General features: G+C 35.9%; 1 protein-coding gene and 1 pseudogene across 2 annotated transcripts; one reads left to right on the top strand and one right to left on the bottom strand.

Annotated features, from left to right (window-relative positions):
* Nucleotides 1-18,359: 18,359 nt before the first annotated feature.
* On the bottom strand, nucleotides 18,360-87,907 carry MANEA (mannosidase endo-alpha). Of its 2 annotated transcripts, none has more exons than XM_002929380.4 (5): nucleotides 87,779-87,907; nucleotides 73,595-74,173; nucleotides 47,556-47,665; nucleotides 23,908-23,984; nucleotides 18,360-23,184 (listed from the first exon to the last, which is right to left on the bottom strand). In XM_002929380.4, the coding sequence occupies exons 2-5, from the start codon at nucleotides 74,133-74,135 to the stop codon at nucleotides 22,527-22,529; spliced, it is 1,386 nt and encodes a 461-aa protein (XP_002929426.1). In that variant the 5' UTR covers nucleotides 74,136-74,173; nucleotides 87,779-87,907; the 3' UTR covers nucleotides 18,360-22,526. The 2 variants fall into 2 exon arrangements, with proteins under 2 accessions (XP_002929426.1, XP_011235708.1); XM_011237406.3 differs by lacking the exon at nucleotides 87,779-87,907 and adding an exon at nucleotides 87,564-87,714.
* A 24,777-nt stretch (nucleotides 87,908-112,684) lies between these two features.
* Nucleotides 112,685-136,537, top strand: part of LOC109491269 — a 77,630-nt pseudogene continuing 53,777 nt past the window's right edge.

The raw sequence follows: 136,537 nt of genomic DNA, 5'->3' as shown, positions 1-136,537 counted from the left end.
CTTGGCTGTGCAGAAGCTCTTTATCCTGATAAAGTCCCATAAGTTCATTTTATCTTTTATTTCTCTTGCCAATGGCTCAGTCTTTAAGCGTCTGCCTTTGGCTCAGGCTGTGATCTTGGAGTCCTGGGATGGAACCGCGCGTCGGGCTCCTTCACTGGGAGCCTGCTTCTTCCTCTCCCACTCCCCCTGCTTGTGTTCCCTCTCTCACTAGCCGTCTCTCTCTGTGTCAAATAAAAAAATAAAATCTTAAAAAAAAAATATGGCCTTAGGAACATGGAAAGTTTATACATTGTAACAGGAAAGACAGTTGAATAATCAAGGGAAAAAAAATTTAGGTAGATTGGAATACTTGCTGATGGATGTAGAAATTCTCTTCAGATAGCTTCTGTTTCCTCAATGAATTCCAGCGATCATAGACAAAGTGTTTTGGGAATTCAGGGATGTATTAGTTGCATATTGCCGTGTAAAAATATCACAAACTTAGCAGCTGAAAACAAGGCAGATTTATCATCTTCCAATTTCTGTGGGTCAGGAGTCTAAGCATGATTTATCTGGTCCTCTAAAAGACTGCAATCAAAGTGTTAGCCAAAGCATGTTCTCAAAACTTGACTAGGGAGGATTCACTTTTATACTCATGTAGTCGTTGGCAGGATTCAGTACTTGCAGACTGATGGGTTAAGGGCCTTAGTTTCTTGTTTAGTTTCTTGTTTCTGTCAGCTGATTTCCTTCAGCTCTTTGTAATGTAGACTTTCCAAGTAAAGCTACTTGCTTCATCAAAACCAGTGAGGGAGAGAGTCTTCTAGCAAAGCAGAAATCATAATCTCATATCATAACCACAGATGTGAACATCTAGTCACTTTTGTAGTATTCTGTTGGTTAGAAGCAAGCCCCAGCCCCCCACACACATTCAAGAGGAAGGGATTACACAAAAACTCGAGTACCAAGAAGTTGGGATAGCTGAGGTTGTCTTAGAGTCTGTGGACCACAGGAAAGAATGGGAGCTTGAATCAGATTTAAAAATGTTTAGTCTCATGTGCAGGTAAATTGAGAAGGGATATGGGGTATGGACTTTTTGTCAGGGGGACTAAGATTACAGGAATATAGGACACAATGTTATTTGTATTGATGGTATCTTATGGAGAGATGGATGATTAAGTCTAATTATAGACCCATCTTGGAACTGGTTCAAGGTAAAATTTGGATGATTGGAGGATGGGAAGTCATGGTCATAGTGAAAGTAAGCCAAACTCTGTCATCTCCCTCCTACCCCCTGCAATTCCTGATCCAATGGAGAGCAGTGCAAGAGCTAGGGGCCAGAAGCAGTTAGCTTTCAGTATGTCATTATAGCACAATTAAGCACACAAGCTCTAGAATTGAACATGTCTAGGTTTAAATCCTGGTCCTATACTTGTTAGCTCTAGAACCCTGCATAGGTTACTCTGAATCATTTTCCTCAACTAATATCACATAACTCCAGGAGGTAAGTGCTACTATTATTTGCATTTTACAGATAGGAAACTAATACTGGAGCTAAATTTAGCTCCTTTACCCTACAAGGATGTTTTGAAGGTTAATGGGACAACAAACTTAAAACATAGTAGATATTCAAAAACAATTAGTCATAAATACCATCCTCATCTAAGATGAACCAACATGCTCTAATCAAAATATATGTAGGGAGCGTAATGCAAGTTCAACTATTACCTAATTTAGAGTTTGTAATTTATGAAAAACATGATAGACCATTACCACTAAAACTTATTTTCAAAGTCCACAAAGTTCAAGGCAGATGATAACATGTAAAAATTACTTTGGTATTTAGATTTAAAAATTGAAAAGAGAATTTAAAAATGTATGGCATCATACTTTGTATCCCAATAGTTCTACCTATAAAAAAAAAAATCTGGTTTGGAGGAATGTTATTTGTAGCACTTAGATTTTTTTTTTCAAAGAAGGAAAAAAAGTAATGGAGAGGGAAGGAAGGAAGAAAGAAGGGTGAAAGACAGAAAGCAAGAAAGAAGTAAAGAGAAAAAAGAAAAAGAGAAAAGAAGGTCCTAGAGAAATTTTTAAAACTTTGAAAATGAACTACATTTAAACTTATTTCCAAGTTGATTATCAAGCTTTTAGTGTCACTATAAACTGTTAGCTCACTTGAAGCTAGTTAGGTAAAATAGGTTTCTCAAATTCATAGTTGAAAATATTTTATTTCTTAGAGCATAGTCATTTCCATTAAGAAAGCATGATGCTTATAGATGGTGAACAAAAACACATTTCTCTGGAGTTCTTGGAAATCAGTACACTATAAAGACAAAATATTTCAGCTTATGAACTCTTGGATTAATGTCTACAAAAGGTAAAAAGTCAAAAAGACTGAAATGTTCAGGGCATCATTAAAGAAAATCAATAGCTTCTCAGCTATCTTAATAATATATAAAGCCATAATGCTGAGCAACAAAAGAACAGTTGTCAATTAGTGAAAGATACCTTAATTAAAGAAAAGTTTTGGGTGTTTGACTAATGATAAAGAGATTACTGAGATCAATCTGCATGGCATTGTAATCACATCTACAGAATATCAGATATTATTTGAATAAAGTGAATGTTTGAAAATGTGGAGAAAAGGGAACCCTTGTGAATTGTTGATGAGAATGTAAATTGGTGCAGCCACTATGGAAAACAGTATGGAGGTTCCTCAAAAAATTGAAAATAGAACTANAACAGTATGGAGGTTCCTCAAAAAATTGAAAATAGAACTATTGGATCCAGTAATTCCACTTCTGGGTATTGGTTTGAAGAAAACAGAAACACTAATTCAGAAAGATATATGCACCTCTATGTTCACTGCAGCATTATTTACAATAGACAAGATGGATATATCCATAGCCCATATATAGATGAATATAGAAAGAAGATGTGATACACACACACACACACACACACACACACACACACACACACACACACTGGAATATCACTCAGCCATAAAAAACAATGAAATCTTAGGATTTGCTATGACATGAATCTAGGGGTATTATTTTAAGTGAAATAAGTCAGAGAAAGACAAATACTATATGATTTCACTTTTATGTAAAATCTAAGAAAATAAAAGAAACAAATGAAATAAAACAGAAACAGGACTCACAGATACAGGAAACTGATGTTTGGGGAGGGATGGAGAATGAGTGAAATAGGTGAAGGAGATTAAAATGTACAAACTTCCCATTATAAAATAAATAAGTCATTTAAAGTACAGCATAGAGAATATAGTCAATAATATTATAATAACTATATGGTAACAGATGGTAACTAGACTTAACCTCCATCATTTTCTAAAGTATTTAAATTATCTTAGTTAAACCAAAGTTAGAACACTTGAAACTAATATTTTATTGTATATCTTCTATATGTAAATAAAAAATTGAAATAAAATAGAATAAAATAAAGCAATGTTTAAGTGAATCCAGGTCTCACTTGACCATAATAGTATGGAATTTTTTGTTCATACTTACATAATATAAGAAATCTAAGAATAAATAAATTTAAATATATCTGAAAATATGTTATTAAATGTTATTTCATATAATTACCAAATACTGTAATAACCACAGGTAGTAGACAACTGGTCAATAAACTTATTCTTCCTATGCCCCATTTCTGTTTCACCCACTGGTCCTTAGTATATTGTTCACCTTAAGTAAACAAAAATTAGACGTTTTAGGACTCAAATCATTCCCTTTATGGGAAATCCAATCCGCAACAAATAAAGTTTCTGTGTATTAGTTTAATGAGTTCTTAGAACATGGCAAACATTTCAAAAATTACATATCATAAAACCTGTTTTCCTAAAAAGTGCGGACAATGGAATTTGGCTGATGATTCAGTTATCAGATGTAAACTTGAGCAATTGACTAATTGCTTTCTCCCTCCATTAAGAAATTGATGACTCCCTCTTCCTGATGTCAAATTGATTGACTCCTCTTCCTGATGTCTTTTCCTTATCTACCTCTGTGTTGAGCCTTACAACAGTATACGCAATTGTATTAATCAGAACTCGTTCAGTTCCATGAATGAAATCTAACCAAAATTAGCTTAACCAAAAAGAAAGGTTTACTGGCTAATGGAATGGAGCTGAAAGGTAGACATAGTTAAGGGTAGGATTTGAGGGTTCCAAATATGTTATCAAGACTCTTTTTCTCTACCTCTCGCTTCCCTCTGCATATTTTTTTCTCAGACTGAAGATTTCCATGTGGGACAAAATATATCTATGGAGTGCTCCAAGTCTATATTATATTAGAGCACACCTGAGCTTGGTTCACATGCCTGGCCCTGGAGCAACCACTGTAGCAAAGGGAGTAGATTCATTTGCTAGTTTATATCATATATCCAACCCAAAGATACAGGGATTAATAATCCCACCAGGACCACATAGAAGCAGAAATGATTATCTTGGTAAGAAATTATTCTTTTGCTTTTAACCTGTGAGCTCCTTGGATGTGTAGATATTACCTTCATTTTATTTCCTCATTATCTAAAAGTGAGTACGCTATACATGTGTGCTCAATTAAAATCTTGGGTATAATCGAAACTAAAATAGACTAGTCAAAGAAGGCCTCACTGGAAAGTCCTCACTGATATTTCAGCAAAACCTGAAGAAGGTAAGGGACCACCATGGTGTATTTGTCTAAACTAAGAAACTAACACCAATTACTTCAGACTTTATTCAGAGTTCAGCAGTTGTTCCCTTGATGTCCTTTTCCTGTTTCAGGGTCCAGTCCCAGAAACCATTTGCATTTAGTTGCCATGTTGCCTTAGTCCCTGCTGGCCTATGACAGCCAACCTTTCCTTGTTTCATGACCTTGACAGTTTTGTGGAGTCCTGGTTAGGTACTTTGCAGAAGGTCCCTCAATTTGAGTGTGTCTGATGTTTTGTTTTGTTTTTTTTTTTTTTTTTCTCATGACTAGACTGGGGTTATTGTTTCTTGGAGGGCATACCACAGAGGCAGCATGTTTTTTGAAGTTAGAAGAAAACAGATCCTGTTTGCTGATGAAATGAGTCAGTAAAGAAGGGGAGATTTAATGATGTGCGAGTAAGAGAATACTACTAGTGTCAGAGTCACACCTTTGAGCACACAAGAAGGAATAGGATTTAGAACCCAGAGGGAGAAATTGGCCTTAGATGAAACAGGATGGTTTATTCATAATTAAAGAAAAGGCTGACAGAGTTTATGAGCACAGAGGCATGCAGGAGAGTGCATGTGGTGGTAGCAGCTTAAGCACATTTTTTTTTTTTTTGGTTATATATTAGTTTGCCATTGCTATGTAACAAATTATCACAACTTTAGCAGCTTAAAACAACAAATATTTTATTATCTCACAGTTTCTGTGAGTCAGGATACATGGCATGGCCTACCTGGCTTCCTGGCTCCAGGGTTTCACAGGGCTATACTTAAGGTGTTAGCTGGTGTTGAGGAAAATGTAAGGCTGAGTTCTCTTCCCAGCTCAAGCGGTGCTGGGGGAATTCATTTCCTTGAAGATGTAGACTTATGGTGGTTTGCTTCTTGTCAGCAAGAGAGTATCTCTAACATCTTGTCTCTAACCTCTGGACTTTTTTTTTTTTTTTTACAAAGTACTCACTTGATTAGATCAGCCCACCAAGGATTAATTACCTTTTGATTAACTTGAAATCAACTGAATAGGTATTTCAATTATATCCTCAAAATCCCTTCACCTTTGCCATATAATAATTGCAGGAATGATAACCCATTAACTGTGCTGAATTCTGTTAGAAATAAATTATAGAGCCTGCTCACACATATGGGAAGGGGATTATATTAAGGGCATGGCTCATTGGGTATCATCTTCAACTGCTTCTACTTTCTTAGTTAATGGACAGAGAAGGTGGCGGAGGTTTCAGGAAATGGGAAAAAGAATGACCTATATCTAAGAATGTGTGCCTTTTGACTAATCTTCTCAAGATTTTTCCAGCATGTGGTTTCCTTGGATAATGGCTTATTCAACCCAATCATCATACTTTCATCAAGTACTTAATGCTCTGAATGGTATTTATGGGACTATATCACAAACAGCAAGAAAATAATTGATTCTACTGTCTTTTTTTTTAATTCTACTGTCTTTCTTAAGATTGAATGATCTATAAGGAATTACGATTAATGGAGAAATGAGGTTAATATTCAACACATGGTTTTCTAAATCTTAATATTGATTGAAAAGCATGTCAATATTTACTTTTTAAAAAATTTCTGGTGCATGTTCTCTTTTAATAGCTGTGTTAAATTTAGCAAAACATTTAGTAGAAAGAGCACAGGGATTATGCAAATAGCTCAGAAGCTATGACTATCTCAAACATTATACTGTTAGAGTAAATGACTGATTATGAGTCTGTTTAATTGGGACACTTCTAGAATTTCTACCACTAATATGTTTAATCAACAAAATAGCTTTACTTTTATGTAAGCAATGGAGTTTTTTTGTTTCTTTGTTTTTGTTTGCATTATAGAACTTTCCTGAAATTTACTTTGTATAAAAGGGTCAGAAAAACAACAACAAAAACCCTTATGAGATACAACTAAAATTTTATTTTTAATGTTTTAATGAAGATTAAAAAGAAATTATATATGCCAATATTTGATTATAACCATCAAATCATGGAACACATCTACAATTTTCTTGCCAGTAGCTCAAGAGGAATAGGATAACAATAAATGTTCATGAACAGAAACCTTCGTGTAACACGTTGTTTTGTACATGCAAAGCTTCATATAAATCTGTCTTCAATTCAACAAGTATTTAATTTGCATCTACTCTGTGTCAGACCCTGAGAGGGTAAGGTGGAAAAGACATACTCCCTGAGGTTTCAAAGTTATGAGGAATGCTACATTTCATTAATTTTAGTGTTGGGTCATGACTGCCTTTAAAGAAAAACTTAAATATCTACTATGATCTCTTTCCCATGTGTGATATATTTATATTCTTAAAAAAGTGAAACCAAAGATATTTCCCACCCCCAGAAAGATACTCACTGATGAAGCTTATCTCAATATAAAGTAGTTAGTGCTAGGATAGAGTATACTCAGAGTACCTAACCTGTGTGAGAGCAGGGGAAGCGTTGGGCATAGGGAAATACTTCTAGATAAGTTGGCTCCGTAGTAGAATAACATAGTTTGTTCAGACCCATCTCTACTCAGTTGTGGGACATTGGCAACTTCTGTAATATAGTTTAACTATAAAATAAATAAAAACTACCTCAATGTTGGATGAATATTACATGAAATAACACGTATAACACTTTAACAAAGCATTTGATATACATTAAATATTAGTTAGAAATATTTATTTCCTTTCTTCCTTTGCTTTTCTGTTCCATTCTCATCCTTTTTCAAATAGAAGTAAATAAGTGAAGGGGGCGCCTGGGTGGCTCAGTCATTAAGCGTTTGCCTTCAGCTCAGGGCGTGATCCTGGCGTTCTGGGATCGAACTCCATATCGGGTTCCTCTTCTGGGAGCATGTTTCTCCCTCTCCCACTCCCCCTGCTTGTGTTCCCTCTCTCACTGGCTGTCTCTCTCTCTGTCAAATAAATAAATAAAATCTTTTTTAAAAAGTAGTAAATAAGTGAGGAACAACAAAAAAGACATCACACACACATATATACATATATGTGTGTATATGTGTATATATAGAGAGATATCTATATGTCTATAGTTATATAGAAATCTTCATGGGGTTATGGAATAACAAGTTGTGTTTGATAATCCTTTTGAAGTAAAATATTGCAAAAATTTTGAGGGAAAAAATGAACCAGGGGATGAGACTTTTGCTATAGGCATAGAATGGTAATGGGCATCTTACATACTTTGTGAAGTTTGTGGTTTATCCTACAGGAAATTGGCAGTCACTTAAAGGATTCGAAGCAAGAGAATGACCTAGACTCTGGGTCTAGAGATTTATTTGAATTAAGTAAATCTATAGGTATGTAAACTAGGTGAGAAGATCTACCAGCCCAAATGAAAAATGATGATGTCCTGGGTATGGTCAGAGGTTAGACCAATGGAGAATAGCACAAATATTTAGAGACTATCTAGGGGAAAAAGGTAGCAGTACTTACTGGCTTATGTGGTTTAGGGCACTGAGAGAGTGTGTTAAGGCAAAGAATGACTTCATGTTTTTGGGTGTATGGTATGAATGACAATGTTATGAATTGAGATAGGGAAGAGAAAATGAGGAAAGATGATGAGAAATTCTACTAGTGAAAGTGACATAGTTGGCCATAGTGTAAAGATTTTTGAAAATCGGGGAAATATTGTATATTAGCACCAGAAAAGTAGGAGTGCTCTAGCATTGTCAGTCTTTTTAATATTAGTCATTTGTATGAGTGTGTAGTAGTACCATATTGTAGGCTTAAAAAATAATAATACAATTCATCTGGGGTTTTTTTTTCTTGCATATGTTGAGTGGAGAAGAGTTATATAGCTTTATGAATTTTGGCAAATGTATGGTGCTGTTGAGTAATCAAAAATCTTGTGCTGCTCCGTTTTAATCAAGCCCCTGTCCCCAACTCCTAGACATGGGGACCACCAATCTATTTTGCTTTTTCCAGAATATCATAGAAGTAGAATCATAAAGGACATACTTTATGTATGTAGCAGGCTTCCCCTGCTACCCAGAAGTTTGCTTTATGCCATTTTTCTTTCAGGAAAGACCTACATTAGTATCTATTTGCTAACCAAAGAAATTTGAAGAGGATTTTCACTTTTGTGAAATGGTAATTGCTTCTTTGCTTTACATGATTTTAGCTCACAGAGATTTCATAGGAACATTCTGCTTTCAGATAAGTGGGGGAAAACCTGTAATCCCTGGCAGCAGCTGACTTCTTTCACTTGGCACAATGCATCTGAGATTTATCCATGTGGTTGCATGTATCAGTGTTTTGTTATTTTTTAATGCCGTGCAATATTCTATTATATGAATGTACCAGAGTTCATTTGTCCTTTCACTCATGGATGGACATTTTGGTTGTCCTTATTTTGAGTATAAAAATGACAGGAATGCCCAAAATTTATTGAACATTAGCATATTTGGGGATGATTTTAGACGCTTTATTTGTATTAACAAATTTAACATCCACAATGATGTTATTTGAAAGGCAAACATTAGAGTAATAAAATCCAGAGTGGATGACAGATGTTAATTTTTTTATTTTAATGTACTTTTTATTGTATTATGTTAGTCACCATACAGTACATCCCTGGTTTTTGATGTAAAGTTCGATGATTCATTAGTTGCGTATAACACCCAGTGCACCATGCAATACGTGCTCTCCTTACTACCAGTCTATCCCATTCCCCTACCCCCTCCCCTCTGAAGCCCCCAGTTTGTTTCTCAGAGTCCATAGTCTCTCATGTTTCATTCCCCCTTCTGATTACCCCCCCTTTCTTTATCCCTTTTCTTCCCCTACCGATCTTCCTAGTTCTTATGTTCCATAGATGAGAGAAACCATATGATAATTGTCTTTTTCTGCTTGACTTATTTCACTTAGCATTATCTCCCACAGTGCTGTCCATGTTGCAGCAAATGTTGAGAACTCGTTCTTTCTGATAGCTGAGTAATATTCCATTGTATATATGGACCACAACTTCGTAATCCAGTCATCTGTTGAAGGGCATCTCGGTTCCTTCCACGATTTACCTATTGTGCAAAATGCTGCTGTGAACATTGGGTGCATATGGCCCTTCTCTTCACTACGTCTGTATCTTTGGGGTAAATGCCTAGTAGTGCAATGGCTGGGTCATAGGGTAGCTCAGTTTTTAACTTTTTAAGGGACCTCCAGACTGTTTTCCAGAGTGGCTGTACCAACTTGCATTCCCACCAACAATGTAGGAGGGATCCCCTTTCTCCACATCCTCTCCAACAATTGTTGTTTCTTGCCTTGTCTATTTTTGCCATTCTAACTGGCATAAGGTGGTATCTCAGTGTGGTTTTGATTTGAATTTCCCTGATGGCTAATGATTTTGAACATTTTTTCATGTGTCTGTTAGCCATTTGTATGTCATCATTGGAAAAGTGTCTGTTCATAGCCATTTGTATGTCATCATTGGAAAAGTGTCTGTTCATCATTTTATGATTTGTTTATTTGTTTCTCACATATTGAGTTTGAGAAGTTCTCTGTAGATCTTGGATACCAGTCTTTTATCTGTAGTATCATTTGAAAATATCTTCTCCCATTCCGTGAGCTGCCTCTTAGTTTTTTTGACTGTTTCCTTGGCTGTGCAGAAGCTCTTTATCCTGATAAAGTCCCATAAGTTCATTTTATCTTTTATTTCTCTTGCCTTTGGCGATGTGTCGTGAAAAAGGTTGCTCTGGCCGATGTCATAGAAGTTGTTGCCTATGTTCTCCTCTAGAATTTTGATGGATTCCTGNTTTCTCTTGCCTTTGGAGATGTGTCATGAAAAAGGTTGCTTTGGCCGATGTCGTAGAGGTTGCTGCCTATGTTCTACTCCAGGATTTTGATGGNAGAAGTTGTTGCCTATGTTCTCCTCTAGAATTTTGATGGATTCCTGTCTCACATTGAGGTCTTTCATCCATTTGGAGTTTATTTTTGTGTATGGTGTGAGAGAGTGGTCAAGTTTCATTCTTTTGCATGTAGCTGTCCAATTTTCCCAGCACCATTTATTGAAGAGACTGTCTTTTTTCCACCGGATGTTTTTTCCTGCTTTATCAAAGATTAGTTGCCCAAAGAGCCGAGGGTCCATTTCTGGGTTCTCTATTCTGTCCATTGGTCTATGTGTCTGTTTTTTGTGCCAGTACCATGCTGTCTTTGTGATCACAGCTTTGTAGTATGGCTCGAAATCTGGCATTGTGATATCCCCAGCTTTGTTTTTCCTTTTCAACAGTTCCTTTGCAATTCGGGGCCTTTTCTGGTTCCATACAAATTTAAGGACTATTTGTTCCAGTTCTTTGAAAAATGTCCTCGGTATTTTGATCGGGATAGCATTGAAAGTGTAGATTGCTCTGGGTAGTATGGACATTTTAACTATGTTAATTCTTCCAATCCATGAGCATGGAATATTTTTCCATCTTTTTATGTCTTCCTCAATGTCTTTCAAGAGTGATTTATAGTTTCTAGAATATAGATCCTTTACGTCTCTGGTTAAGTTAATTCCAAAGAAACGTATGGTTTTTGGTGCTAATGTAAATGGGATGGATTCCCTAATTNGGGCCTTTTCTGGTTCCATACAAATTTAAGGACTATTTGTTCCAGTTCTTTGAAAAATGTCCTCGGTATTTTGATCGGGATAGCATTGAAAGTGTAGATTGCTCTGGGTAGTATGGACATTTTAACTATGTTAATTCTTCCAATCCATGAGCATGGAATATTTTTCCATCTTTTTATGTCTTCCTCAATATCTTTCAAAAGTGATCTATAGTTTCTAGCATATAGGTCCTTTACGTCTCTGGTTAAGTTAATTCCAAGGTAACGTATGGTTTTTGGTGTTATTGTAAATGGGATGGATTCCCTAATTTCTCTTTCTTCAGTCTCGTTATTCGTGTATAGAAATGCAACTGATTTCTGAGCATTGATTTTGTATCCCGCCACATTACTGAATTTCTCTATAACTTCTAATAATTTGGGCGTGGATTCTTTTGGGTTTTCCATATAGAGTATCATGTCATCTGCAAAGAGAGACAGTTTGACTTCTTCTTTGCCGATTTGGATACCTTTGATCCCTTTTTGTCTTCTGATTGCTGTTGCAAGGACTTCTAGTACTATGTTGAATAATAGTGGCGAGAGTGGGCATCCTTGTCGTGTTCCTGATCTTAAGGGAAAGGCTTCCAGCTTTTCCCCATTGAGAATAATGCTTGCAGTAGGCTTTTCATAGATGGCTTTTATGAGATTGAGAAATGTACCCTCTATTCCTACACTCTGAAGGGTTTTAATCAGGAAAGGATGCTGTATTTTGTCAAATGCTTTTTCTGCATCAATTGAGAGGATCATATAGTTCCTGAGTCTTTTCTTGTTGATATGATGTATCATGTTGATCGATTTGAGAATGTTGAACCACACTTGCATCCCTGGTATGAATCCCACTTGGTCATGATGGATAATCCTTTTAATATACTGTTGGATTCTATTAGCCAGGATTTGTTGAAGATTTTGGCATCCATATTCATTAGGGAAATCGGTCTATAATTCTCCTTTTTGTAGGGGGTCTTTGCCTGGTTTGGGGATCAAGGTAATATTAGCCTCATAGAATGAGTTTGGTAGCTTTCCTTCTGTTTCTATTTTTTGAAATAGCTTTAGGAGAATAGGTATTATTTCTTCTTTGAATGTTTGGTAGAATTCCCCAGGAAAACCGTCTGGGCCTGGAGTTTTATTATTTGGAAGGTTGTTTATCACTGACTCAATTTCTTCATAGTTAATTGGCCTATTTAAGAAATCTATTTCTTCCTGTTTCAGTCTTGGTAGTTTATAGGTTTCCAGGAAGGCCTCCATCTCTTCCAGATTGTTTAGTTTTTTGGCATATAGCTGTTGATAAAAGTTTCTAATAATCCTTCCAATTTCATTGGTGTTGGTTGTGACCTCTCCTTTTTCATTCATAATTTTATTAATTTGGGTCCTTTCTCTTTTCTTTTGGATACGTCTTGCCAGTGTTCTGCCCATTTTATTGATTCTCTCAAAGAACCAGCTTCTACTTCTGTTGATCTGCTTTACTGTACTCNGAACCAGCTTCTAGTCCTGTTGATCTGCTCTACTGTGGTTCTGGTCTCTAATTCATTGATTTCTGCTCTAATCTTGGTCAACTCCTTCCTTGTCAGTGGGTTAGGCCTGTCCCTCTGTTGCTGTTCCAGCTTCTTGAGGTGAGAATATAAAAACTGCATTTTAGATTTTTCTTTTCTTTTGAGTGAGGCTTGGATGGCTACGTATTTCCCTCTCAGGACTGCCTTTGTAGTATCCCATAGGTTTTGGACCGTTGTGCTTTCATTCTCGTTGGTCTTCATAAATTGTTTAAATTGATTTTTGATTTCCTGGTTTATCGAGTTATTCCTGAGCAAGATGGTTCTTAGCCTCCAAGTGTTTGAGTTTCTTCCAGGTTTTTCCTTGTGGTTGAGTTCCAATTTCAGAGCGTTGTGGTCTGAGAATATGCAGGGAATAATTTCAGTCTTTTGGTATCGGTTGAGACCTGTTTTGTGACCCAGAACATGGTCTATTCTTGGGAATGTTCCATGGGCATTAGAATAGAATGAGTATTCTTTGATTCTGGGGTGTAGTGTTCTATATATATCTATGAGGTCCAACTCGTCGATTATGGCATCAAATCTCTTGTTTCTTTGCTGATTTCTTGCTTAGGTGATCTATTGCTGATAGTCGAGTGTTGAGGTCTCCTACTATTAGCGTATTTTTATCTCTATGTGTCTTTATTGTGGTTAAGAGTTGGCTAGTGTATCTTACTGCTCCCCTGGTGGAGGCATATATATTTATAATTGTCATATCCACTTGTTGGATACATCCTTTAAGAATAATATAGTACCCTTCAGTGTCTCTCACTATAGTCTTTAGTTTAAAATTCAATCTGATATAAGAATTGCTAACCCAGATTCTTTTGAGGTCCATTGGCATGAAAGATGGTATTCCATCCCTTTACTTTCAGTCTGAATGTATCTTTAGGTTCAAAATGAGTCTCTTGTAGACAGCAAATGGATGGGTCATGTCTTTTTATCCAATCTGCAACCCTGTGGCGTTTTATGGGAGAGTTTAAGCCATTTAGATTGATAGAGATTATTGACAGATATGATTTTAATGATGCCATTTCTCTTTAAAGTCTTTGTATCGGTTGTGACTTGCTGCTCTGTATCACTCTTGGGGCCTTTTTACCTTTATAGAGCCCCCCTTAATATCTCCTGTAGGGCTGGTTTCGTNCCCCCCCCCCTTAATATCTCCGGTAGGGCTGGTTTCGTGGTTACGAAATTGGTCAAAGAATGGCGATTCTGGAAGTNCTCTTCAACAGATGTTAATTTTAAAGTTTGTATGATTTTATCAAATCCTCTTTTTCAGATAGTTTTTATGTTTGTAGAAATGCAGCCCTTTTTCATTTTTTTGTTTTGATTTTGATGCTATTGATAACATAAAAATAGTAATAGTTCTAAATTACAATCTTAGCTATTTCCAACCCAGTGCCTGCATTTTAAAGATAGGGAAACCAGGTAGATGAGTTATCAGTAAACATTTTGGTCTCCTTCTTTGTAAATGAATGGTGATCTACGGCTAATGTACTACCAATTCAGCAAATGTAAATCTTTTTCTGTATAAAATTGTGAGCTACATAATTTCATTTTCCCTTCTGAAACTAATGTATGTTTGACTCAGGCTTTCTTTAGGTTATTCATAAGAATTCTGTTATGTATGTAGCTGACTGGTTATGAGGGATCAAAAAATGTAAACTGCATCACCTAAAACATAATGCTTTGTTAAAAACTTTTAAGTATTTTGAAAGCAGGAAGCTAGTGTCTTCTTCATGCATAATCTCCTTCACCATTACACACTCTGGCAAAAATTCAAGAAATATTAGTGAATATTCAAAAAACTGTGGGAAGAATTGCTTGAAAGATACATCGACTACTCACTTTTTGAGATAAATGGATGGATGGGTGAGTGGGTGGGTGGATGGATAAATAAATGCTTTTAGTGATTGTGCTTTAGTATGATACTGCAATCACATATTGTAAAGATATTTACAAGAAAAAGCCTTATGAAATAAGGGTGTTGATAAAGACATTGTTCATTACAGTATCCTCTGTGAACCCTCAAAAAGAAATTCCTCTCTTAAATAGTTGACACACGCTACATTAGTTTCAGGTGTACAACATAGTGATTTGACATCATGCTAGTTTCACCACAAGTACAGCTACCATCTTCCACCATACAACACTATTATAATACCACTGACTATATTCCCTGTGCTGTACCTTTCATCCCTGTGATTTCTTTTCCATAACTGGAAATGTCTCTCCAACCCACTCCCCTTTACCCATTTTGCTCATTCCCCCACTCCTCTCCCTTCTGGCAACCACCAGTTTTATTTATGTGTCTGTTTCTGCTTTACTTGTTCATTTTTGTTTTTTAAATTCCACATATAAGTGAAACCATATGGTATTTGTCTTTCTCTGTCTGACTTACTTCACTTAGCATAATACCCTGCATGTCCATCCATGTTGTTGCAAATGGCAAGATCTCATTCTTTCTATGGCTGAGTAATACTACTTTGTATATATTTACCACATCTTCTTTATTCATTCATCTATAGAGGGACACTTTGGTTGCTTCCTTATCTTGGGTACTGTAAATGATGCCAAATAAACAGGGATGCAAATATCTTTTCAAATTAGTGTTTTCATTCCTGTGGGTAAATATCTAGTAGTGGAATTACTGGATCATACGATGTTTCAATTTTTAATTTTTTACAAAACTCCCACAATGGCTGTACCAATTTACATTCCCACCAAGTGCATCAGGGTTCCCTTTTTCTTTGCATCCTTGCCAACACTTTTTTTTTTTTTTTTATTCTAGCCATTCTGATACGTAGAGGGTGATGATATCTCATTGTGGTTTCGGTTAGCATTTCCTAACCATTAGTGATGTTGAGCATCTTTGCATGTGCTGGTCATCTGTATATCTTCTTTGGGAAAATGTCTATTCATGTCCTCAGCCCGTTTTTTAATCAGATTTGTTTTACTGATGTTGAGTTGTAAAAGTTCATTATATATTTTGGATATTAACCCCTTATTGGATATATTGTTTGCAAATACCTTCTCCCATTCAGTAGGCTGCCACTTCATTTTGCTGGTTTCCTCTGCTGTACAAAAGCTTTTTATTTTGGTATAGTCCAATAGATCAATTTTGTCATTTCCCTTGCTTGAGGAGACATATCCACAAATATTTTGCTAGAGTTGAGCTCAAAGAGATTACTGTCTATTTTCTTCTAGGAGTTTAACGGTTTTAGGTCTCACAATTAGGTCTTTAATCCATTTTACTTTTGTGTATTGTGTAAGTGGTCCAGTTTCTCAGCACCATTTATTGAAGAGACTTTTTTCCATTGTATTCTTGCCTTTGTCATAATTAGTTGGCCATATAAGTGTGGGTTTATAGTGAGCTCTCTATTCTGTTCCATTGATCTATGTGTCTGTTTTTGTGCCAGTGCTGTACTGTCTTGATTACTACAGCTTGGTAATATATTTTAAAATCTGGGAAAGTTTGTTCTTCTTTCAAGATTGATTTTGCTATTTGGAGTCTTTTGTGGTCCCATATATTTCTTAGTATTACTCTAGTTCTGTGAAAAATGCTGTTGGCATTTTGATAGAAATTGCATTGAATCTGTAGATTGCTTTGGGTAGTATGGACGCATTAGCAATATTATTCCAATCCATGAGTATGGCATATCTTTCCATTTGTGTTATCTTCAATTTCTTTCATCAATGTTTTTCAAGTTTTCAGAATACAGATCTTTCACCTCTTTGGTTAAGTTTATTCTGAGGTATTTTTTTAATACAGTTTAAATGGGATTGTTTTAATTTCTTTATCATTAGCAGATAGAAAGACAACAGATTTCTATATATTAAGTTTGTATCCTGCACCTTTACTGAATTCACTTATTTCTAATAGTTTTTTTTAGGAGAGCCTATATAGGTTTTCCGTGTTTTGTATCATGTCATCTGTAAATAGTTTTTCTTTTTTACAAATTTAGATGCCTTTTATTTCTTGTCTGATGTGGCTAGGACTTTCAGTACTAATTTGAATAAATGTAGGAGTGGACATCCTTAAGACAGCTATATTTTTGAGAAATTTGTATCTTACTCTATGGACATTGTATAATAAGTAGATAATTAGATGTTTTTTCATATTGGCTACTCAAAGCTTAAATTTGTGATCACCAGTATAGCAGTGTATTTACCATAATACTGTTTTCCTTTTAAAGCTGGGTTCAATGTGCATTCCTATTCTTGTTCCACTTCAACTGAGACACTTTGTCACATGTTATATATTCTAACAGATCACTAATATCCTCTTTGAAACAAAGCAGATTAGAAAGGCAGGTAAGTTGAGAGTAAGAAAAAAAGGGAATAGCAGGCATCAAAAAGGCAGAGGTTACAGAAGTGTGAGGCTATAATGAAAGGCAGTGTTTTCTACTTACTTTCCAGGCTCCAAACATGGATCCATATCTAATAAGCAAAAGAATAAAAGCATTCCAGGTCCCTCTCAGTAAACAAAATTAATTCAAATCAGCTATTCAAATGCCAAATTAGGATAAATAGTAAATGAAATTTGGTCTTGGCATATTGGTCCTGGCTGAGTTATGTACCTCATTGTTGGGGTGCTTTATTTCTGATCTTCCATAAGATCTGGGAAAAGTTATATAATTAGAACCTTCATGGATTCACTTTCGTTGAGTTTTGTTATATACTTAGAATTTATCCAATAATCATCAGAATAACTACTCATATGAAATCCCCTTGAGTGTAATATTATGAAAAATGTTCTCAATAATTTCATATTCTATCAGAGGTCACAAATTAGTGACCCCAACCAGCAAATATTTTAAAAATCTTTTCTGGTAATTGCCAGCATGTTGTAATTCAAAAAATTTATACACACATGGGCATACGTACTTCCTCGTTTTAGTGACCCATAACTACAAAATGAATTGACAGAGCTGATTAGCAATTACTCCTTTTAAGTGAAAGTGGTCCACAGTTCCTAGGACTCTCTCGGGTCTTAAACCTGTTGCATTTATTTACAGTACATTACCGGACAGGTTCTTGTAGGTTTTTACATTTTTTACCATAGGTATAATGCCAATTTGAGAAATTTACTTTTTTTAAGTGTGTGTATGTGTGTGTGTTTGTATAGTTGATACGCGTTACATTAGTTTTAGGTGTCCAACATAGTGACTCAACAACTCTATATGTTATACTGTGCTCACCATTAAGTGTAGTTACCATCTGTCAGCATACAACACTATTACACAGTACCATTGAGTATATTCCCTATGCTTTACCTTTTATTTTAAATTGTGATGACAAGGTAAAATTTACCTTGTAGGGGAAAGGAGGTACTTCTTTCCTGGCAAAAAAAAAAAAAAACCAAAAAACAAAAAACGCCACATCTTATATTAACTACTCAGAAGCTCAATACCAAATATGTAGCCAACCACACATGCTAGCATTATATATGTATATTCTTTTTAAAATCCCATCTTTCAAAGACAGTACACATTTTAAATAAAGGAAACATTACCTACACTCTATATAAAGAATGACTCTATTAAAAAGAAAACAATGAAATAAAATATTATACATTAAAAGAGTATTTTATTTGAGGATTATATGAAGTCTTTAGCTAAGAATACATAATACTAATGAGGAAAAATAAAATAGAATTTGAGCTCAGCTACTATTCATAAAATGATTGTCAACATTTTTTTTACAAGACAGCTAAAAAGTCAAGAGCACAACTTTCAAGAATGTAATTTAATTAAATACAACACCAAATTTTCAAGTAAGAATTTAGCAGCCGTGCAGTTAACTTTTTACATAAAGCCAGAGATTAGACTGCTCTATTTTTATATTAATGGCTTAATACACTGCCACATGGCTAAGGAATCTAAGTAATTAAAAAATACATAGAATGGCAGCATTCAATAAAGACAAACTTGCTACATCCAAAAAACATTCTGACATACTACCCTTAGGTGACTGTGTTTAAATATATAAATTTCTAAGCCTTATTAAGCATTTATTATAAATTAATTTCTTCTAAATATTTTTCTTTCTTTTACTTGATAGTTTCAAAATCAGGATAAAGATCACATTGCATTAGACATTATCAAATTAATAGTGTTTTCATAACGGCTTTTGTAAAACTCACTTTTATGCATGAACATAATCTATTTTAAATGTAATTGAATAGCTAAAGAGGGTCACTTTATTTCATGTTGTTTACCACAATCTTTGCTCAGATTAACCAATTCTTTCAAAAAGTCAAAAACAAAGCATGATGATACAATCATATACCATAGGTTAAATTATATATAGAATTATCTAACCATAGTACACTATTGCCTTATGTCATGAAATATTTATTTCATGGGGTATTTTCTGAAAGCCTCTTTAAGTTTATGATTAAATTCATGGTTAATTTTTTAATATAAGTTGAGAAAGTTAAAATGTATAAGATGCTTTTAAATGAAGTCCAGAACATACAAAATAGTTCTATGTTTTAACCTCACTAAATTTTAGACCTGTGACCACTTACTAGTTGTTTTTTCTTTTGAGATCATAAATTATGTAACAAAAACTAATCACATTGAAAAATGTTCTTCATTGACGAAATATAATAGCAATACTACTAAGTTCTTTGATTGGACTACAATGAGTCTCTGTAATTAAGCCAATGTAGCACTTGAATTCTCAAGAATGATAATCTTATAGGAAGCATACAATAACATTTAGACTTTATGTGGATATATAACAAAGTCAGTATAACATTTTATCTGAGCCAAAAACCTTTTTTGCTTGTGGCTAGGTCCATTTATCATTTTAAAATTATAGATAATTATAAAAATAACTGGAATTTTGCTGGTCATAAATTATTGCTTCTATACTATGGGACACGAGGGTGTTCAAAATTAATTCAAAATTTAGATACAGACTTTTAAGAATGGTTTCTGTAGGCACTATAGAGTTCAGGAACAGTCATCATGTTTAAACTAACTGATCAGGTTGAAAAAGTGCACGGTTATAAAATTGTTAGGGCAAGATTTCCCAAAAGAGTTAGAGCTAACATACGATTATGCCCAAAGAATAAAAAAATAAGAGAACATCTCTGCCCCCATGCCCCCCGAAAACCTTAACAAATTCACAGACTTAAAAATGTATATACAGTTAAAGATACAGACTTTGTAAGTGCTGCATATCCGAAATAGAGAAAATAGAGCGCTGAATGAATACTACTTTTCATCTGTTAATCAGAAATTAAATATCTCATAAATAGAAAGGGACACATTTTTATACCTAAGATACACTATTTCACATATGCTTTTATTAAATGAAAGTTAATTACTCCATATAACAAAATAGTCTTTTACTTTTGAAACAGAAAAGTTAACATACAACTTAAATATTAATAACAGCAGTTTTTGACAATATTAGTCCTTAAGGGGAATAGTAAAACAAAGGTTGTTTTCTATACAGTCAAAACAGACTGATTAAACCATAAGAGTTGTGATTCATGCACTGCATACATTACACTGTCTAACAGTTATTTTAGGTTATTGAATTCACACCTAGATAGTTTAAATTAGGCAATCAGTTCTTTGCTTTTACTTGTGATCATAATGATATAAACTGTGTTATAAGTCAAATGATAAAGGCAGCTGTAATGAGTACCTGAGAAAGATTTTAAGAGCATTCCTAAGAATAATGAAATGAGAGAGAATTCCTAATTGTTTTTTTAAAACAGGCAAAAAGACACAGGATTTTCATATAAATTCTTAAACAATTATGAGACCAGATTCCAAACATTCTTCCCTTAAGAACCAATCTGTTTTATCTTACTTTGAAATCTGACCTTTACTGGCTGGTTGGAGTAATGTGTTGGGAACCACAGCAAAGTTCAGAGGTAAAGAGTGCTGTGGGAGATTATCTAGGTCTGCAGGGGGAGCAACACAGAAAGTGGCAGTATTCGCATTCAGGAATTGTTGACCTCGTTTTTATACACTTTCTCTTAATTTCAGAACTATTTCATAAAATTTTCTGTCATGGTAGGTTCAAATATACAGTACAAGCAATGACAAAAATTCCTCTGTAGTAGTAATTTCTCTAAATTTAATAAAATATGGTATAAGTGATTATTAGGCATGACACATTGAGAGTTTATCCCTATGATAACATATAGTGGCTAACTGGATATAAGAAAAAAAAAATCCACAGGTTATATCTGTATGAACATTCCTATGAAGAGGCTTGGTTATACCATTATAGTGATTTATTCTCGTAATTGCCTCCAGAAAGTAGATTACTACTATTGTTCTAATTTCTCATGGCCTGATCATTCTCTGAGAAATGGTAAATTCTTAAGTTATAAATAAGTTTAACATTAATCATGCCTCTTTTCAAAGAAAAGGTATTTTACTTCGAAATCACTGGCCAAAATAAATTTCATCACCTGATGGGCTATTTTATGACAAATTCTACTATTTATTTCTGAATGAATATCTCTAAAACCTGAAAATTTATATGTATTGTTTAGTATTGCTTCTCTTTAGTAAATTAGATATCTAAGAAATAATCTTATAATAGCATATATATTTTTTATAGTTCTAGTTAACTATAAAAACTGAAGGATAACATATACTCTATTAAAGAGATTCATTTCTAGCACACAGGTGGATTAATTTGTCACATATGACAAACAAGTGATCACAAGTATTGAATTTGATATATCCCCATGTAAAAATGCTATCTATTGTCTTTTAAACAAGATTATTGCCATCATTAAATGTTCAATTTACAAGTTAAACTTCAGGAATGGATTTAAGATATAAAAGAATTTTCATCTCCATGTTCCTAAAATGCTAGGTAAATTTTCTCTATTTTGGTAAAAATAGCTAAAAAATATTAAGAAGGAAATCCAATGATAGGTAAGAAAGCAAAAAGTTGATACTAACAGTTGGTCTCTGATTAACATTAAATTTTAAAAACATGAATAGAATAACAAGTTAAAGATTGACAGGTTATCCAAAAACTGATATTTTGGGCATTCTATCTTCATAATAATTGTGAGCCAACTATGTTTTCTTTATACAGAAGCATGAAAGAACTTTCCATAGCTTCTAAAATCTGGAATTCACCATTGTAAAACAGACACCTTAGACGTGCAAATACCCAGCATGCTGTTAAGTAACCAAAAAATCCTCAAAAGATGATGCATATTGTGCTGTAGAAAGCAGGCCTTCCTAACACAATGTGATTCACAGTAAGGCTTAAGTTAGGATTTTATTTTCCTTAAGAATTTTTATCGGAGGCTTCATTGTATTAGTGAAGGGACTCTGGATGACTGAATCATCAGAAAAAAATCTAAATGAAACATATACACTATCTTTTAGATCTTATTTTCTTCACTAGACACACCAAATACACACAATCTATTTCTTTAGGCCCAGAATACAAGAAGTTTTTAACTGTGCACTAATTCTCTATGTAACATAAACATTTTTGTGTGCAATAAAAATTAGTAGCAAAGTAGAATTTCAGTCAGAAATTCAGCAACTTATGCCACAAGGAATGTTATTTGCACAATTTTTCTCTCAGGTATTTTGTCAGTGCAGCATTGTGAAGGGTGGCAATGATATTACCATTTTTTAAAAAGTACAAATTCTTTTTATTATGGGGATAACTGCCCATCAGTATACACTTAAAAGGTACGTATTGAAATGAGGTGATTTCTATAGTTGTTAATGCATTAAGAAAGGGGCAACTTCTGATCTAATGCGTAAGTTGCTCTTTCCTTACTGTATTTTTCAGACCACTTGCGAGTTAGTTCTAGATAAAGACTTGGTTTATGAGGCCGGTAATCCAGATACACTGTATTACTGGTTCTTTTGGGAATAGCTTTCTCTATCTGAGTTCCTTCATGCCACTCATTGAAAGAGGTGATAGAAATCACACTGGGGTGGGCATGGAGTGCAGCACCCAGGGCAGTTTCATAGTACTTCCCGCTGATCCGGTTCCGAGTGTTCTGAGCGTTCCATGGGCGGATGCTGGTATCTATATATCCTGGGCCCACGCTTGGGATAAACAGTAGGTTGAACTGGTCACAAAAAAATTTTAGCCTTGCCCAATTCTCATATGATGAGCCATAAGTAAAGCCATTTGTGGCGAAATATGTGTAAATTCCATCAAAACCACCTTGAAGAATATCATATCTATGTTTGCTTTCTACTAGAAGTGCAATAAACAGTCCATCATAAGGAGAATTGCGGATGCTCTGAGACCCTGTGGTGGTTAACAAATTGGCCCATTTTTCAGGCTTTGTGATATAGGAATCATAAATATAAAACATAGGAAGAGCATTGCCGGTCTTAGTCTTGTACCTATAAAAGGCCGGATGATTTCCATATCTAGAATACAAAAATATGTAAAAGTGAAGTGAGTATCTGCATTTTGCACAGACAATAACTGTTTCTATATTGAAAATGAAGGTAATCAGTGCAATTTAATCACATCGTTCACTTTCTTTGGGAAATCAGTTATATTAAAGGTAATAGTTACAAATGCATCTTCAATTTTGCAGACTGGAAAAATGAGATATTGGATACATCACTAACAAGAAATTACCTTATATTGAGGTTTACAAATGACCAACACCATAAAAAGCCCATTTTCCATATGAATATGTCAAATGCTATCAGTGATAAATGTCTCACTGTTGCTGACAAGAGTACAGTATCTGTCACGGGTTCTTACCGGTAAAATTCTTGAACATAATGAAGCTGTATTTTTTCTTTGTAATCAGACTAAATATAAATGAAAACACTGGATGTGGGTCCACAGATATAAAAGCAGTTCACATTTCGTAATTTGAGCCTTCTTTTTAAAAGACAAAACTCTGTATTCGTGATTTATAGAATACCAATTTAAAATGTCAGCCGAAAAATCATAAATAACTTAATACATACAGTAAATAATCTATACAGAAAGTGAATCATAAGGAATTTTAGAAATGTTCCTTAAAATGATTCATTACAAAATTTAAAGTCATTAAAATCACAAATATAATTTAAATGTACTCTTATAACAGTTATTATCATTGGATCGTAAAGCAATAATTAGAAGAAACTCACTTGTCTATAATATACTTGACATTTTTGTACATGTTTTGATCATCTCGATTGCTATATGGTTCGATGTGAAAAGTGACCTAAAACAAATGATTAGAGAAAAAAATTATGATGTAAAAATAAGGTATATTTCATAACAAATTTAATAACCTTAAGATGAAAACTTATTGAACATTATTAACAGATTTCTAGCAGAGAAAGCTTAGTCAACGTTGTTACTGTGAAATCAACACGCTCAACAGTTCATACTTTTTACCTGTTCTTACAACTCCCTAAGGTAGTTACCAAGTGAGGCAGACTGCTGGAGGCAAAATAGGCAATCTGAATTCAGAACTCAAATGTTCGACCACTATGCAATACTTCTTCCTACATGTTTATTTCTTATAAAGAATAAATAGGGATATATTCTACATCCAGACATATTTCTTTAAAAAGAACATGGTCCAGAAAAATCTGGATTCTTTTCCCAGGTGTGACAAGTTTACATTTAAATAGAATCAATTTTTTTTTTTTTTTTTAAGATTTGAGAGTGAGCACGTGCCAGTGGGGGGAGCGGCAGAGGGAGAGAATCTCAAGCAGACTCCTCGCTGAGCATGGAGCCTGCCTAGGGGCTGGATCTCACTGCCCTGAGATCATGACCTGAGCAGAAATCAAGAGTCGGAAGCTTAACTGAGTTAAACCAAGCACCCCAAGAGCAAGTAACTTTAAATGACAAAGTCCTCTATCAATCATTAAAACACCATTTCACAAACTAACCTACATTTAATGTGTACTATTACTCAAAGAATTTATCACAAAATTACTGGAAAAGCAATACCACTAGTACTACGAATGCTTGTTATTGATATGGTTTATGGATCTCTACCATAACTGTAGAAAGCATTAACCAAAAGTATTTTTTAAATACTGTGCTTAGAAGATTCATTTTTAGTTTAAAAAATGTTATATATAAATCAAGAAAAACTGATTAGGGCTAGTAAAACCATTTTGTATGATACTTCTGGCTAGTAGTGTAGATTGTCACTTAGATCTGTAAATCAAATAGGAGAATTTTCACTTTTATTACTAAATTTAACTGACTTACCAGTAACCATTAAACATCTTTATGACAATCTACTAAACATCTTAATATTATTCTAATTTAAGGGTTTAGTCTCTATGAAGCATGTATGGAATTAGAAACTTCTATGCTACTGCAATATAAAATGCCTTTGTTTTGGGGGCACCTGGGTGGCACAGTTGACTGAGCATCCCACTCTTGTTTTCAGCTCAGGTCATGATCTCACGGTGTTGGCATCAGGCCTGCCTGGGCTGCTGCTCAGTGTGGAGTGAGTCGGCTTGGGAATCTCTCTCTTCCTATGCCCCTCCCTCCCATGTTCTTTCTAAAATAAATAAATCTTTAAAATGCTTTTGTTTTCAATTAACCAATTAAAGTAAATGAATAAATAATATGAGTACTATGAATAATAAAATGGATTTTACTACTTGTCATAGAATTTCAAAGTCAGACAGCATTTAGTGAAAATATTCCCCACTTCGTATATTAATGAAATCTCATTTTATTAAAGGGAAGTTTTATCAATAACAAAGTAAAGTAAAATTCAATTCGTATATTGTAAGTATTGCTAGGACAGTCACAGTTTTCAGTAGCTCTGGTATTTGCTTTTTAACTTCAAGTGAAAGCAGGATGGCAAGGGTATAGGTATTTTCATGTTCTTATATAATGTTACCTTGGGTAATTCTCCCTTTAAATGGAATGTTGAATTTTCTAAGCTTCCATTTTATATATAAAGGGTACCCTATTTAAGCAAATAGCCTATGTCAAAATATAAATGGCATCCTTTCCTTCTTTTGTAAAGTACAGATCAAAAAAAGCCATTATTGATAAATATACAATATTTTCATTTTCCCTCATATATTTCAAACTTAATTAAAATCACTTTGTAAAGGTTTAATGATGTAATATAGTTAATATTTCTCTTTTATTGGGAAATCCTATGAGACCAATATTAAAGTAACTTTACAAATGATAGAATACTATATATAAAATGTTTGTGTTAGCTTCAGATTAGGAAAAGTCATAAATGTTCCCTCATTTCATAGTTCTACACTTTTGACTTTTCCAGCTCTTCTCCAACCTGCAGCCAAAGTAAACTTTTAAAGTGAACATCTGATGATCCTGGAGAGTGAGGTCAGCAATGAAATGTTCCTCCTATTTACCCCCCCTCCCAAAAATCAAAGGATTACACATTCACACATGAATAAAAGCACCCTCATGGGTGTTTTTAGACCTTCCAACCTTACTCCAAGGAACCTGGAAGGAGTTTCACCCACCAGAGCAGCCAGGAAGGGACCTCTGTATGGGCTGGGGAACCAGAGGAGCCAGCCAAACTGCCAAGACCCTTCTTGCCCCTACAGGGCAAAAATCAGGTGAGTGCAGCCTGGAATAGCATGAGAGACAGAACCTGCCTGAGTCTAGCCTTCCCTAAGGCGGACTCTAGCACACACACCATTTTAAAGGGGAAAAAAAAAATAGGAGTTTGGCCACACAAGAGAAACATTCCTGGCACCAACCCTCTGCCCAATGAAACACTGAAGGGTGCTAATTTATCTGGTCGCTGTGACCTCTCCTGCAGGTGAAAAGGAAAGCAGTGAGTTCCTAGTTATGGCAACTGGAGAAAGCCATTCTATCCCTCGGCACCTGGAGTACCAAGGTAGGAGATCTATAACTGGAAGTTGGGAGGATATTGGGAAAGCAACAGGTAAGAATTTCAAATGGTGGAAAAGGCATTGTGCTTATCAGGGGGTACTATTCCTGGGATCATCCTATTAGGTCTGTGAGCGCACCCCCAGGGCTAAACCCACACCTCCCTCATGCCATTAGTTCCTTGTACAGGATTCCATGTGCCACTGTGAAAGCAGTCTCTGATAGAGCATGCTCAGAAACCACTACATGCTAAAAAACAAAACAAACAAAAAAAAGGTCTGGCCTGGTAAATTATAAGAACCAGAGAAGACATAAAAGCTTTAAAAAAAACTGCCCCAATGAAGGGACAAGACTTGAGCAGGTGCACCTTCATAAACACAGAGGAAAAAGATAATACTGTGGAACATAATACCCTATCTGCTGAAGGCAATAAGCAGAATTAAAGAGGTGTGTACTACTTCAAATGCAAAGGTACCAGTGAATATCTACAAGGGTTACGAAAAATCAAGGAAATACCTCATCACTAAAAAAGAATTTAAAACAGCCGCAATGAGGAAACTCCAGTTACAAGAAAATTCAAAAAGATAATTCAATCAAATCAGGAATTAAAAATACAAACAGAGTTCTTTCCAAATTCCGGAGCTGAAAATTCAGTAAATGAGATGAAGAATGTAACAGCATATACAGATCACACGAAAGAAAGAATAACTGACATGGAGGTAAGAATTTTGAAATAACATGGAAGAGGGAACTCAGAGTTAAAAAAGTGAAGAAAGCCTACATGAGCAGTGATTATTCCGATATTTGTCTTTTTTATGGATCATCAGGATTTCAGAAGAAGAGATGGAGAAGGGGGCAGAGAGTTTAAAAACAAAACAAAGCCTGAGAATTTCCCTAACCTGAGGAAAGACTTGTCTACTGAACTCATAGATTACCCTTTTAAAAAAAAAAAAAAATATTTGACAGAGCGAGTGCACAAGCAAGGGGGAGCAGGAGAGGGAGAAGCAGGCTCCCCGCTGAGCAAGGAGCCCAATATGGGACTTAATCCCAGGACCCTGGGATCATGACCTGAGCCGAAGGCAGATGCTTAACCAACTGAGCCACCAAGGCACCCCATAGATTACCCTTTTATTTCAAAATGACCTTGTATAACAAATTGTCATAATTCAATAAAGAATTTTAAAGGCATCTAGGTTAAGAAAAAAAAAAATGTAACCTATACAGAAATTCCCATTACACTATCAGATTTCTCTGCAGAACCTCTACAAGCCAGCAGAGTGTAATGACATATTTGAAGTGTTGAAAAATATAAAACTGTCAGCCAACAATACTTAATCTGGCAAAGTTTTCCTTTAGATACAAGGAAGAAATAAAGGCTTTCCCAGATCAACTAAATCTGAAAAAGTTCACCACCACTAGATGGGCCTTGCAAGCAAGGCGATAAGGGGTTCTTTAATCTAAAACGACGACAGGCTGACCAGCCTCATGAAAACACACAAAAGTACACGACACACTAGGCAAAAGTAAAAATATTCTTTTCAGACTTAGAAAACTAACTCTAGGGCGCCCGGGTGGCTCAGTCATTAAGTGTCTGCCTTTGGCTAAGGGCGTGATCCCGGCATTCTGGGATGAGCCCTGCATCAGGCTCCTCCGTTGGGAGCCTGCCTCTTCCTCTCCCACTCCCCCCTGCTTGTGTTCCCTCTCTCACTGGCTGTCTCTCTCTCTGTCAAATAAATAAATAAAATCTTAAAAAAAAAGAAAACTAACTCTAAATTAGGATGGTGTGTCAGCTCTTCAACTACAGTATAGAAGTTAAAGGAAAAGCAGGAAAAATAACTACAGCAACAAGTTGTTAATGAAACTCAAAAAAAAAAATAAATTGCAACAGCAATATAAAAGAGAGACCTTCTAGGCAATCAGAGATAAAACCATTACAGGCTGAGAACAACTTTAAGATACTTATGTAAGCCCCCTCGTAACTAACTACGAGACAAAAACCTACAGCAGATCAACAAAGAAGGGGGAAACAGAGCATACCACCAGGAAAAAAAAAAAACCAATTTACAGAGATTCCTGCCTGGAAAGAGAGGGAAAAAGAAATAATGGAAATACAAAACCAGAAAGCAATTAAGAGGGTATTAGTAAGTCTTTACATACTAATAATTACTTTAAATGGAAGTGGAATGAATTTATCAAAAGGCACACTGGCCAGCTGGCTGGACAAAAAAAATAAGACCCAACTATTGGGTGCCAATAGGAGATACACTTCAGTTTTAAAGATGCATATGAGACTTGCAGGGATGGGAAAGCTACTCCATGCAAGCGGAAACTGCAATATAACATCAAATTTCGGAATATAAATTCAAAGAGGGCTGTAAAATTAAGTGTTCAAGTGCAAATCATTAATTTTTTATGGGAACATTTTCACGTGCTGTGGCAATGATGCTGTAATTCTGTGTTTCTTCTGGTAATACTTTCCCCTCAAATATCAACAGATATAATTTATTATACTTAAATCAATTACTGCTAACTTTCCTCTTTATAAAATTGTGCCTCTGTGCCAAATATTTTTCTTTGTAGTTTTACTTAATAATTTTGTTGAAATAAATATAACTCTGGTAGGAAAAGAAAAAAAAAAAAACAAACAGCTCCAATAGTGACATAGGAAGATCCGACAGCTCACCTCACAGGGACACATTGAATCCATAGCTATCGATGGAACAATTTACTCTGGAAAAAACCTAAAACTTGGCAGAGTGGACTCTTCACATCTGGTAAACAAGGGGAAAACCACAACAAAATTGGTAGGAAAGGCTGAGACACAATCTCACCATAAACCCCCACCACGGACCCATAATTGGATGGGGATTCAAAAGTTGGAGCCTCTTCCTGAGAAAGTGTTTGAACCCACACTGGGCATCCTAATGTTTAAGACTGGCACCCGAGAGAGATGAGATTCCAAAACATCTGGCTTTGAAGACCTACAGGGTTTACACCTACCAGATTGATGGGGCTACGGTAAACTGAAAAATGGCTCTGAAAAGGCTCATGTGCAGACTCACCTGCCCCAGGGCTGGCACAGAAGCGGTCCTCTGCAGGTGCCCAGACTTTATGCGAAGGAAACTCATTTGCTAATGTTAAAGCATTGGTGTGAGGGGCAGGCACCTGCAGGAAAACTTCCTGGGGAAGAAGGCTGGTGAGTGCCATCTTCCTAATCTCTCTCAGTTGAGCTCTAGAGCACCAGTTTGTCCTGGAGAAGAGCTTTTATCCATGCCTGGTATCCTGGTTTTTATGCCTGGTAACCCAGTTTTTGTAGCTGCCACTCAGAAAACATCCCTTGATCACCTGGCTCTAGAGATGAGGGGCTTGTGCTCCTGGGTCCCACAGGCCTGTCACAATCAGAGGCAGTTTAGTAAACTAACACTCCCAGCGCAGAGTACAGACAGCAGACCACAAACCCACTCCCAATCTGAGAAACAGGACTATTTGCTGGTCCAGGGGCTCTGACCTGAGGGTTTGACCTGAGGCTTCTCATTTGGCACATTTATAGATATTTACACTCTCCATCCGCCTTGCTTGAGCTTGCCATTATCTTTAAGAAAGGAACTTGTTATAATATTTTTGGCAGGAACTTGTTATAATATTTTTGTTATAATATTTTGCTTCTGGGGGACACTTCTGTATTAGCTGGCTCTGTGGTCAGTGGAGTTTATGCTCACAAATCCCACAGGACTGTAACCAACAGAGAAAGAGCTCTTAAACAGCTACCACCTTAGGGCACACCAAGAGGTAAGAGAACTAGGAGCTCAGTCTTTTTGTGAAAGAGGCCTATTAGCTTATCATCATGGCTACAGTCCAAGAGGCAGGCTTCTAATTAAACACACAATTAAGGGCTGACTATAAACCTTTCCTGAGCCCTCAGAGGGCGGGTACTATCTCTCGTTCTCCCTCTGCTGCACTCCAAAGGCTCAGCATCTCTTGGAGGTAAGGTCTTACATGTGTCTGGTGGCCTGATTTTTGCGGCTGCAACCCAAAGGATCACCCTTGATTACCTGGCTCTCTAGCAGCAGAGCCTGAGTTCCTGAGTCCCCCAGACAGTTCTGGGTGGGACACCACATGGACAGTAGACTGAAACACAGTCCCATTCTGTCAAAAAGGCTGACTTGCTTGCCCTGGAGCTTCAGCCTTAGGGGCATTCTTCAGGTTTGGCACCCAGCTAGAGCCTACAGAAGTGCTCTCAGAGAACATAGGACAGGGGATGCTATCTTTGTGCCTTCCCTCTGCCTCACTACAGCTTGTGGAATCTTCCCAAAACAGCTTATAAACTTGCCTGGAGCCCCAGGTTTCACAACTGCCGCTCAGACAACATCTCCAGATCACCTGCCTCTGATGGTGATGATGGCTCTGATCAGCCTGAATCTAGGTGCTGACTGAGGCCCTCCCCTGCTTTGGGTAACTAACTAACTGGTATCGGAACACCCCAACTACAGGGATCTGTTAGAGATTATACAGGATGCTTGGACAAAACAAAGGATTGAGAGACAACCAAAAGCTAGGGCAGGGATGAATGTTAAGGTTCATCTCCTGCACAAGGTCAACCATTCAAGGCTGGCAGAGGTGGCCGTTTCACCTAACAAAGAGTTTGTTAGTGAAATAGAGATAGTAACTTACCTGATAGAGAGTTGAAATTAATGATCATAAATATGTCCACAACACTCTGAAGAATGGATAAAAAAAAGTAAGAACATCAACAAAGGGGTAGGAAACAAAGTATCAAATGGAAATCAGTGCTAGAGAACAAAATAGCTGAACTAGAAAATATACAAGACAAGTTCAGAAAAACCTAAGCAGGCCAGAAGAAAGTGTCACAACCAAGAACACTCCACCTGGCAAAGTTATCATTCAGGATTCAGAAGAGATAGTTTTCTACAGAAGCAAAAGCCAAAGGAGTTCATCACCACAAACCTGCCCTACAAGAGACATTAAAGGGACTTTTTTAGGTAGAAAAGAAAGGGTGCTAAATAGTAACAACTTGTGAAAGTATGAATTTCACTAGTAAAGGTAAATATATAGTGAGGGTAGTGAATCACAAAGCTAGCATGAAGGTTAAAAAAAAGTAGTAAAAATAACTACAATAATTATGGGATACACAATAAAAAGATGTGAAATGTGATATCAAAAACATTTGAGAGCAAAAGAAGACAAAAGAAACAGAAGAACCAAAAAGCAGCCAGAAAACAACAAAACAGCAAGAAGTACATAACTATCACATTACTTATGATATGTATATACCACAAAATAGGCTTTTATTTTTAAAATTTTTTTTTTTGTTTTTAAAGATTTTATTTATTCATTTGACAGAGAGAGACAGCCAACGAGAGAGGGAACACAAGCCGGGGGAGTGGGGGTGGAAGAAGCAGTCTCCCAGCAGAGAAGCCCAACGTAGGGCTCGATCCCAGAACTCCAGGATCACACCCTGAGCTGAAGGCAGACGCTCAATGACTGAGCCACCCAGGCGCCCCCAAAATAGGCTTTTAAAACAAAGACTATCATAAGAGATAAAAAGGGGAATTACATAACGATAAAGGGGTCAATCCAATAAGAAGATATAGCATTTGCAAATATTTATGCACTCAACATAGGACCACCTAAATATATAAAGCAAATGTTAAAACACCTGAAGGGAGAAAAAGCAATACAATAATAGTAGGAGACTTAAATACCCACTACGTCAATGGATAAATCATTCAGAGAATATTCAGAGAATAAAAGGAATTAAAGGCCTTAACATGTCAGAACAGATGAACTTAACAGATATTTACAGAAAATTTCATTCAAAGCAACAGACTGCACCTTCTTAAAGTGCATAGTCATTCTCCAGGATAGGTTATATGTTATGCCACAAAACAAGTCTTAACAAATTTAGTAATATTGAAATCATATACCATGTGGTCAGATAAGATGCTTGATGAAACCAGGAAACAATTATAAGAAAACTGGGAAATTCACAAACACGTGGAGATTAAACAGCATGGTACTGAACAACCAATACATCAATGAAGAAATTAAAAGAGAAATTTAAAAATTGAGACAATGAAAATAGATTAAAAATACAAAAACTTAAGAGGGGAGTTCATAGCAATAAATGCCTACTTCCAGAAATAAGAAAAAAATCAAATGAACAACCTAACTTTACATGTCAAAGAACTAGGAAAAAAAAGAGCCCAAAGTTAGAAGGAAAGAAGGAGAAAATGAAGTTTGGAGTTTTATTGGGAAGGAGAGACTAAAATGGTAATAAAGAAGAAACCAAGAGCGGTTTCTTTAAAAATATAAACAAAATTGTCAAACCTTTAACTAGTCTAACCAAGAAAACAAACAAACAAACAAAATGAGAAATAAGAGATGTTACAAATGAACCATAGAAATACAAAGGATCATAAAAACTACAATGAACAAATATATGCCAACAAATGGACAAACCTAGAAGATATGGATAAGTTTCTAGAAACACACAACTTTCTGAGACTGCATCATGAAGAAAGAGAAAATCTGAACAAACCTATCACTGGTAAGATTGAGTCAGTAATCAAAAACTTCTAATAAACAAAAGTCCAGGGACAGAACGCTGCATTGGTAAATTCTACCAAATATTCAAAGAATTAATAGCAATCTTTACTTTCCAAAAAACAGAAGAGGAGCGAACTCTTCCAAACTCATTTTACAAGGTTAGCATTACCCTGATACCCAAACTAGACAAGGATGGCACAAGAAAAGAAAATTACAGGCCAATATGCATGATGAACGCAGATGCAAAAATCATCAACAAATTATTAAGCTGCATTATTTATAATAGCCAAGACAACAGAACAAATTAAATGTCCCCTGAAGGATGAATGGGTAAAGAAGTAGCAGTATGTATGTGTATATACAGTCATACACATGCACGCGCACACACACACACACTCTGGAATATTATTCAGCCATAATAATGAATAAAATCTTGCCATTTCTGACAACATGGATAAACCTTGAGGGATTTATACTAAGTAAAATAAGTCAGAGAAAGAGAAATGCTGTATGATCTCACTTAAATGTGGAACAAACCAAGCTCACAGATACAAAGGCAGAGAGTAGGAGGTTTAGGGATGTGGGCAAAGGTTTTCAAGATGCACAAAATTTCCAGTTATAAAAAAACATTAGTCATGGGGATGTAATGTACAGCATGGTGACTACAGTTCCTAATACTCTACTGCACATTTGAAAGTTGCTAAGAGAATAGATCTTAAAAATTTTTATTGCAAGAAAACTGAGGCAACCTACTGAACAGATATTAACTAAACTTATTGTGGTGATCATTCCAAAATACATATAAGTATAAAGTCTTTACATTGCACACCTGAAACTAATATAATGCTACACGTCAATTATACCCAGTTAAAGAAAAAGGAAATCAAAGAATATCTCAAAACAAATGAAAATGGAAACACAACATACCAAAATCAAGGGACTGCTGCAAAACTAGTTCTAAGACAGAAATTTATAGTGACGCATGCACATATTAAGAAATGAGAAAGATGGTAAATAAACAGCCTTATTAACTTTACACCTCAAGGAACTAGAAAAAGAACTAAGCCCAGAGTTAGCAGAAGGAAAGAAATAATAAAGATTATAGCAAAAGTAAATGGAGACCAGAAAAGCAATAGAAAAGATCAATGAAACTAAGAGCTGGTTTTTTGGAAAGATTAACAGAATTTACAACTCTTAAGCAAGACTGAAAATCTGAGACAGAAGACTCAAATAAAAAGAAATTACAACAGACACTACCAAAATAAATAGGATAATAAGAGACAACTATGGATAATTATATGCCAACAAATTAGATAACCTAAGGATAATTTCCTAGAGACACAGAAATAGGAAGTCTGAACAGTCACATGTAAGTAGACTGAATCATTATCAGAAACTTACTGACAATCGAAGCCCCATGAACAGATATCTTAACTGGGCAATTCTACCAAATATTTAAAGAAGAATTAATGCCAATATTTTTCAATTTTTCCACAAACTAGAAGAGGAGAGAACACTTCTAACCTCATTCTGTGAGGCCAGCATTACCCTGATGCCAAAGCTAGATGCTAACAAGGATTGATGGAAAACTATAGATACTATGAAAAGAGAGGCAAAAATTTTCAACTATTAAACTAAATTCAAGAACTCTTTAGGGGCGCCTGGGTGGCACAGCAGTTAAGTGTCTGCCTTCGGCTCAGGGCGTGATCCCGGCATTATGGGATCGAGCCCCACACCAGGCTCCTCTGCTATGAGCCTGCTTCTTCCTCTCCCACTCGCCCTGCTTGTGTTCCCTCTCTCGCTGGCTGTCTCTGTCTCTGTCAAATAAATAAATAAAATCTTAAAAAAAAAAGAACTCTTTAAAGGAATTATATACCATGATCAAGTGGGATTTATCCCTGGGAATTAAGAATGGTTCAACATACTTAAATCAATGAGATACATCACTTTAATATAATGAAAGATAAAAATCATAAGATGATCATCTCAACAGATGTAGAAAAGGCATTTAAAAAGATATCCTTTCAAGATAAAACTTTCAACATATATGACATAGAAAGAACATACCTAATGATAATAAAGGCAAAATACAACACACCCACATTACAGTCAGGGAAAAACTGAAAAATTTCCTCTAAGATTAGGAAAAAGACAAGTATGCTCACGTTACCACTCTTATTCAATAGAGTCCATGCAAGTCCTACCTAGAGCAATCAGGCAAGACAAAGATATATAACGTATCCGAATAGGAGAAGAATAAGTAAAACTGTCATTATTTGCAGATGATAGGACCTTATATATTAAAAGTCCTGAAGACTCAAAGTATTGGATCTAATCAGTGAATTCGGTAAAGTTGCACAAATTAAAACCAATACACAGAAATCAGTTGCATTCTATACACTAACGTACATTTGAAAAGGAAACAAACAAAAAAATATCTCAGGGCACCTGGATGGTTCAGTTGGTTAAGCGTCTGCCTTCGGCTCAGGTCATGATCCTAGGTCCTGGGATGAGCCCCAAGGCTGGACCCCTGCTCAGCAGGGAAATGCTTCTCCCTCTCCCTCTGCTCCTCCCCTCCGCTCATGCTCTCTCTCCTCTCTCTCAAATAAATAAAATCTTAAAAAAAAAAATCTCATTAACAAAAGCATCAAAAACAATAAATACAAACGAATAAATTTAAGTAAAAGATCTGTATAGTGAAAACTACATAACTTTGCTAAAAGAAATTGAAGACAACATAAACAAATGGAAAGACATCTTGTGTTCACAGTTGCAAGAGATAATATTGTTAAAATGTTCATGCTGCCCAAAGCAGTCTACAGATTCAATGCTATCCCTATCCAAATCCAATGTAATTTTTCACAGAAATAGAAAAAACAATCCTCAAATCTGTTTGAAACCACAGAAGACCCCTAATAGATAAAACAACAAAACTAGATGTGGAATACCAACAGTATGAGAAATGTGATTTATATATCAAATAGAAAAACACCTGCTATTTTAAAATACTAATTTATTAAAATGCAAGACCATCAGTGGCTAAGTTGGTTCTTTCACTGGATCCTCCTGATTTTCTTTTACCTAGATGGATGGTTTTGTCAGTCAGATTGTGATGTGATGATGTTATACAATTAACAACCCACAATCTGAGTGGCTTTCAAAGACAAACATTTGTTTGTTGCACATAGTTATATAGACTGGCTATGATGGCTCTGCTCCCGACTGTGGATCAGGTTCAGATCTGCCCCATGTGCCTATCATTCTGGGTCCTAGGAAGAAAGAGCACCCGGGGCAAGCTGTTCTCACAGAAGAGAAAAGGAATACAACCATGGAAGCACATACAGTGTTTATGCTTAGATATGGTATATATTATGTTTTTTCACATCTTGCCAAAGCCAGCCATGAGGCCTAGGCCAACATCAACGGGTCAGGAGATACACTCACTCTTTTCCATAGCAGAAGGGACAAAGGACTACTGACTAAACAATGATACGATCTACCAAAATGTGCAGTCAAACACTATTTTGGTGCTGTGCTCTTTTTTTTTTTTTTTAAGTTTATTTATTTTAGAGAATTCAAACGGGAGGAAGGGGCAGGGCGGTAGGGAAAGAGAAAGGGGGAGAGCAGCAGACTCCCCACTAAGCGGGGAGCCCCACAGGAGGCTCCATCTCAAGACCCTGAGATCATGACCTGAGCCAAAATCAAGAGTCCGATGCTGAACCTGCTGACCACCCAGGAGAGCCCCTCCCTGCTGTGTTCTCAAAGATACAGGAGGACAGCACAGACACAGTGGAAAAGGTCCAGTTCTGATTTTTATTATGGTTAAAAGATGCTACAACAACCCTTGTTTCAATGAATATGCTAACAAATATATCAAAGAGCAGATATCTAAATCTCTTTGAAAAAAGCTCAATTTATATTTTGCTTTACCCATTTACTCTGCCCCCCTCAAGAATTAATTAGTCCACGTTTGCTAAAAATAAAGCAAAACAAAGAACTAAAGTGTCAAACATTTTTGTTATTCTTGCTCATTTGTTTGACTTAAAAGCACTCACCTAAAATGACTTGGTTGAAGTTAATAAATAAAAATTGCAAAGTACTTAGTCACTAATACTAGTTAAACCATTATGTAATCAAAACTAATAAGCTATGACAAAAGCTTAACTGTGAGACAAACTCGTTTCTTAACAAACTCTCTATCCTTGAACCAAAAAAAGAATGAAAATAAAGGAAAAACATTTTCACCTCCAAAAATAGAAAGGGAAGAGTTTAAAACCCAAGGAAAGAATGATTAGTTATATCCAATGAAGACTGAATAGAATACATTAAAACTATTTGAATATTTTTAAAAAACTATTAGAATATTTTAAAAATAAAATTGCTAATTTGATGGGCTGCTTTTTTGGCAGGAAGGGGGGCTAAGCAACTATGTACCAACCAGACTGTAGAAAAGAGGAGATTATTTCATTGTGCTGAAAATTAGCAAGGACAAAAAGAGGTGTTAACTAATAAACCCACTTATTTTACTCAAAGTTTCAGGTGTGATAAGTTATGCACATTGTAGGCCCCAGTTTATTAGCACAGAACTCACAATATTATTCATTTCTTCTATCATTGCCTTAGAACTTTAATTTTAGAAAGTTACAGTCATTACTTAAGCATCAACTTTTCTTTGTATTAGCAGGCAAAGTTTCCATTCTTTACAAAAACAGGATAAAAACACTAATTATAAGAAACACCTGCTCAACAACACTACAGAAATCACACAAAAATCCAATAAATAAAACCATCTTATGGTTTCATCCTGTCATTTTGTGAATGAGGAAGATAATCCAAGATGAAGTAACTAACACAAAATACCAGAACTGAGATAACTCCATTCTCATAGTTCCTGGTCTATTTTTGTAAGCACTGCATAGTTGCTTGCTCCCCAGACACAGGGCCAAGAAATTATCCTAAACATTTTGTAAAATATTAGCCTGTCTGGCTCCAAATGTTTCTGATCATTAGATAAAAAAGCTGAAGCATAGAGAGACCAAGTATGTTAGCAATCAGATATCTTTGCCAAACTTTCTTAAACAGGAGAAAACCAAACCTATCCTCATGCATCAGAACATCCTCACTTTACCTTTAAACTCCTGAAAGTACATACTAAAAAGCCAGCTTTCTTGAGTTGTGAAGGCCTCTTCCCTCTCATCTCCCAGGATTACAGTACCTATAATTACATGGACAGAAGAATGGCCGTTGGACCTGTTTTGTGGAAGATAAATCATATGACTTATCCAGTTTCACACCTGGTGCCAGAATTTGCAAGGTCTGTGTATTTGCAGATTTCAAATGCCAATGAGAGCTTACTGAATGGTACTGGCAGACATGGCAAATGACAGCTCTTTCCAGTCAGCTAATTTAGGAGATGCTGCTGCCTTAAGAGGTTTAGGATTATAAAGTAGAAAAAGGCGGCTTTATGGACAGGAATGGGGAAGGAAAAAAGAAAAAAAAAAAAAAAAGAACTTGCCTATTTAGCTGATCCTGTTTCACTAGAGTTCTAGTTCTACCCCCTGATAAGTTACTGAATCTTTAAGCTGCAAAAGAGGTATTAAAACTAATTTTTCAGATCTTTATTTGGAAATAAATATTTCACACCATCTCTTAAACACCTCACTTGGTTTACCTGTACTGGACAAACCAGCCTGTCTTCCATTAGGATATATAAACTTCAAGACATTTCAGAGCAAATAAAAACCCTCAGTGATTTTTTAAGAGTGGTAACAACCTGAAAATTCAGAATAAATAGCCACTAGTGAAAAGATACTCTGATTCACATTTTCATTAAGATTTGCTAGCATACTACCTTAAAAAACAGTAATAAAAATGAGCAATCTAAGAATTATTAGACATGAAAATTATTGCTTAAGGACAAGAACAGTAGAACGGATAATGCAAAAAAACTAAACCAGTATTATGAAAACCACATTATTAATAAACATTCCTTTTACACTTCATTCTAAACAATTCTTGAATTATATACTCGAATCTCATATAAAGTGCTTTGTTTCTGGATTGTTTCATTGATCTCTTTCTGTATACTAGCACTAATGCCATACTCCTAATATCTGTCATTTTATAGAACATTGCATTATTTGGAAAAACAAGTTTTCCCTTCATTAATTAACATTTTTTAAAGTCTTTTTTTAAGATCTTATATTTTAAATAAAATCTTTAAAAAATTTTTTTTAAAAAGCTGCTTGAGTGGCTCAGTTGGTCAACCTTCTGCCTTCAGCTCAGGTCATGATCCCAGGGTCCTAGGATCAAGTCTCACATTAGTCTGCTTCTCCCTCTCACTCTGTCAAGTAAATAAATAAAATCTTAAAAAATTATTTTTTAGGGGCGCCTGGGTGGCACAGTGGTTAAGCGTCTGCCTTCGGCTCAGGGCGTGATCCCGACGTTATGGGATCGAGCCCCACATCAGGCTCCTCTGCTATGAGCCTGCTTCTTCCTCTCCCACTCCCCCTGCTTGTGTTCCCTCTCTCGCTGGCTGTCTCTATCTCTGTCGAATAAATAAAAAAATAAAATCTTTAAAAAAAATAAAATTATTTTTTAGAGAGAGAGCTCATGCAGGGAGCATGAGCAGGGGAGGGGCAAAGGGGGAGGGAAAAACAGAATTCCACTGAGCCCAGAGCCCTCAATCTCAGGATGACCCTGAGATCATAACCCAAGTCAAAGTCAGCCGCTTAACCGAGTCACTCAGGTGCCCCTAAAAGTCTTACTTTTTTCTAACTTATTTATAAACTTTAGGATTAGGTGGTTAAATTCTGCATTTAAAATTTCATCAGAATTTTTCACTGGGATTACATTAAATTTATAAATTATATTAAAATATAAAATATAGGGGCACCTAGGTGGCTCAGCTGATGAAACATCTGCCTTCGGCTCAGGTCATGATCTTGGGGTCTTAGGATGGAGCCCCAAATCGGGCTTCCTGCTCAGCAGGGAGCCTGCTTCTCCGTCTCCCTTTGCTCCTTCCCCATCACTCATGCTCGCATGCTCACTCTCTAACGAGTGGATAAAATCTTTAAAAAAATATATATATATATATACACACATGTATATATATATATACACACATATATAAAAAATACAAATGATCGAAAGAATGGCCACATGACAATTTTGAATCTTCACATTAAATTCATGTTTTTCCATTTATTCAAGTCTTATATGCTTTCATGAAGTGCCAAAGACTTCTTTGTATATCTACTTCTATACTATTTTCAGTGTACATTTTTTCCATTTTTTCCCGTTAATATAGGAATCCTATTGACTCATATTCTTTGGTTTCAACCACCTTACTGTACTCATTACATACAAGTTTTTAGATACTTCTCATGAGTTTCATAGGTATTTTCCATTTGCAAAGAATGGTAATTTTACTTAGAACATTTTTTTCTTTTTGTATTTTTTAGTTAAAGTGATTTGTTCAGAATCTCTATAACAGGGCGCCTGGGTGGCTCAGTTGGTTAAGCGTCTGCCTTCAGCTTGGGTCACGATCCCAGGGTCATGGAATCCAGCCCTGCATTGGGCTCCTTGCTCAGCAGGGAGTCTGCTTCTCCTCTGCCTCTCCCCACTGCTTCTACATGCATTCTCTCTCTCTCTCTCTCTCTCTCTCTCTCTGTGTCAAATAAATGAAATGTTAAAAAGAATCTCTATAACAATATTAAATAATACTGATGACAGAGGGGATTCTTTATTGATCTTGGTTTAACAAGCACGATACCACTGTTTTTCCATTAAGGATGGTGTTTGAGGGGCGCCTGGGTGACTTAATTGGTTAAGCATCTGCCTTTCAGCTCACGTCATGATCTCAGAGTCCTGGGATCTAGCCATCCAGCTCCCCGCTCAGTGAGGAGTCTGCTTCTCCCTCTGCCCCTCCCCCTGCTCATGCTCTAATAAATAAATAAAATCTTAAAAGAAAAAAGACAGTGTTTGATATAGGTTAGTAAAATACCTCATCTATCAAGTTATAGAACTCACATTAATAGATTAATGAATTTTAATTTCCTTGAAATTTCAGTACCTGTTAAGATGATATTTTATCTCCAGCAAATAATTTTTATTTACTTAACAATATAGTGCTTACTGTGTGCCAGACACTGAGTATTTTTCATATATTGCCTCATGTAATCTTCATAACCGCTCTGTAAAGTACAAAATGTACTTCCTCCATTTGAGAAATGAGAAAACTGAGGCATAAGAGTTACATAGTTCTTATAAGTGGTTGACCCGGGACTGTATGCAGAGATTTGGATTCAGATTTCATACTCCTGAAACCATTCTTAGATTCTTGTTAATAAGCACTTTAGAAATTTTGCACATATTTTCATTAGTAAGATCAGTCTATAAATCTTTTAAGATTTTTTATTTATTTGGGAGAGAGAGAGAGAGTGCATGAATAGGGAGGGAAGGGCAGACAGACTCCCCCCTGAGCAGGGAGACTGACTCGGGGCTCAAACCCAGGACCCTGAGATCATGACCCTAGCTGAAGGCAGACGCTTAACTGACTGAGCCACCAGCGGCCCCCACTCTTTCAATCTTCCTCATGCTATACTTGTTTGGTTGGTTTATTGAGTAGATAAACCAACAGAATAGGGCAAAAGTGATAGTCACTTCTAAGATTAGGTCAAGAAAACACTGCAGCTTCTCCAGTGGACTCTCTCATTCACTATGGGGAAACTAGCTGCCATGTCTTAACGAGACTCAGGTAGCTCTGTGGAGAGGCTTAAAAGCACCAAAACGCCCATTCCAATAGCTGACAGGAACAGAGGCCTGTTAACCCTTACATGAGAAAGCTTGGAAGGATCCTACAGCCTTCGGATTAACTGCAGCACCAGTAAAAAGACTGACTATAACCTCTTGGGAAAGCCTGACCAGACCCACCAGGTTAAGCCACTTCCAGATTCTCAATTTTCAGACAATGGGTGAGATAATACTGGCTTGTTGCTTTACACTACAGAATTTAGGGTAATCTGTCATGTAGCAATAGACAATCAATAAACTTTCCATCATATTTCAGTAACATAAGAATCTGTTTTTCTCATAGGCTGACTAGAAGTGTCAGGTGAAATCTGATGTTCTGGGAAGACATGTTCAATAAACTTTCAGAACTTTTTTCTAGGATACAAGTCAATTCAGATTATTTAAACTCCTGTCTGCACATAAATTTGTTTTTATTTGTATTTTCTAAGAAAATGGCCCATTTCTTATACATTTTAAGTATGGTGATATAAAATCTAAACTCTCTTCTGCATCTATGGGTATATTCCCTTTTAATTTTTGATATATTTCCTCTATTTTTTTCCTTTTTTAATCTCATGAGTCACTTTTCTATTTTGTAAGTGAAAAAAAATGATGGATTTATCCAGGCTACTGATTTGAAAGTTTTGTATTCTATTTAATTGCTTACTTCATCCTTATTAATTCCTCCTCCCCCTTTTAGTTTATTATCGCTATCCCACTAGTCTTAATAATGCAGAAATTTTCTCAGTGCTATTTATTTTTATATCATCTTAATTTTCACTCTTGATTTTTCAAGTGTTATTTTAATTAGAATTTTACAATTAAAATTTTTAAAATTTGATACCTTTTAAATGTTTCATTTGGCTTTAATTGTTGTTTAGTTATACTGAATATGCCCAAAGAATGCAGAATCTATGGTTATAGTTCTTATGAATTTATTATGATTAATGTTGCCACCTACTACACAACCAATTTTTGAAAAGTATCTGTGGATAAAAGCAATGCTTATACTCTTGCTATTTAGTATAAAATTTTCCTTTGCAGGGCTACTGAAATCCTTTTAATCATCATTTCTATTTGTTTCCATGATTCATTAATTTCCCAAAGAAATAAAACCTTACACTGTGAAAAAATTTCCCCCATTTCTAACACACTTTAATATATGGGTAGAATATATATGGTCTGGGACACCTGGGTGGTTCAGTTGGTCAAGCGTCTGCCTTTGGCTCAGGTCATGATCCTAGTGTCCTGGGATCAAGTCCCACATCAGGCTCTCTGCTCAGCAGGGAGCCTGCTTCTCTATCTGCTTTCTGTTCCCCCTGCTTGTGCTTGCTCTCTCTGACAAATAAATAAAATTAAAAAAAAAAAAAAGGAATATACTTGGTCTTAAAGCTGTCCTCAGACTTTCACCTGAATCTTATATGTACATAAATAGGTATATATGTGTGTTGGGGGTGGTATATGTGTTAAATCTGGCTTAAGTAAATATCAGATTTTGACAAATTTTTGAGTGGCAGTTTGTTTTCCAATTACTTTATAAATACTTAAATTCACATGGTTAATACCACTTGCTTTTAGTACCTCTTTGACATCTAAGATATTTAAACATCTAAATCTAATTACTATGTTACCTTCATAAAAGAACATTTCAATCCTTTCCCATTAAGTAAACAATAAGTAAACGAATGTAACATATGTATATGAAATAGTAAGAGATCTTTAATAAATTGTAATGTACCCAAGTTTTGGAATTCATGATAGAAACTTTTTATGAAAAAATACAGTATTAGAAAATATTCTCATTCATATTTTCACATTTTTATAAAAATAACTATTCCAAAAACTAATATCCTTATGTCCAAAAGAATTAACTTATGAGTAGCTTGATAATAAAATGAACTATGTTCAGAAGGTGACATAGGAGGATCCTTAACTCACCTCCTCCCATGGATATACCAAATCTACAACTATGTACAGAATAATTTCCTCTGTAAGAAATCCAAAAAGTAGCTGAGTTACTTCCATATATCAGGCTAACAAGAAAAAAACCCATGTTGAAATGTAAAGGACAGGTTGAGGCACAATCTAACCATAAACCCCACTATCAGTGCAGCAACCCACAATCATGAGGGACAGAGAAGCCAAAATCTTCAATAAAATATTAATAAACTGAATTCAACAATACATTAAAGAGATCATATATACCATGATTAAATGGGATTTATTCCAGGAACGCAAGAATGGTTTAACATCAGCAAATCAGTCAATGTGAAACACATTAAGAATAAAAAGCATATCATCTCAATAGATGGAGAAAAAAAGCATTCAACAAAATTCAGCATCCATTTATGGTAAAACTCTCAACAAAGTGGGTATAGAGGAAATGTACCTCAACGTAGCAAAGGCTGTATATGACAAGCCCCCAGCTAACATCATACCCAATGGAGAAATAATGTATTTTCCTCTAAGATCACGAACAACATAAGGATGCCCACTCTCACCACTTTTATTCAACATAGTATTGGGATTCCCAGGCAGAGCAACAGTGCAAGAAAAAGAAATATAAGGAATGCAAATTACAAAGGAAGAAACAAAACTAATTTTTACAGATGACATATGACATAGAAAACTCTAAAACTTCATCAAAAAACTGTTAAACTATTGTTTTATTTTAATTTAGTAAAGTTGCAGAATACAAAATTTAGTAAAGTCGCAGGATATAAAATCAGTATATGAAATTGTTGGTATTTCTATTCATTAATAATGAGCTAACAGAGAAATAAAGAAAATCGCATTTAAAACAGCATCAAAAATAATAAAATACCAAAGAATAAATTTTACCAAGAAGGTGAAAGATCTGGACACTGACAAGTAAAAGACACTAATGAAAACAAAGTGAAGAAAACACAAATGGAAAGATATGCCATTCTCATAAACTAAAAGAAATAATATTGTTAAAATGTCCATACTAGGGACACCTGGGTGGCTCAGTTGGTTAAATGTCTGCCTTTGGCTCAGGTCACGATCCCAGAGTCCTGGGATGCAGCCCAGGCTTGGGCTCCCTGCTCAGCGGGGAGTCTGCTTCTTCCTCCCCCTCTGCCCCTGCTCATGTGGTCTCTCTCTCTTGCTCACTCTATCCCTCAAATAAATAAAATCTTAAAAAAAAAAAAGTCCATACTACACAAAGCAATGTATACATTCAATACAATCCCTGTTAATATTCCAAAGACATTTTCAACAGAAATGGAACAACTCATTCTAAAATTTGTATGGAAAAAGACAGAACCAAAGCAATCGTGAGAAAAACAAACCTGGAAGCATCAAGGTCTCTAATTTCAAATTATATTACAAAAGCTACAGTAATCCAAACAGTATGGTATTGGCAAAAACACAAAGAAAAAAACCAAAACCAGACACAGATCAGTGGAACACACAGAACAGAAAGACTCCTTTCCCCGCCAGAAAAACCCAAGCAGATATCGTCAATTAATCTTCAACAGCAGAGACAAGAATACACAATGGGGAAAGGCCAGTCTCTTCAATAAATCATATTGGGAAACTGGACAGCTACATGAAAAAAAAAAAAAAAAGAAAAAAGAAAACAAAGAAAGAAAAGAAACTGAACCACTAAATTACACCATACACAAAACTAACTCAAAATGGATTAAAATCTTAAAACATAAGCCTAGAAAGTATAAAACTTTTGGAAGACAACACAGGTGATAAGCTCCTTCACAAAGGTCTTAGTGATGATTTTTTGGATTTGAAACCATAAAGCAAAGGCAACAAAAGCAAAAATAAACAAGTGGGACTACATCAAACGAAAAAGTTTCTGCACAGCAAAGTGAAAGGCAACCTAACAAATGGGAGAAAATATTTGCATATCATATATTTGATAAGGAGTTAATATCCAAAATCAATTTAAAAAACATACAATCCAATTTAAAAAGGGGCAGAAGTTCTGAATATTCTTCCTAAGAAGATATCCAGATGGCCAACAGGTACCTGAAAAGATGCTCATCCTCACTAATTATCAGGGAAATGCAAATCAAACCACAATGAGATACACCTCACAACACCTCACAATAGTACCGCTATTATCAAAAAGACAAGAAATAACCAGTTTTGGGAGTATGTGGGTGGCTCAGTCAGTTGAGCATCCAACTCTTGGTTTTGGCCAAGTCATGATCTCAGGGTCGTGGGATCAAGTACCACATCAGGCTCTGTGCTCAATGTGGAGTCTGATTGAGATACTCTCCCTTTCTCTCCCTCTGCTCCTAGCCCCACTCAGGCACACACATGCCCTCCTTCTCTAAAATAAATCAATCTTTAAGAAATATCAAGTGTTGGAGAGGATGGGAAGAAAAGGGAACCCTTGCGCACTGTTGGTGGGAATATAAATTAATGGGGCCACTATAGAAAACACTATGGAAGTACTCTAAAAAATAAAAACAAAACTACCATATGATCTGGCAATTCCCTTTCTGGTATTTATCCAAAGGAAACAAAAACAAGTTTGAAAAAAAATACTGATGCTTACTGCACAATTATAAGCAAACCTCAGAGACATTACAGGTTCAGTTCCAGACCATCAAAATAAAGTGAATACTGCAAAAAAGTGAGTCAAATGATTTTTTTGGTTTCCCAGTGTATAAAATAGTTCAGCTTATACTACACTGTAGTCTGTTAAGTTTGCAATAGCATTATGTCTAAAAAGCGATATATGTGTCTTAATTAAAAGGTAGTTTATTGCTAAAACACGCTAACCATCATTTGATCTTTCAGCAAGTCATAATCACTCATCACAGATCACCTTAACAAATATAATGAAGAAGTTTGAAATACTGTGAGAATTACCAAAATGTGACACAGAACATGAAGCAAACGCTGTTGGAAAAATAGTACTAATATATTTGCTATATGCAGGGTTGCCACAAAACTTCAATTTTTTAAAAAATGTAGTATCTGCAAAGCACAAAATCTAAGCACAACGAAATGAGGTGTGCCTGTATTTACAATAGCCAAGGAATGGATGTAACCTAAATGTCCATTAGTGGGTGGATAGAGAAAATGTGGTATGTATACAAGGCAAGTACTATTCTGCCACAAAAAGAAGGAAATCTCGTTATTTGCTACAACATAGATGGACCTTGAGGACATTATGCTATGTGAAATAAGTCTGTCAGACAAAGACAAATATCCTATGATCTCACTTAAGTGTGTAATTAAAAAAAAAAAAACCTCATAGATACAGATAACATATGCATGGTTGTCTGAGGAGGGGGTGAAATGGGTGAAGATGGTTAAAAAGTACAAATTTCTAGTCATAAAATAAAAAAAGACCTAGGCATATAATGTACAGCATAGTGACTATAGTTAACATCGTGTGATACATTTGAAAGCCACTAAAAGAATACATCTTATAAATTCTTAACACACACAAAAATAATTTGTAATTGTGTGATGAATGTTAACTAGACTTACTGTGATTATCATTTCACAAACACACTAGATCATTATGTGGAACACCTGAAACTAATATGTTATATGTCAATGATATCTCAAAAAAAATAAAGTTAAATACCTTCAGATTATATTTATGAGCTTTATCCAAAATAGTCGGTACCAAGTCATCAGTATTTTCTCCATTCTCATCATTTGTACCAGGTGGGTACCAAGATAGGGCTAGTACACCTAATAGAAAAGAGCAGAAAGAAAAATAAATACAGGAACAGGAGTGACTGGAGGTATTCTAAAAAAAAATAAATAAATTAAGAAGGCAGAATAAGACCAAACTGTTTACAGAAAAGAAACACATTCTCATATAGGTTGTTGTTTTGGTACTTTACTCACTTTACTTAGATACTACCTATGGACTCTTTATCAAGTATGAATGTATTTAGTTAATAGGTTTTACTTTCCAGATTGGGTTTACAGAAAAATTGCACAGAAAGTAGTTTCCATATATTCTCCTCTTACACACCCCTTCCCCAACCCACATATGGTTCTTGTTAATATGCTGCATTAATGTGGCATGTTTGTTGCACATGATGAACCAATATTGATACAGCATTATTAACCAAAGCCCACAATATACATTAGGGTTCACTCTTTGTGGTGTACAGTTGTATCACTTCTGACAAAAGCATATGTACCCACCATTACAGTATCATGTAGAATAGTTTTACAGACCTCAAAACCATCTGACATCCAACTATTCATCCCTCCTCCCTCACTCCCTCAATCCCCTGGATAATAATTGATCTTTTCAGTATTTCTATTGTTTTGTCTTTTCCACAATGCTACATAGGTGGAATCATGACAGTAACTTTTTCAGACTGGCTTCTTACATTTAGCAAGACACAATTAAGGTTCATTTATGTCTTTTTGTGGATTTATAGATCATTCTTTTTACTGTTGCATGACAACTCATTGCATGGATGTACCACATTTTATCCATTCACCTACTGGAGATACCATGGATGCTACTAATTTGGGGCAATTATGAAGATTCAAGAAAAAAGATCACAGTTTCTCCCTGTAGTACTTACTTACTTTCGAAATGATACATTACAAAATAAGTTTTAGAAACATAAGCCTGCAAAAAAAAAAAAATCACTGACTTTGAAGGAATATTTGAAATCAACTAATTCAAACCCTATTAAATAAAAAAAATAAGAGGCTATTAGGAAAATTCTACTTATTTCTAAATCAACCAACACACTCTTTAAGGCATGGAGAGAAATACAATGGTACCGAAAGAGATGCATGTGGAAATAAAGTAACTGCAAGGTTAGAAACTGGCAGAGAACTAAATTATAAGATTAAAACTTATAGTAGACCTGCCATGTACAGAGCAGCCCTATCCAGAGAAACAAAACAGAACTTTCATTTAAAGTTTACAGGAAAAAAAAGATGTCTATGTTCTCTATCCACTCTGAAAATAAGAATAGCAATAAGAACACAAGAGGTAGAAAAAATAATCTATAATACATGAGGTGCTTTAGGGAAGCTTATGGCTAGCGATGAAGGGAGTCTATTATATAGAGAAAAGTGCTAGTAAGAAAAGTGTCTGGAAACAACTGCTCAAACATCTAAGGTACCTACTAGCCTAGCTTCTAAAAAGAACAATACCAATGGAGAGTCACAGTAAAAAAAATTCTCAACATGAAATTTATGAATCCTGCAAAAAATTTAAAAAAAAACCCACAAAGTTGAAACAAAATAGTAGAGGAGAAACATATAAAAGAAAGATTATGTCATGAAGCCTAGGAAAATTGTAAGCATAGCACTCTTCCATGAAATTCAAAAGAGAAGATTCCTGTTTCTAATAGATTAGGTTACACAGGCTAACATTTCCATGAAAAAAATTGTTAAATAAAATATGGATTACAAAAAATTTCTTAAAGCCAAAGAGCTGGAGAGTAAGGAATTACCTCTCCAAATTGAGGCAAAAACATGAGGAGAAGTAAATGAGCAAGAAAGTCAGTTTTCCCAAAACATAACTGACAGAAATAAACCAACCATCAAAACCAGTGAATTAAGTCCCAGGTTGACAATGCTTGGGAAATTCTCTAGCTTTAAGGTGACCAGTATTTTCTTCTGTATTGAACAACACAGATACAGAACATTTTCATTATCACAGAAAGTTCTATTGGACAGAATTGTTAGATTGTTGATTCTCCTAATACCCTAAACATTTCATTCTTGTCTACTGATTTTTCTTCCTCCTTATCCTCCTTATTCCTGGTTATACTCTAAGGCTTGAGGAGAATGTTCTTTGTTCTACATTATTACCTTCTTTCAGCTTTTTATTGTATCAAATTATCATTTCCAAATGTCTAATTCTATCTCCATACTGTGCTCCACAATCTAATTTATCTTTGTACAGTATCTTTTGGACTATCTCACTCATGAGTTCTGAATAAGTAATGGCCTGGGAAACAAGACATTGATGGTCCTCCTCATGAGGAGGGCTGGACCACTTGCAATGGTTATGAATCATCACAGCAACCAGAGGTTTCTCTAACACACATAAACTAAGTATCATTTATAAAATTACTACATATTTCTAGTATTTCAATTGTGTAGTGAAAAAGGATATTCTTTGAGGTCTATTCTTAGACTATTAGCATTTCATTTTATTATTTTTTAAAAGATTTATTTATTTACTTTAGAGAACGCAAGGCAGCATGCACAAGTGGGGGGAAGGGCAGAGGGAGAAGGTCAGAGCCCAACAAGGGGCTCAATCTCATGACCCATGAGATCACGACCTGAACTGAAACCAAGAGTCAGAAACTTAACTGACTGAGCCATTTTATGAAATGCAGATGTCACATTGATCGTGTTGTCTTAACATGATTTTATGAAATGCAGATGTCACATTGATCATGTTGTCCCTCCATAGCACATATCACAGGGACTTCAATATATGTGATAACCAATCTTTTCTTTTCCCCTCACTTCCTTCTTTCTTTCTTCCCTTCTTTCTTCCCTTCTCTTTCTTCCCTTCTTCCCTTTCCTTTTTCTTTCTTCCCTTCTTCCCTTTCCTTTTTCTTTCTTCCCTTCTTCCTCTTTCTTTCTTCTTTCTTTTCTTTTCCTTCCTTCCTTCCTTGTCAAATGATGAATCTGAACAGGGTAATAGTTAAGAACAGAAGTTATGAAATCAGACAGACCTGGAGAATCAAGCTCCCATTCCATTATTTGATAGGTGTTTATCTTTAATTTTACTTAAGTTTCCATATGTAAAATGGGGATAAGTTCACTTCATTCCCTAAAAGTGTGTTTTAAGAAGTATAGAGAATACCTTACATAGAATAAGACCCCCAAAAGTAATTACAAAGATGATAATGAAAAGATAATGGCAAGTAAATTAGGAGACATTTAACTAAACAGAGCTTATGATAGCTTCCCTTATATATAAGTAACTCATTGTTTCTTTCCAAAATATCAAACATTACTTCAAACTTAACATTTAGCAGAAAGAAAGGCAAGCACAGTTCCAGACATAAACACTATTATCACTACACAAGATAACCCATGTTCAACAATGTTGAACAAAGTGTAAGGCATATAAAAAAAAGAAGAAAAAAAAACTGTCAAGAGACAAAACAGTCAACAGAGGCAGACTCCGATATGAAACAGATGCTGAAATAATTAGACAAGGAATATATGATTAAATACAATTCAGCCATATTAGAGCACACACAGCATGCAGAGGAGACACTCCAGGAGCACCTGTTTCTGGTGACAAAGGGGGGATTGACAAGGTACCACAGGACATCTTCTACAGAAGACAATACTTTTAAGACCAGGAGACATAACTGACCTCCCTAATATATGGACACAAACAGAGAATCAGACAAAATGAGAAGCTGGAGAAATATGTCCCAAATGAAAGAACAAGACAGAATCACATCAAAAGAATTCAACGAAAGATAAGCAAATATACCTGATAGAGAATTCAATTCAAAGTAATGGTCATAAAGATGGTCACTGGATTTGACAAGAGTGGATGAACTCAGATCGTCAACACAGAAATGCATTAAAAAAAAAAAAACAGTCTGGGATGCCTGGGTGGCTCAGTCAGTTGGGCATCTGCCTTTGGCTAAGGTCATGATCCCAGGGTCCTGGGATCGAGTCCCACACCAGGCTCCTTGCTTGGTGGGGAGCCTGCTTCTCCCTCCCCCACTCCCCCTACTTGAGTGCTCTCTGTGAAAATAAATAAAAAAATAAAATCTTTAAAAAAAAAAAAAGAACCAGAGATAATTCAACTGCTGAGATTATATATATTTTAGAGGGAACAACAGATTAGAGGATGCAGAAGAACAGATCAGTGATCTGGAAGGCAGGGCAATGGGAAGGAAACTAAGCCGAAGAGCAAAAAGAAAAGAGACTAATAAAAAAATAAGAATGGGTTAAGGAAACTAATCACTAAGTGTAATAACATCCCATTATTGAGATAACAGAAAAAGGAAAGAGAGAAGTGAGAGAATTTACTTGAAAAAATAAAGCTGAAAAATTCCCTAATGTGGGGAAGGAAACAGTCCCCAACAAGATGAACCCAAGGTCCACACTATGACACATAATAAGTAAAATGGCAAAAAGTAATGATAAAGAGAGAATTTTAAAATCAGCAAGAGGAAAAGTAAACAGTTACATAAAAAGGAAACCCATAAGGCCATCAGCTGATTTCTCATCAGAAAATGTGTAGGTCATGGGGGACCTGGGTGGCTCAGCCATTAAGTGTCTGTCTTCGGCTCAGGTCATGATCCCAGGGTCCTGGGATCGAGCCCTGCCTTGGGCTCCCTGCTCGGCAGGAAGCTTGCTTCTCCCTCTCACACTCCCCTTGCTTGTGTTCCCTCTCACTGTCTCTGTCAAATAAATAAAATCTTAAAACAAAACAAAACAAAACTGTGCAGGCCAAAAGAAAGTGGCATGATATATTCAAAGGGATGAAAGGGGAAAACAAACTTTCAACCAAGAAGACCCAGCAAGGTTATCATTCAGAATAGAACAAGAAGTAGTTTTCCAAACAAAAGTTAAAGGAGTTCATCACCACTAAACCAGCCTTACATGATAAATGGAATTTTTCAAATCAAAAGAGGACATAATTACAGGTAGGAAAATTATTAAAGAGAAAATTTCACAGGTAAAAGCACACATATAGCAAAGGTAATAGATGAGTCATTTACAAAGCCAGTATGGAGGTTAAGACACAAAAGCAATAAAATCAGTTATATTTACAAAAATCATTCAAGGCATACACAAAATAAAAAGATATATGACAAAATATGTATAAAACAAAGGTGGAATAAATATTTATTGCTTTCAGAATGTGTTTGAATTTAATTAACCATTAACATAGACTAATATGCATTATATATGCACTAATGGAAACCACAAATCTAAAACCTATAATGGATACATACACACACAGAATCCAAGCATAACACTAAAGAAAACCATCAAACCAAATTAAGAGAAGATACAGAGAAAAAATAAACAGCAGCAATAAAACAATTAACAAAATGGCAATAAGTACATACCTACCAATAATTTAAATGTAAATGGACTAAATCAAAAGACACAAGGCTACTAAATGGATAACAGAACAAGACCCATTTATATTCTGCCAACAAGAGATTCACTTCAGACCTAAAGATACACACACACACACACTGAAAGTGAAGTAGAGCTGGAAAAACATACACTATCCAAAAAGAAAAGGAAAAAAAAAAAAAAAGCAAGCAAGCTGTGGTACCAATACTAATGAGAGAAAATAAACTTTAAAACAAAGACTGTAGCAAGAGACAAAGAAGGGCATTACATAATGATAAAGGGATCAATCCAACAAGAAGATATAATGACTGTAAATATCTATACACCCAAAACAGAAGCACCTAAATATATAAAGCAAACATTAACAGACAGAAATGGAGAAATTGACAGTATTACAGTAATAGTAGAGGTCTTTAACACCATACTTATATCAATGGATCGATAATCCAGACAGAAAATCAATGAGGAAAACATAACTGAATGACACATTAAACCAGATGGGAATTAACAGATATATAAAGAACATTCTATCCGAAAACAGAAGTATACATGTTCTTTTCAAATGCACACGCAACATTCTCCAAGAAATAGCACAGAAAATCAGTCTCAATAAATTTAAGATTAAAATCATATATAGCATCTTTTGACCAGAATAGTATGAAACTAGAAATCAATTACAACAGAAAAATCTGGAACGAACATAAATACATGAAGCTAAACAACATGCTACTAAACAGTGAATGAGTCAATGATGAAATCAAAGAGGAAATCAAAAAATACACGGAGACAAATGAAAATGAAAATACACCAGTTAAAATCTTTGGAACACAGAAAAAGCAGTTCTTAGAAGTTTATGGAAATATAGGCCTATCTCAAGAACAAGAAAAATCTCAAATAACCAAACCCACACCAAAAAGAGGTAGAAAAAGAACAAACATAGCCAAAGACAATAGAAGGAAGGAAACGATAAAATTCAGAGCAGAAATAGAGACAAAAACAAAAAAACCAAAAAAAACAGAAGAAAAAGATCAATGAAACCAGAAACTGGTTCCTTGAAAAGATAAAAAAAATTGATAAAGTTTTAGCCAGACTCAAATCCAAGAAAGAGAGGGCTCAAATAAATGAAATCAGAAATGAAGGCAAAATAACCAACACTACAGAAATGTAAAGATTTATAAGAGAATATAATGAAAAACTACATCCCAACAAATTGGGACAAGGGGCTCTGGATGGCTCAGTCAGTTAAGCATCCAACTTGATTTTGGCAGAGGTCATGATCTCAGAGTCATGAGATTAAGCCCCACATGGGTTCTGCTCTGGGCATGGAGCCTGCTTAAGATTCCTCCTCTCCTTCTGCCCATCCCACAACTGGCAATCTATTAATAAACAAAACAAAACAAAAAAAAAACTGTCCAAATCCAATGGATTCACAGGTGAATCCTACCAAATATTTAAGGAAGAGTTAAAATTTATTCTTCTCAAACTATTCCCAAAAACAGAAGAAATAAAAAGTCCAATTTCATTCTATGAGGCCAGCATTATCCTGATACCAAAACTAGACAAAGACAACCCACAGAAAGAAAACTGGAGGCCATTATTTCTGATGAACATAGATGCAAAATCCTCAACAAAATACCAGCAAACAGAATTAAACAATATATGAAAAGGATCATTCACCACAATCAAGTAGGATTTATTCTAGGGATACAAGGATGTTTCAATATGCACAAAACAATCAGGGTGATTGATCACGTTAATAAGTGAAAGGATAAAAACCATATGATCAGCTCAATAGAGGCAGAAATAACAAATGACATAATAATACAACCATTCATAATAAACTCTCAACAAAGTGGGTTTAGAGGTAACATAACCTAATAATGGCCATGTATTAAAAACACACAGTTAACATCCCACTCAATGGTGAAAAACTCAAAGTTTTTCTACTATCAGGAATGAAACAAGTATGTCCACCTTCACCATTTTTATTCAATATAGTATGAAGTCCTAGCTGCAGTAATCAGACAAGAAATAAAAGGTATTAAAATTGGCAAGAAGTAAAGCTATCACTATTTGCACATGATGTGATTACTAAGAATAAGTGAATTCAGTAAAGTTGCAAGATACAAGATTAATATACAGAAATCTGTTGCAATCTATATATTAATGACAAAGTAGCAGAAATTTAAAAAACAATTTTGTTTACAATAACACCAAAAATGATAAAACACTTAAGAATAAACATAACCAGGAGGTGAAAAACCTGTACTCTGAAACTATAAAACACTGATGAAAAAAATTAAAGAGGACACAAATAAAGGGAAAGATGTTCCATGCTCATGGTTTGGAAGAATTAATACTGTTGAAATGTCCATATTAACCAAAGCAATCTACAGACTCAATGCAAACTCCATCAAAATACCAACAGCATTTTTCACAGAACTGAAACAAATAATCCTAAAATTTGCATAGAACCACAAGATCTCAAAGAGCCAAAGCAATCTTGTGAAAGAAGAATAAAGTTGAAATCCCAGATTTCAAGGTAAACTACACAAAGCTGTGGTAATCAAAACAGTATGGTATTGTATAAAAATAAGAGACATAAATGAATGGGACAGAACAGGGGGCCCAGAATCCATGTCTGTATGGTCAATCAGTCTATAACAAAGGAGGCAAGGCTATACAATGGGAAAAAGAAAGACCCTCCAATAAATGGTGCTGGTAAAGCTAGACAGCTACATGCAAAGAAATGAAACTGGACCACTTTCTCACAGTATACACAAAAAATAAAGTCAAAATGGATTAAAGACCTAAATGTGAGACCTGCAACTATATCTCTCCCTAAAAGAAAATAGCAATCTCTTTGACATTGCCCTTAGCAAAATTTTTCTAGTTATGTCTCCCTTGGCAAGGGAAACAAAAGCAAATATAAACTATTGGGACTACGTCAAAATAAAAAAGGTTTTGCACAGCAAAGGAAACCATGAACAAAATGAAAAGGCAACCTACTGAACAGAAGATATCTGCAAATTACAGACACAACTTAACACCAGCACCACCACCAACAACAAAAAAAACCCCGAAATAGATTAAAAAATGGGCAGAAGACTTGAATATTTTTTTCCAAAGAAAACATGAAAAGATGTTCAACACCACTACTCATCAGGGGAATACAAGTCAAAACACTTCACATCTGTCAGTATGGCTAGAATCAAAAAGACAAGAAATAACCAGTCTTGGCAAGGATGTGGGGGAAAAAAGGAACCTTTGTGCACTGTTGATGGGACTGTAAATTGGTACAGCCACTGAAGAAAAAAGTATGAAGGTTCCAAAAAAAATTAAAAATAGAAATACCACATGTTCAGGGCTCCTGGGTGGCTCAGCTGGTTAAGCATCTGCCTTTGACTCAGGTCATGATCTCAGGGTCCTGGGATGAACTCACACATCAGGCTCCCTGCTCAGCAGGGAATCTGCTTTTCCTTCTCCTTCTGCCCCTCCCCACCATTTGTGTACACGTTCTCTCTCTCAAACAAATAAATAAAATCTTAAATAAAAAATTCCTTACCATCAATTCTACTTGGTATTTACGCACAGAATACAAAAACACCAATTCAAAAAAATATATGCACCCCTATGTTTATTGCAACATTATTTACAATAGCCAACATATGAAGGCAGACCAAGTGTCCAACAACAGATAAATTGCTAAAGATATTGTATGTATACATATATACATACCTATAATGGAATATTACTTAGTCATAAAAAGAATGAGATCTTGCTATTTGCAACACCATGGATGGACATAGAGGGTATTATGTAAAGTGAAATAAGTCAGGCAGACAAAAACATGGGACTTCACTTGTATGTGGAATCTAAAAATAAAGGAACAACAAAGCAGAAACTGACCCATAAATACAGAGAACAAATTGGTGGTTGCCTGAAGGGAGGAAGGTGGGGGAATAGGTGAAATGGATAAAGGGTATTAATAAGTACAAATTCATACTTAGGGAATAAGTAAGTCACAGAGATGAAAGATATAGCATAGGGAATGTCAAAAAAAATTTTTTTTAAGATTTTATTTTTTCGACAGAGATAGAGACAGCCAGCGAGAGAGGGAACACAAGCAGGGGGAGAGGGAGAGGAAGAAGCAGGCTCATAGCAGAGGAGCCTGATGTGGGGCTCGATCCCATAACGCCGGGATCACGCCCTGAGCCGAAGGCAGACACTTAACCGCTGTGCCACCCAGGCGCCCCGTCAATAATATTCTAATAACATTTTATGGTGACAGATGGTGACAACACTTATGGTAGCACTGAGAAATGTATAAAATATAACAGTTATATAGTTAACATTGTATGTTAAATATTACTCAATAAAAAGAAGAATCAAATAGGAAATGCTGGAAATGAAAAACATGTTAAAAGAATACCTTCAACAGACTCATGAACAGAGTGAACAGAGCTGAGGAAAAAGGTAACTTCAAGCAAGTCATAAAAAGTTACAATTAAAATATAATAAGATTAAAACAAAACATCTAACACCCAACAGTTCTAGGATAAACATCAACATTCTACCATACATGTAATTAAAAACTCAGAAGAAGTAGTTAAATATGTCAAAATAATTGCCAAGAATTATCTAAAGTTGATGACAAAAACCAACAAATTCAAGAAGCTCAGAGAATACCAAGATAAATACCAAAACCAACACAGACACATATGTTTAAAGTGTTAAAAATCAAAAACAGAAAAAACATTTTAAAGTTAGTGGAAAGTGACAGAAACATACAGGAAAGTAAAGATACGAAAAGATTTGTAAAAATTACAGTATACTTCTCATCAGAAACCATGATAGAAGATAACAGAGTAACATTTTTAAGTTTCCAAAAGGAAACAAAAACCTACAAAATCTGCCCACTGAGAATTCTATAACAGAGGAAGGATCATTCAAAACAAAGAATATAAACAATATTTGAAAGAATTGCAAGCAACCAGTAGTACAAGAACACTAAAAATGTAATAAAGAACACTAAAAATGTAATAAAGATAAAATTACTATTTGTCCTTTAAATTTTTTATAAGATGAATGATTGTTTAAAGCTGTCATTAACAAACTATGGCCTATGAGACAAATCTTGCGCCTTTTATATCTTCCCTACCTTTGTTTACATAAGGCTACTTTTACACTATAATGGCAGACTCGAGGGGTTGTAAAGAGACAACATGGCCCACAAAGTCAAAAATATCACTGGTTCTTTAAAGAAGATGTTAGCCAACCTCTGATCTACAAGAAATTGAATAGTAATGTACAGGGCTTCTGTGACAATTATGACAGCAACAGGAAAAGATATGGGAGGGAAAAATTAGGAATATATTGTGGTAAGGTCCTTATACTACATACAAAGTATGTATTATTTGCAAGTGGACTGATCATATAAAGGTATATTTGGTAAACCTTATGTGGACAACTAAAAAAAGAAAGAAACAATAAGCAAACAGTGGAGAGTAAATGAATCATAAAAACTATTCAATTAATCCAAAAGGACACAGAAAAAAAGAGTGAAGAAGGAAACGGAATAAACAGCAAGTGACTAACAAGACAGATTTCAATCTAATCATAATAATCACACTGAGTACAGTCTAAGCATACCATTTTAAGGACAGAATTTTCAAATTGGATTTAAAAAAAGCAAGACCTGACCACAGACTGATTTCCTTGAACACAACTTAAGTACGAAGACAGATTTTAAAAAAATGAGAAAAGATTTACCAGGCAAATGCTAATCAAATAGAGCTGGAATTATTATATCAACATCAGACAAAGTAGACTTTAGAACAAAGAATATTACCAGCACTAAAATAGGGATACTTCATAATAATAAAGGACTCTATCCAAATGATGTAACAGTCCTGAATGTTTATGTACCTAATAAAAGACCTTAAAAATACAGACAACAAAAAATGGCAGACCTGAAAGGGGAAATAGATAAACCCAAAATTATACTTGAAGACATCAATATTGCTTTATCAATATGTGATAGAACAAGTAGATAATTGGCAAGCAGGTCTTCTGTAGAAGACCTGAACAATACTATCAAGAACTTTAACTGACATTTATAAGATAATCCTGCAACAGCACAACAAACAACCTTATTCCAGATAATGAAACCAAGTGTTAATTTCCTGAAAGGATCAAAAATTTTAACTAGCTAAATTGGCCAAGAAAAAAAGAAAAAGGAGGAAAAAAAAAACTATGAAAAGCATGGAGAAAGAGGTAAAACTTACAGACTATACAGACCCCATATACTTTAAAAACATAATAAAGGGATAATACAAACAACTTTGTCTATAAAACTGACAAATATGATGACATTGGCCAATTCTCTAAAAAATAAAAGGAAAAAACTCACTCAAGAAGAAATAGATAACCTGAATAGTCCTATTAATGGACTTGAATTTATAATTAAACAATGAAACCACCAGGCCAAGATGGTTTCACTGACGAATTCTCTCAAATACATAATAGGAAATATAAGCATCTCTATTTAAACTCTTCCAGAGCAAAAGAGGGAAGTTTTCTTAACTAGTTTTAAGAGGCCAACCAGCACTACTTTATTTTTACATTATTTTTATTTTTTTAAAGATTTTATCTACTTATTAGGGAGAGAGAGAGAAAAGAGAGCACTTGCACACATGAGCATGGGGAGGGGCAGAGGGAGAGAGAGAATCTCATGCGGACTCCACTAACCATGGAGCCTGATGTGGGGCTTGATTTCATGATCCTAAGATCATGGCCTGAGCTGAAATCAAGTCAGATGCCTAACTGACTGAGCTGCATAGGCGCCCCACCAGCACTACTCTAATAACAAAAAGACAAAGATATTTCAAGAAAAGAAAAACTATAGACTGATCCACCAGCTGAACATGAACACGGACAAAATCTTTTTAAAAAAATTAGCAAATAGGATTTAGTATTATATAAACAATAAATCATCAACAAATGGAGTTTATTCTAGGAATGAATAAAACTCAACATTTGAAAATAGAGTAAAATTCAACATTTGAAAATAAACCCTCATAAGTGACTGTATTAAAGACAAAAGGATTAAACAACCAATGGATCAAACAAGAAATCATAAGTGAAGTGTTTTCTGAACACTTAGAAATGAATAAAACAAAAACATGACATATCAAAACTGGGAAATGGATAAGGTGATGCTATGAGGATAAATGACAGCTATAAATGCTTACATTTAAAAAATGATAATGATCTCAAAACCACCACATACCTTTACAACTTAAAGAACTAGAATAAGAAAAAAACAAAACAAAAACTAATCCTAAGGCTTGCAGAAGGAAGGAAACAATAAAGATTAGAGCAGAGACAGATGAAATAGGAAATTAAAAAACAAGAGAAAAATAAATGAAAACAAATGTTGGTTCTTTGTTGGTTCATCAAAATTAACAAACCTTTAGTAAGATGGACTGAGAAAACGAGTGAAGATACAAATTACTAAAATCACAAATGAAAGTCCTAAAAACAGAAATAACAATTATCAGAGAGTACTATGAACAAATATATGGCAAAAAATTAGCCAGATTGAAATGTACAAATTCCTAGAAGCCCAAAAGCTACCAAGACTAAACCATCAAGAAATAAACAGGATAGACTTATAACTAGTAAGGAAAGTGAATAAGTAATCAAAAATCTCCCAACAAAGAAATGCCCTGGACCCAAGGCTTCACAGGTGAATTCTATCAAATATGTAAAGAATTATAATTACTTTCTTTTTTTTTTTTTTTAAGATTTTTACTTATTTATTTGACAGAGAGAGTGAGAAAGCACAAGCAGGGTGAGCTGCAGAGGGAGAGGGAGAAGCAGACTCTCCGCTGAGCAGGAAGCCTGATGTGGGGTTTGATCCCAGGACCTTGAGATCATGACCTGAGCCAAAGGCAGATGATTAACCGACTGAGCCACCCAGGCGCCCCTGTAAAGAAGAATTGAACTAATTCTTCTCAAACTAGTCCAAAAAATTAAAGAGAAGGGAATACTTTTTAACTTATTTTATGAGGTCAGAATTACCTTAATACAAAAGCAGACAAAGACACAAGAAAACTAGACTACTATCCCAAAATGAACACTGATGTAAAAATTCCTCAACAAAATACAGATGGTACCACATGTAAATGGTTCAAATCAAGATTTTTCAACTTTATGATAGTGTGAAAGTAATAGGCATCCAGTAGAAATCATATTTTGAATTCTGATCTTTTCCTGGGCTAGCAATATGTGGTGCAATACTCCCTCCTGGTGATGGGCAGCAACAGTGAGCCACAGCTCCTGGTCAGCCATGCAATCATAAAGGTGAACAGCCAATATATTTACAATCATTTTGTACCCATTCAACTATTTTGTTTTTCACTTGCAATATAGTATTCAATAAATTACATGAGATTTTTTCATACTTCATTATAAAAGAGGCTTCGTATTAGATGGTTTTGCCCAACTGCTGGTGAATGTAATTGTCCTAAGCATATTTAAGGCAGGCTAGACTAAGCTATGATATTTGGTACGTTAGGCATATTAAATGTATTTTTGACTTATGATATTTTCAACTCACTATGGGTTTATCAGGACACAAACCCATCATGAGATGAGGAAGAACTGTTATTACGAAAACAAATTCAGCAGTATAGTAAAATGATTACACCTGGAACAGAAGGATGCTACAATATGTGGAAATCCATAAATGTAAATCAACCCGTTAACAAAATGAAGGGGGGAAATTATCTCAGTTGATGCAGAAAAAACATCTGGCAAAATTCAACTCTTCTATCATCTTTCATGATAAAAATACTCAAAAACTAAGAATAGAAGGAAATTACGACAACAAAAGCTATATATATATATAAAAACAAAACAAAATAAATAAAAAAAAAACACACACAGTGAATAGCCAACAGTGATATTCAAAATTTTTCCTAGAGAATCAACACCAAGGCAGGATGGCCACTTTTACCACTTCCATTTAACATAACACTGGAACTACTCAGCCATCAAAACAGAAAGAGAAAGAAAAGGAAAGAAAGGAAAGAAAAAAAGGACAGAAAGGAAGGCAAGGAAGGCAAGCTGGGAGGAAAGGAAAGGAAAGAAAAAAGAGGAAATAAGGAAAGAAAGAAAGGAAAGAAAGAAAGAAGGGGAAGAAAGGGAAGGAAGAAAGGAAGAAGGCAAGCAAGTTTGCCATTTGCAATGATGTGGATGGAGCTAGAGTGTATTATGCTAAATAAGTCAGAAAAAAACATATACCATATAATTTCACTCATATATGGAATTTAAGGAACAAAACAGATGAACATAAAGGAAGTGGGGGGGGAAGGAGAGACTCTTAATAGAGAAAAAACAGGATTGATTCAGGGAGATAGGCAGGGGATGGGCTAAATGACAGGTATTAAAGGTATTAAGGAGGGCGCATGTTGTGGTGAACACCAGGTGTTGGATGTAAGTGATAAATCACTAAATTCTATTCCTGAAACTGATATTACAGTATATGTCAAATAACGAGAATTTAAATAAAAATTTGGAGAAAAAGAAAGGCATAACATAAAAACGAAAAACAGTACTAAAGGATCTAGCCAGAACACTTAGGAAAAGAAAAGATGTCCAAGTTGGAAAGAAAGAAGTAAAATTATCTGTTTGCAAATGAAATGACTTTATATTTGGAAAACTGTCAAGGTTCTACCAAAAAGGAAAAAAAAAAAAAAAAAGAATAACTTCTGCAAAGTAGCAGGATACAAAGAAAACATGGGAAAATCAGTTTCATTTCTATACTAACAACAAATGATCTGAAAACGATATTGCAAAAACAATTCCAATACAATAGCATCAAAAAGAATAAAATACTTAGGAATTAACTAAGGAGGTGACAGGCTTGTACAATGAAAAGTACAAAACATTGAGAAAAGAAATTAAAGGCAACAAGACATAGGAAAAAAAAAATAAAAAGGAAAGTAACCTACAAAGCAACACCATTAGGCTATCAGTGGATTTCTCCGCAGAAACTCTACATGCCAGTGAAGAGTGGAATAATATATATTCAAAGAGCTGAAAGATAGAAACGGCCAGCCAAAATACTTTATCCAACAGTTATCCCTCAGATGTGAAGGACAAGTAAAGGCTTTCACAAACACACAAAATCTGAAAGAGCTTACCACCACTAGATCTGTCTTGCAAGAAATACTGAAAGTAGTTCTTTAAGATGAAATGAAAACAGGCTTATCAGCCTCATAAAAACATTTCTATGAAAGTACACAACACACTGGTAAAAGTGAAAATTATACAGTCCACACAGAAAACACTAACTATATTAGGATGACGTATTTATTAACTATAATACAAAGGTTAACACAGAAAGTTGGAAAAATAACTACAGCCACTCTAAGTTAAATACAGAACAAAAAGTAGATAAACTGTAATGTCAGTAGTATAAAAGGGAGAAGTAAAAGGACGGAGACTTTACAGGCAGCAGTAACAAGCTGTTCTCAGCCTAAAATGGATGGTTTTATAAGATGTTGTATGTAAGCCCAATAGTAATAACCATAAGACCAAAACCTAGAGCAGATCTACAAAACACAAACCAAAAAAAAAGAGAGAGAGAGGAGAGGGGAACTGACATACCACCATGGAAAATAACAAATTTATAAAGGTGGCAGAAACAGGGAAAAGAAAACCAGAAAGCAATTAATAAGATGGCAGTACTAAGTCCTTACATATTAATAACTGCCCTAAATATAAATGATTGAATTCACCAATCAAAACGCACACAGTAGAGAAGTAGATAAAAAACAAGATCCAACTATGTGGTGCCAGTAAAAGATCCCTTTCAGCTTTAAGGATGTATAGAAGACTCAAAGTGAAGGGATAAAAAGATAATCTATGCAAGTGGAAACCAAAAAGTAGGGTTAGCTATATTTATATCAAAATAGCTAGAAAATTTACAAATACATGGGAACTAAACAAACTCCTGAACAACCAGTAAGTGAAACAATAGACAAAGAAATTTCAAACAAATGGGATGCTACAAAACATTTCTAGAAGTTCATAGCAATATATGCATATATTAAGAAATGAGAAAGATTGCAAATAAATGTAACTTTACACCTCAAAGAAGTAAAAGAACAAAACAAAGCTCAGAGTTAGCAGAAGGAAGGAAATAATAAGTATCAGAGTTGGAAAGAAGAAAAACTGAGTAAGAGACCAGAAAAACCAATAGAAAAAGTCAACAAAGAGCTGGTTTTTTTGAAAGATAAATTTGACAACACTTTAGCGAGAGTACTAATAAGAGAGAAAACTCAAATAAATAAAATCAGAAATGGATGAGGAGAAATTGCAGTTGACTACAGAAATACATATATGCGAGCAAATTATATAATGTAAAGGAAATGAATAATTTCCTACAATCCTATAATCTTCCAAGACTGAACCAGGAATACAGAGTCTGAACAAAATGATAACATGTAAAGAGAATGAATCAATAATCAAAAACCTCCCAACACAGAAATATGCAGACCAGATGGCTTCCCTGATGAATTATAGTGAATATTTAAAGAAGAATTAAAGCCAATTCTCAAACTTTTCCGAGAAGCTGGAGAGAAGGAAACACTTCCAAAGTTACTATATGAGGTAAGCAATACCAGTAAGGACCCTACAAGAATAAAAAATTAGAGACCAATATCCCTGATGGACAAAGATGCAACACTTCTAAACAAAATATTAGCAAACGAAATCAACAATTCACTGAAAGGATTATACACCATGACCAAGTAGAAGATAAACCTAGGGTTCAAGGATGGTTCAACATATATAAACCAATAAATGTGATACACAATAACAGAATGAAAAATAGAAAGCATATGATCATCTCAAAAGATGCAAAAAAAAAAAAAAAAGGGAGAGACATTTGAAAAATACAACATTCTTTCATGATAAAATCCCCCGACAGATTGAGTATAGAAAGAACATACTTCAACATAATAAAAGTAATATACAACAAACCCATAGGTAACATTATACTCAATGAAGAGAAACAAAGTTTTTCCTCTAAGCTCAAGAATAATACAAAGGTGCCCACTGTCACCACTCTTATTCAACATAGTACTGGAGGTCCTACCTGGTACAGTCAGGCAGGATAAGGAAAAAGTATCCAAATAGAAAAGGAAGAATTAAAATTGTTGCTATTGCAGAGGATATGATCTTATATGTTGAAAATCCCAAAGACTGAAATAAACTGTTGGGCCTAATCAATGAATACAATAAAGTTGCAGGATATAAAATCAAAACACAGAAATTAGTTGTTTGCCATACACTAACCATAAAGAATCTGAAAAAAAAAACAAAGAAAACTCCCATTCACAATGGCATCAAAAATAATAAAATACCTAGGAATAAATCTCATCAAGCAAAAGATCTATGAAGACTACAAGAATTTGTTAAAGGAAACTGAAGATAACATAAATAAATGGAAGGATAGCCCAGGTCAAGGATTTGATGAGTTAATATTGTTAGAATGTCCATGTTATCGGGGTGTCTGGGTGGCTCAGTTGGTTAAGCATCTGCCTTCGGCTCAGGTCATGATCTCAGGTCCTGGGATCGAGCCCCATGTCATTCCCTGCTCAGCAGGGAGTCTGCTTTTCCCTCTCCCCTTTTTAAAATTTGTTTTTAAAAAGTCCATGTTATTAAAGCCATTTACATATCCAACACAATCACTATGAAAATTCCTATAGCAGATGGTGGGGGACCGGGGAAGATAGCAAAGGAGTAGGGGACCCTAGTTTTGCCTGCTCCTTGGAATTCATACAGATAGCTATCACATCATTTTGAATACCCGCAAACTCAACCGGAGATCTATGAAAAGAATTGCAATTCTACAAATAGAAAACGGACCAATTTTGCCAAGGTAGGAGGTGTGGAGAAGTGAATCTAAGGCCATATGTTGGAAGATAAACCATGGGGGAGGGACCCTGCGAAAGCCAACTACCGGAAAGTGATATAGCGACAGAGTGTAAAATTGGAACTTCCAGCAGCCTTCTCCAGTGAAGGACATCCCCGCCTAAAAGGCGCTCAGGTGGAGAAGAGGGGTGGAATCCTAGGTGGGGCAATGTGGTCTCAGCATTGCCGGGGCCACAGAAAGAACCAGTGTGCCTGAGTGCAGCAGAGTTCCTGGGCATAACAGCAAGGATGCGGGCTGCAATCAGTGAGTCCAGGAGTGGGCTTTCAACTCAGTGTTCCCATAGACCACAAACCGCACAGTCAGTAGGGCAACCACTCTGGTATCAAGGCCCAGGAAGTGGCAGACGCATGGCAAGACCCTTCTGCTTCCCCTGGGAGGGGCAGCATAGGTGCATGCTATAGAGTCTGCAGGATTTGGAGACCCCAAACAGGATGGCAGTGTGCCTGAGATCAAAACACTTGGACACAGGCTGGGTGAGAACAGAGTGCAAGCAGAAACCAGGGAGATAAAAGTGACTGACTCCTTTTCCCTGAGGGTGCACTGAGGAGTGGGGCTCTGCTATCTTTCAGCTCTGGAGATCAGGACACAGCCAATTTTATTTGTATCCTCTAGAGAAATGCAGAAAGCCTTCAGGGAACAAAAGCCACATAGGACAATCCAAAGCCACTTACACTGCGCCCGGCCCCCTGGCAAGGTCAGTGCAGCTTCACCTGGGGCAAAGACACCTGGGAATCAGCACAACAGGACCCTACCCCAAAAAATCAGCAAGTACATCTGGTTAAGACCAAGTTTACCAATCACAAAGAACTGCAAAACTCCAGAACTAGAGGAAAATAGTATAAACAGTATTTTTCTCATCATTCTTTAGTCTTTCAATTTTAATTTTTTTTCCTTTTCAACTAATTTATTTTATCAACTAAGTCTTTTTTAATTTTCATTTTTACAACCACATTTTCTCCATTCCTTATAATTTTATTTTTGTATACATGTAAGTTTTTCTTGCTTTACAATTTTGGTATACAATTTCTTCTAACAAACAGACCAAAATACACCCAGAATCGGGTGTATTGTTCTTTCTGTTCTGATTATATTTTTTATGTCTCTTTTAATTTTCATTTTTACAGTTACATTCTATCCTTTCAATGTATTTAATTTTGTTTTTGTATATACAGGTTTTTCTTTCTATACAGTTTTGGGACCTAGTTTTCTAATAAACAGACCAAAATACATGCCAGATTTAGTCTATCTAGTGTATTGCTTTGTTTTGTTCATGTGTATATTTTCTTTGTTGATTTCTGGTCTCTTCTGAGTTGTTTAGTGTATACTTCTCTGGGGTCGTTGTTGCTATTTTACTATTTTGTTCTCTCATTCATCTAGTCTTCTCTGGACAGAATGACAAGACAGAAAAACCCCTCGAAAAAGAGAACAAGAGGCAATACTGAATACGAGGGACCTAATCACTTTAGATGCAAGTAATATGATGGAACGATCAGAATCATTATTCTGATTATAAAGATACCATCTGGGCTTGAAAAAAGCACAGGAGGCACTAGAGAATCCATTTCTGAAGAAATAAAAGAACTAAAATCTAAACAAGTTGAAAAAATAAAGGCTATAATGAGATACGATCAAAAATTGAGGCTTGGGGCGCCCGGGTGGGTCAGTTAGTTGAGTGTCTTCCTTCGGCTCATGTCATGATCCCAGTGTCCCGGGATCAAGTGTTACATCCGGCTCCCTGCTCAGCGGGGAGCCTGCTTCTCCCTCTCCCTCTGCCCCTCCCCCTCCTTCTGTTCTCTCAAATAAATAAATAAAATCTTTTAAAAAAACCTGAGGCTCTCACTGCTGGGATCAGAGCCTGAGTCAGAAGAGAAAAATTAGTGATATAGAAGACCCAATGATGGAGAATAAAGAAGCTGAGAAAAAGAGATAAGCCACCGGATCATGAGGGGAGAATTCGAGAGATAAATGATATCATGAAGTGAAACAATATTAGAATAATTAGAATCCCAGAAGAAGGGGTGGGGCAGAAGATATACTGGAGCAAATTATAGCAGAGAACATCCTTAATCTGGGGAAGGAAACAGGCATTCAAGTCCAGGAAGCACAGAGGAACCCCCCCTGGAAGAAAAAAAAAAAGTAGGTCAACCACCTAAAATATAAATAGTGAAACTTGCAAATCTCAGAGACAATGAGAAAATCCTGAAAACAGTTCAGGACAAGAGGTCTGTAACTTGCAAGGATTTAGAAACATCAGACTGGCAGCAGACCTATCCACAGAGACCTGGAAGGCCAGAAAGGTATAGCATGATATATTAAGGGTGCTAAATGAGAAAAATATGCAACCAAGAATACTTTATCCAGAAAGGCTGTCATTCAGAATAGAAGGAGAGAGAAAGAGTTTCCAGGACAAAAAGAAACTAAAACAGCTTGTGATCACTAAACCAGTCCTGCAAGAAATATTAAAGGGAATCCTTTAAGCAAAGAGAGAGCCCAAAGGTAACCAGAAAGGAACAGGGACAATACACAGAAACAGTGACTTACAGGTAACACAACAGCACTAAATTCATATCTTTTAGTAGTTACTCTGAATAAAAATGGCCTAAATATTACAATCAAAAGAACACTGGGTATCAGATTAGATAAAAAAGCAAGACCCATTGATATGCTGACTGCAAGAGACTAATTTCAGACCCAAAGACACCTTCAGATTGAAAGTGAGGGGGTGGAAAATAATTTATCATGCTAATGGACATCAAAAGAAAGCTGGGGTGGCAATCCTTATACCAGACAAATTAGATTTTAAACCAAAGACTGTAATAAGAGATGAAAGGTCACACTATATCATGATTAAAGGGTCTAGCCAACAAGACAATCTAACAATTATAAATACTTATGCCCCTAACTTGGGAACAGCCAATTAAATAAACCAATCAATAACAACAAAAAAAAAACCAGTAATAAAATTATATAAACCAATTAATAACAAAAATAATAATAAAATAATAAGGGTTTTTAACCCCATTCACTGCAATGGACAGATCACCTAAGCAGAAGATTAACAAGGAAACAAGGGCTTTGAATGACACACTAGAATAGATGTACTTCACAGGTATATACAGAACATTCCATCTTAAAGCAACAGCATACATATTCTTCTCACGTGAACACAGAACATTCTCCAGAATAGATCACATATTGGGTCACAAATCAGGTCTCAACTGGTACTAAATGATTGGGATCATTCACTGCATATTTTCAGACCAAAATGCTTTAAACTTGATATCACAAGAGGAAATTTGGAAAAAACTCAAATACATGGAGGCTAAAGAGTATCCTACTAAAGAATGAATGGGTCAACCAGGAAATTAAAGAATTAAAAAAAAAATTCATGGAAACAAATGAAAATGAAAACACAACTGTTCAAAACCTCTGGGAGGCAGCAAAGACAGTCCTAAGAGAGAAGTACATAGCAATACAAGCCTTTCTCAAGAAACAAGAAAGGTCTCAAATACACAACCTAACCTTACAACTAAAGGAGCTGGAGAAAGAATAGCAAATAAAGCCTAAACCCAGCAGGAGAAGAGAAATAAAATTAGAGCAGAAATCAATGAAACAGAAACCAAAAGAACAGAACGGATCAACAAAACCAGTAGCTGGTTCTTTGAAAGAATTAATAGGATTGATAAACCACTGCCCAGACTAATCAAAAAGAGAAAGGACCCAAATAAATAAAATCATCAATGAAAGAGGACAGTATCACAACCAACACTGAAGAAATACAAACAATTATAAGAACATATTATGAGCAATTATATACCAACAAATTAGGCAATCTGGAAGAAATAGATGCATGCCTAGAGACCAAAACTACCAAAACTGAACCAGAAAGAAACAGAAAACCTAAACAGACCCAAAACCAGCAAGGAAATTGAAGCAATAATCAAAAATCTCCCAACACACAAAAGCCCAGGACCAGATGGCTTCCCAGGGGAATTCTACCAACTATTTAAAGAAGAATTAATACCTATATTTCTGAAGCTGTTCAAAAATACAAATGGAAGGAAAACTTTCAAACTCGTTCTATGAGGCCAGCATTACCTTGATCCCAAAGCCAGACAAAGAGCCCATCAACAAATAAGAATTATAGACCAATATCTCTGATAAACATAGATACAAAAATTCTCACCAAGATACTAACCAACAGAACCCAGCAATATATTAAAAGGAGTATTCACCATAACCAAGTGGGACTAATTCATGGGCTGCAAAGGTGGTTCAACATCCTCAAACCAATGTGATACACTGCATTAATAAAAGGCCAACAACAAGATGATCCTCTCAATAGATGCAGAAAAAGTATTTGACAAACTACGGAATCCTATTTTTTTTTTAAAGATTTTATTTATTTGAGAGACAGGGAGAATAACCAGTGGCAGAGGGAGAGGGAGAAGCAGGCTACTCATTGAGCAGAAAGCCGACATGGGGCTCAATCCCAGGAACCTGAGATCATGACCAGAGTCAAAGGCAGCCGCTTAATTGACTGAAACCCAGGTGCCCCCAGCATCCTTTCTTGATTAAAACTCTCTGCAGTGCAGGGATAGAGGTAACATACCTCAATATCATAAAAGCCATAAACGAAAAGCCCACAGTGAATTATCATTCTCAATGGGGAAAACCTGAGAGCTTTTCCCCTAAAGTCAGGAACACAATGGGGATGGCCATTCTCACCACTGTTGTTCAACATAGTATTAGGAGATCTAGCCTCAGAAATCAGACAACAAAAAGAAATAAAAGGCATCCGAATCATCTGCAGATGACATGATACTCTATGTGGAAAACCCAAAAGACCTCACCCCAAAACTTCTAGAATTCATATAGGAATTCAGTAAAGTGTCAGGATATAAAATCAACACACAGAAATCAGTTGCATTTCTAGAGAAATTAAGTTGCATTTCTAGAAGAAAGAGAAATTAAGGAGTCAATCCCATTTACAACTGCACCCAAAACCATAAGATACCTAGGAATAAGCCTAACCAAAGAGGCAAAGGATCTATACTCAGAACACTAAAGAACACTCATGAAAGAAATTGAGGAAGACACAAAGAAATGGAAAAATGTTCCATACTCATGGATTCGAACAAGTTTCGTTAAAATGTCTATGCTACCCAGAGCAATCTACACATTCAACGCAATCTCTATCAAAATACCATCAACATTTTTCGCAGAGCTGTAAAAAACAATACTAAAATTTGTTTAGAACCTGAAAAGACCCCTAGTAGCCAAATAAATGTTGAAAATGAAAACCAAAGCTAGTGGCATCACAATTCTGGATTTCAAGGTGTATTACAAAGCTATAATCATCAAGACCGTATGGTACTGGCACAAAAACAGACTCAGAGATCAATGGAACAGAAGAGAGAACCCAGAAATGGACCCTCAACAATATGGTCAACTAATCTTCCACAAAGCAGGAAAGAATATTCAATGGAAAAAAAAAGTCTCTTCAACAAATCGTGCTGGGAAAATTGGACAGCCACATGCAGAAGAATGAAAATGGACCATTTCCTTACCCCCATACACAAAAGTGGACTCACAGTGGATGAAAGACCTAAACATGAGACAGGAATCCATCAAAATCCTAAAGGAGAACACAGGCAGCAGCTTCTTTGACTTTGGCTGTGGCAGCTTCTTGTACACCCATCTCCAAGGCAAGGGAAATAAAGGCAAAAATGAACTACTGGGATTTCATCAAGATAAAAAGTTTTTGCACAGCAAAGGAAATAGTCAACAAAACCAAAAGACAACAGTATGGAAGAAGATATTTGCAAATGTCTTATCAGATAAAGGGATATTATCCAAAATCTATAAAGAATTTATCAAACTCAACTCCCAAAGAACAAATAATCCAATCAAGAAATGGGCAGAAGACATGAACAGACATTTCTCTAAAGACATACAAATGGCCAACAGATACATGAAAAAATGCTCAACGCCACTTGGTAACAGGGAAATACAAATGAAAAACCGCAATGAGATACCACCTCACACTAGTCAGAATGGCTAAAATTAACGTATCAGGAAATGACAAAGGCTGGCAAGGATGTGGAGAAAGGGGAATCCTCGCACACTGTTGGTGGGAATGCAAGCAGGTACAGCCAAAGAGAGAATGGAGGTTCCACAAAAAGTTGAAAATAGAGCTACCCTACAATCCAGCAATCACACTGCTAGGTATTTACCCCAACAATACAAATTCAGTGATCCAAAGGGGCACCTATACCCCAAAGTTTATAGCAGCAATGTCCACAATAGCAAACTATGGAAAGAGCCCAGATGTCCATCGACAGATGAATGGATAAAGATGTGGTATGTATACATACACACACACACACACACACACACACAATGGACTACTACTCAGCCATGAAAAAAAATGAATTCTTGCCATTTGGAAGACATGGATGGAACCAGAGGGTATTATGCTAAGTAAAATAAGTCAATCAGAGAAAGACTCATGGTTTCACTCATGTGGAATTTAAAAAACAAAACAAAGGAGCATAGGAAAAGGGAGGGTAAAATGAAACAAGATGAAATCACAGAGGGTGGGACGTCTGGGTGGCTCAGTCCTTAAAGTGTCTGCCTTTGGCTCAGGTCAGGATCCCAGGGTCCTGGGATCAAGTCCTGTGTCAGGCCCTGTGTTCAGCAAGGAGCCTGCTTCTCCTTCTGCCTGCCACTCCTCCTGCTTGCGTGCACGCTGACAAAAAAAATAAAATCTTAAAAAGAAAAAAAAAAAGAAATCATAGAGCAAGGCAATCCATAAGAGACTCTTAATCACAGGAAACAAACTAAGGGTTGCTGGAGGGGAGAGGGATGGAGGATGGGGTAACTCAGTGATGGACATTTAGGAGGGCACAGGATGTAATGAGCACTAGGTGTTATAGAAGACTGATGAATCACTTAACTCTACCTCTGAAGCAAATAATACACTATGTTAATTAATTGAATTTAAATGAAAATATTTTAAAATAATATTTTAAACACAAATGCTAAATGATTCTATATTCACACAGTAAGAGAACATTCACAACTATTCTACAGTGAGAGAAATCAGATTCACAGTTTCCTGGGGGTGGCACAAGGGAAGCATGACAAAAATGTCTGGGCTATAGAATATTTTACTTCATGTTGGGGTAATATTTAAATAGGTGTATACCTTACAGAAACATCACTGAGCTGTATACTTCAAGTGCGAGAATTCATTGTATCTTATGTAAATCATAATTTAATACAATTCAGAAAGAATATTAAATTAGAAATCAATAAAAATATATCCAGAAATCTTCCAAAAATTCGAAACTAAACAATGTATTTTAAAGTAGTATTAAAAGGTGGTTTCCTGGATGTTTAAGTACACACATACAACTTAGTTTGGAGTTTCTAAGTTTAAAATTATAATAACAATGTGAAGAGTACTTAGTAACTTAAACGCTCTACATTTATACACACACACACACACACACACAAAATCACATATCTAAACACACAAAAATAATTACCAATTGAAGCTGAGTTCATTTGTTTCATGTGAGTTTCAATGACAGAAGGATCCCGAGAGCTGTAAATTCCCAACTCAGGGTAAAAGCTGGAGCCAATGTCATCCGGGGGACTGTGTTTCCCTTGTGGATAATTCTTGGTTAGTCTGGGGTCCCAATGCTTCAGGATTGGATGGTTCCAATGTATATATTTACCATCAAATTGTGGATTTCCATACCAACTGTAATAAAATACATGTAAATAATAATTCAGAGGTTGCAGCTCCTCCAGGTAAGGTTCAGAGGCTTTGGAAGGTTTCATAGTGATTTCAACACTTTTTAAATTCTTGTTATTTGTTTCACTGTTGACTTTGTCATTGTTTTGGGAATCAAAGCTTTTCCCTAAGCGAGTTTGTTGATGAAGTACTGGAAGAAGTTCAAGTCCAAAAGGATCTCCGAAAGTAGCTTTATTTGGTCTCAGCATTTTTAAACCCATCATCAGGGAGAAAATAAATAGAATAAAAAGTGACAAAATGATGCAAGTCCTTCTTCGAAACTTTGCCATGATGACATACTTTAAACTCCAAAATGGTAAATGTTTAGCTGTAATTTATTGAAAAATGGTAATTAGTAAATAGTATTGACAAAATTTCCCAATGTATTCGAAATGAAAACTAAAATCCAAAGTTCATTACATTGAAAAGTTTTAAAAGTGCAATATATTAGTTGTATCATCAAATACTGATGTCTACAAAATCTATATATGGCTAGACTAATTGGCAGTATTTATTTGGAAATATCACAATTATATTTTGTCAGATAAACATCTTAGGAATATTATTTAAGGAAGTATTTTGCATCATTTGAACAGATTTTGTGTATGCTGAATATAAGAAGGGAGTATTATATGTGAGCGGACTAAAATTTTCCAAATGTAAAATTAAAGGCTCATAGTTTAAAAAAGGAAGTACTTATGAATAGAGTAAAAGCCTAGTCATTAAATGGATTTTCAACAAACCTTTTTTTTTTTTTTAACTAAAATAATGATTGCACAGGAAGGGAGTAATCATACATTTTTATGACCTTTCTGAAATGAAAATGAGATAAATGAAAAAACAATGATCACGAGTGAGGGGTTCCTAATTTAAAAATATATTACTTTATAACTTTGAACATCTTATTGAACAAAGGTTATAAACATGGACTTATAACTTCTAAAATGGTTTTATATTTATATTTTTATGTTTCAATAACTGTATAGACATATATGTCTAGTGTGTGTATATATTCATAGGTGTATATATATATACACATAGGTGTATATATATATATATATATATACACCCCTATATATATATATATACCCCTATATATATATACATATATATACATATACCCCTATATATATATATACATATATATACATATATACATATATATATGTATATATATATATATACCTATGAATAAAATGTCTTTATGTACAAATTTCTTATTAGAAAGTATTTGGGGGAATTGACATTGATTTTATTTATAAAATATGACCTTTTATAATAAACTATGCTGTTGTTATTCTAGAGAATTAAGTCACAACAAACCCTAGTAGAAAAAACAGATAAATAAAACTTAATCTAGCCAGCAAGTAATTCTATCACACACACACAGACACACACACACTCTCTCTCTCTACAAATTGCTATTTTCATTATGCATATTTGCAAGAATTACTAAGACGACCAAGCGTATTTCTTTTGAGACTGAAATCACAGATTCCTCTCAAAGTTAACCTTGTTTAACTGTGAAATAGATTACACCTAAAGATTAATATAAAAGAAATACGTCTAGGGGCACCTGGGTAGCGCAGTCGTTAAGCGTCTGCCTTCGGCTCAGGGCGTGATCCCGGCGTTATGGGATCGAGCCCCACATCAGGCTCCTCCTCTGGGAGCCTGCTTCTTCCTCTCCAACTCCCCCTGCTTGTGTTCCCTCTCTTGCTGGCTGTCTCTATCTCTATCGAATGAATAAATAAAATCTTTAAAAAAAAAAAAAAAAGACATATGTCTAGGTTGAAACACATAAACAATCAAAAAGGAAACTGCCAGCTTAATTGCCCATTTCCATTTTTTGTGCCCCTTGTCAATCACCAGCCCTGCCCATTCTCCTTGCTTAAGAAGGACGATTTGATTTTTGTATTTACCATCCCCTCACCTTTCTTTACAGTTTTTCCAAAACATAACATACCTAACCAATCTTAATTTTGTTTTGCCAGTTTCAAAATTTTATTTAAGTAGATATGGTATATCCAAATAAATTACATATATATATGCACACACACATTATCAATATGCATAATCTACAGATTATGTATGCTTTACATATCCTTAGATATGCTCTAAATATGTATAATTATATATAATCAGATATACACAAAATATATAAAAATATTGGGAAACAACATTACTAAACCATCTCTGACACCTTACTTGGTGTCTTACCTCTTTCCCACCCCTGCATTCCTTCACATCAGTTCTTCCACTCTCAAAAAACAAACAAACAAAAAATAAAAACCATGAAAATGGAAAAGAGTAGGTAGATGGGTTTGGAGAATTTTGTTTTACAACTGTATTAATCTACTGGTTTGATGAAAATGTTTTCATGCCAAGTATTCTCCTTCTTAAACTTTAGAAATAAAAAGCAACCCTTTCTCTATTGTTCCTAATAGGAATTTAGGGATCCCCCCCAAAGTTGTTATATTTTATTATTAAATAGATACATTGTCACCACACCAACAAACCAGACCCATTAAAGTATACCATGTAACCAATCTATAACATTACACATAAACTAAAACAAGCATTATGAAAGTAGACATAGTTGACTTTAAGATGAGAAACAGTTAAGTCCCTACTGTTGTTTTTGAACAAACAAAAATTTATTTCATTTGGTTTAATATCAAAAGTCTAGAAAACTAAAAAGATGTATAACTCAGTTTAATTGAGCAACTCAGTTGTATAAAAACTAGTATGCTAAGCACCACATGAGACTGATTAGATAGATTAGTAAGACATAGTTCTTATGTTCAAGGTGCTTAGAGTCCATGGAGAAGGCAGAAGACACATGAGCAAGTAACTGTAATTCAAAGAAGAAAAGTGCCAATAGAGAAGTGAAAAGCACATAGAAACCAATAAAGTGCCTTATGTAAATTAAGGAGTTGAAGACAATGCTTTAGGAAAAAAATAAGATCTTAGAAGAATGAGTACAATATGCATAGGCTGGTGGAAAAGGAAAGGAGAAAGAGAATGGCCATAGTGTTAGAGGAAGTGTGCCTAAAGATATATTTACTGGATACGAAAGACACATTGTGAAACAAAAAGGCCTCTGCAGGCTGCAGCCAAGAAAACAAGATGAGGGGGAAAAATAAAGCTGTAGTGCCACGCTGGAACTATCCTATACCAAAGAAAGAGGACTTTTCTGGTAAATAGGGGACCACTGAAGACTTGTAAACAAAATATTTGCATCATGAGAGTACAGATTAGAAGGATGGAGCTGTTGTAGAAAATATTCAAGACATCAAACTTCACCACCTTCTCAATCTAATAATCTCCCATTCATGATAATTTTAATTTACTCTCTTCCCACATTACTGTTTTTAATGACTCTACCAACACGGATGATCCATCCAGTAGTTAGCCTCCCAATTCTTTGCCTCACTTCTAGAGATCTGTTCTTCCACCCCTGCTTCACCAACTCATACTCCTACTCTTGATCGTCTTTTAAATCATTTACCACTCCAAAAATCCTTTTTTTTTTCCATTTTCCAAACATAACCTTTTGTGCTTTGAGCTCCTCTAGTTTAGTAGGCTCATTCTGGCAATTCCTTGACCTTATTGAGATGTCCTATCCACTGTGACACAGTTTATCATCCATAATCCAACATTTAATTCCTCACTTCTCTCCTTTCTTAATACATACCTGGTAAAACTTCAAATAAATGATGTGTGTCTTGACTTTGATTCAGAACTACAAAACCATACTGGACAAAACCATGCAACCATGCTAACTTTTCACTATGAATTCATGACCATAAATTTCAAATGAACACTCAAGACCACTTAACTATCCTATTACCATACTCTAGTATGTTCACTTTTCTAACCTCAGAATTTCATTTTGATTTTTTCATCAAACCTACTGCTATGTCACCAACTTCCTTTATTATCTTCAGATAGCTATGTCTTACACAGTTGACCCTTCAACACTGTGGGTTTGAACTGTGCAGATTCATTTATGTGGATTTTTTTCGATAGATATGATACAGTATTAAAAATGCATTTTCTCTTATTATTTTAATACCATTTATTTACTCTAGCTTACTCTAACACAAGAACACAGATATAATAAGTACGACATAGAAAGCATATGTTAATGAACTGTTTGCTATCAGTAAGGCTTCTAGTCAACAGTAGGTAATTAGTTGTTCAGTTTCCCAGAGTCAAAAGTTATATGCAGATTTCCAACTGCACAGGAGTCAGCACCCCTAACCTCCAGTGCTCAAGGGTCAACAGTACTTCCTAGGGAAAAAAAGAAACAATCCTACAGAACTCCCTTATCTTCCCATTAAGAAACTAACTAACCTATTGGCATCAACTTTTATTGTCAGCAAATGTTTCCAATTTTAGTATTTGTTCTGTTTCACTGCTTTTTCTTCTTTAGAAAATTCTAGTAATTTTGTTGAATTTTGCTCAATTTTTTCAACTGCATTTTCTAAGTTTTTTTACCCTCTTTCTCATAAGGCCTGATCTGGTGTGTCTATCTTGTAGTCATTTATGAAATAATTACCTCACTTCTGACTTTTCAGTTTTAATTTGTTTATTCATTCATATCTCATAACTTTTATATCTATTTAAATATTAGGTTACAGCTGTCATATTTTGTGAACATGGATCTCTGGCATGCCCTTAGCGTTTACAAGTATGTTCACTTTTTTGCCTATGACTTTGTATGGAATTTGATCTTTTTTCTGTTACTAAATAGTACATGAAATAATTCTCAATTTTTAGAAGTGTTTTATCATGATAATTTTTCTAGCTTTATGCTCTAGAGAACTTCTATTGTTTTTGTGAAATCTTACTATGGCCTTGAAGTTCTTCTGAGAACAGCTGGGTTTTTCTCCATTCCCACATTTATCTGGATGTTTTTATTTCCTTGGCTTCTGTTTTGTTATTCTGCTCAATTGAAATTCCAGAAGTTACTCTTCCATATGGGGTTCTGTCCTGAAAACCAAGATGCTCTAGCCTCTTCAGATAGACTTCAAAGTTCCCCTCCCCTCTTGCAGCTAATTATTCTCAGGCTGGGCTGTCCTTCTTTCAAATGAGTATTTAGAAAGGTCCCTGTTATCAGTTGAAGCAGATGCACTATTGCTTTCCTCTCCTTCCTTCAGTACAAACCGAGTTAGAACACAAGTTTTATAGCTGTTGGTGAGCTCTCCCCTTCCACTCACCTTGGGGTCCATGGGGATAATTTGTCATTTCAGTTTTGTTACAAGTTATCTGTTTGGGTTTTACTACCTAATGGTCTTTTTAGGATTTCAAAATGTTTCAAACACTACACCACTGCTGTTGCCATCACACCTTTAGCAGTATGAGTTCTGCACCCCTGCATTTTCATGACCACTTAGTTCATAATATATTCAAATTTCCATTATTTCTCCTCTGATGACTATTTATAAACATATTATATTTGCAAGACTTTCTAGTTTTTTGTTATTTAGTGTGAATCCACTGAAAACTTCCCCTATATGATTTCAGTCCTTTGAAATATGTTGAGACTTGCTTTAAGGCTTAACCTATATACCAGTTCTGTTAAGTGTCCCATATACACCTCAAAGAATACATGTTAAACAGCTAAGGGTTACAGGTATCTACGTGTGTCTACCAAACCAAATATGCTAACCATTTTGTGTATATTTTTCATATCCTCACTCATCTGTATGTTAAAAATCCCCCCACTACCATATTTATATCTATAGTTTACATTATATACTTTTAATGTTATGTACAAATTTGCAACTATTTTCCTTAAGTATTAAATCTTATTTCACAATGAAACATCCTTTTCTTCACCACTGATGGACTGTCTTACATTCTACTCCAATATTAATACAGCTGCAATGGATTTCATTTGGAACAGTATCATTTTCATCATTTTATTGTCACCTTAGATTTTTTGAAATAACATTGTTTTATTATTGTTGCTTTTTTTTTTTTAATTTTTTAAATTTATTTGAGAGAAGAGATAGTGACAGAGATAGTGAGAGAGAGCATAAGTGGGGAAGAGAGGGTGAAGCAGGCTCCCACTGAGCAGGGAGCCCATTATGGGGCTCGTTCCCAGGATGGATCATGACCTGAGCAGAAGGTAGACACTTACCCAAATGAGCCATCCAGGCACCCCTTATTGTTGCTATTTTTAATCTAATCTGATAGTCTCTGTCCAGTAATTGTAGTATGCAGCAGTTACAGTTCTGCAAATACAGATATTTAAATCTACTTTTTACCCTTGCTTTTCCTTTTGGTCTTCTTTCAAACTCCATTTTTCTCTTACCTTTTTATTTTTCCCTATTTGTTAATTTTACATTAACATAGTCTTTGCTATTATTTTTATTACTTTATGATTACAGCACACATTCTTATGTGTCAAAATCCAGGATGAATCAGAAATTTACTGTGTCTCAACAAAAGCACACTTAGAAGACTTTAACTCCTTTATCCCTGACCCAACTTTGTGCTCCTGTTTTGGTGTATTTTACTTTTTACGCAAATCTTAATCCCTACCAGATGGGATACTGTTTTACACAGTCAACATTCATTGCATTTACCCTTTCCTTTGCTCTTCATGAACTTCCTCCAGCATCTCCCTACTTCTATTCAAAACAATTTTCCTTATGGTGAAGAAATTATTCGCTTTAGTAAGGCTTTTAGTATCAGCCTGCTGCTGATAAATTCCATATCAGTTTGTTTGAAAATATATTTTACTTTTACTATACATGTATCTATAGACTTCTATATTGTCAATTTTCTTTCAGCACAACCCATTATCTTCTGCCTTTGTTTCTGTTGAAAACTCCACTATTGTTTTGTGGTTCTTTTCCTTGATTTTTTAAAGACTTTAAGGATATTTTCTTTTTCTCATCTTTGGTTTTCAGCAGTTTTGCTATGGAATATGGTTTTCTTAGTATTTATCCTGCTTTATGTCCAATGTGCTTCCTCGGTCTGTGGGTTGATATCTTTCCTTAGCTTTTTAAAATTCTTGACCATAATCTCTTCAAATATTGCTTTTGCTCCATGATTCCTTTCTTGTTCATTTCTCATTTTGGAATACATTACTCATGTTAGAATTTTATATCCTGTTTTTTAAATATTTTTAAGATTTCCCTCTTCTCTCCATGCCTCAGTTTGAGTACTTCTGTACTCTTCCAGTTTCCTACTTCTCTTCAGCTATGATTTAATGTTATAATTTTACTCTTAGCATTTTCATTTGACTCTTTTCAAAGACATCAGTTCTCTGCTAAAATTTTCCATCTTCTAATTCCTCTAACATGTTAATTCCATTTACTTAAAGTCCACCTCTTACTAACCTGAACTGCATCTTAAGGATTTTTTTTTTTTTAAGATTTTATTTATTATTTATTTGACAGAGATAGAGACGGCCAACAAGAGAGGGAACACAAGCAGGGGGAGTGGGAGAGGAAGAAGCAGGCTCATAGCGGAGGAGCCTGACGTGGGGCTCGATCCCATAACGCCGGGATCACGCCCTGAGCCGAAGGCAGACGCTTAACCGCTGTGCCACCCAGGCTCCCCAAGGATTCTGCTTCTATTGCCTGTTTTTGTTGTTTTTGTTTTGTTCTCTCTATATAACTGGACACTTTTGTATGCTGGGTAAATTTTTTTTAATTGAATGCCAGTCATTGTAATGAAAATTTTTAGAGACAATGAAACTGTATATATGATTTTCCTCCAGAGAAAACTTATGTTTGTTTCTTGAGGACTGCTATGGTAGAGGAATATTATCTTAATCTAATCAGAGTGAAATCTTCAAAACTGGCTTTAAGTCCTTGTAAATAATTGAACTATTTCTGATTAATCCTACTCCCTTACAAGCATGGGTACTGAAATTAAAGCCATAGGTTTTATCAAGATCCTGCCACTTTCTATTTTCTACTTATGTTCTTAGCGTCTCTGCTACTCTGAATCAGGGGTTTTAAACAACTCTCCCAATTCCCTCCACAATCTCCCAAACAATAATGCATGTTGTAGGGCTCAAAGCCATTTAAGTGATTAAGGAATTCCACCTCAATTTTCTTATAACCTGAGTGTAACGGAAGGCTTTAGAACAATGACTCAAAATTCAAATGCAATAAATGAAAAACTACATAAATTTTAAAATATGCATATCAGAAAACACTATTAACAACTGACAAACAGTGAAAATATTGGCAAGACCTTCTACCTCACTCAAAATTCTAGAAAATGCAAATTAAAGGGGCTCCTGGGTGGCTCAGTCTGTTAAGCATTCAACTCCTGATTTTGGTTCAGGTGCTAATCTCAGGGTTGTGAGATGGAGCCTGCTTGAGATTCCCTCTGCCCGTTCCCCCTCTAAAATAAATCTTTAAAATAATGCAAAATAAAACTACATAAAGGAATCATTTCTTATCTATGAGACTAACAAAACAAAAACAAAAATACATCCTGTTGGCAAGATGATGGGAAAACAAGCACTTCCAAACATTGCTAGCTGAATACAAAGTGGTACAACAGCCGATTTGTGAATTTGGCAATAGCTAACAAAATTACAAATCCATTTATCTTTGGACTCAGAAGTCCTACTTCATGGAAATTACCTTAAAAGTACACAACCACATAAATAGCACATAAATCCATATACGGCACTGTAATTGTAAAATACTGGGGTGTTTAGCTGAATGAGGAAGAGCTCTTTGAAATGATATAAATTGATTTTCTGGATATACTGCTAAGTGAAGAAAGGAAAATGCAAATAAGAAAATATACATTTTCTCAAGTGCACAAAAGAAACACAGGAAGAGTAAACAAGAATCTTAAAGAGATTGATTATGTATTGGGGTAAGGACAAACAGGACAGAGAATGTGAGGGGAGGAGAATGGGTAGAATGGTTGAAGAAAGGACTCTACCTTTTTACAGTTTTGGCTTTTTGAGCCATGTCATATTTCACATACTCTAAAAAAACAAATATTAAATGTTAAATTCCAGTTAGTAAGCTGTTTTTGCAATGGCACACATTATCAAATTTTTTTTTTTTTTTTTTTTTTTTTAGATTTTGTTTGTCAGAGAGAGAGCACAAGCAGGGGGAGTGGCAGGCAGAGGGAGAAGCAGACTTCCTGATGAGCAAGGAGCCCGACAAGGGACTCGATCCCAGAATCCTGGGATCATGATCTGGGCCAAAAGCAGAGCCTTAACCAACTGAGCCACCCAAGCGTCCTGCAATTCTTAATGGGTATTCTACACATAAGCAAATAATGTATGCTGGAAACTGGAGCCCAGGTTTTGAATGGACAAAAAAGTGAGTTATGTATACAGTGGGAGACTAGAATGAAACTTGTGTTGTCAGACTGTAATTAGCAGTATCCATATGAATGTGTGGCTTTTATCAGTAAATTGGGGTGTGTTTGTGTGTATACAGGTTAATATATTCACATTATTTCCTAGTTCTGTACACTGACAGAGTCTAGAACCAAAGAAATCCCAGCAGCATTTAACACATCTGATGCCAAGATTTTAGCTTTTAAATATCCTTCTCTACTTAGAAGTACCAGGTTACTTGGAGAAAGGCTGGTTCCCAGACTGTGGCTGGGAAAGTACAAAATAAGCCTTGATCATCTTACCAGAAAGTAAGAAGTACTCATGCTGGGGACATGGCCATTGGACATAGGAGCCAGCCTGAAGGGGCAACCACTTGCTAAATCTTGGACAATTTCAGCATCAAAATAAGGAGTAGTAAATGACAGGTATTAAAATAAGAATTCATGAATCCATAAGGATATTTTTTCATACTGTTGTTTTAAATGCAAAAATAAAAGGAATAAGGAAGACTCATATTAGAATGCTAACTAATACATTTAGATGGAATAATGAAATATCACTATTTGGCAACTACCATAACAACCATACAAGGCAAAAAAATCAACGGATATTAAAAGAGGAAATAAAAGTTTGATGAGAAACAGGATCTCCAAATATTGGCAAAGAATCTCCCCAAAAGACCCCTAATTAACTACAAAGGGAACAACAGTCAGTGCAAAACCTAGCAGACACACCTTAAACAAGTGATCAAAATAAATTTCGAGGATGCCCTAACAAAGAAACAGAATCACTGCTATGGTATTTCTGTCAAAATTTAACTTGGATCTAAACATGAGGAAACATCGACAATATATTAGATACACATACATACACATATGCATATATACCTATGTACACACATACTTATTACATGTGTATAATTATATACAAGGTAAAACAAGTGTGTACAGGTGTATAATGATAAAGCAAATATAGTAACATATTACCATTTGGTAAATATACAGGAAAATACACAGGAACTGAGTTGTTTGTACTGTATTTGAAAATTTAAAAAAGCAAGCAAGCAAGCAAACTGGAGGACATAAGCTGGTAACCTAATACTTATTTCTGGGAAGGCCAACTCATACCATCCTTCAAGCTCTGCAATACAAGACTCCAGGAAGTGAAATTCTAATGTATGGAATGTGGCAGCCCTACAGAGAAGAATTTTAAAGAGATGATACAACAATTTTGGCCTGCCTCTATCATCTCTTGTCCTGAAAATTCCAAATTATCAAGATCAAAAACAAATCCTTCCCTTAAAGACAGTAAGAAATTTGACAAGTCATGAGTAAAAAAAAGAATTATGGATATAATAGGATCTCAACTACATTAAAGATAGACAAAGGAAAAAAAAAAGCACTTAAACATGTAAAATGATTACCTCTAGGTGATAAAATATAGTGATATTCTCCTCCTCTAACTTCTAAACTTAGAAAATACTTAAGAAAAGTTTAGGAAATAACAGTAATGAACATTGCGAAGTCACAGGACGGGAGTAATGACTACAGAATTTAGAAACTAGTAAGACCTCGCATTTTGAGAGACTGAGTGGTAAAGTGTGTGGAAGAGTCAGGATATAGAACAGAATATTGGCCTTGCAATCTAAAAACCAAAGCCCAAATGAGCCATGTTTAACTCTTTAAAAAAAAATTATCTGTTGTGTTTTCTGACAGAGTTGGTCCCTCTTTTTTATATTACTTAATTCACTCACTTAAAATGTTCATTTATCATTATAGGTTCACTGGCTCTATCCTAACCACCACATCTCAATTAACAGTAAGTCACCTCAACCTAAAGGCTGAGCACTGTGATTAAAGGCAAATAATCTCCAGCTGTGCCTTTTAAATCTATTTCAGCTTTCAAAGGACCTCATCTTTCTGCTTTTCTCATCTATGCAATATTACCTCGTTCACAGATTTTTGAGCATGAGTTATTTATTATAAAACTTTTAGAATCATTTCCTGTTTAGAGTAACACTAAATGAGTATTTATGATGATTATTAAAGATGGGCATCTGGCAAGCAATTAATAACATAGTTAATTTTCTCTAAATGTCTATTCTCTACATGGCTAACTTTTAAAATGCTACTCACCCTTCAAGACAAAGCTGAAATGCTACCTCTTCTTGATACCTTCCCTAATGATTCCAGAGTGAAAAGTACTCATTTTCTCATACATTCTATTGTTACAGCATTGCCTACTTATTAAAGTGGCATTTCTTTATGTATTGCATTATGCTATTTACTTATGTGTATTGTATCCACTACTAGATTGCTTCTTGAGATCAAAAAACGGAGTCCTCCTATTTATCTATCTGCAGAAGAGCCCCACATATCTTACACATAGTGACCATTAAGTGTTCAGCTTAAACAATTTAATTTCAGGTCCTTTTGACATTAGAATACATTAGGGCAGTACGTGTATAAATAGATTCTACTAACTATACAGATGGTTGACCTTTTTATAATCTATATTAAACATATGGGAAGAAACAACCAATAATTAAGAATTCATTTTAACAAAAATTATGTTCAAGATAGCAAAACCACGATGACCCTTGAGATGCTAACAGGTCTAATGATCTAGGAAGAAAGGAATGGAGGAACTATTTATTTGGCTTCAACAAAAGGAAGACGTTTCAGAAGTCACCTGAGAAAATAAAATTACAAGTTAACTGCAGATCTATGGGTTCCCAAATTAGGAATCTACTCAATTGAGGTATTAGCTACTGAAGACCTGTTTTCTTCAAAGAGCAGCTAACATTACATAATAATACAAGGAAGTTATACCTAATAGGTTCTCTTGAAACTCTATGGTTTCTACTTTTGTGTTTTATGCTTTTAATCTTCGAAATGCTAGGTTTTGACTTAGAGTTCTAAGAGATCCACAGCATTGTGACATCAACTTATTCCAGAAAGTATTTGCTGTCAATCCAGTTAGGCCAAAAAGATTTCACCTTTTAATTACCTATTAAATTATACAGACTCCTGTTTTTCTTTTAGTATTGTTTTCTAATTTTCTAAGAAGCCATTACAGATAAACAACTAATAACGGAAGACACACCTGGAACTTTCAAAATCAGTTTCTATACCGAGGCTTCCTTGCCCAGGTGGTTTTAGTGTAAACACTTATAACCTCTGGTTAACAGAAATTCAGTTACACATAATCTTATCCTTCCATTTTAAAAAGTAAAACTTTTTAACACCATTTTACAGATGACAGGTGTAATAGAGGTACAAAGCAAATGGTAAATTTTCAGGGGGCTTAGTGAAGGGCTAAGTAACACTCTGAGGTTAAGCAGAGCAAATTTGGCTCTAGAACTCAAGCTCTTGCCTTCTATTCCACCGTTCTCCAACGGACTACACAAATTACGTTTAGAGGTTTTTTTGTTTTTGTTTTTTGTGACAGATGAAAATTCCTGACATGTAGTCATGTTTTCATTTAAATAGTATGGGCTTAAAAAACAATGATTATCTGTTACTTACTAATAAACTGCAGCTCAACTTTAATCTGAGGACAGTTTATTTTCTGATCTTATACTTACTATTCATCACGTGACTACCAGAAACAGGTCTGGTAATGTTTTATGCACAGAGCCTGAAAGTCTACAAGATTCACCGCACCCCATCATTCTTCTGAGTTTCCATAAAGCTCAGTAAGAAAGAAATCACACATTATCATGAAAATAATCTGTAATGTGACACTATTACCAAAGCTACATTTTGTATTTTTCTTTCAAACTACTATCTAACATAAACAACCCGTTCCAGTCCTGTTTGTCTCTTAAAGTCCGATTTGATCCTCCCTTGTTTTATTCATCTTTAAATACTTTCACATTTTCTAACATTTATCCATAGGGTCTTACAATAATAAAACGAAAACTATAAATGCCTGAATTTAAATTTGCTCCTGTGGAAAATGGAAAAAGACATTATTAGTCTGGCATAGCTGCATTCTGAAACTTAGCTAACAATAACAGTCTACGCTGATAGGGCCAAACGTGTTGACAAATGAATGAAAAAACCATCTCTGGGGGTGGCTTCGCCATCCCTGCTCTCCTCGCCAGAGGCCCCAAGGCGCCAGGAAGCAGGCGGCCGCGACCCTCCTGCGACACCCCGAGCGCAGTAGGCCTCGATCCTCCCCCTCTCCCCGCAGGCTCAAGGCGCAGCTGCAGTTTGGATACAAAAAGGGCAGGCACTGAACGGCTTCTGTCACTCCCGGAATTCCCAACTTGCTGGGGAGAGGAGGGAAAACCAAGGCGACGACGGGAAGTTCCGCTCCAAAGAAGCGGCCCACGCAAAGCCGGCAGGGTCTGTAAAAAGCGGGCAATAAAACTAACCCAGACACAAAGAAGAGCTAAGAGAGACAGCGAGGTAGCGCGGGGCCGGAAAACCGCAGCTCGACGCCTCTCGCCAGCCCGAGAGGCGCGGGGTCAAAGGCCAGAAGCTGCTAGCACATTGGCTGGCGGACAGACGCGCAGGCGCTGGGAATGGGGGTAGGTCCCGTACTCGCCGCAATCGCGTCTGAGGAGCCCTGAATCCTCCAGCTACTTACCAGGGTCTGGGAATCCGGCCACAAGCAGACGCTCCAGCCAGAGCCGTGGGGGCTGAGAGAAGAGGGAGAGCGGACGCAAACAGTCCGCGGCCTCCCCGCGGCGAGGCCATCCAGCCCCGCCTCCCAAAAGGCGCGCGCAGAGCGTTCTTGCAGCCCCTGAGGGGCGGGGCCTGACGCCGGGCTCTAGAAGGGGGCGGGGCGCTGGATTTCCCTGAGCCGGCTCCCCTGACCTGTGAGCTTAGGGAAGGGCGTGGATGAAGGAGGGGAGAGCTTTTCCGGGTGTCCAGTGCGGGTGGAGAAAAGGGACCGAGCCCCGACTCTGGCTGGACTCCCGTCCTCCCTCAATTGGAGATGACCCACCCCTGTCTTAAAAACTGTTCTAGGTTCCTCTGGAAAGCTCTCACTAATGGAAGACAGCTGGTTTTGATGGGAGAAAGTTACTCTAACTCGGGTACACCGGTTGTTTTCAAACTCTTTAACGAATAGTTTTATCTTTAAAAAAAGAAAACTGGAACTTTTCCTGAAGGCCCTGAGTAAACAGATAAAGATGACATTTAATTTGCAAATGTTTTGTATAAAATCACATTTGTAGTAGAGTATAGAAATAATTGACAACAATGAGACAGATGTAAAGAACAAGAACTTTCGAAATAGGGGTTACAGCTGAAGGTTTCCTTCTTACATCAGCCTGAGAAGCCAAGAGAATTCTTTATTTTGTTTGGTTACATAGTAACAAGGAAATCCTGGCTCACAGTCTAGAACTTGCTGACGCGAACAATTTTGTAAGGGCTGTCTTTAAAATCACATTGGATGTTTAAGAGGAATTTTAGTTGTGAAATACGCATATATGAATGATATGTGCACGTTTTAAAGAATAATAAAAAGAATACCCTTGTATCCACTACAGAGCTGAAGATGCAGAACACTAGTATTTTTGAAGCCTTCTCAAAAGCCCTCTCCATTCTCGCTCCCAAACAGAAATAACCATTATGCTAAATTTTGTATTACTTATTTCCTTGCATTTTGAACATAGTTATATATGTATGATTCCCTAAAAATATAAGTTATCCTGGTGTTGTATTTTTTCTAACAAACCATACAGCATTTTCCCCTCCAACTTTTTTTTTTAAAGATTTTATTTATTTAATTGACAGAGAGACAGCCAGCAAGAGAGGGAACACAAGCAGGGGGAGTGGGAGAGGAAGAAGCAGGCTCCCAGCGGAGGAGCCCCATGTGGGTCTCTGTCCCAGAACACTGGGATCACGCCCTGAGCCAAAGGCAGACGCTTAAGGACTGAGCCACCCAGAAGCCCCTCGCCTCCAACTTCTTTTTTTTTCCACTACACATTTGGGTTTTGAGATTCATCTATACACAGATACATTTCACATAGACTAAGCTAGCACATCACCGTAACACCTGTTATTGTTAGATTTTAAAATTTTTGCCTGGCAATAGCAACTTTTAATTTGCTCTTTCAATTTACACTAACCCCCTTGCCAATGAGGTTGTGCATCTTTATAAATGCTTAGTGGCTATTTGGGTTTCTGTGAAATGCCTGTTCTCAATTTTAACTCGCTTTTTATAGGCTCCTTGCTTTTGGAAATTAATTTGTAGATCATCTTTATATATTTTTCAAGTTTAAATACTTCTCTCTTATTGGTTATATGTGTTTCAAATAGCTTCTCTCCTTTATGGATTGTCCTTTAACTTTCTATGGTATCTTTTGATAACCAAAAGCTGTATGTTTTAAGTATTGCTAGTCGAATTTAACAAATTTTTTACATTATAATTTCATGCATTTTGCTTTCTTGTTTACAAGAGTCTTCCCAACCTGAGACCATAAGATATTCTCTTTTATTTTCTAAAAGTTCTAAAGCATAATTATGAAATATTTTTAGAAACAGAAAAATGTAAATAAAATAATGGGTATGTTATAGACTTTATTGCTTTTAGAAATTAATTTGTAGATAATCCTTATATATTTTTAAAGTTTAAATACTTCTCTCTTGTTGGTTATATGCACTCAACTCTACATATTGAAAAATTTAGCGAGTCCCTCTTTCTTATGATTCTTCTCTAAAATTGCCTTAACTACTCTTGGCTGTTTGCTTTTTCATATAAACTTGAGGATGAATCAGCCAAGATTCATAAAAAACCCTATTTGGATTTTGATTGGAATGGGTTTGACTTTATTAATTTATGCACAGGCCTGGGAAATAAGAAGTATCTTTATTGCTAATGCCAAAAAGAAATGGATGCTATTTTGCTAGTAGCAAGACAAGATCAACCCTAAGGATCTTGTGGGGTAGAGACAATTATAATAATAAATGGTAATTAGGAGAAGCCAAAGGCTACTATTAGTTTAATGCATTAGAACAGTTCTCAAAAAGAATTTGATAGGCAAAATTTGTATTTTTCCCCCTTCTTCCCTGTTTGTATCATTTCTTTTCTCCTTTGGGATCTCAGTGACCACCCTGATGCAACACATTTAAAATGTCTATTTACTACACAAAATCAATTTATATGCAGTTCTCACTTTTTTCCTTCTGGGAATCCATCTATTAGATGAATGGCATATTCCTCCGGTGCTAGTTTTTAGTTAAAATACATATGAAAAATAGACAATTGAATTTGGCAGAAATTATAGCCATCCTATATTTTAAAAATGTCAAGATTTAGTACGTAAAAATATATGTGAACATTACAACAAAACATTGTTCAAATACCTCCCAATAATTAAGTAATCCACACAAAAACACTTTGAAAAAAAAAGTGATGTGGAAAAAAAAAAACAATGACAACATTGTCTCTATAAGTGATATTTCAACATTTCTTGCCATTAGAAAGGGACCGACAGAACAGTCAGAATTATAGGATGGGGCATTAGCTGCAATCCCAATCCAATTTACAAATATTGTTTTGCACTCAATCTGATGGGTAGAAAAAGTCGTGCAATGAAAATCTATTTACCCTAACTTATTTATGCCGGCAGGCATAATCAAACAGTTTTTAAGAAGTAGGCATGAAGTGATATATTTATAAAATAAAATACCCTTTATTTCATTCAGTATCAGAATATTTACTAGAATAATAACTCCCATAAACAGAGTAGGGAATAATGATTATTTCAAAAAATGCAGGAAAAAAAAACACTAGGCCCTCAGGACTAATACTCTCTTACTTTGATTTATTAGGATTCTATGATACCAGAAATAATACTTTAGAATTTCTATTTCTGTCAATTTTTAAAATTGATAAATTGCTGGCAATAAATGACTCTAGAGAGAGAGTTATCTAAATGTTTAAACTGAAGCAAGAAAGGAATTTGTATCCCGAAATCCCCTACTGCACTGTAAAAGATTAGTGTCTCCTTGACAGCATGGATTTTGCCCTTTTTATGTGTCCAGAACCAAGAAAAGTTGTTGACATATAACAGGAATGCAACAGATAATTTATTCAGGGGATAAAAGAATAAAAGACTAAGAGGTTACTTACTCATTATTATTTAATCCTACTTTCTGATATGTACTGTTTGCTCTAGTCCTAGAACTGTCCTTCCTATCACCTGAATACTTTTTTTTTCCCTCCAGTCCCTGTAGTTTCATTAGAATCTCCTAGACATATTATGTCATTTCATACCTTTGTTCATCACTCCACTCATCTGACATGTCTTCTCAGTTCCTGTCCATATCTTCTCCACTCATATTAGTCAGAGTTCTTTTTTGCAAGCAATAGAAACTGAATCTGGTACACTAAAGCACAAATAGACCTCATGTCAAAGGTTACAGAATATAACAGGAAGGTGAAGCCTAGTGAATTAGGCAATGGGCAGGAACCCAGAAGAGCTGGACAATTGGGATCACAACCTCATGCAACTACACAAATTAAGGCACTGATACTTTCAAGTGTGCACTGAACTCTCAGTGTTTTTGACACCACCATGAAGAATTTCTTCATTCTGCCTGCATTGTTTGCCTTACTTCTTCAAGATTCAAATCTTTGGTTGGAAAAATTTGATTAGCTAATCTAGTTTATATGTCTGTATCTCTTTAGCTTCTTTGAAATGGAAGTTGGTCCTTTTGACTTCCTAAATGGGAAGTCAGGCATAAGACACACACTATGGTATTCCTACAAAAACAGGATTTTTGGATTCTAAATAGCCAACAAACAAACAAATGCAGTAAAACTCAAAACAAAAGTTCAGTTATCTACTACACTATGCTTCAATGTCCATGTCAAGTTTTCCTTCTCTACTGCTATTGTACTATGTACAATGTAATTATTATTACATACATACATTATTATTACATTATAGGCAGTACTATGAAGCACAGCAATAATTTCTTCATTAATTAAATGCCATACCATTCTTTACATCATATTTTGCTTTATTAAGGTGTAACTAGGCTATCTCTTCACATCAATTGGAATGCAAAGAATATAACTTCCAAGAAATCCCCTGAATATAACACCAAAGCCTCTACCAGCTGATAGCAGCAGATAATTCAGAGATCTAAACTCTGCTCTAATTTTTCACCCTACTGCTCTAATTTTTCACCAGGTGTACCCAGAGATCTTGAGTACCTACCAGTCTTGACAACATCACCCTACTGCTCTAATTTTTCACCAGGTGTACCCAGAGATCTTGAGTACCTACCAGTCTTGACAACAAAGAATACAATCTAACTCTATCTTACATAAACTCATGAATCATGACACAGGTCAAAGAGAAAAACTGGCATTGGCAGGTCATGTCTCTAACTTAGAGCTATGTAAATTCCCTGACCTTCTGGTGGCCACAGGGGCTAAGGTGCCTTCTTCGCTCATTAGTAGAAGCTGATTTAGGATTGACTCACACCCTAGTATTAAACTCAGTGTAGGTAATTCTCAACTGCTATGGTCTCAATGTTTGCATCCCTTCAAAATATGTTGGAACCAAACTCCTCCAGTGATGGTACCAGGAGGTGGAGAATTTTGGAGGTGGGGACTTTTGAGGTGATTAGGTCATGAAAGCAGAGCCCTCATGAATGGGTATAGTGCCTTTAGAAAAGAGGATCCAGTGAGACCCTGGCCCTCTTCTGCCATCTGAGGATAAAATAAGAAATCTATGACCCAAAAGAGGGCTTTCACCTGACCATGCTGGCACCCTAATCTTGAACTTCTAGCCTCCAGAACTAGGAGAAATAAATGCTTGATGTTTATAAATCATCTGGTTATCATATTTTGTATTTTGGCCCTAAGCAGACTGAGAAACCAACTAAATAGGCCAAGTCCCTTTGACAAAAGCTCTTTTCATTTCTGATTGAAGCACCTGGCCAGGTTATGGCACTGCAAGTGATGGAGATGGGAGAGAGTTCCAGTGTCATTACTGTCCCACACAGAGGTGGCAGAACATTCACCTCTGGCTAATTGGTGCTGCTAGATTGAACTCACTGATGACTGGGTATGGACCAACTCTCTTGGCAAGACCCTGTTCCATGTGGCAGTTAAGACAGATGGTTGTCTTTAGTTAAAGCAGGGCCAGCAGAAGGATAGAGCACTTCCTGAATGGGGCAACTACTCCACAGGTTGATACAAAGCCTGTCAGTGTTTTGAGGGAAGGAAGTTTCATGTATTGTGATCAGGGATTAATTTTGTACCCTAATTAGTCAACCCTCAAACGTTGTAATACCTAAATCTACTTCAGATTTTATGGAGTTATTTTCTAAGGCATTAAGTTGTTGTTGTTGTTTTTTCCTTTATAGGATAACATAGATTCCTTAATCAAACTGACCTAACCTTTCTTCTATCATAAAACCATCATCTTCTGATGTTAAAAAAAAAAAAAAGGAGCAGTTTGCAAAGTTTACTAAAGAAAAAAAAAAAGGCCTGTTATTGCTTAAGATAGATGAGCCCACTCATCCTCTATTTATATAAGAGAGAACACAAGTAATTTTTCTCAACAGTGAGTGCTGCTGCAAGGTGATTTTCTGTGCCTGCTTATTCTAAGAAGTAGCTGGCAATTTCTCTTGCTAAAAGAGTAAAAGAACATGCACTTATTCTCTGATAAAATATCCCTCTATTAGAGAACCCAATTAAAAAGCAGGTCTGTGCCTTGTACATCTTTTCTACCTCCCATAATGTCAAGATCCATAAGCACAGATACAAAGATGTCTAATTCATTGCTGGTCTGCTATATTCAGCATGTAGTAGGTGCATGTGATAGGATGAGTAATAGTCTCCAAAGAGAACAAGCTCCAAATCATCTGAAAACGTGAATGTTACTTTACATGGCAAAGAGACTTTGCAGATGTGGTTAAGTATCTTGAGAGGAAGATTGCCTGCGTGGGCCCTAACTACCATCACAAGTGCCCTAATCAGAGGCAGAGAAAAGAAAATTTGACAGAGAAGGCAATGTGGCTGCTGACGCAAAATGCTATGCTGCCAGCTTTGAAGATCGGGGAAGGGGCTGCAAGGAAAGGAAGGAAAGAAATGCAGCTCCGGAAGCTAGAAAAGGCAAAAACCCAAATTCTCCCCCTAAGTCTTCAAAGGGAGAGCAACCAACCAAGCAACACCTTGATTTCAGCCCAGGGAAATTGACTTCAGCCTTCGGAATTCTAGAACTGTAAGAAAATAAGTGAATGTTTTTTTAAGCTACCAAGGTTGTACTAATTGGTTCCAGCAACTAAAGGAAACTAATAACGGTGCTTAAGAAATGTGTTGAATAAATAAAGAACAGTAGGGATTCAGTAAATGTTAATTACAAGATACCCAGGTTGGTCTAAAAATAGTGTGTGAGAAGAAAAACGGTAGATGTACCATTTACTCTTCTTTTTATTGTGGACATTAAAATGGTTTTTTGGATGTGAGAGAATTGCCTTTCAAATATATGCACAGAGTTAAAATTAATCACACTAACCTGGGGTTTTCATTCATCAAATCTTATTCTGGTTGTTTTGACTGTTTTGTTTTGCTGAGATTGCTCAGTATGTTAGTTTTATGATAACTGGTTTTGATTATGCATTTATTCACAATTTTGGGGGGGGTGCCTACTGTGAGAATACATCAGTTCAGAAGAAATGTCCGTCTTCTAGGAGCTTGCTACCTAGAAGACACAGAGATACACACTGTGTGGTTTACATTAATTATCCACTTACCACTGTATGGGCTACTTCAATTATATTTGTAGATGTCTGCATTTTCAAGAGTTTGTGTTCCTGTAAGGCGGGCTTTCCTTCATTCATCTTTATATTTTTATAGCACCTAGCTCAATACCTTTCATATAGCAAGTCTTCAAATATGTTTCTTTAATTGAAGGTATCTAGTGGCCAGAAATTCATTCTTTATTGACTAAATAAGGAATAACACACTGTGTGTATGTGTATGCCTGTTTATTCATGTGTGTGATAACTTGGTGGTAACATTTTTATGTTCCTGCTTCTTTCAAAATAAATTCTTTGAGTACGATTTTAATCATCCTTTAGAATAAAAAAATGCAACAATAAAAGCAGAACTTACCAAATTACCATTTATGATTCCATAGCAGAGAAAAGAAATATACATATATTCTCTAAACGCTCTCTAAATATTTTATGATTCATTAGCAAAATATAATGTGCTCCCAGAAATACAGTTTTACACATATATTTTAACTGCTTTTATATGTTTAGGACTTGTTTCAAGGTATGAAATATCTTTATTTTGCAACATTAATTTTTCTATTTTGTACAACTTGTTCAGGAAAAGTATAAAAGAAAATATCAAAAGAATGAGAAAATATTGACTTCAAAAACTATTTTCAAGTGAGTGTGAATGATATTTAGTCCATTTAAAAAAACAAGATAAGGTAATTTTTGATTGGGTTTACCAAGAAACAGAATTTATTGACTTCCCCCAAATTTTTCTCCAAACTTTCCGGTTCAGTTTTGACTCTCTCCTACATATGTTCAAGCTCCCCAGATGATTTTTATCTTCCTAGTCCTCCCTGGGGTATATTTGTCTACGAGCCTGAGATTTCTTTTCCCTCCAGCTCTTACTGTGGGCAGCTCTGTAGTTCCAAAAATTCTGGCTGGAGGTACCTGGCTTGGGCTCATTGGCTCCCCCTAGATTACATCAGGCTTGCATCTACTGGGACTTTGTTGGAGTTATGACAACTCATAGGATTTTAGAATGTGAAGGATATTAAAGTTCAGCGGGACAGCATTTCTCTTAGTTAGAACAATCTCTTCTACAACAGTCCAAACACACGGTTACTATAGTTGCCAAGAATAGGCAACTGATGCCCACAAACTTAGGAAAACTTGCTGCAAAGTATATCCCTCAAACTAAGCCAAAACTAAGCCTATCTCTTCCATAAATTGATCCTAGCTCTTTCTACGGAGCTACAGAAAATACCTCTTCTATAAGAAAGCCCTAAAAATAAACAAATATGTTTCTAATTTTCTTTCCAAGTTTTTAGAGAGAAGTATTTGACCTCTTTAAAAATTCTCTGTGACTTTATAGCCAGAATTAAGAACTGAGTTGCCAGGGCAGAATATACTCTATTTTTCTGTCAATTTAGCCTGAGATGTCAGTATGAAGAGTAAATGAAAAGTTCAAATTTTTCACATCAACTTACTTTAAATATCAAGTTTCTGGTGAACACAATGCTGGGTGAATTAACCAATGTAGATAGCCCCCTTCCCACACACATAGAAATGCTGGGAAAAATGTAATTCCAAACTATTTGGTTTTAATATATAACAGAGCAGAGAAAAAGAGAGAGAGAAAGAATACTTTTAAGTGTCAAAAACAAACAGAATTTGAAGCCAAACAACAAACGCAACAATACAATTAATAACAGCGACGACCCATTAGACACAGACTGTTTTAGAAGAGCTACTGAAAACTGTTCAAAGAAACAAGAAAAAAGATTGAAGACTCAGGCAAATATGACTAAATTTTAGTCATAGATGGTAGTTATATGCATTTCATATTTTGGAGCATATGAAAATATTTTGTAGTAGAGAAACTAAGGATATATGTTTAACATACTTAAAAAATATGAGATGCATGGACTCACATCTGCACCTTCTGCTCCCCAAGTTGTCTGGCTAGGACTGTTGCACTCATGGAGATTTTTACAACCTTCTAGTGGATAGTTGCTGGACATGGCTGAGCAACTTGAACCAGTTCAGAAGAGAGTAGGTGAAAGAAGATGTACCGCAGCTGTAATGTCCAACAAGCTTTCAGAAAAAGTGAAATAAACGAAAGTGCTTAGTTGGGTTAATGACACAACCATTTTAGGTATTGAGTTTCATAACCATATGTATGGCAAACATTTGTACTTCTTTAGTACTGTGTATTATATAAAAGTGAGTTTGTATAGTCATTTAAAATGTTAAATAAAGTTGAAATATTTCAAAACACAACAAAAATCTAAGTTAAGTTTGGGGCACCTGGGTGGTTCAGTCGGTTAAGCATCTGCCTTGGGTTCAGGTCATGATCCCAGAGTCCCAGGATCCAGCCCTGCTTCCCTGGGCCCCCTGCCCCACAAAATGCACAGGTTGGAAGATGAGGTGCTGGTGAGGTCTGCATCAGTATTCTAGGGAATGGGGCCCACATTGCCAGAATTGAGGCAAGCATGGCTGGAAAGGATGGACTCACTGAAATAAGGTTTCAGTGTGGGCATAGTATAAGCAAGTTAGGTATTAATAAGCGTGGAATCTACACCAGTTCTTGCAGGTGGCTATGTGTTCATGCTGGGAGGTCAGGGAGGGAAAGGGCACCTGCCAGTTCCTTTGTTCCTGGAGAGTCTTCCCTTGATCCCTGCCTCTCCAGGCCAAGCTCTGAGATGGGTAAATAACATCCCTCCCCTCTGGCCCTGGCATTTTCCAAAGTGCTTCTTCCAAGCTATATCCCTGCAGGCCATTTGTCATGCTGTCTTTAAGGTTGAGAACTCCACTTTTTTAATTAATTAATTAATTAATTAATTAGTTTGATAGTCTGTTTTCCTGCCCTTCTCCACATCCTGTGGGGTGGCTCCCTACCCACCACAAACAGCCATGGTCCTCTTAACTCTCAAACAGTGTCTTCACACTTCCTATCTTCTTTCACACGGCCTCTTCTCTACCTTTAGTTGTATAGTTTGGTCTGCTGGTCTTCGGGTCATTTTCTGGATTATTTATACTGATGTGAGTATTATCTAGTTGTATCCATGGGACAAGGTGAATTTAGGGTCCTCCTACTCTGCCATCTTCCCAACCTCCCTAAGCAAGTATAATTTGATATAGATTCCTCATGAAAATCTTCTCTGATAAAGTATATCTACACTTTGTCTGAACTATTCTATTTTCTTATGAATCCCCCATCCTTAATCTCACTGCATATAAGCTATTGTGGATTCAGAAAATATCCCAAGAGACACCTCCTATGTTTTTATTTAAGTTATTTAGGAACTAATACTCTCATAACTTGGGATGGAAAGGGTTGTGGTGGTAGGAAGAGACTGGAGAATGGAATTAGAATCCAGGTAAGTGCTGCTAATATCATCACCTGAGGTACATAAAGTATCTGATTGAATGTAGACAGTTATCCACCCTTCAGTTAAGTCCAAGCACAAAGCTTTGGGACTCAGGAGTATGGACCTTTAATTCAAAATTGTCTAAATATTTTCTGAGTTAATAATGAATTTTATACTGCCAATTCCTCATAGACACTAAGAAAATATACTAGGTTGAGAGGCCAGTCTTATAAAATCATGTGTGGGCTTTTAATATGTCACATTGGAATCCATGTGAGATTCAGACAGAGAAAAAATAATGGCACTTAATGGTCACAAAAGCAATTTTCAGTCCTGCAAAAGACAAAGGCCATGGTGTTAAAATGACTGATAATATCCAGTTCGGGCAAGGACAGAGAATATGGACACTCTTATACATTATTGGTGGAAATATTAGTTGAGAGAACCTTTCCAAAAGGCAATTTGGGTACACCTGGTAAAGTTTATTCTTTGTATGAGTTATTTGTAGCAGTTTCTCCTACAAATTACACCCATTTGTAAGTAAATGTAGCATAAAAATATGTCCATGTATATTTTTTAAGAGAAATGAAGATGCAAAGCTATGTAGATAGCTATAGAAATACATTTATGTCTGTATAGTTTTCTACCACTATCCTATCAAATTACCTAAATTAGTGGCTTAAACAACACGGCTTTATTTTTTCATAGTTCTTTAGGTTGGAAGTCAGACTTGGGTCTCCTTAAGGTAAAGTCAAGGTATCAGCAAGACTGCCTTCCTTACTGAAAGCTCTAGGGGTGATTTAGTTTCTTTGCTTATTCAATTGTTGGCAGAATTCAGTGTCTCACAGTTAAATGACTTGAGGTCTGCATTTTTCTGTTGGCTGTAAACTAAGGACAGGTTCCAGTTTCCTGATCCGTTGCATTTTTTGGCTCATGACACCCTTCCTCCACTGTCAAAGCCAGCAAAGGCAGGTCAAGTCCTTCTCATGTCACATTCATCTGACCCACTCTTCCGCTTTCCTCTTCTACTTTTAAGGACTCATGAGATTGTAGTGGGCCCAAGTAAATAATCAGTATAATCTCCCCATCTCAAGATACTTAACCTTAATTGCATGTACACTCTTGTCATATAAGGTAACATAGTCACAATTTCTGAGGAATAGAGTGTAGACATCTTCAGGGGCCCATTATTTCACCTACCACAATATTTATAAGTATATTATATATATGTGTGTGTGTATATATATATATAAATTTTGTGTGTGTATATATACGCATATATTTATATGTATATTTATATACATACAACCACAGAGGTGAGGAAAGAGAGAGACAGAGACAGAGGGAGAACAACATCGACAACAAAAAATAAATATGTGTTCATGTAGAACAAGTTTCTAGAAATAAATATACCAAACACTTTTAACTGGTTATTTCTGGGAATTGAGGTTTCAGTTTCCATGTTCACATTTAAGAGTAGTTTGCATATATACAATAAGCACACATTAATTTTGCACTGAAAAAATTAAAAAAGTAATAAATTGATCAATTGCCCTCAAGACACTTGATGTAAATCACTTGCTACATCTCCGAATATAAACACCTAGGGAAAGAAACAGTCTCTAAGTAAAATCAATGTTCCTTGAATTATTCATCAAAATAAATTGGCAGACACTTCATCACAGGTGTTATATGCTCTGAATTGAAGAAATTAACCTTTAAAGTAGTAATTGGCTGATCTGTGGCATATCTAAATATTCTTGGTATAAAATGATAATTTTAGTATTATCACTAATAACACTACTCCTGCAATGGTAATAACAAAGCAAATATTGTTTTATATTTTAGTGATTTATAATACTACATTTTCAAATACTTTTTTTTTAAATCTGAAAACTATCCTATAATGTTAAGTAGGGAGAACAGATAATATTATCAACACTTTTTTGGAAGGGAAAATATTCAAAAGGCCCAGGTAAAATTTCATGAAGTTCCAGTAACTCAAAATTATGCAGAACAAAAATAAGTACTTAGGTGTTCTATTTTGGGAACTATGTATAATGTAAAAAGAAATGTAATTTCTTCCCTAATGAAATTAACGGTGTAGAAAGGGTGGTAAGACATTAATGTGGATGGTCATATGCAAGGCAGAGAGTCATTAGCATTATAAAGAGTACCAATGAAGTGTTATAAGAGTTCAGAGACAAGTAGATTGCTTGAGTATGAGATCATTAGGGAAATTTAATCAAACAAGCAGTGTTTGGATTGGCTGAAATAATACACATTGTATGGTTTTCCATAAACAGGAACTGAAGCAGGGGTGTGAGAATATAAGGCAAGGATTCAACAAGAGTGGTCCTATTAAAAGCAATGACAAGGGGAAGTGAGAAAGAAGCAAGAGTCATTGTGCATAGAATTAACATCAGAAGACAAATGAGAGAAAAGAATCAAAGATGACTCCACGTTTTCTATTCTGGATACATAGAATAGTGGAACTGTTAGAAATACTCATGAGAAACATTTCCTCACCTCCCATTACTTCCTGAACCTTCTGTATGATGGTTACTGCTCCCAATACTCCTTAGGAATTGCTTTTTCAAGGTCTCCAGTGATTTCCTTGCACTAAATATAATAAAAAAAATTTTAGTCTCTACCATATTTGATTCCTTGGCTACATTCAGCTCTATAGCCAGCCCCATCTATCTTGAACACTTTCTTCTGATTTTCTTGACTCCACACTCTCCAGTGTTACGTAAGGCAATTAATGCAAAGTGCACTGCACTTAATGCTCAGTGCATACACGTGCTCAAAATGTTAGCTTAGTCCTGTGATGATTCCTATTACTTTTTTGATGACCCTACAATCTCCTTTGTAGGCTTCTAATTCTTGGTTGAGCCCTCAAATAAACTCTCTTCTGTCTGGGTCCTCTCTCTTCTCATGCAATGTACTCACTGTGGGCAACCACCGTTCAGTTTCCTGGCTTTCATAATCATCAGTATCCTAATAATCACCATAGCAAAGTTTCTAGTTCAGATTTTTCTCCTAAACTCCAGACCCATTGACTTCTTTTTGACTATTTATGCTTATAAATACTTTAGGAAACTCGAATGCAACATGTCCAAGATTGAACACAAGTTTTCCTCCTTAACCTTCTCCTCTCCTTCTGCTCCATTTCTCCACGGAAGGTTGCAGTATAATAAAAAAGGAAATATTTGGTATTTGTTCCCAGTCCCCAGCATACAGCTCCTAGAACCCCTGAAATCGCTCAATGATAAGGTTATAGGAGCATCGTTTGTTCTATGAGATGACTTGGATGAAACTCCCATAAAACCCCCTAATCAACAGTGTTTGGAGAGCTACTGGGTTGATGAACACACCATGGTGCTGGGAGGTAGATGCACTCAAAGAGGGCTTGGAAGCTCCACAACCCCTCCTCCATACCTTCTCTTATGCATCTCTTCCATTTGGCTGTTCCTGAGTTGTATCCATTATAATAAAACAGTAAGTAAGGTATTTTCCTCTGCCTTGTGAGTTATTCTAACAAATTATCAGACCTGAACAATGGAGGGGGGGATTGTAGGAACACTTACCAGCTTAGCAGGACTTTTTAGCTTAGTGGAACAGAACTGCAGATAACCTTGTGACTCAAAACTTGCAACTGACATCTGAAGTGAGAGCAGTCTTGCAGACTGAGCCTTTAAAACTGTGGAGTCTGATGCTACCTGCACGGTAGTTAGTATCAGAATTTAATGAATTGTAAAACACCCTGTGAGTGTCAGAATTGATTTGTGTCATAACAACAACAAAAAAATACCCACAAAGATATCTTTATCCAACCCCTTACTCAAGCCAGAAATCTTTGTCTCTTTTTTCCTCTAGGGTCTCAATCAAATAAATTGCCAAGTCTTTCAAAATATATTTTAAACCTCTCAGCTTTCTCCATCTCTAATGTGACTAATCAAAAATTTCATCACCTCTTATTTGATTCTAATTGATCTTTCCCCTGCCTTTGGCCTTTCAATGCAACCTCCACACCACAGTCAAAATGTTCTTTCTAAAATTCAAACGTGATCATATAACTCTCTTCCTTATACTTCAGTACTTTCTCTGTTTCTCAGGAAATAAAGCAGACTCTTTCTAAACAACTTAAAGAGCCGTAAGGAACTTGGCTATTGATTGCCTTTCCTGTCTCAAAACTCACTACTCTATACCACCTGTACTCCAGCTATAATAAACTTTTTTCTATTCCTAGGTTTGATGTGTGCCACGATCTTTCTTACTTTCATACTTACTGTTCTTTCAGCCTATAATACTCTCTCCTCCTACCCTTTACAGGGCTAAATTACTACTCAAGCTTCAGCATTCAACTTAGATGTTATTTCCTTTAAAAAAACCTTTTCCTGACATCAAATCAGGATTAGGTGACCCCTTTGTTCTTTCATCTTATCACAAGCTCATCATTACTTGGCACTTATCATGCCATCTCATATTTTTCTGCTAACTTGTGGGCATGCATGTCCGTTAATTCTGTGTAAAGTCCCTCAGAGAAGAGACATTGTCTACCATCCTCATCAGTATACACTCAGCAACAGAATGCTACAGAAAGAAAGTATTCAATAAAGACAACAAAGACTGAATATATAAATAAGCAGATGAATGAACAAGTAGAGAAATAGATTTGGGACGGTAGAAAATGATGCACTCAGATTCGGACATGTTGCTTTGACTTAAAGTCATCATCATCATATCCAAGGCAGGAGCAGGTATTCGTGTGGATGGGTAAGCCAGAGTTTACAAAAAATGTGAATGTAGGTACTAAGATCTGGGAGTGATCCACAAAGTAGAGATAACTAAAGTGACAAAACTTGATGAAATTGTATATAGAAAACATAGAGAAAAAGAGAGAAGAACTGAAGATAAAACATTAGGGAAGATCCATATTTATTTTTAGGTGAAAGCACAGTAAACCTGAACTCAGGTGAGTAAAAGCTCCATTAAGGACTCTAGACAAACACAATTTGATGAGGATTTAAGTTTGTGAATGAGAAGATACTGGTGATGACTTCTAGACAAGTAGTTCCCCCGAGTATTGGTATATCTAGCAAACCAACATTCTCAGTTACCTAGTAATTAATAACAAAATGACCAAAGAAATAAAAAATGGTGAAAAGCCTGTGTAGTTTTATGAGCCATGACTAATCAATATACTTCCAACTGAGTTAATTTATCTGGAAACACATCAAGGACTCATTGCTTCTCCTTCCTGAGATTGTAGCGTAACATTACAGAAAATAAATTTAGGAGATTCTGGCATTCACAATTTCCAGCAGAGAAGGATAAAGGCAATGGCACAGCATAAAATAAGCAGGGAGCACATTTCTAAAATCCCTTTACTTGCTCTCATCAGCAGCATTCTGAATTATCTGCAGTGGGAGACATATGAAAATGTAAGCTGCTCAAGGAGGAAGCCAGTAGGTGGTGGTTTTCTCCCTGATCTATTATGATTCTTTCCAATGATTGGATAGTAACACAGGAGAGGCAATGAGATACACCAGATCTGTAGATTTAAGACTGGGGCAAATGGAAAGGGAGACACAGAAAGCTGGTCCCAGGAATAGCAGCCTCATAAATTATAGAAAGGAAATTATGCACAGATTACATTATCCCACTAGGCCTGCCCATGTCTTAGCATCCTTCCAATTCCTTTTAGAATGCTGGGTTACTAAATTTATGCTGTCTTTCTAGTTTAAAATCTTAAAAAAATATATTCTGAAAAATACATTAAGTGTACAATAAAGATACCAAAATGTATCCTCCCATGTGCTACTTAGACAAATTTCAGGCCATAAATGACCTCTCTACCTTAAAGAATAAGAAAACAGAATGAAGAAAATTAAAAGTAATAGTTTATTTTAATAAAAGGAGTAAAATCCAACAATAAAAATTGTTCTTGAAAAAAAAAAAGCCTCCTTTCCCGAGAAACAAAATTTGTTTTAAAGTGTCTGTCTCAGAAAAAGATATATACCATATGATCTCACTTATGTGTGGAATCTAAACAAACAAAAAATAAAAACAAAAACAAAAAACAAAACCTGAGCTTATGGATATAGAACAAAGATTGGTGGTTGCCTGAGGTAGGTGGGGGAAAGGGGTTCAGGGGGTCAAAAGGTACAAATTTAAGTTATAAAATGAGTAAGCATAGGGATATAATATAGAGCATGGTGACTATAGCCAATAATATTGTATTGCATATTTTAAAGTAGCTAGGAGAATGGATCTTGAAAGGTCTCGTCACACACAAAAAAAATGAGTAACTATGTATGGTGATGGATGTTAACTGGACTTTCCGTGGTGATCATTTTGCAATATATACAAATATCAAACTATTATGTTGTACACCTGAAACTAATATAATGTTATATGTCAATTATACCTTCATATAAATAGCTTCACAAAAAGAAATTAGTAGTACATTAAAAAATGATATACTGTAACACATTTAATTTATCTCCATAGTGGAATTATAGTTCAATATTTGGAAATTTACTAAAATAGTATGTCTTATTAATTGGTCAAATGAGATAAAAATAAAAGTGTTTGTCTTATACTATCAAAAGAATTCACGTGGATTCTTGAAGCAAAACATAAGATGAAATGATAATCAAAATACTAAGTTCAAATCTTATAACAATCATTAATATCTCCTAGTTGCAAGGAATTTGGGCTGAAGATATGTGCTATAATTGAGGCTTCACTCCCCGCCACATGTCAATTATAGGAGACTATTGAACTCAGACAGTTAAAGGTATCTAGATAGAAAAGTACCCAGAGGGAAGCTTTTTGTCATGCTTCTCTCTTCTGGAAGTTGACTAATAGCAACGTATAAAATTAGATGATGGATGTATAAAGCCTGGATGTGAGGGTACATCCAAATTGTTTAAAAGACCAAATTCCATTAATGTAGGTGAAAGTGCAGAGAAAATATGCATCCCCACAACAAAGACAAAGCTATCAGAGAGTTGTTGTTGTTGTTGTTTAGTCTCTTCTAAATCTCTCTTCTAAATTCTTACAAATGTGGCAGGTTCACAACAAAGTAGAACAATTTATAATATATAGATTATTATATATTATAATCTATAATATACATTCTTGCAATATGTGGTGGACACAGTACATGATAAATTAATTTTAAAAATAAAAATTATTTGGCTTTTGTGATCTGAGAGTATAGTTCTCACTCTCTTCAGGCAGCTAAATACTGAAATAGGTAATAAAACCTTACACTCTGCCAATCCCTTAAACTTAAGTTCTGTGTAAATGATCAAATGAAGCCCAGTAAATGGAAGAAGACTTAAGAAGAATTCAACCAACTTCTCATAGCAGGTAAGTAACTTATCTGCAAATTATAAATGATATTCTGTCTAGGCTGACAAAGTATTAAAAGGTATCCTTTCCTTATGATTTCAACTGAATGCCAGAATAGAACACAGGGAAACTGATTGATTCAGTACACAGTGGACTTTGTCCTCTGACACACCACAGTGTGGGGGAAAAATAGATCATAAGAAGCAAACGGTACAGTGACCACTAGCAAAATTAATATACAAAACTAACAGCTTTTTTTATCCTTTGAAAAGATAAGATATAAAAGCAAAATAAACTTAAGAATGTGCAGGACCTATATGAAGAAAGCTATATTTTACTGAGATATATGAACAAAGACTTAGATAAATGGAGGTTCATACCTTGTTTTTAGGCATAGAAGTTAATGTTTAGAGATATTGATTTTTCCAGCTAGATCAACATATTCATTGTTTTGGCAATCAAAATCTCAAGAATTGTCCTAACTTGATGAAACAATTCAAAAACATAGGTTAGAAAATTAACCGGTAAGAAAATCACCAGAAAAACTCTGAAGGAAGAAGAATGAATAGAATCATAGAACTATAATAGTTAAAATAGAGTATATTTGGGGAAAGATCATTCAGATCAATGAAACTGAATAGAGAATCTAGAAATTGATCCTACATTCTTACTGATGCATGAAAAATGTGGCATTTCTAATCACTGGGGAAAATATAGATTACAAGATAAATGATATTAGGGCAAATGAATAACCAGTTTGATTAAAAGAAAATGCAGTTAAGATCTGACCCCAAGTAAAAAACATTATACGAATAAATAAATATTTATTTATTGTTTTGTTTTTTGGTTTTTTTTAAAAGATTTTATTTATTTATTCGACAGAGATAGAGACAGCCAGAGAGAGAGGGAACACAAGCAGGGGGAGTGGGAGAGGAAGAAGCAGGCTCATAGCGGAGGTGCCTGATGTGGGGCTCCATCCCATAACGCCGGGATCATGCCCTGAGCCAAAGGCAGATGCTTAACCGCTGTGCCACCCAGGCGCCCCATAAGATTAAATATTTAAACATAATGTAAGTACAAACAAAAAAATCTCATAAAACATAAGAAAAATTAGATAATGTTTTAGTAATTTAGGCATAAGGATATAAAAAGTTTGTACAAATCAATAAAAAGATATACTAGAATTTTTAAAACTGGGTGAAAGACACTCAAAAATGGGAGTCAGAAATTAAATTAAAAGAGCTAATATGCATTTGAAAAGCTAAGCCTGGGGTTAGTTTCCTGTGTGTGAAACTTTCAGAGTCAACAGAGCCACAAGCTTATAAAGGCCCCATGCTTAGTGTAATACTCTGCCGTCATACTCTTGAAATCCTTAACAATTTTGAAAAAAACGGCCCTGAACTTTCATTTTACATGGGATCCTGCAATTTATGTAGCCAGTCCTGATTTATTTTCACATATAGTCCATGAAATAAAAATTAAACCTGAATTTTAAAAATTGTTTTCAGATAGAAAAAGATAAAAAAAAAACATGATGATATCATATAATATTAAGAATGTAGATAAGGGGTGCACCTGGGTGATTCTGTCGGTTAAGCTTCCAACTCTAGACTTCAGCTCCAGTCATGATCTGAGATTGAGACCCGTGTCCAGCTCCATGCGCGGTGGGGAGTCTGCTTGAGGATTCTCTCTCTCCCTCTCTCCCTCTCTCTCTGTCCCTCCTCCTCTTAATTCTCTCTCAAATAAATAAACCTTTAAAAATAAAAGAGTGTAGATAAGGCAGAACACTTACACACTGTTAGTTCAGTGATCCAGCCATTTTTCCTCCAGAAATAGATCTACAGAAACTGACTGAACCAGTATGTAAAAATAAGGTCTTTCATCACAGTACTGTTTATAATAGTAATCTAAATGTCCATAAAATCATTGATTATAAATTGAAAGATACATTTATATAGCTGCACATTATACTTTAACTTGAAATGTTATACAAATTGTTTATTCACATAAACACATCCATATGATGTATAAAGATTACAGTGATGTGGAAAGATATCCATGATCTACTGCCAAGTGAAAAGCGAGCTATGTAACAAGGAGAGTGAAACGCTACAGGTACCTATAGAAAACTTTTTGTGTATATGGATAAAAAGTTCTGAAAAGAAAAGCACAAAGATATTTTTGTCTGGATTACATAAAATTTTCATTTCATTGTTACAGTTTTTGGTAGTCTTCTTTTAAACAATGACCTTTTATTCCTATTTAAATTTAAGAAAAAACATTTAAATTAAATGAATAAGAATCAGTCTATTTAATTTCGTCTGTGATCATTAAAATACTGAAAACTGGTCTTCCTCGACTTTAGATGGGGTTGTATCCCAATAAACACATCCTACGTTGAAAGTATCATGAATTGAAAATGCATAATATACCTAGCCTACCAAACATCATAGCTTAGCCTAGCCTAACTTAGATGTTCTCAGAACACTCACATTACTTTACAGTTGGGTAAAATCATCAAACACATCAAACACTTTTATAAAGTGTTGAATATCTCATGTAACTTATTGAATGCTGTACTGAAAGGGAGAAACAGAATAGTTGTATGGATGTAAAATAGTTGTAAGTATATTGGCTGTTTACCCTCATTATCAGGTGGCTGACTGGGTTCTGTGGTTTTTTGCTACTGTCCAGCATCATGAGAGAGTCATATGTCGCTAGCCTGGAAAAAGATCAAAATTCAAAAAATTTGAAATATAGTTTCTACTGAATGCATTTCATTTTTGCACCATCATAAATTTGAAAAATTGTACATCGAACTGTTGTAAGCTGGGGGCCGTCTGTTTGTAGTTGCAAAAATAATTTTAGGGGCGCCTGGGTGGCACAGCGGTTAAGCGTCTGCCTTCGTCTCAGGGCGTGATCCCGGCGTTATGGGATCGAGCCCCACATCAGGCTCCTCTGCTATGAGCCTGCTTCTTCCTCTCCCACTCCCCCTGCTTGTGTTCCCTCTCTCGCTGGCTGTCTCTATCTCTGTCGAATAAATAAATAAAATCTTTAAAAAAAAAATAATAATTTTAATTTGGCATCAAAGAGGGCAAATGACATAAAAAAATCTGAAAGGAAGAATCAACAATATTTAAAAGTTATGGTAAATTGTTTCAAACATGCAGATTATACAACTAAAAATTGGAAGGTGGAAACACATGTATACTGATTTCTTCATCTTAAAAGGAAGGAAATAAATATACACTGCTTCAGTTCTGACATAGATAATTAAAGAAATATAAGTTTAATTTTGTTTTCATGAAGCATAATTGTAGCAGAATTTATAAGGATTTTTAGAAGCATGAAAAATTATACCAGACAGCAAAGGACTATGAGATAGAACATAGTCGGTATATCTTGAGTTGTAGGGAAGAATAGTACTTAATGTGGAAAATACTAATGGATTTGGATTCAAATTTAATTAAAAAGAGAGGAAACCATACCACATTTAATGAACCAAAGAAAATTTCAGTCTTTCATCTAAAAATGAAAGCACATAGAGTGTAGCTGAACCCAGATGATGTATTACAACCATTGAGTTAATTCTCCCTGTTGATTGAAATAAATACATAATCTCCAATAAATTGCTTCCTGATATTCCTTTAAGTTGTTTTACTTGAAAGAGACTTCAAATGGAGGAAAATAGCAGACGTCTAAAATAAATTCAGGACCACCTGCAGTTTGACTCTTAGAAGTCTGATGAGTAGAGATATTTTAGTCAAGTGTCTGATGTAAAACATCACATTTCTATCATCATTTTTGATTGGAAAGGGGATTCTTGGAAGTAATCCAGCACAGTGTGGTAGTGAAACCGAAAGGTAACATAATGCTAATTTTATCTGTATATCTGAGCTATTAAAACTTAATTTTAAAGAACTTAATTAATGGATGTTTACTTTTCTTGCCAAATTCACTTAAAGTTTATTAAGTCATTTCTTTTTTCACTTCTTGAAAAGCATTGAAACCTATGCTATCAAAGTCGTAGAATAACTAAAATTACATAAAATTAAAAATTGAATCCACATTGTCTATATTTATTATATTGATAGCTGGATACAATGAAAAAATGGAAGAGCTCAAGCTTTTTTAAACATTAACTAAAAATGCATATGAGTTGTCATAAGTAACACTGAATTAATGAATGCCAATTTAGAGAAAACACTCTTTTTAAAGAGGTCTGACCCTCTACAAAGGCAAATGTTTTAGTGACAACATTTGGCCACCTTAAATAACAGAATGTGACCACTTCAGAAAATAGGGGACCAGATGAAAAATTATGAAATAGCAGCTGGTTGTTTTTCAACCTATTTTCTGTAGACCATTAGCATAACGAATATCTGCAATGTTTTTTAAGAATTCAGATATTTAGGGGCGCCTGGGTAGGACAGTCGTTAAGCGTCTGCCTTCGGCTCAGGGCGTGATCCCGGCGTTATGGGATCGAGCCCCACATCGGGCTCCTCTGCTAGGAGCCTGCTTCTTCCTCCCACTCCCCCTGCTTGTGTTCCCTCTCTTGCTGGCTGTCTCTCTGTCACATAAATAAATAAAAAAAATCTTAAAAAAAAAAAAAAAGAATTCAGATATTTAGCCTTGTTTTAGAATGACCAAATCCAAATTTCTGAGGTAAAACTCAGGAAGATGCATTTCTGCCAAAACCTTACCAACGTCGTCAAGAAGTCTTCTACATTAATTTCTCTTAAGTCGCTGCTTACAGGGCGAGAGGCAAGAATCTGGAAAGGAGAAGCAAGCGTGGGACACAGCACGAGGGCCACGAGTTGGTTCTTTGAGAGCAGCTGACTTCACAGTTCTTACGCGCCGCTAAAGCAGAACTCTGCGGGTTCTTTGGAGCCTGCCTGAGGGAGACAGGTGTCAGGAGAATTAGGTGCAGAGAACAGAGTGACCGCGGAGGGCGCATGAGCCGGCTGTATCAGCAATTTTGCAGATAAAACTCAGGGATGAAAGTTAAGAAACGTGTACTTATCTTTCTGACCTGCTGTATGAATTTTGGGAAAAACACATTTTTGCATCTACTTTGCCATCAGGTATAAAAAAAAATAAAAATAATGTATGAACTCTTCCAGCCTCAGATAAATATTTATGTGAACAATTAAATGTTTCCAAGAGCTTTGTCCTGTCCAAAGAACTGGTCACTGGCTCACTACTTGTCACTAAATCATTTTTTTTTCCCCTCTCACTGAACTATATCCCACTCCCTTTGATCCCCTCTTTTCTTCTGTATACGGAGAAAATATTGACAGACTTCCTTGCAGACTAACATTTTAATACAATACCTAGCATTGTCACCAGGCATATAATTTATTAATAAGGAATATTTAGTATTGTTGGTAAATTGCTAATGTTTAATTTATGTTTCACGTTCACCTCTTTTTTTTTTAATTCACTGATCAAGTATGTTTGAGAATCTACTTGCACAGGTCACTGCTAGGCCCTATTCAGGAAGTGATGTATCCAATCGACACCATTATGAAGTCTGTAGGATAACAGAGGAAGCAAATATCAGACAGGTATTCAAACAAATACATTTTCAAAAAGTTGGAAATGCTACTGACAAAAAGTATAGGGTCCTCTCGGAGAATATATAGTAATTAACACAGTAATTTAATGAATTGATGCAGTAATCTAATAGGGAGGTCAGTAAGGGCCTCTTGGCGGGTGTCCTATTTGAGGAGGTGCTGGGGCCTGAAAGATAAATTCGCTAGCATTTGTCCACAAGAGTGAGGGTGAAAGGGTTCCAGACAGCAGAGAGGATAAATAGTATCTTCAAAATCTGGAAAGCAGTCTAGTGTGTCTGGAGCACTGTGATAGAGAGGGAGAGTAGCTGGAAAAGAAGCTGAAGGTGGAGGCATGAGTCAAAGCAAAAACTTACAAGCTTGTGCTAAAGCAATTGTAAGCCCCTGAAGGGTTGGAGCTGGGGAGTGACTGGATCCTCTTGGCTGCCTCCATGGAAAGATGATATAAACATTAACCATGAGGAGAACATTAGAGGCGAGTTTATTCTAGGTAAAAGGTAACAGTGACTTGTTTCAAGTCATCTAGTGAAGTTGGTGAGAATTGGTTAGCTTTAAAATATATTTCACATGTGCTACCACCTAAAGTAGGGATAGGTTAGCTGTGGGGTTGGCTGGAATGAGAGGAAAGCAAATGTCAAGCTAGTTTAAAGATAAGAAGATATTGCTTATCTGACATTTTCTCATTTTTGAATTTGGTATGGTCTAGGAAATAAGCCTTGGATAATCCCAGAGAAACGCTGACCTAGAGCTAGGTTTCACCATAATGGTGAACTAGAACTTCTTGCCAGTTTGTTTCCCAGAGTCTACAGTCTCTCAACTGAGGGCTTCAGAGGGGAGGGGGCTGGGGGATTGGGATAGGCCAGTGATGGGTATTAAGGAGGGCACATATTGCATGGTGCACTGGGTGTTATATGCAAATAATGAATCATGGAACATTGCATCAAAAACTGGGGATGTACTCTATGGTGACTAATATAACAAAATAAAAATTATTTAAAAAAATAAAATAAATAAATCTTAAAAAAAAAAAAAAAGAACTTCCTGCCGGGAGTTAGGCAAAACCCATTTCTGGAAGTAGAGTACAATGTTGTAAAGCTAATATATGTTAGCTGTATGGTATCAGAGGGAGCCTACTGAGGGCAACAGGTTTAGAAATAGCAGCAGGGAAGCAGAGCCAGCCAGAAGCAGCTGATGGTCCTCCTCAGACTGGCGGCAGGTTTTGAACTTCAGGGCAGAATGACAACCCCTCACTTTGTTACGGGAGTAAGTAAACCCAGAGGATCTAAAGTACTGGGTAGGTAACCAAGAGAGGGATTTGAATTCACAGAAGAAAAGGCAGAGCTCTGTCTTCAAAACTCATATGTAAGACTGAAACCAAGGAAAATTTTCAAAACTATAGCAAGACCAGTGGCACAAGTGACAATGCTTAGTGTCAGAAGGTGGGGCTAGGAGACATTAGGCCAGGTTTGTCCTAGAACTCACAGTGCTATGGATGAAGCTTATGAAACTCCAGCTGTGGCAGATCGGGGAACAGAGGCTGGTAGGTACCTCCAGGTAAAAAATGCTCTGTGTTTTAAATCACTGGATGATATGATACAACGTGCATTATGGAATAACTGTTACTACAGAAACCTAAAATGTGCTTAAGGATGTGTGCTGCACATTTAAAGTGATGAGTACAAGCATCAGAATCACCTCGGTTAGCAGGGCTTGGTCAAGTCTTTCCCAACTTCCAACTATAATATCTATAAAAAATATTAAAATGTAAACATTCATAACTCCCCAAATCGATACAACCAATATTATCTACACAAATTACAAGTTTCTATGAACTGAATGAGAAACTATAATTAGTGGGTGATGCTGACACGTACTTTGACTTTTTGAGGGATGTATTACCCAGAGAAACAGAACCAAGAGCTTAGATAGAAGTATATGGGTAAGAAATAGCTGATATAGATACAGCTTTATTGTGAGGAATTGGCTCATGTTGTAATGGAGGCTGAGAAATCTCACAATCTGCTATCTGCAAGGTGGAGACCCAGAAAAGTCAGTGGTATAATTCAGTCTAAGTCTGACAGCCTGAGAGCCAGGGGAACGGATGTTAAATCCCAGTCCAAGAGTAGAAGAAGGTGAGACGAAATGTCCCAGCTCCAGCAGTGAAGCAGAAAAGGCGCACATTTCTCTTTCCTCTTTTTTGTTCTACTCAGGCCTCCAAGAGATTGGATGATGTGCACTTGGGGAGAGCCATCTACTGAGTTCACGGATTCAAATACTAATCAAATCTGGAAACAAGCCGACAAACATATTCAGAAATAATGTTTAACCAGAAATCTGGGCATCTCCTGTCAGGTTGACACATAAAATTAACTACCGTAAGAGATAACAAATGTGTAAACCTAAAGATCATTCCAGTCTTCACTGTTTTGCCACAGGTAGACGTGGCCTTAGAGCTTAACGTCTGTACCAATCACAACATGAAACTTATTTTCCTCTAATGTGGAGGAAACAGCTGCTTTCTAAGACATACAAGACCACACACTCCTCCACTTTCTCCCATTTGTAGTTGTGTCTGTTCATTCTGGAAATAAAATGATCACTATTCTATTTTAGCAAGAGGCAGACATGGAAGGTGTTGGTGCTCTTCAGGGATGTGGAAATACCAGTAGGGAGGGACTGTGATGGGAAGCGACGGAGCAGGGTGTGCTGTACCTTGTTACTGCCACTGTCTAGCAAGAAGATCAAAATAATATTTTCAACCATTAAGGTACAGATGATCCTTTTCAAAAGACAACCAGATATCTATAAAAGATAAATGCCTTCTGAACATGAGAAATTTTGATAGAGGCTCTACACATAAACTCTGTGGCTCAAAATCCCTCTGAGGGACGTTATAATAGTCAGATGGCCCACGAATTCACCCACCATGTTTATGAAAAAGTACCATGTTTGGATACATTTTTCCTTACCAGAAAAAGCAGATATAAAAGTATGTAGGTATTTTAGCAAATCGACATAAAAGAAGTATCATGGTATTTAAACTGCAAGGACATATTTTTGGAAAATGTTCACTCTCAGAAATACAAAGCACTTTTTCTTAAAGCATCTGCTTTGTGTCCTTAATACAATTTAAGAAAACATAGGCTCTGTTTTAAAAGATAAACTATGAAGTGAAAATGCAATAGATTGATAAGAAAAGGACATTAATTGAGAGGAAGGTAGAAATTAAAAACAAAAATGCAATAACACAGACTCTTCTTGAAAAAAATATTAAAAACATGCATAAAGGAGAGTCTGAGTGGTTCAGTTGGTTAAGTGTCTGCCTTCGGCTTAGGTTGTGATCCCAGGGTCCTGAGATCCAGCCCCAGGTCAGGCTCCCTGCTTCTCCCTCTCCCTCTGACCCTCCCCCAGCTTGTGCTCTCTCTCTCTCTTTCTCAGATTAATAAATAAAATATTTAAAAAACACATGCGTAAATCCAAGTTGAATAATGAGTTCAAGTAAAAGACTCAAGAATGCATGGTATTAGGTATTATAAACAGTGATACACAGTATGTTGAATTAAATGTTATGGATAGATTATGAGAAAAAAATACATAAGTAATTCTTGAAATTTTTTATGCAAAATGTAAAAATAACAATAATAATCTGGGCCTCAAATTCCAGATTATAACAATCCCATATTATCCAACAGAGAAGTGAAGGAGGAATGAAGGAAGCGAAATAAAACAATGCTAGTATCCACAGTTCCCCAGGTAGTATCAAAACACTATTTTATTTGTTAAATTTATTATAATTCATTTTTAAATGTATGTATCTGTTAAATTAAAAAAAAAAAGATATATGTTTTACAAAGCACTAGCATAAACTATAGTAAAATCATAGTCCATGAAGAACTGGACAAGAAAAAGACAGATTAAAAAAGGTCAGAATTAAAAGGTCAAATAAACAAGCTTTTCAGGGGCATAATAGGCTTAAAAGAAGAGTCAAATTCTTCTATTAAAGACAAAATCCAATCATATGTTATTCCCAAGAGACAGAGCTAAGGGAAATATTCCATAGAAAAGTGAAAATAAAAAGAACTGCCAGAGATATACTGGGTAAAGCAAACAAAAGAAGGGGTATAACATAAAAATCAGTTGTATTAGATTTTGAGGCAAGTCATCATGCCATCAGAAAAAATGACTATCATTTTATACTAAAAATTATTGATTTTAGCTCTATAATTATAGAAGATAGTCAAAGCATACACCTTTGTATGATAAATAACATAGCTACAAAATATTTAAAGTAAAAACTACCCTATGAAACTTTACAAGGAAAACTTGGAGAAGAAGAAAAAAGTAGCTTTGAAGATCCGTCTCTCAAGTTTGAAGAACCATGTAGAAAAAAGTAAAAATATAAAAGCTATATAATACTTTATTTTATAATTTATTTAAAAGAGAGTCCAAATATGTTTCAAACATGCCGTACATACTCTTTCTTTGAAAAGCCAATGGATCATTTACAAAAACTGAACATCTAATAGGCCACAAGAAAAGTATTTTAAATAAATTACAGAAAAGCTGAAACCGTGCACGCCATGATATTAGATCAGAACATAATAATAGCCATTAATAACAAAAGTTGAAAATTAATTATTTGGAAATAAACAGTACATGGCTCATTAACATGGATCAAGGGAGATTGATTACTGATTGTTTACAAAGCAATACAAATGAGAAAACTTTAATAAATATCTGATAGAAGCTTTAAGTCCACAAACTCCTTGGCTTAAAATTAAGAGGGGGGATGAATTAGCAACTAGGCAGACAGTGATTAACACTAGAGCAATTCACCTATAACGTTTATGGTCAACTACCATATGTGAAAACTCTTTTATCATGGAAAATAAGCGGACTCTTTTTTAAAAGATTTTGTTCATTTATTTGAGAGAGAGAGAACACACACAAGTGGGAGGGGGGTGGCAGAGGGAGAGGGAGAAGCAGACTCCAACTGAGCAGGGAGCCTGGGACATTGGGCTTGATCCCAGGACGTTGTGGCTCGATCCCAGGACCCTGGGATCATGACCTGAGCTGAAGGCAGAGGCTTAACCAGCTGAGCCTCCCAGGCGCCCTAAAAATAAGCAGATTTTTAAAAAGGAAAAATGTGCATGGGTGTAGTTAAAAATGTAGCAATCAGCCTGCAGCCAAAACAAAGTTATTTTTAAATTATTTTTAAATTTAAAAGTTAACGTAGCCAAATTATTTTGAGAGGATTTCAATTAAAAAAAGAAAGATATGAAAAGAAAGGAAATAAGAAATAAAACTGAATATAAAGAAAATCAATCATTCAAATCATTTGCTTGTTTTAGAAAGTAGGTTTGATTATTCAGTATTGTGAGCCCAAGAGAAAAGGAGATGAGTGCCATGGAAAATATAGTTTGTTACTCACAGTTCCCAGGATGGGGGGCATGCCATGCCATACTGGGTCACACAGGGAAGCACCAGGGTTGATCAGGAAACAAAGGTTACAAGGGAAAAACATGGGTAAGAGCCTTTCGTGTGATCTCCATGGAAAGGAACAGACATGGCAGCACAAGCAGGTTTAGGATCGACTGGTCTGAATAATTTCAGTAGGTTCTGTCTAGTACCTAACTCTGGGGTGTTTAGAGCAAGGACATAGCGGCCCTGAGAGTGAAAGAAGATGGTGGGGTGGGAGGACTCAGACGGGTTGGTTTGCATACGAAAGGGATTCTCCTGGCCTAATCCTTTACAACCTCTAGGAATTGGCCAGCACCTGCAAGGTGCAATCTCTCCAGGGTCAGTAAGGCTTCAAGATGACAAAGCATTGGAATTACAGAAACTAAAAAGGTGTGAAAGATACACTGTTGATCCCAGCAGGTGGTCAAAAGCTGGCTTCCTTATCTCCCTTCCGCAGCCCTGGCAGATCCTGAGATGCCCTGCTCATTCCTAGTGAGAGAGGTGAACGACTTAACCCAGCTGCTGGAAGTGCTGTCAGCAAACACCTCTCAGCTGAGTCACTCTCCTGCCTAGGTGGGCCCACATCCAGCAACTGATCTGTGCAAAATAGGGTTTCTCAACTTTGGTATTAGTGATGTTTCAGACAGAATTAACTCTTTGCAGTGGGGGTCTGGTCTGTGCACGGCAGGATGTGGAGCAGAAGCTCTGGCCCCTACCCACTTAGACACCAGGAGTACCCACCGTCAGAATATCCCCAGACATGGCCAAACATTCCTGCGAGAGCGAAATCACCTCCAACTGAGAACCACTGACAAGAGAGTATAAAAGCCCACCCACTTCTCCTAATTCTGGGCAGCTGTAACGTGTCATTCTTTCTTCCGCACATCCCACGGAGTTCCATATGAAGCCCACGACTCTGGTCACACCACCCACTCCTTCAGGGCTAATTCATCCATTTCCATGCATCCATTGCCATATACATACTGACAGCTTCTAGATTCGTATTTCCAGCCCAGATCTGTTGCCCAACCATCAAATCTGTATAATTGTCTATTGGCTGTGTCTTTTTATCAAAAGATTTATTTTTGTGCTTAAGAACATGAGCTCTAAAAAAGTAAGAAGGAGAAAGAAAAAACAAAAAAAAGAACACAAGCTCTAGAAGCAGTTGCTCATGTGAGTACCTTGACTCACATCCTAGTTTTATAACTTTGGGATACCACTGAGCCTCTCTTTGCTTCTTCTTCATCTATAAAATGGACACACGAATATGATCTACCTTATAGTTTGTGTGAGAATCAAATGAGTTAATGTAGATAGGGAATTTAAAACAGTGCCTGGCAAACTGTAAGTTCTCAGTAAATGTTAGCTATTACCATTAATCACTAGTTTGTAGTGCCAGTACCAAAGGGAGTATGTACAAGTCCAAATGAAATTCTACATTTCCCAACTCAGGTCTTCTGTGTTTATTCCCATAAATGGTACCACCAACAACCCATTCAAGCCAGATACTTCCTCGATGATGTTATTATTGATTGTTCTATCTCCTACAGCGACTACTTCAAGTCAATCACCAAATCATAGTGAATCTACATTCTTAGAACAGGTTGAATCTGAGCATTTTCTTCATCTCAATTGCCACTATCTTAGTGTAATCCCATATTTCTTATTGCACGAGACTAGTGAAGAAATGAAGAACATGGACTCTGGAGTCATAGCTGGCCTAAAGCCCAGTTCTACCAGCTGAATAATATTGAGTAAATTATATTTCTTCTCTCTGTCCACCTTTTTCATTGTCTAAAAAACAAAGATAATCATGCCTACCTTCGAGGATTGCAAAGAATATTACAAGAGAAGCATTTTTTGTATTACCCTTAACTTAAAATAACACAAACGACCATTAATAAAAGACTGGATTAAATAAATCATAATATTTTCATATAATAGGATACAACATAGCAATAAAAATAAGGAAAGTACCATTGCACAGCATAACATGGTTGAATCTTGGACAGATAAATTGAGCTCGCCTACCAAAAAAAAAAGGCAAGACACAAAAGAATACATACAGAATTATATAAAATTTAAAACAGGAAAATCTTAACTGCATTGGTTAGTGATATATACCTAGCGGTAAAACTGTAGAGGAACACATGGTTATAATTACCATAAAAGTCAAACAAATGAATGGGGTGGAGAAATACTGAGGAGGGTTGATCTGGGAAGTGATGATCTGGTGGCTTTTGAGGTGCTGACAATGTTTATTGTCTCAACCTAGGAGGTGGTTGCATGGGTATTTATATATAGATATTATTTATTATATTGTACATTAAGACTTTATGTTCCTTTTTGTATGATGTTACATTTCACAAATTAGAAAAGGTTAAATAAAAGGAATATGATAAATGAAAACTAAGTGTAACCACAGAAACAGAAAAATATAACACACCGACACACACACACACACACACGTATAACATTTGTGAACAAAGGCTTTCTATCAGGCCTGAATTTCAGGCCTGTTTCAGGAAGATCTCCAATTCTCATAGCATTGTTTCCTTGAAAACAGTAAAGATAAATGAAGAATATTTTGTTTGCCTCATTGGTATGTGGAACACACATCTGCTTCCGGTTAGGGAGCTGTGACCTGGCATTGGGCCTATGTGGTAGTACGGTATAAAAGCTTGGTGGGAAATAGAGGCTGAGGTTTCCATGTGTCAACATGACTCACATGTATCCCGGCTCTCATCTGTGACAGTCATACGTGTCTCTGTGGTTGAGGCTGCAAATTTTGTGTACTTTTGTGTACTTAAGCAGCTGCTGAGACAAGATAAGGAGATGAAGTCCCCTAACCTACAGCATGTATGGCTTTCTTTTCTTCTATAATGCCAGGTAAACAGAGCTTTATGTTAAATCCTGCCTATGTCTCTTGAGTGTGATTGCCAATTCATACCCATAACCACAGCTGTGGTGTTAGACATTGGTGTCAGAAATAGGCTTGGCTTTCAGACCCCCGAGTCAAAGCACTGTGATACAGGAAGCAGAACTGGGAAGGGGTAGGGAGATGAGAATTTGATGCCTGCGTGGCTACATTCCATAGATTTGTCTCCAGGGATACTGATAAAACTGTCCAGGAAAGGCAAAGTGAGGTGGGGGACTGCTGAAGAACTAAGGAAAGGGTGAATCAGATAGACCCATTATCAGGTGGCAGTTAAGACAAAGGATGAAAAGGGAAGAAATTTAATTGATTCTTTCAAAAGATTTACTAGCTCATTATCAGTAGTTGGAAAATCTGTTCCTTACCGGGCATCTCATGAATCCCATGAGACATGTTCCCTTTAACCCACCCTGGATGATTTTAAATATTTTATTTATTTATTTGACAGCGATAGACAGCCAGTGAGAGAGGGAACACAGCAGGGGGAGTGGGAGAGGAAGAAGCAGGCTCATAGCAGAAGAGCCTGACGTGGGGCTCAATCCCATAACACCAGGATCACGCCCTGAGCTGAAGGCAGACGCTTAACCGTTGTGCCACCCAGGCGTCCCACCCTGGATGATTTTAAATACAAAGATGCTGTTAGGGAACAATAAAAAAAAGTGCTAACTGAGGCTGCTAAATGTGCTCTGTAGGTTGAGGCAGTAGAAACCAAACAGGATTAACATAAGGGCTGGGATATTTTGCCCTACCCCTTGTAGAAGCTCTAAGGCCAGGTGCTTTGGTTAAAGTCGAATATATCCTAGGTTTGTAAAACTTTTGGGTTAAGTGGATACTAGTATATAATGCACTATAAATTTCCAGGGAGCAAGAGAATATTAAGAAGCCAAAAAGGAAGCTAAAGGGGACGTAGATACTGTGATAGGATGTATCATGGTCCCAATAAAAGTCCACCTAGAAACATAGTAAAGGAGGAGATATCCAGTAGCGGTATCCCCTTTGCTTGAATGTATAACTAGAAAGGATGTGATGCATGAATGGAAGGTTTTGCCCTTACTGGCCTGTAGCTGAATGTTGGGGACATCTGCCCTTTGCCAAGTCTTAACTGGATCAGCTAAAAGGGAGCCCTTACAATTGCCCTAACTTTCTTCTGTGATAAAGACTAAATTGTACTACTTTCCCAGAGGGCACAGGTAATCTCAGTCCTGATTAAAGAAGTCATCGAACCAGTTGTCCTACTAAAATACCAAATCTTTCCACCTTTGCCCTGTCTGGTCTGGAAGAAAGTCCAAAGCTTCTACTGTACCAGACATGGTAAAAAGTATCAGGAAGTTCAGAAGACAGTGGTGATAGTATGCTATCACAGACTCAGAATCTTGAAAATGTCAAGCACAGGAGAGACTCCATTAAAAATACTTCTACTGTCTTCCTTCAAGGTTACTCATGTTCTCCACGATTCAGTTACTGCCCTGTTGATTCATGAAGTTGATAATATAATGATACCTCCCTTCTCAGAAAGGAAGCTGGGACTGGAGGGAAGGGAAATTTAAAAAGCTGTAGTTGCAATAGGACTAGCCAAAGATGCCTGAATAATCTGGCTAAGGGGTCAGGGCCCAGTTCAGTTAGACCTTTTTCCAGGAATAATCTGGGCTAGGGCCACTAGAGGATTTCGCAAACAATAAAGAGAAAACTGTCTCCCTTCAGGTCTTTATTAATAATAGAGAGAAACAAAGCCTCAAAGGGGTGTTTGGATTCTAGAGGACACCATATTTGGGAATCCTGTTGGCCCCAATATACAAAGAGACTAGAAAAAGAAATGGGTTTGAATGCAAACCAGAGCAGAGTGTAACCCAAGCTGTCCCTCTGGGATTTTATAATCCTGACATAACCAGTGTATTTAGAGAAGTCTACTGCTAAAACACACACAGACTCAAGTCCCTGGCAAAAGCCTTCCAATGCTACTTATAGGCAACTGTTAGACTTCTGGACTAAAATCTCCCTGATACTTTTTCTAAGAACAGCCCACATGAAAGACAAGTACTGGCACACTATTTGGCTCCAGTAAAAATAACACTCATACCTAGGAGCATCAGATTATATTGAGGCTTAAGTTATCTATGACATCATGGGTGATACCAGGAAGAGACTCCAGTAAAGAAGAAGCTATGCAAGTTCCCTGATAAAATATAAATGGTATATTTGGGAACATGCTAAAGAGATCAGCTCCGAGGGAATGCATTGTGTCCATGAGTAGACAGCATCTCTGCCTCTACAGTGGAACTCCTGAGCTCCCCCCTTATTGCCCAAAGATCTGAAACCGGCTGAGGCAAAACATCAGCCTGCTTTGCTGTTGGGAATTCTCATAGTGAATGGTGGGACTCTATGGAAATGCTGCTGCTATCTGACAGCGGTCTGTAAAAATCTTAGCTGCAGAAGGCAATAGTTATACACAGCGGGCTAAATTGAGAGCAGTATATTTGACAGTACATGAAGAACTTGCTTCTTAGCCTCAGGGAAATATCTAAATATATAGAGACTCCTTGGCTGTGTTGCATGGACCGGCAGACAAATGGTTCCTTGATGAACAGATACGTAAAAGCCTAGTGTGAAAGGATAAAATTGTAGATGTTCCTACAGAAACTCCTAGGGAGAATTCCATTCATAGATGTTCACCAAGAGAACCTATTTATGGCTCAGAGGGACACAGGATAACCAAGGCCATTGCCCTGGTCTGCCCCTGGGGAAAAATAGTTGGGTATATGAGATGAGCTGGCAAAATGGTGCTCAAACAATACCATCGTGCTGAAAGAGCGGCATATACTACTATCACTCTGAACAGCCAATAATATGGTGAGAGACTATCCTCAATGTCATCAAGAGAAAAAAAAATGTCCAAAAATGGCATTAAGGGAATTATATGAGTTCAAGGATCAGCATATCATGGACAAGTGGATTACATAGAATACTGCTCATAGCTCCAATGGGTATTTCAATGGGTCTTTTCAGGAATAGACAAGTGTTTGGGGTCTCCTTTATATGTCTTGTAGGAAATGCATATCACCATAGCCAGTTCACCAAAATGGGACAAAAAATACAACACAGAATGGACATATATTCCTACCAGTGACATGGGAGTGACTTCATTGAAAATTGGAATGGGCGATTAAAACATTCATTTTTGAGTGACAGAATGCTAAGAATGATAAGAATGAGAAAGCCTGGATAGAAAGCCCAGTGAGTGTGTGCTTCATTTGAATATGAGAGGTATTGAGAGAAGAACAGCCTTAGGGAAGTTTTCTGTGTACCAGGAACAAGGGGGTCAGAAATGATGCCAATCTTTGTCTTCTGCACATCACAAGCTTTTCTTTGGGTTTTCTGATCTAATGGTTTAGATTAAGACTGCATTTGCCCTCCTTGCAGCTGAAGGGAGCATTACTGCTTAAGATACTGTATTCCTTTGAAGTTGATTATATTTATTACTAAGGAAATCCTAGAGCAGATGGTCACTTTGCTTAATCTTTCCAGGCTAGGACTAACTCTATTTGCTGCCTTAGTGGAGGAGAATGATCTCCTATCTTTTATCTTTGCAAACCTACCATCTATTTTTAGGAATGGAGAAAGAAGGACTTGGTGATGCTCTATTGTTACCTGAAGGGAAAGGAAAAGAAAAAGTCATTTGAGACATTATGCCTTGCAATAGCTCTGGGAAGGATCTGTATCTTCACCCAAGAAGTGCTCTTTATTGAGGATGATTGCTACTGTGTTTAAGAAACACAACATTCCTTGAATGTTTGGTAGAATTCCCCAGGAAAACTGTCTGGGCCTGGAGTTTCGTTATTTGGAAGGTTGTTTATCACTAACTCAATCTCTTCATAATTAATTGGCCTGTTTAAGAAATCAATTTCTTCCTGTTTCAGTCTTGGTAGTTTATAGGTTTCCAGGAAGGCCTCCATCTCTTCCAGATTGCTTAATTTATTGGCATATAGCTGTTGATAAAAGTTTCTAATAATCCTTCCAATTTCATTGGTGTTGGTGGTGACTTCTCCTTTTTCATTCATAATGTTATTAATTTGGTTCCTTTCTCTTTTCTTTTGGATAAGTCTTGCCAGTGGTCTGTCAATTTTATTGATTCTCTCAAAGAACCAGCTTCTAGTCCTGTTGATCTGCTCTACTGTACTTCTGGTTTCTAATTCATTGATTTCTGCTCTAATCTTGGTCAACTGCTTCCTCGTGAGTGGATTAGGCCTGTCCCTCTGTTGCTGTTCCAGCTTCTTGAGGTGAGAATATAAAAACTGCATNTCCCTCCTACATTGTTGGTGGGAATGCAAGTTGGTACAGCCACTCTGGAAAACAGTGTGGAGGTCCCTTAAAAAGTTAAAAATTGAGCTACCCTATGATCCAGCCATTGCAATACTGGGTGTTTACCAAAGATACAGACGTAGTGAAGAGAAGGGCCATATGCATCCCAATGTTCATAGCAGCATTGTCCACAATAGCTAAATTGTGGAAGGAGCCGAGATGCCCTTCAACAGATGACTGGATTACGAAGTTGTGGTCCATATATACAACAGAATATTACTCAGCTATCAGAAAGAACGAATTCTCAACATTGCTGCAACATGGATGGCACTGGAGGAGATAATGCTGAGTGAAATAAGTCAAGCAGAGAAAGACAATTATCATATGATTTCTCTCATCTGTGGAACATAAGAACTAGGAAGATCGGTAGGGCAAGAAAGGGATAAAGAAAGGGGGGTAATCAGAAGTGGGAATGAAACATGAGAAACTATGGACTATGAGAAACAAACTGAGGGCCTCAGAGGGGGGGGTGGAGGAATGGGATGGGCTGGTGATGGGTAGTAAGGAGGGCACCTATTGCATGGTGCACTGGGTGTTATACGCAACTAATGAATCATCGAACTTTACATCGGAAACCGGGGATGTACTCTATGGTGATTAACATAATATAATAAAAAATCATTAAAAAAAAAAAGAAACACAACTTTCCTGGGTGTTTTAGAAACCCAAGCCAGGGAGACAAAGCTACTGAAATGCTGAGAACCATCTAAATTATAGCAGGATGTCACTAGAACATGTGGCCCTTATCATCATTCCCCTTATTGTGTATGTGCTAGGAATTTAAAAGGAGGTATCATTTCTTGCCATATAGTTAGTGGGTACTGAGCAGATAAAAGACCAACAATATGTCCTCTTCATTGGGTATATGGGTTGTACTCTATATTAATAGTGGGAATCAGTATCAATAAAAAGCTATTCTTTCATAGGTGGGTATAATTAATTAGTCCCCTAGGCCAGAAGGAATCCTGAATTTACTGAACACTCTAGTGACCATCCCTGTCACAGAAAATATATGTTATAGAGGTAAGAGATGATTTTGTTGGGAAGGATGGAGAAATTACCCTGTAATAAAAAAACAAATATTTGGTGTGCTAAGTATTACTGTAATAGTTCCTGCTATATGGTGTAATATTACCAAGTAGTTTGTATGCTAAGCATTATTTTAAAGTCTCACTTACTGTTATTTGATATAATAAAGTATGTTATGGGCTTATATATAAAAATTAAAGAAAAAAATGTATACGATGATGACCCCCAGGATGGAAAGATATTTTGGGAAACTGGTTTAAAACCCCCAGTTGATATTAAACCCACAGAAACTGAATGTCCAGACAAAATGGTAAATTTGGCCTTAGAGAAACTAAACACAAAAATAAATGTCTCTAATAACTTTTAAAAGATACAAGTGATAGTGAGTGAGAGGAAGATCTGTGCAATTGATAGAAAGTAAGAAAAGACTTACGAAGCATGTTGGTCAAGATGAACATGTTTTAGGAAAAGGACACCAGTATTTATTAGATAGTACAAACCTTGGTGGTTGCAGGCACATTAACTTGCTTTTTCCTCAGTATAAAATTTTAGAGATGTGCCTGTCAGAAAAAAATATCACAGAACATCTAAGGAATTTGTTGTGAAAATATTGACTCAAGGTCATAGGGGTGAAACTGTGAGAAGGAATTTAACATCAGTCTGGTCCAATTCAACCTCTCAGAGGATGACCTTAGTTTCCCTCAGCACTTTTTCCTTGGAAGGAGTGGGGCTAAGAAAAATGAGAAATAGTATTTGTTTGTTGGGTGAAATCAGGACTAGGTTGGAAGAGCTACAAGTTAGCAAGCTGGTTTGGGGCCTATTGGCTTGAACAGTATAAAAGATTGGTAGAAAATAGAGCTCAAAGCTTTAATGTGTCAAGGTGGCCCCCTCACACCTTGCTTCTTACTCATGCAATCCTAACACCTTGTGGAGAGATAGACAAAAGAATCTATGTACTTGGGAGTTGTTGAGACAGTGAATGATGCTACAGCTGCTGTGTTTCTTGACTTGTATCCTGTCATAAAACTAAATGGATGTAAAACCTATTGGTACCTTCAGGAAAACAACCAGACTCTTCAGTTCAGTTTCCATTCACCAGATGACCAAGCTTCAGCCTCTCTTGTTCTCATTCATAATGTCTGTTTACCTATCTATTAATCTAAACATAGATATTTTAAAATACTTGTATTTCCAAGAAATGATTTGTTCTTATTTCTGATTATTTGCAACTTTTTCTCCTTTGTTTACAATCACCAATGTACACTGTAAACCTTATCCCTCTCCTACTCACCTCAGTCTTAAAGGGTATACTTTGATATAAGACAACAGTAATTATTCAGGCTTTATCATGGCATAAATGAATTACACCCCATGACTCACCACTTCTCTTAGATCTAATTTCATGGTCATTGTGAAATCTTCTCATTATCTTTGATTTATTTTTCAAATCTTTTTTCTAAGCACCTTGATGTAATACAGGAAGAACCCAGAAGGTGGGCACTATAATTCTGGTGAGTAGGCTGGTATATCAGTGTCCATGTATTAACATTCCAAGTTAAACATCAATATTTCATGATTTTATTAATGTCAATCAGTGCCTGGGGAATTTATAAATATAAAAGCACTCGGAAATTTAAGTGTCTTTCATCCACAAACCTAAGGACTATGCTACTGACACCGAAGCACGCGGCTAGTGAGGCTGCCTTTTTACTGCTGTCTCTGTCTCACTGTAATAATCAAGCTTATGTTTTGATTAATATATCTCCCCATAACTATAATAATAATTTTTCTAAAATAAAATTAATAATATTTTTATCCAGCTCACCTAGGTCAAAGGTCAAAGAGAGCTTTGCAAAGATATACATAACTTGATGCTTAAAATAAATAATTACTCAAGAGAAGATAAGTCACAGATGGGGAGAAAACACTTACAAAAGACATTTCTTACAAAGGACTGTCACCCAAAATATATGAAGAATTCTTAAAGCTCAACAGTAAGAAAACAAAGAGAACCATTAAAAAATGGTTCCAAGACCTTAACGTACACCAAAGAAGATACCCAGAGGGCAAGTAGGCATATGAAAAGATACTCCACTTCATATGTCATCAGGAAAATACAGTTTAACAAAAATGAGATACCATTACACATCTATTAGAGTTGTCAAAATCCAGAACACTGACAACTCCAAATGTTGATGAGGATGTAAAGCAACAGAACTCTTCTACATTGCTCGTGAAAATGAAAAATGGCACAGCTTTGGAAGACAGTTTAACAGTTCTTTTGCAAAACTAAATATACTCTAACCATACAATCCAGCAACCATGCCCTTGGTATTTACCCAAAGGGTTGAAAATTTATGTCCACACAAAAACCTGCACACAGACATTTATGGCTGCTTTATTCATAATTGTCACAACTTGGAAGCAACCAGGATGTCCTTCAGTAGTGAATGGATGAAAAAACTGTGATGTACCCAGACAATGGAATATTATTCAGCATTAAAAAGAAATGAAAATACGTGGAAGAACCTTACATGCATATTATTAAGTGAAAAAAAAAAGCCAATTTGAAAAAGCTACATACTGTATACTGTATGATTCCAACTATATGAACATTCTGGAAAAGGCAAAACTATGGAGATAGTAAGTCAGTGGTTGTCAGGGCCTAGTGGTTGTCAGGGCCTATGGGAATTATGATAATTTCATAATTCCAAGAGTGTGGCCAAAGACTTCTAGCATTTCAAAGAAACACTAAGGAACTTAAGAGCCACTTGTCTAAGTAACAGCAGTACTCCTTCAGTTACAGAGTCCATCATTCACTAGATATCTCTTGTCTAATTAGGATAATATCTAAATCTTCTCTGTGCCTCCAAAATGGCAACTCTTTAACAAATGCTCCCCACTGCTGTCAGAATGGGCTTCCCCGAATACAAGTTTGCCTATTTTGTTCTCCTCCATCTACTTCTGGTTTTCGCTGTTTCTTACACGATAAAGTTAAAATTCGTTTTGGTTATCACTGAAACTTTCTTGGCGCTTGGAACCCTTCATGTCTAAGTTATTTTCTTCAAAGTNTGTTCTCCTCCATCTACTTCTGGTTTTCGCTGTTTCTTACACGATAAAGTTAAAATTCGTTTTGGTTATCACCGAAACTTTCTTGGCGCTTGGAACCCTTCATGTCTAAGTTATTTTCTTCAAAGCATCCCTCAGGCAAAATAAATATCCAATAGTTTAATTTCTTAAATAGGCAGGTTCCAACAACTCAATAGTGGTAAACGGCATGGTATTCCACAGATGTTGCTGTACTTCCTCCTGAAACGCAAGTTGTCCCATGGCACTCCTACGAATTTTCTGTGCACCATGGGGGGCGCTGGTGTACAGCTTGGGTATGATGACATGATGATATATTTTTCCTCCATCCATTTACTTCTTTTTGCCTAACTTAAAAGTTGCCTCCTCTTCCTTTGAATCTCCAACCCATTCATAGACTCTATTCTTCTACATGCATTTCTCAGATATGCTGGATAATTTCATATATCTGAAGTTTTGCTCATTCTAATTCCTCTGCATGCACTGCATTTTCCTGTCCCTGTCTACCTGAAGAAAATCTACCTGTTCATTAAAGTTCACCTCCAATATCGCCTCCTTTGTTAATATTCATCATTCTCTTTCTCTGCCAGAGAGACTTAACTTCTCACCCTTTGTGCTTTACTGTACCTTGTATAGACTTCTACCATAGTAGCTATAGTATTTTATTTTAACTATTTCTTTTTGGCTTTTACTCTCATCTAGACTGTCAGACCCTTGATCAAGAGGTAAAATCACCTCAAACCTACCTTTGTATTTTATGGAGAACTTACAAGTATCTGATGAAAGAATGAAGGAATTTTTGCCATTCAGTGCCAAATCATCATCTGTTAGCAGAGTTTAGAGACAGACAGTATATGGCTATAATTCCAATTTTAGTGTTTCCATTGACAAAGATTCTCTCCTTGACGAAACTTTAGCCAGACTCCTATAAACCCTCTTCTCATCTAGGCCTCAAACTTGGCCTATAAAGACTTGAACAAACACTAACATAGTTTCTAAAAGCTCAAGATCGTATCCCTAGGATGACGCTAGTCCCCCTTAATGTGCCTGCCTGAGAAAACTCAAGGCTACCAAAAGAATTTAACTATTGTTCCAGCTAACATCTGAAGACAGAGCCCCTGTCTCCAAATTTCTGTGGAGAGTAGGAGCTTAACTTTGATAAATGTCAGTTTGGAAACCCAGATAGGTTTCATGTGGGCCAAACCCCCTTCCCATTTTTGGTGATTTTTCACTTACTTAATTCTGCTGAGTTTCTGTTCAATCGCCTCTTTATTCCCTCATTCTCCTGTTAGAGCATCAAATTATTTCTACACAAATAGAAGTTGAGTTCAGTTCATGTTAGACCCTTTTGCCCATTGAAATAGTTACTACTTATTAAAATCTGTCCTTACCATTTTTAACTAATATTCAAGTTTTCTAAAATTTTTGACACCATGATAAATTTTTAAAGAGCACTTATAATTAATGCATTCAGTATTTTAACTATAACCTGTTACAAATAAAGTTTATATTCTTTTTCCAGTGAGTAAAACATTAATTTTCTAATCAAAACTTGTTTCATCTTAGACAAAAAAAGGGAATCTTGTAAATGTTAAGAAGATGTTATTCAATATTTATTTGACCATCAGTATATTTATTTTTATTTTTANAACTTTGATAAATGTCAGTTTGGAAACCCAGATAGGTTTCATGTGGGCCAAACCCCCTTCCCATTTTTGGTGATTTTTCACTTACTTAATTCTGCTGAGCTTCTGTTCAATCCCCTCTTTATTCCCTCATTCTCCTGTTAGAACATCAAATTATTTCTACACAAATAGAAGTTGAGTTCAGTTCATGTTAGACCCTTTTGCCCATTGAAATAGTTACTACTTATTAAAATCTGTCCTTACCATTTTTAACTAATATTCAAGTTTTCTAAAATTTTTGACACCATGATAAATTTTTAAAGAGCACTTATAATTAATGCATTCAGTATTTTAACTATAACCTGTTACAAATAAAGTTTATATTCTTTTTCCAGTGAGTAAAACATTAATTTTCTAATCAAAACTTGTTTCATCTTAGACAAAAAAAGGGAATCTTGTAAATGTTAAGAAGATGTTATTCAATATTTATTTGACCATCAGTATATTTATTTTTATTTTTTAATTTTCATTATGTTCAGTTAGCCAACATATAGGACATCATAAGTTTTTGTTATAGTGTTCAATGATTCATTAGTTGCATATATTTTAAAACTTTTTTTAGAAGATTCATTTATTTATTTGAGAGAGAGATAGCGTGTGTGTGTGGTCAAGCAGGAGGGACGGCTGCAGGAGAGAGAGATTCCCAAGCAGACTCCCAGCTGAGTGCAGAGCCCCAGCTCGGGGCTTGATCCCATGACCCATGAGATCATGACCAGAGCCAAAATCAAGAGTCAGACACTTAACCGATTGAGCCACCCAGGCACCCCCTATATTTTAAAATATTTATCGATTGCCTAAGTTATCAATACATAAAATATGCATGTGATGAATTAATTATATGTGTTAATTTCTAAGTGTGGGTAAAGCTCTTGACTTTCTAAACACTAAATTGTTTTTTAAAATATAGATACTTTGCTAATGTGTTGCTGTATAAAAGGAAATATCTTGGTCATGTACCTAGGAGCACTTGCCTTTTATAGCTATGGCCAAGAAATGAGATCATATCTAATTTCCTTTCCAGTGTTACACATATTCCACTGAGGTGTAGTATAATAGTTTCTTCTTTCTCCATAGGGATACTGAGTTTTCTCAATGATTCTTTTCAATTTAACAGGTAATTCAACTGCCATTACACAGTTTCTTCTGGCCAACACTCTCAAGAGAGTCTTTGCTTCTAAAAGCTACTGACTCTTACAACATCACAGACTATGTATTACTAGCAATTCATCACATATTCAATAACAGCAGTACTTTCATCTTGTGTACTTTAAAATGATTCTTTTTTTTTTTTCAGTAATGCTAAAAGCACCCTTGTGGGGGAGAGATGTTTTTCATTATTGTATCTATTTGACAAATGGAAAAGCTCTGGCCCAGAGGTTCGATTAAGGTCACAAAAGTCACTGGTGCACTAAGGCATGAAATTTCCCAAACTGATGACTTCAAGGCCCTTGCTCTAAACATTCAGTTGTAAGGATATAATTATATGTGCTTGAGGGGAAAAAGAGACAGGGGAGAATACTGCTGTTTTCCCTATCAGAAAACCATTACATTTTCTAATCTAAGCTTTATTTACAACAGTTTTGTGGGTACTAAGAGGAGGGGGCCAGTATTCGATGGCAGTCTTCCACATGCTCATCACTGTGTTGGACAGTTTACGATACTATCTAGTCAGATCTAGCTAAACATTGTGCAAAGTGGCTATTTTTATCTCTGTTTTATAAGAAAGAGCTAAGTCATTCACTTAAAATCACACAGCTATTCAATGTCAGATTTGGGTCACAAATAGGCTGAGCTCTGAAGCTCGTTCATCCCTTACCTGAAGATACTTCCTTCTGAATATAACTATATAAGAACTGAGAAGTATATAGAATTATGAAATATATCTAATTTTAAGTAAAGTATATGCCAAAACCTAAAATTATACAGCTATGATATATTAAATATAAAAGTATTTTCAAATCATAAATTTAATTAAAGTGCTTAATCTGACTCATGTTAGTTTGACAAAGACAGCCTTAATGTTCCCCTCAACTTGTCTAAACTTTAGACAGGTTTCTCACTGACTATAAGCCCTCAACCTCCCTTTCCTTAAAGCATTGACTTTATAACTCTTGCAACTTAAACTCTTTCTCTGCCCTTTTGAAATGTATATAAATCTACTGGCAGCCTGTTGCCAGTGTTATTACCCAAGAATGTCTTCCTCAGGGACCTGGGAGCCATCCCTTTGAAATGTAATCATCAAGGAGGAGAGTCCCTATCTCCTAGTCTCTGAGAGAGGGAAGGTAGCCTAACTTCCATTAGCTCCAATTAGCAAACACAGGTGGACTAATCCTGAAGAAGAACATTTGCAAACTCAAGAATGACTCAATGTACTCCTTAACATATCCTATTGATCTACCACCATTTAACTTCCCCTGTCCACCAGTACTTTTCTCCTGGTTCACCCCAGTGCTTCAAAACCCTCCAGCCCCTAGTTTCAGGTCAAAGTGAGTTACCCACATTTGATTTCTGCACTCTCTCCTATTGCTGTCAATGTATTGAAATAAAATCAATTTTTGTCTGCCCACCTTGTTCATTGTGATTTTATTTTCTTTAATAGATTAATTTCAATTTCATGCAATTTTTGAGAAATTTGCCTATTGATGAAAGCTGATATTAAAAAACATCAGTTTGTATTTTACATTTCTTTATGCCTATTAAACAAGTTTGTAAACAAACTGTACGTATTTCCATAGAAATGGTATTAAAAAGGTTTAGATGAAATAATATTTAAGAAAAATTGTTCATAATTTTCTAATGGTAATTTAAAATGCTTAATATCTGCTGAGTAAAAGATGATTACCTAGTTTAGGGTCACTTAAAATTAAATTGATATGTCTTAAAAGCATACATACAAAATATGTGTGAAGGTATTGCTTTTAATGCTTTGCCCTTTCTTTCCGTCTTTCTTTCTTTTCTTCCTTCCTCATTTTAACTTAATTACCTTTTTATGACCCTACTGCCAAAAACAGTTACATTTTGAAGTACTAGATGTTAGGACTTCAACATATGATTTTTGAGGGATGGACATATTCAGCCCATAACACCCCTCATTCCCTAAACTCTGCCTGGCTCACTATTTTCTGGCTGACTGTAGTTCCTTATCCTGAAGAATTAAACCTCAAGGCTTTTCCTGTTTCTTCCCTAGAATGTACTTCTTTTAGACTTACTTTTTACACTTTTAATTCATTCAGAGATGCCTTCCCTGAATCCTAGCTGAAGGAACCCTCCTCATTTGAACACAAACTCTTTTATCACACATACTTTCTCAAGTTTTCTGCACAGCACCTTCCAATTCAAGCAAAGAGAGCAAATTTGCCCTTCCCCCACATTTTTATTTTATTCAGGCCCTTAGTGGAGTGGGTGACACCCAATCACATTGGTAAGTTTGATCTTTTTATTAGTCTATGCATTCAAATGTTAATGTTTTCAGAGATACACGCAGAAATAATGTTTTACCAGCTACCTGGGCATCTCTTAGCGAGTTGACACATAAATCAAACCATCACAGTGCTTAATACATTTTTAATGAAAGAATGGATCTCTTCTAGGTGTGCATGAAATCCTATGTAAGGCTAAGACCACCTAAGAATGCAGACAAAGAAAGAAAGGGTGAGTCTTAGATAGACTGGATCTAGAACACTCAAATCAAGTCTAGTGGTGAACAAGCTTAATTTATTCAATCTTTTGAAGAACCATGAACGAGACTTATCATGACTCCTTAGGATCTAGAAGACCCAAAGTTTTCTTTGGTGAGAACTGCCATTATCAAGACAGATAATCATTTTACTTTCAGCAAAGCACACATCTCTGTAAATTTAAAACTCTAGGTCAGACTATAAAAAATTATATTTTCTTATTTTAGCAAATATTCAAAATATGACTTTTTAAGAAAAAAACATATCATACAATTTTTGAAAATGTACATTCATACATTGATATTGTTCTATGATTGATTTAATTTCTAAAGGTTGTAAAGCAGCTAAATTTGGAAGTCTAATTATTAATAATTAAAGACTGATTTACTTTTGACAAGGAGTTTAAGATTGATTGATTTAATTACTATAAAATTCAGGATTTTATGTAGTAATTTCATAAAATTTAGGGTATGGAATGGCAGATTTACAACAGTCAAACTGTCTGCTGACCAAAATACTTATCTTAGTTCAGCATATTTTCTGCTGTTTCTATTAAGTGTATTTGAAAATTCAGACTCTCAAAATACTGAAGACTATGATTCATATTTTTATTTATTTATTTATTTAAATGATTTTTTATTATATTATGTTAGTCACCTTACAGTACATCCCCAGATTCCGATGTAAAGTTTGATGTTCCATTAGTTGCGTATAACACCCAGTGTACCCTGCAATACGTGCCCTCCTTACTACCCATCACCAGTCTATCCATAAGAACTAGGATGATCGGTAGGGGAAGAAAGGGATAAAGAAAGGGGGGGGGTAATCAGAAGGGGGAATGAAACATGAGAGACTATGGACTATGAGAAACATATTTTTATTTATTTATTTTTATTTTTTATTTCATTTTTTTAAAGATTTTATTTATTTATTCGACAGAGAGGGAACACAAGCAGGGGGAGTGGGAGAGGAAGAAGCAGGCTCATAGCGGAGGAGCCTGATGTGGGGCTCGATCCCATAACGCGGAGATCGCGCCCTGAGCCGAACGCAGACGCTTAACCGCTGTGTCACTCAGGCGCCCTATGATTCATATTTTTAAAACATGAAACATTTTTTCTTGATTTTAGAATGTCATTTTCCTGGAGCTAAAAAGCTCTATTCCTCCTGATAGAAGAATATAATTGCTCCCTGATAAAATGATCAAAACACAGGTAAAAAGAATAGGATATATTCAGTACAACAGAGAAAGGATANGCAGACGCTTAACCGCTGTGTCACTCAGGCGCCCTATGATTCATATTTTTAAAACATGAAACATTTTTTCTTGATTTTAGAATGTCATTTTCCTGGAGCTAAAAAGCTCTATTCCTCCTGATAGAAGAATATAATTGCTCCCTGATAAAATGATCAAAACACAGGTAAAAAGAATAGGATATATTCAGTACAACACAAGAACTTCTTAGGGCAAGTGCTTCTGAGTATGCTGATGATTGGATGGGCAGACTTTACATGAAATGAGATACCTGAGAATAAGAAACAATTTGGAGAATTTTAGATATACGATACCAGAGAAAATTATCTGAGAAGTATGGTGCTATAGGCCAATTAAACACTAAGAAAAAAAATAAAACAAGACCTCTATTAGAAGCCATTTTTAAAGAATATTATATCTTACTATAATAAAGTTAGTATGATCAGAAGACAAAAGTTTTATGTAAATTTTGCCTACACGTACCCACAAAAGCGTTCTTCGGTTTCAAATAAAGACCAACAAGCTTGGACAAAACTGTTTAGGATCAGAGCAGATGTCCCCTTGGTGGGTGATTTTAGTTAGCTTCTCAGAAAACAAGGTAGTGAGTAAAATGAGTGGTTTTAAAGCTGCAGTACCTTTATTCTCAAGGTTGAGATTTTTCTGTTTACAAAATGCCAGGAATGATTCTCGAGATTCAGTCCTGTAATCGTGTTGTTTTTTCAAATAGCTTTTTTGAGATAAAGTTCACATATTCTACACATTTTGAGATAAAGTTCACTCATTTACATTATATGATTCAATGGATTTTAGAATATTCACAAATATGTGTAATTGTCACTGTAGTCAATTTTGGAACATTTCCATCACTTCAAAAAGAAACCCATTTGATTTTAATATGTGTTTTAATGGTTAATTTTATTTAATTAATAATTAATCAAATAAGTGATTAATAACTTAAGTAATGATTCATTTATGTAATGATGAATTAAATAATCTCAATGTTTGAATGATACCTCAGCCTTTCTGCAACTATCCTAAAGGAATATAAAGGGGGTATCTTTTGGTTTGATAAGTCCCATATTTCAGCGACTTGCCTCCTCCCCAGTCGAAGACAAAGTGGGTTTAAAATTGACACACAGGGGCGCCTGGGTGGCACAGCGGTTAAGCGTCTGCCTTCGGCTCAGGGCGTGATCCCGGCGTTGCGCGGTCGAGCCCCACATCAGGCTCCTCCGCTGGAAGCCAGCTTCTTCCTCTCCCACTCCCCCTGCTTGTGTTCCCTCTCTCACTGGCTGTCTCTATCTCTGTCGAATAAATAAATAAAAAATCTTAAAAAAAATTAAAAAAATAAAATTGACACACAAACAAAAAGGTTAAGCTAATTCTAGGTCATTATTACAATATGAAAGCATGACTGCCAAATAATGAGTTTGAATTCATGAGCAGTTTGAGAATCAGTCTATTTACACTCACTTTCAGAACACATGGTTCTTTGCATCTATTTATATATGAAATGTCTATGTCTTCTCTCCTGGAGAGAACTAAATCGTGTTGAATTTTATTTATCTTGATGCCAAAAAAAATACCAACTTATTTTCATTATAGTTTACTGATGTCCTTAGTGAAAGTCAAACATGTTCTACTTCAGAGAAGGAATAAAAATAATTAATATGCCAGGATTAGGGAAACACATGTCTTCCATTTCCTAGCTGATGTATGGATAAATCTGTATCACCTTCCTTCCCTTCACACATACATGTACACACACATACAAAAAATACCACAAGTTAACATTGTTTTATTTAGTATTTTTTTTCAGCCATTTCCAGAAGTAAGGTTATATCCAGAGATTTTTAAGTAATT

This window comes from Ailuropoda melanoleuca, chromosome 10 (assembly GCF_002007445.2).
Source record: "Ailuropoda melanoleuca isolate Jingjing chromosome 10, ASM200744v2, whole genome shotgun sequence".
In the NCBI taxonomy this organism is placed as follows: Eukaryota; Metazoa; Chordata; class Mammalia; order Carnivora; family Ursidae; genus Ailuropoda; species Ailuropoda melanoleuca.
The sequence above is the reverse complement of the archived record's forward strand: the minus strand, read 5'-3'. Positions and strand labels throughout refer to the sequence as shown.

Coding starts and splice junctions, on each gene's coding strand:
- MANEA (XM_002929380.4), bottom strand. CDS start 74,135: ATGGCAAAGTTTCGAAGAAGGACTTGCATCATTTTGTCACTTTTTATT. Junction 47,666..73,594: donor AATGAACTCAGCTTCAATTG/GTAATTATTTTT, acceptor CTTTTCTATTAG/GTGTACTAGCCCTATCTTGG. Junction 23,185..23,907: donor GTCAAGTATATTATAGACAA/GTGAGTTTCTTC, acceptor TTTGTATTCTAG/ATATGGAAATCATCCGGCCT.